We start from the raw sequence: 136235 nt of genomic DNA, 5'->3' as shown, positions 1-136235 counted from the left end.
CTATAAGCAGAGCCGCCTTAACCTAATGTTAGGCCCCGGGGCTGAGAGGTTTTGTAGGCCCCCCATCCCCTCGATTAATAGAGTCTCATTTAAAAAAAAGTGTAATAGGTAATCTACATCACATAATGCATTAGTTTCTTTCGAGACCTACAACAGTGAGTTTTTTTTTTTTTATATTGTTTTTAATTTTAATATTGTTATTAACATATCACTGCACATAAACACAAGACACTTTATTTAACAACCACACACAGCAACTAAATTTCAACTTTATGCAAATGAGAAGCGATTTTCGCGAGCGACAACCAATAGGAAAGAAGCCTTTCAGTGGAGCTCAGCTCCCGTCACCGTCTCGAGTGCAGGAGAGACAGAAGAGTTCGAGGGCGATTGCACTGTTTTATATGATTTGACAGTAACTAACCACAAACATGGATATAATAAAATGATGCACGGAAAAGAAACTATCGACAGTCTCAGTGAGTTTATTCTGGATTTAGTGCGTAAATCATTTTGTTTACAAATTAGACGCTTTGCAGTTGTTATATAGCCTACATGTTAAAGATTTTATTTTGGATGTGTTCATTGTGATTATATTGGCTGGGTTTATAAAAGTTTATAAAATTGAAAGGATCATTGCTTGGTGCATTTGGAAACAAAGCTTGTCTATTTCTAAATGTAATCGCGTGCATCGCTGATGATTATACTGTCCGTGTGTTGAAAAAAACGTCGATTAAACACACTCGCAACAGACACCCCAAAGCGGAGACGTTAGCGGCACTGAGCGGACACGAACCGTAACGCCTCATTCGCGCCGCGGGACCTCTAGACGCGCATAAACACGTCTTTGCATAGACTTAACATTGAAATCACTCGCGCCAGACGCTCTTTTCGTGTTTGGTGTGAACGCACCATAACAATAACATTAGAGCGACAGCACTACCAACGTCCACAAGCGACTAGCGACATACAGCGACAAAATCTGACAAGTTAAAACAATATGACCTTTTCAGCTCATCATAAACCTGAACATGGGAGGCCCCTGAACTTGGGAGGCCCCTGGGCTTCAGCCCAGGTAAGCCCGTGCATTAAGGCGGCCTTGGCTATAAGTTATATTTATGTGTTTAACATGAAGTATAGGCCTTCCACAACTCTCTACCCATATGTCGAATATATAACCAATGAGGCTTATCACGAAGCTTTATCATTATCTTATTACATAATAATAATTATCGATATTCAAATATTGCATGCACCTGTCAATACAGAATGAAATATTCTGTAGCCTATTTTGTCAATACTGCCGACGTAGTCTTTGCTGTATCAGTAGGCTATATATTTATGTTTAACATGAATTATAGGCCTCCACAACTCTCTCCCCTATATTTCTAACACTCCTATATTTCTATATTTCTAACTCTATATTTCGACCAACTCCCGAAATAGCCCTCATTGTAGCAGCACCGCATCAGACACGCTTCTGTGCAAAGACATAGAAAACGCCACGCAGACGCGCATATCTCTCGAACCATTAGTCCGATGGATTTCAAACTTGACAGGTGTCTCGTTACGGGCACGAGTAAGTGCAGTGCCAAGTTTGACGTTGTTTGGATTAGAAATGCTAAAGATATATATCGGTAAAAGAAGCACTTAGAAGGTTGTGGTTTAAAAATAAACATTCTGACATAAACACTCTGTCAGCGACACTGTTTACTTCTGAATATTATAGTTTGGTTCCAAAACGTGATAAATCCATTTTGATTAATATGAGTAAAAATGTGTTTTCTTTACCAAGAAAGTGGCAAGATGAAAACCACTATTTTCTGTTTCAAACTTGCACATAGCATCTTTAGGTTATAATAACATAAAAAATTCAAATCCAGATTTTGATTTTCAAAGATCTATTATAAAAACGGATTATTTCCCCCCCCAAAAAATGCAATAAATTCATGACACTTTTTTTTCAAAATGCAATTAATCCATTGAATCAATATAAAAGTTATTTTTTATCATATTGAAACTGTTGAAATCAGCCATCGCTAAGAAAAATCTCCTGAACTTTTTTGACGGCGATCTGCTCACAAAAACTGATTTTGTACGGGCACTTTGCACTGCTCCCTGAATCGACGCGCTTATTCATTTGTGGATGTTAACTGAATCTGTAAGTCAGCTATGCTGTTTACTTCTGAATATTACATTTCATACTGTGTATTCACCAACTAAACATATCCTATTCAATGCATTCACAGTCTCTTTCACAGCCATCATTTATAGTAGCCTATTCACACACTGTTTGCTCAAGCATAGCGTTTTCTCGGAGTTCACTTTGTGCTTTCTACCATGCACAAATAAAAATGTCACTGAACTTTTGCTGTGTAATTGTAACAATGAGCACTCAAACACACCAAACCAACAATTACTAAAAAAACTCAAAAAATGATTTTGCACGGGCATTTTGCACTAGTAATAATAATAATAGGATAATAATAATCTTATTCTGGCCTCACTGAACCATTGGGTTCCTCCAGATGCTGGCTTTAACATAAGAGATCTTCCAGGAACCACTTAAATGTTAAAAGATCTTCCATTAACCCTTTTATCGCATTCAAGTTCCTCTATTTTCCCTCAAAGCACTTCGAGGTCTCATGGTAATGAAAAGGTGACTCCAGAACCTCTGAACTAAATACAAAGTGCTTAAAGGATCCCATAAGTTCCAGCAAGAACCTCAAAGATTGTCAATGCTCCTCCAGTAACCCTACTATAGGAGAAAGATCTTTGAGGCACTTAAATTACATTTTGAAGTTCCTTGAGTATCCGACAGGATATTTGAGGCTCCTTTAGTTTTTACAGTGTACTTACCTATAGACTCAGAAGTATGCAGACGTCTTTTTATCGGGTGCTGTTGCCATGGTGAATCATGATTTCAGAGCTCCATTGATCATGTCTTCTTTTATCTTCAGTGGATTTCATCTAAAGCTGTGGTTGAAGTCACATGTAGGTCTTGTTTCTGCTCGTCTCTCCTCTTTTTTTCAGTCTAAACATGTTATTTCAGTGGATGGTCTCTGACAGTTTTTTCCATTAATGGTGAACGTTTCACACCCTGTGCTGCCATACAGCTCACCGTTTGTTTGTTTTAAATGGGTTTTTTTTTTGAGAGTGTGATTGTGGTTGTGAACAGCAGGTGTCGTCACAAATGCTCAATCATCTCTTGATTAATCATTTAATTATCTCATTAACTGCTGCTTCACTCTGTAGAAGGGTTGTAATGATAGCCTTATGTCAAGATTCGATACATATCACAATACTGAACTCACAAAACTATATTATTGCGATACTCCAAGACATATGGTAAAAGGTTAACAAAAAATTTACTGTTGATTAAAATGTTAGATTTGATAGTAAATTAATAGTCTTGGACTTGGTGCTGGAAACCCAACGCATGACAAAAGTGGCACTAGAATAAAAATATTCATGATTCAGCTGCAAATACAGAATTATTTCAGACAAATATGCTTGCACTCTTTCACAGTAAAGTAAAATAAAGTCACAGTTAAAATAATGTAGGCCACTTTTTACTAGTAACATAATACATTTGGCATGATCAGGACCAACAAATAACACATTATGTTCAACATTGTATATAGTAGTTTAATGTAGTAATGACATTAAAACTCTGTAAACTTGAAGTTTTTCTCACACAGCAATTTTTATTTTGGGTGAACTTTTCACAATACAGATTGCCACTATCCATGATACTTATCATGCATTTTTGTATTGCAATATATTGTTACACCCCTACTCTGTAGTGTGCACACTGAGCAGTGTTCATTTAACACTGAGGATTAAAGCAATAAAATAAAAAGACACACCATGAAGCATTTAACAGTAATAAACTCCAAATCAAGTTTACATCAAGCAACCTGCACACTAGCTGGCCTCCTTTACACTAACAGTCTGATTACTAAAGACAATTCATAGTATATAGTATAGAATATAGTATAGAATATAAATAAATACAGTATAGAAAGTTCATTGCACTTTAATGATCTGTTGGGATTGAAAGTGTTTCTGTTGTCCAGGGCCGGCGCTAGCCATTTGGGTGCCCTAAGCACAAATGCTTGGTGGTTTTTTTCTTCTAATTGCAGTTTCAAAGTAAAAAAAAAAATAAAAAAAAGATTTTAGCCATGCAGGGCTAAAGCCCCGGATCTTTTCCACTACTATAGCGACGCCCCTGGACATGCATACGCATAGGCGTAATTTGCGGGTAGGACATGTCCCCACCACTTTTGAAACATCTCGCGGCACGAATGTACCAATACAAACAAACAAAACATCTCCAGTTAACCAGCAGAGCATTCATTTCATTCGTTTTTTAAATAAGAGTCGATCTAGCGCTGAAATGTGTTGTTTTTTTAAATCAACTGATCAAAGTGCTCGTTGCCGAGCGATCAGTGGCGCGGATACTATGTTTGTTTCTGGCTCGCGCACAGCCTTCACTCAGACGCGCGTTTCAATCCGTTGTGGAGAGACTCTCTATTCGCTCCGGTACAATTAGAAAACAAAAAGCACAAAAAGTGTCCCTGCCTGATATACAACCACTAAAAAACATAATCGGTTTTGATGAAAAAAAAAAAAAAAAAAAAACTATATGAGTGCGGATTAGAACTCAGAACCTCTGACACGCTTGGCAAAAAATCTACCACTGGACTACTTAAAAACACACATAATTTTCGTCGGATCAACATATAATAGGCCTCATTGAACGACCACTTAAACCCAATATTAACATGCTTTAGACATATTTTATTTGTTATTTATACTAGTACCCTATTGTGATGATTTTTCACGACCCAGATTTTTTGGTGCCCCCCCAAGCACTTGGTGCCCTACGCGCAGTGCGTGATGTGCGTGTGCGGAGCGCCGGCCCTGCGTTGTCTGTTTGTGGGTCACCATTGTGCAGAAGAGTAGAGCCTGTGCTTAGGTCGAGGAGAAGAGAGAGACACACTGATAATATGCTGCATGTTGCTTTATTTAAAGAAGAATATCAGTGTAATTGCCAATGCAGTGATTAATGCATGTGTGCAAATGGCTAGCTTAAGGTGTTATATATGTTAAGTTGATATTTTAATGATTATATTTGGTGATGGGTTTGTAGATAAAATTTATGTTAAACAATATTTTTTATTAGTAGACTCAAATGAAAAACAGTAACATACTGTTAAATATATTATAATAAGAAAACTGTAAAATTAACATTAAACTGCTGTTGCCTCTGCTGCCAGTGTTTCACTGTTAATTTGTAATGTAAGCGTGCTATTGTAGTTTAAGGTTAGCTTACCTTTTTCCTTTTGCAGTCTAAGCATCTTATTTAAGTTGATGGTCTTTGGCTGTTTTTTCCATTAATGGTAAACGTTTGGCACCCTGTGCTTCCATGCAGTTCACCATTTAGAGGTAGATATATCAACGGGCCAGAATTTTGAGATCGCAATAGACGTGAAGGACAGTAATGCCAATGCAGTGTTGACAGAACAGGGCTAATATGGTCATACTTCCTGGTTCTGGTAAGAACTCGAGCTGCTGCGTTTTGGACCAGCTGGAGTTTGTTGAAAGATTGGATGGCATAAGGTAAGAATAATTAGTTAATTTGATTTCCATGAATTTATTAAAAATCCAACACCTGAACAATTAGACAAATGTCGAAAAGAGGATCTTCTAGAAATAGCCGAACACTTTAAAATTCCAGTTTCAAAGCAATTGTTGAAAAAGTCTATTAAGGCTTTGGTATTTCAAAAGCTGGTTGAATTAAATGTGTTTGCGAAAGAGGTGGAAGATGAGGCAGCCGAAAAGCGTTCCTCCAGGTTTGACGTGTCAGAAGCAGGATTGGGTGACACGGTGGAGGGGGAAGCCGAAGCCAAGGCAACTTTATCGCCCTTTCTTCCATTCTCTCCGTCGTCCATCGGATCTGGGGATGCTGCGCGCTTTAAAGTGCGCCTCGCTCGAATTCAGATGGAAGCCCAGGATCGTGCTGAGGCACGTCCGGCTGAGATGAATTTGCGTCTCTAGGTTCGAAAATTAGAGATAGAAGCTGAAAAACAGGTTAAATTACGTCATCTTAAATTAGAGTTGATGAAAAGTCGTTCTGAATCAGTTGTACGTTCTGCTCCTGTTGATCCTTCTGTGCCCGTGGGGACCGATGGTTCTACAATTACGTTTGAAATCAGTTAGCATATTGTGTAAATGCCTCAGTTCTAGGAGAATGAAGTAGATTAATATTTTAATGCATTTGAAAGAATAGCTTCTTATGAGTTGGTGCCTGAGGCATACAGGCAGAGATTTAGGAACCACAGGAAAACAGGTCAGCAGACTGATGTGGATTTTGTCCGTGAAAAGGGGATTTTCTTTGATAAATGGTTAGCCGCAAGTAAGGCTCGATTTTAACTCGCTTAAAGATCTGATGATGTTGGAGGAATTTAAGAATTGTGTGCCCGAACGGGTGGTGACATATTTGAACGAATAGAAGGTTGCATCTTCTTCACAAGCTGCAATTCTTGCCGATGAATTGGTGTTGACGCACAAGAATGTATTTAGTTCGGTCCGTTCAGAGAAAACTTCAGGCTCTTCTGGTCAGAGTTCAAATTTCCGAGTTAAACAGAGTTCACCTCCAACGCAAGAAATAAGAGAATGTTTCTATTGCCATAAGCGGGGGCACGTTATTTCTGACTGCATGACATTAAAAAGAAAGCAAACACCAGGTCAAGTGAAGTCGGTTGGGTTGGTGAATAATATGAACGCGCGTTTGAGTAATGACACTAATGGTGAAGAGATAGATGTGGAATTCATGCCGTTCTTAATGAAAGGGTTTATCTCTTTAAATGCCGATCGTGATAGTCAGCAAGAAGTAAACATTCTGCGTGACACTGGAGCTGCTCTATCCTTTGTTGTCTCTGATGTTTAACCACTATCTGAACAGACATCTTGTGGATCTCATGTACTGATTCAGGGAATTGAAATGGGTACTGTGAAACTCCCATTGCATCGTATACACTTACAGTGTGAGTTAATCACTGGTTTTGTGAATGTAGGAGTTCGTTCTGCATTGCAGGTGTTACTTTTATCCTGGGAAATGATTTGGCTGGAGGCTAGGTATTTCTGTTGCTAGAAATCCTTGATCAGCCAGACTGCTTTATCCCTATGGATGATGTAGCGCATAAATATCCTGATGTGTTTCGCGCAAGCGTGGTTACCCGAGCGCAAAAACGCAGAATAGGAACAGATATTGGGTTGTCTGATTCATTCATGTCGTCTGTCTCTGAGGAAGGTAAATTTCAATCTGAAAATATCACAAAGGTTATTTATGATGACCAGTTGAAAGATAAATAGTTTGATGCTGAAGTGCTGAATTTGCCCATGTCACGTGATGAGGTCATTGCTGCGCAGAGTGCTGATCCGTCGTTGCGAAGGTGTTTTCTGGCTGTGGAAAGTTCAGACACTGCGAAAAACGAGAAAGGTATGTGTTAGATCAGGGTTTGCCTATACGAGAGTGGCATGGACATTTCAGTGAAGAGACTGATTGGAATATTCTCAGGCAGGTGGTTGTACCGTCAGCTTACAGACTTGATGTTAGCACATGATCAAATGCCTTGTAGACAAACAAGAGAACTTTAAAATCAATCCTGAATTTAACAGGAAGCCAATGTAAGGATTGCAGTTCAGGGGTAATATGGTCTCTCTTTCTCACCCCCGTTAAAAGCCTTGCTGCTGCATTTTGCACTTAGGCGGACTAGCAAAGTCTGGGGGAGACCAATATATAGAGAATTACAATAATCAATCTTTGATGAGATAAAAGAGTGAACCACAATTTCCAAATCCTTACTGGAGAGAAAATGCTTTACTTTAGCAATTGATCTCAGGTTAAAAAAGCTTCCTTTAACAACAACACCAATCTGTTTATTCAAATTTAGTGATGAGTCCATAATTACCCCTAAACTCTTTACATGATCTTCAATCTTTATGGACAAGGAACCTAAATGATCAGGAAAGGTACACAGCAAAAACTCCAGTGTTAAATTAACACTCCTGGGAGTATATATGAGACCACACTTGTAGAGTGTAAAGTGTTAAAATATGAGTGTTAAATTAACACTCAAGAGTGTTAAAGTTAATGAGATAATTAAGTGATTAATTGAGTGATGATTGATCATTATTGAAGACACCTGATGTTAACAAGCAGAATCACTGAAGGAGAAAATCACAAATTGTAAGCCACCGTTATGGTGATTATTGTTTGCTTTAGTTGGGCTCTTGACCCTTATATTATTAACTTTAGATATTGTTTGGCTGTTGTATCTGAGTTATAACTGCCAGATGAACAAAGAAAAAACGTGATCTGATGGTGTTGGTTATATTATGACAATCGTCATTTGAACTTGATCACTGAATTCATATTTCTGACTTAGATTTATGTTGTTGGTTACAGCATAACTGTGATTCTGCATACTTATCCAGAATTTTAGATATAATACAAAGGACTTCTTAAAAGTTGTTTTGAAACAAAACTTTCTTTCAGGCACACAAAGACATCAAGATTCAGTCTATGCATCTCAACAATGGTGACGAGCAGAATATTCAATTAGGAAAAGTAAATTACATAGACAATTTAGATCATAATTTATTCATACCGCAATGCATGATGGGAGCCATTAATGAGTTGTGATTTGTGGCAGCCACTGCAACATGCTTTATTATTGTCACCATTGTTGAGATTCACAGGCTGATTATTGATGTCTGTGTTTCTAAATAAATAAATTAATTTGAAAGTCTTTTGATAAGAACAATGTTTATTAAATATTTTGGATTACATGAAAAATACTGAAAATCATATGCTGTAGAATCACAGAGCTGCTGTAATTAACAAATCCAAACTATCTCAATAAGTTTAGTTTTTCAGATCACAACATGATTATGTCAAAACATAACCAACACCATCAGATCACATTTTTTCTTTGTTCATCTGACTGTTATAAATCAATAACAGCAGACAAGCAAAATTTAAAGTAAACATGTAAGGGTCAAGAACCCAACTAAAGCAAACAATGATCACCATAACGGTGGCTTACAATTTGTGATTTTCTCCATCAGTGATTCTGCTTGTTAACATCAGGTGTCTTCAGTAATGATCAATGATCAATCATCACTCAATTAATCACTTAATTATCTCATTAACTTTAACACTCTTTTGAGTGTTAATTTAACACTCATATTTGAACACTTTACACTCTACAAGTGTGGTCTCATATATACTTCCAGGAGTGTTAATTTAACACTGGAGTTTTTGCTGTGTAGGTGAGATGGGAGAACCTACAATCAAAACCTCAGTTTTACTCTCATTTAAGTAGAGAAAGTTGCTAGAAAGACAAAGTTTAATGTCACTGTAACATTCCTGTACTCAGTCCAGCGAGCAGGTTTTATCTAAGCTCACAGGAAGATAAAACTGGAGATCGTCGGCATAACAGTGGTATGCAATATCATACTTCTGAAAAATAGAGCTTAGAGGAAGCATATACAGAGAGAACAGCAACGGTCCCAAAATGGACCCCTGAGGACCACCACAAACTAAAGGGGCCAATGAGGAAGAGAAGTCTCCCAGATTCACAGCAACTGTCCTGTCTGAGGAAAACCACTGAAGGGCTGTACCCTGGACACCAATCCAACACTCCAGACGGTTGAGAAGAATCTCACGGTCAATCGTATCGAAGGCAGCGCTTAGATCTAATAAAACTAGAACATGTGATCCTGAGTCCAACGATAATAATATATCATTAGTGACCTTGAGCAATGCAGATTCTGTGCTATGACAGGGCCTAAAGCCCGACTGGATCTAAAATATCAAAAGTAATCAAATGAGAATATAGCTGTGAATAGACCACTTTCTCTAGAATCTTAGAGATGAAAGGCAGTTTGGAAATAGGTCTATAGTTGTTAAATACTGATCCAAATTAGGGTTTTTTTTTAACAAGGGATGAAGAATTGCATGTTTGAAACTATTTTGTACTACTCCACTCATCAAGGAGCTGTTAATTATAGCTGTTAGGCTAGAACTCACAGTAAGAAAAACATCTTTAAAAAGATGAGTAGAATATACAGTCTGCAACTACCTCCTTTCATTTTCAAGACGATATCTGCCAGCTGTGCTGATGAAACTGGTTCAAAGTCAGGGAAAAAGTTAGACGGCGCAGGATTAATTGATGAACGGGAATGTAAAGGTACAATTGCACTTTTGATCTTCAATTGATCTTCTAAATTTTTTGATAAAAATATGGAGCGTGATAAAAAGGTGACCTTGAAATTGTGCTGTTAAAGGCGTCGCCAGCCGAGGAAAAATTTGGGTGCACCTAACCAAGGCAAAAAGTTAGTCTGGAGCCCCGCCGAGTCTGCGCAGTAGTGAACGCTGGACCCGAGTCTGCGCAGTGGACCCGAGTCTGCGCAGTGGTGAACGCGGGACCCGAGTCTGCGCAGTGGTGAACGCGGGACCCGAGTCTGCGCAGTGGTGAACGCGGGACCCGAGTCTGCGCAGTGGTGAACGCTGGACCCGAGTCTGCGCAGTGGTGAACGCTGGACCTGAGTCTGCGCAGGGGTGAACGCTGGACCCGAGTCTGCGCAGTGGGGAACGCTGGACCCGAGTCTGCTCAGTGGTGAACGCTGGACCCGAGTCTGCGCATCGGTGACACTGAAATATATAAAAAAAACACAAACTTAAATCAGCATGATAAAAACTACCTAAAATTAAAGAAAACATATTTGAAAAAAAATTATTTGAAATGTAATTTGATTGTTCAGTTTCCATTGCGTCCATTAGACTTCATTTTTACATTTACATTTAGTCATTTAGCAGACGCTTTTATCCAAATCGACTTACAAATTAGGACTAAATTAAGCGAGTCATCATGAAGAGGCAAAAACAACAACAACGCAAGAAGTGCTCAAAATACGAAGTTCAGGTATTATTCAGAGTAGCATAAGCCTGATAAGTGATGTTTCAAGGGAAAGGAAGTGTTATTTTTTATTTTTTTTATAAGGTTAAGTGCTCACGGAAGAGATGGGTTTTCAGCTGTCTTTTGAATGTTGTCAGGGATTCTGCATTCCGGATGAGGGTGGGGAGAGCGTTCCACCAGCATGGAACTGTGAATGAGAATGTTCTGGAAAGTGATTTTGTGGCTTTCTGTGATGGAACCACGAGACGTCGCTCGTTGACCGATCGTAGGTGTCAGGTAGGGATGTAGACTCGTAGGAGTGAGTGAAAGTAGGAGGGAGCTGAGCCTGTGATAGATCTGTAAGCAAGCGTCAATGCCTTGAACTTGATGCGAGCAGCGAGAGGTAGCCAGTGTAGAGAGATGAACAGAGGAGTGACGTGGGCCCTCTTGGGCTCGTTGAAGACAAGACGAGCTGCAGCATTCTGGATCATCTGTAGGGGTTTGGTTGCACATGCTGGAAGTCCAGCCAGAAGAGCATTGCAGTAGTCAAGCCTAGAGATGACCAGGGCCTGGACGAGAAGTTGTGTTGCATGCTCAGTTAGGAAGGGCCTGATCTTCCTGATGTTGTGCAGTGCAAACCTGCATGATCGAGCTGTCTTTGAAATGTGATCTGTGAAGGTCAGCTGGTCATCAAACGTTACTCCAAGATTTCTGACCGACCTTGATGGGGTGATTAATGATGACTGTAGCTGGATAGTGAAGTCATGCTTTAGAGATGGATTGGCAGGGAGGACTAGAAGCTCAGTCTTTGCCAGGTTGAGCTGCAGGTGATGTTCCTTCATCCATGTGGAGATGTCCGCCAGACAGCTTGAGACCCGTGCAGCTACTGTGGGATCATCTGGTTGAAATGAGAGGAAGAGCTGCGTGTCATCAGCATAGCAGTGGTAGGAAAAACCGTGTGCCTGTATGATGTGTCCCAGTGATGTGGTGTAGATGGAGAAGAGGAGGGGACCAAGAACTGAACCCTGGGGAACCCCTGTGGTCAGCTGATGTGCTCTGGATACCTCGCCTCTCCATGTGACCTTGAAGGACCTACCTGTGAGATAGGACTCAAACCAGTGGAGTGAAGTTCCTGTGATGCCCAGTGATGAGAGGGTGGACAGAAGGATCTGATGATTCACAGTGTCGAAGGCAGCAGACAGATCCAGGAGAATGAGGACTGAAGATTTGGAAGCAGCTTTTGCGATCCGTAGGGCTTCTGTGACTGACAGTAGTGCAGTCTCAGTTGAATGCCCTTTCTTGAAGCCAGATTGGTTGACATCCAGCTGGTTGTTTTGAGACAAGAAGGATGTTACTTGGTTGAAAACAGCTCTTTCAAGTGTCTTCGCAATGAATGGTAGGAGAGAGATAGGTCTGTAATTCTCTATAAATTATGTGTTTAGTGTTGGTTTTTTGAGCAGTGGAGTAACCCAAGCCTGCTTGAATGCTGTAGGGAAAGTGCCAGTATGGAGGGATGAATTGATGATGTGTGTGAGTGATGGTAGAAGTGTGGGAGAGATGGCTTGTAGAAGGTGTGAGGGGATGGGGTCAAGAGGGCAGGTGGTAGGGTGACTGGAGAGGAGAAGTGTAGATACTTCTTCCTCGGTTAGTGAAGAAAAGGAGGACAGAGGGATATTGGCTGTGGAAGGGGTCGGTCTGGGTTCCTGTGTGTGTGGAGTTGAGAACTGACCGCTGATAGCTGTTGTTTTGTTGGTGAAGAAGTTTGCAAAATCGTCAGCAGTTAAGGAGGAGGCGGGTGGTGGTGGAGGTGGACAGAGGAGAGAGTTGAATGTCTTGAAGAGTAATCGTGTGTTGGAGGAGCTGTTGATCTTGTTGTGGAAGTATGAAGATTTTGCAGCATGAACATCAACAGAAAAGGAAGAGAGGAGAGATTGATACATACTCAGGTCAGATGCGTCTTTTGATTTGTGCCATTTCCTCTCCGCTGCCCTGAGATCGGTCCGGTGTTCCCGAAGAACCTCAGATAACCAGGGGTTAGAGGGAGTAGCGCGTGCTGGCCTGGAGGAGAGAGGGCAGATAATGTCTAGAGAAGAGGTTAGAGTGGAGCATAAGGTGTCCGTTGCGGTATTCACATCCAGAGATGAGAATTGTGAGGGTGGGGGAAGAGAGGATGACACGGCAGAGGAAAGATGGGAGGGGGAAAGTGAGCGTAGGTTTCGTCTGAAAGTGACTGGTGGTGGGGGTGGTGGTGCAGGGGTAGAGAGTTGTAGACTGACCCATCGTAAGTACACATTGATGGCCTAAGACACGAAACGAGCGGTTTGTGTGAGAAAACGAACAGTATTTATATCGTTTTTACCGCTTATACACAGCCATGTCCAAGTGATCTGATCTGACGTGTATGCAGACTGGTGCATAGATATATACACTAGATGTCGCCTTAAAGACATTCGTTCCAATGAACTGCCGTAGACAAGGCGACATCTAGTGTATATATCTATGCACCAGTCTGCGTACACGTCAGATCAGATCACTTGGACATGGCTGTGTATAAGCGGTAAAAACGATATAAATACTGTTCGTTTTCTCACACAAACCGCTCGTTTCGTGTCTTAGGCCATCAATGTGTACTTACGATGGGGAATTGTTTAATTTGGACGACGGGGAATTGTTTTAATTTGGACTCTGTGCATGCTCTTTGAGACAGTGACCATAGACCTGCATTATATGACTGACAGACAAGAACGGTTTGACCTAAAAATATCAAAATTGAAACTACTGCGGAAAAAAAGACACCTACATCTTGGATGCCCTTGAGGTAAGCTAAAACATACCAAAAATTAATTTCAAAGTGAACTATCCCTTTAAGCCACGTTAAGTGCCTTTTAAGCGTTTTAAAAGCTTTTTTCACGTTAAGCATTTTAGAATGTCCCGTGGAAAACCAACTTGTTAACGTTGACCGGCAGAAGTGCGATCATGGTTTTCCTGATGCTAAATCCAGCCTTGGAGAATGTCCTTTCTGATGGTGTACATCCAGGGACGTGGGAACTATATTGTGAGAGGGGGGGGGCGGGATTCTTGAGGGAGGTGGGGGGGGGGGGGGTGTTAGTGTAGGCCTATAGTAGCCTGTGTTATGTATCCTGATTGACTTTATGATTAGTTAAACCTGTTTTGCACATGCATCGCCACAGAGTTAACCATTTCAGACAGTAGGCTACCGGACAGCCTCTGTCTCGTTCACGTCTGTGGGCGTTACGCACAGCTCAGTGTGGCCGCTCCAATATACCTTCAATGAAATCTATGTCAAAACGCGTCAAAAGAGGCAATGCATTTACGCAGAGCAGGGTCATAAACGCGCAGAAAACGTGGCCATGTGTGTCTGGAGTTCAGCGAGCTCCACGGACCACTCCTTCAGTCTATCCACGGAGCGCTCTAAAGTCAACAGCGCTGAATGAATGATGATCTGCTTTTATGTCATTTTTCCTTTTTTATTCAGAATATTCACAAATGTGTTAGCTATGGCATGAAATATCTGATATTCCGATTGTCAAATATATGCAAGTGGAAGTGTATTGTTGTTTAAACACCTTTATAACGATCGCGTTAGTTGAGCTGTATGCGCGATGGGCGCCGCCGTGTTAGTTTGTGCCGCAGACGCAGTTCAGAGAATCGGATCTGTTGGATTTACAACACGTGTAAATTTCACATTCATCCACTTCTCCCGAAATACATAAAAGTAAGTGGCTGGTGAACTGGGAGAAGAATAGAGTAAACATTAAAGTTACTTACACAATGTGTATCTGATGAATAAAACGTGGCGAATTATAATGGAAAGGATTATTATTACCTCCGAAAACAATACATTTAGAATTTGTAAAATACACACTGATGTCTATGCATAGACATCAGTGTGTATTTTACAAATTCTAAATGTATTGTTTTTTTAGTAGCCTACTTATGTGAATTTATATGTCTGAAACCTAAAATAAACAGTATGTGGTTGAAAACACTGAAAAGTTGTGATATATGACAGCTCTGAGCGCGCCTGTCTCTGGCTAAATTCAACATTTGAATTTAGCAGTTGATCATGTGATGCACTGACCGTTCTGATCACACCGGTGTGAAACGCTCCAGGGACCAGCCTAGACTGATCACAACGATGTGAAACACTCCAGGGACCAGCCTCTGATCACACCGGTGTGAAACGCTCCAGGGACCAGCCTAGACTGATCACACCGGTGTGAAACGCTCCAGGGACCAGCCTCTGATCACACCGGTGTGAAACGCTCCAGGGACCAGCCTCTGATCACAACGGTGTGAAACGCTCCAGGGACCAGCCTCTGATCACACCGGTGTGAAACGCTCCAGGGACCAGCCTAGACTGATCACAACGGTGTGACCGTACGTGCGAAAGGCTTAAAAACAAGAAATGTTATGACACAAAATGTTGAAATGTAGGCTTAAATCAAATACATTTAATTCAGATTCTGTATATATAAAACGGAAACCAAAAACAACGAAAAAAACAGCTGGCTGACCCCTAGAGGGGTGGGGAAAAGGGGTGGTGGGGGGGCGGCCGACCCCCCCGCCCCCCCTGTTCCAACGTCTATGTGTACATCCACACTTTAGATTTTCTTATCCCAGACATTGTTAAAGATTTAAATCCTTGCCACGAATACGCTCCTCTGTCGGTCACGGATTGAAAGTGAAACTTAAATCTGTCACGGGGTGTTTGGATTTATTCACGCACGTTAAAAAATATTTATTAAAAGCTTCTTTCTTTGCACATTTTTATATACAGCATTATCATAATAGGCTGAATATTAACGTATTGACAGAAAACCGGTAGTTCTATGTGAAATCAGACATTGAGCGCCCTCATATAGCCAAAGTGGCATGATCCTCGTTTCATAACACCTCTGCGAAGATTCGACCGTGAGATCGGTAGTCGAATCAGGCTCCTCCTATCGAAGCATCGAATCTTCGACTATTCGGGTCACCCCTACTTTAGATAAATGACTTTAGGACCCAGAGGAACAGCTCATTTGCTCAGTATAGAGCTATAAGGCCATCTAGTGGCAAGAGTCATGAAATATCATGTTTTATAATATTTTTTCCACAAGAGGTCGACAAAGACACCCAATGTAAGATATTTTGAGCTGAATTAAAAGGTTTAGGCATGAAATTGTGAGTTATTTTAAATTTAAGTTGAAAGAATGTGAGGAATGTGCTTAAATTACTAAATTACTATTTATAAATAATTTCTTGATCAAATCTAGTAATTTAAAGGTAAATAAATAAAAAAAACGAGTTTAATTTTAGGGCTTCGGGTAATTTTGACCCGTGATGGAAGGATGAGGGTTAAATAGGCATCCAGCCAGTAGATAGGCCTATTTTTTTATTGTCATATTGTTGTTGATTCTTATTCCTTAATATTATATTACCTGTGTTTTTTATTGTCCATGCATTTTATAGACCTCTGGTCTTTGGAATTACCACGTGCTCTCTTTTATTGACCCCAGATACTGGTGATAAGAGCCGGAGGAGCATGAGTGCTTGTGAGTTTGACACACTCCTGTAATAATGGTAACAACAGCAAAAGAAGGTCACAGTATATAACACTCCGCATTCAGGGCTTCTGTGACGAGCAGCGCGCGCGGGCGTGAGCGATGACGAGCGCAGTCAGTGAGCGAGCAGCGCGCGCGCGGACATCATCATCTGCACATCCAATGGAGCCGTGCGGACTCTCCTCAAACCCCAGGGCTTTCATCACATGCATCATCACTCATATGACCTGTAGGGATGGACGACGATCTGGTGTGTGAATATGACTCCACCTGGGACACGGAGAGCGACGGGGACGAGCTGGAAAACACCGGCCGCAGCAAGAAAACACGGCCCGCATTCGTATGTCTCTCTCTCTCTCTCTCTCTCTCTCTCTCTCTCTCTCTCTCTCTCTCTCTCTCTCTCTCTCTCTCTCACACACACACTCTCTCACACACACACACACACACACACACACACACACACACTCTCTCACACACACTCATCTGTGAACCACTGTTTTATTCTATATTGTCCATTGGGCGGTGTGTTTCATCTAGTGTAGCTATATCTGTGTTTTGACGTCAGGCGCGCCGAAACCTGCACGCGCACCCTTTCCTCTGAAGCGAGCACTAGCGGGAAGTGTCTAAATGAACCATTTTGACGGGTTATTTATTTGCAGTAGATTTACTTTTATTGTTTTGCGTGTGTTTTGTAGAATAGCATGTTAGCTAGTTATTTAACGTAAGCTCTGCTGACCGGAAGTACGTCACTCGCCGCCGATCTGCACGTCATCTGCTGGGCCGCAGATGAAAACACCTTCAGTTCAGTTCTTCAAAACCACACTATTATCATCACGATGAGCAATAATGCTAAATATACTGGGTTTTTAGACCGGACTGTATTCTACTATACGTCTCAGTGTTTAATGGGAATGTACACGGAATACGGCCCAGGCTAAAGTCAGTTACTGGTTCATTCATGGTATTTTAATCTTGTGCACCTGCTTTTTAAAATGGTGAGAATATTAGAAATGACCAATTGCAGTCTTGTGCTTCAGCGCATTCACAATCTACAACCTAACTTAAGAGCTTTGAGAATAAATAGCTCAATTTTGTTATAAAAGCATATTTTGTATTTACATAAAACTAAATAGAGGTGGTGTTGTGGAGGAATGTTTCTATCAGGGTGTGTGTGAGACGGCACATTTACACTATTCCCTGTGTCTCTGCACTTTAGATTAGGCTCAGATATCATATGGCCTTGAAACAGTCCTGACTATGTAATTGAAGGAGAGTACGAGTCTACGTGTGCGATTCACTGATGACGGACACCTTCAAGTGGAGCAAGACAATGTCATTGTGTTAAAGACTTAAAGAAACACATCTCAAGTAGCAAAACATAGTCCACAGCTGTGATTTAAGCCAAAGGCTGCTGCCTAAAAAAAGTTCAGCGTGTCCTGTACCCATTTCAATAGAAAATGTTTCAATAATAAAAAAAAATCATTATTCCTTCTCTCTTTGGTTCACACATGTTAAACTGCTGTGGCAGCGTCGCCTGTCGCTTCTCTCGTAACTCATTTCTCTAGAATTGAAAAAGTCAATAGAAAACCAACACAAGCTACTCAAAAATTAGTGTGTTGCTGTTGGTTGCGGACAATAGTAGCCCCCCCCCCCCTAACTTCAGAGAATTGTGAATACGAAACCTCAGACTGTGGTGTTCGGCTTGCTTGAATTTAATTAAATTTTTGTAACATCATTTTTAGGGGTCCAACCCGTATTGTGCGGTGTCTGCGATCTGTAGTAAAAGATCCTACACTTGGCCAAACTGGTGCACGTCTGGACCGTCCCAGCATGACCGTACATAATGACACTCACGCATGTGGACAGCAGGAATCTTCCCATAAGGGCAACTAAAAACTCATAAATCTGCAACCGTTTGATCATGGAAAGTGAAATTTGATGTGTATCTTCTATAGGTAAAGTGTGAATCAAGCTATGAAAAACAATTTGTACAAACCAACAAAAAATAGCTTCCAGCGACCAAATTCAAGTCCAGCTGCTATTAGCTTAATGTAATCATTCAGCAGATATTTTTAGGTGACCCATCATTTTGAAGTGGCCTATATCTTGTAAGCACGAAGACAACGGGACACACGTCATGAGCTTCTGATGCTCCTCTCGAGGGACAGCATTATGAGAAGTCGTTTGAAGTCCTTGTTTCTCATCAGTGGCTGAACACTGCCTGATGTGCTTCTGAAGTCAGTCGCTGTCCCTTTTGGAACGGCATGTATTTTTGTATTTTTTAAGTTGCTTTATCAAATCAGTATTAGTGAAGATTCAGGACTGTTGGCCTTTACATGCATTGACATGGCAGTTGTACACCTGCTTGCGACTATATTTTATTACATTTACAGGGCTTGACATTAACTTTTTGAGGCACTTGTCCTTCGGACAGGTAAATTTATGTTTCACTTGTCCATGCACAAAAGTCACTTGTCCGGGTAAAGATTTATAATTTTATCATAAATTTTTTTTGCGTTTTGCTAATGCAGAATTTGAACAAACCATTGAAAGCATCCAAACACTATCAATATTAATCAAATTCAGTTGAAACAGTAGAAAGGAACGTGTCCCAAGAATAGAGTTCCCCTTCAACAAGAAATAAGGATCTCCAGACTCCCTAATACAAAGTAATACTTTGCACGCTGGTGTGCAGTGTATCACCAGAGGTAGTGGTGACTCTTGGTGTAAAAAATAAAACTATGACCTTTATACAGGCTTCAGTGTGGACAAAAACACTTCAAAATGTGTTCGTTTCAAATCGGTAAAATTAAATCTGTAAAATAGACGTAATGAGTGACACATAACGTGAAGTAACATGGCATTTTATTTTGTTTGAAATTTAACTTGTCCAGTGGGCAACTAATTTTCTCTTCCACTTGTCCTACAAAAAAATCCACTTGTCCCGGACAAGCGGACAAGCCTTAATGTCGAGCCCTGCCATTTACTACTTTCAGTGTTTATTTTATGTAATATGTCTTAAAGCTGCCGTCGGCAACATTTTTTTGATCATATTCAGTGTAATCGACACTATAATCCGACAGAACAACATAAATAAGGTGGTTTTAGAAAAAACCCGAGCTTCTAACTCCACCTGGAGCGTGTTATTTGTTTTGCAAAAATCCAGCGCTCCCGCTTCATCAGGTCCAATCAGCGCAGGGGGGTGTGAGATCTGACTGTCAATCACAGGTCGTGCACACGCCACAGATCCCCCCTCACTCGCGCACGTTAATATCACATGCACACGCCACGCCTGAAGTTCGCCTGGAGATTGCATGAAGCGTGATGGCGGAGAGAAAATCTACTAACAAGCTTCCAATTCCTCGGTTATTGCTATCTATGGATAGATTAGCCAGGGCAGCCTACCTCCGAGTCCATGGTGTTGATAGATGCTGAAGAGACGGACGCGTTCACAGAAAATCAGGTACACACGCACAGTGACGCACTGACGAGCACGACCTCGATGGGAGGGTGCTCGCTGGTAGTGGGGAGGGGCATGAGAGTTGTAAACATTAAAAATTTTGGCTAATCGACCCAATCTGCCAGACTTGCCGACGGCAGCTTTAATGCATGTATAAGATTTCCATTTCCATTGGCAGTGCGGGAGGTAAACAGATGAGCTTCTGCTTAAAGGGTTAGTTCACCCAAAAATGAAAATTCTGTCAGTAATTACTCACCCTCATGTTGTTCCAACCCCGTAAGACCTTCGTTCATCTTCGGAACACAAATTAAGATATTTTCAATCTTAAGTTTATAAAGCGACGAGAATACTTTTTGTCCACAAAAACAAAACAAAAATTACGACTTTATTCCACTATTCATTTCCTTCTCTCTGGGCCTCGAGTTTTTTCACCTAGTGTTTTAGCGCAGCGCTTCTGTGTTGTGCATCACACGCATCACACACATGACCAGCGTCGGCCAATAGTGAGCCTACGTGTGACGTATAACACAGAAGCGCTGCGCTAAAACACTAGGTGAAAAAACTCGAGGCCCAGAGAGAAGGAAATGAATAGTGGAATAAAGTCGTAATTTTTGTTTTGTTTTTGTGGACAAAAAGTATTCTCGTCGCTTTATAAACTTAAGATTGAGCCACTGGAGTCACTTGGACTAGATTAACAATGTCTTTAATACATTTTCTGGGCCAGCAAGTTATAATGTCTTAGAAGCCTATGGAGGAGTGAGACAGCTCTCAGATTTAATCAAAAATATCTTAATTTGTGTTCCGAAGATGAACGAAGGTCTTACGGGGTTGGAACAACATGAGGGTGAGTAATTACTGACAGAATTTTCATTTTTGGGTGAACTAACCCTTTAAAGTTGAGTCCACTTTTTGGATTGTAATAATTGAAAAGGGTTTGCAGGATGTGATTGGCTACAGGGAACTACAGGGATAGTTATAATAACCACATTTTGATTAAAGGGGTGGTTGATTATGATTTCACTTGTCTAACTTTAGTTAGTGTGTAATGTTGCTGTTTGAGCATAAACAACATCTGCAAAGTTACGACGCTCAAAGTTCAAAGCAAAGGGAGATATTTGCTCTTAAAGAAAATGCTTTTTAAGGACTACAACAAACGGCTGGTAGAGACTACACCACATTCCTCTCGGGTTAGTGACATCACCAACTCAAAAATTTACATAAACCCCGCCCCCTGAACACAATTTATAGATTATCAAGACAGAATATTCTAATCAATGATTAGAAGATAACTACACATAAGCTTCATAAATTCATCAACTAACCATTCAGAAATGTCCTGTTGCTTCTACATGTTGTCACTTCTTCTTGAGTCTCTCCATCATTGTCTGAATCCGGTTTGAACATAAAAGGCTACAAGTTTTTGAAATTTTCAGTGCATGTGTGTGTGAGTGCTGCTGTTGTAGCTCCGCCCACTATGCCAGGAGCAGCAGCTCATTTGCATATAAAAGGCCAGACACAAAACGATGCATTTTTGCTCACCCTCAAAAAATGACCATTTTAACATGCTATATACAATATCTGTGAGGTATTTTGAGCTAAAACTTCACACACACACTCTGGGGACATCAAAAGACTTATTTTACATCTTGTGAAAATGGCATTATACCTCCCCTTTAATATCATATTTTGATATTTGATGTTGGTAAATACAAGAGACTTTGAACGGTCGGAAACATCTGCAAACCACTGTTCTCACACTCTAGCATGGATAGTTTGGGAATTGGGATGCAGCCAGTTAAAGGGAGCTGAAACTAATGTTTGGGCCTTTGATCTTTGCAGTGGTCCAACTCTTCCTCCAGAAACCTCAGAGCCGCCAAGGACATGCAGAACTACAGACATGGATATCCAGTAAGAGCTGACCAGAAGTGCACTTTAAACTGGTAAAACTGACCTGATGATGTGATGATCTTTCTTCATCTCTTTACAGAATATCAATGAAGAGGAATGCCCAGAAGAACGAATGACCAATTTAAAGTTCTATCTAAATGAAATTAAGTCTTCGCCTGATGGTACGTGTTTGCTTCCTCTTGAGCTGCGATAGCGAGTGCCAAAGCGAAGGAGTATTGCTCTTCATCTGAGCTCCTGTTTTGTGCTTTAGATGTGTCGATCGAGGCGTTTCACACCGAGTGGAGGACGGATTACAAAAGACTAGAGAGAGTTCATTCCTACATTCAGTGGTAAGAAGCACCTCTTTAACCTGATCTTGATTTGCAGGGTTTGATGGGATTTGTACGGTGGCCCAGAAGTGCAAAACAAATCAAAAATCGAATAAAAAACTAAATAATTATAAAGGCAATGGAAAGGTTAAAAACAAATGAACAAGTTAGAAAACACAACAACAATTCCCAAAACAAAATAACAAATCAGAAAACACAATGACAAGTCAGACAAAATGGAAAAGGTGTATGTGGCGATAGGAATACTGACCGCTGATTGGACGAGACATCTGTCAATTGAGACTTGCAGACTGTGGCAGGAGGATGTCGATTCGCATGTTACGTGCTTTCTAACTTGTTCAGTTGATTTTATTCTTTCCATTGCGTTTATAAATGTGTTGTTTTGTTTTGGGAATTGTGGTTTGTTTTGCACTTCTCGGCCACCGTAGATTTGATGGGCTCTGGAAGTGTGCAGATGAAGTGCTCTAAAACCGAGTCTTGTGTCGCTCGCAGGTTGTTTCCTCTGCGGGAGCCGGGTGTGAACTACATGGCAGCAGAGCTCACCAAGAAAGAGATCCAAGTGAGTCTTAAAGTGAATCGCTGATGAACACGGTAGCAGAGACTCCAGACGCTCCTCCTGTGTGTGTGTGTGTGTGTGTGTGTGTGTACTGGACTGTGAAGGTGTGTCTCTCGTCCCGTTGTCCGCAGGCGTTCAGGGAGAGCGAGGAAGCTAAGAGTCGTCTTCTGGATTCCTACGAGCTCATGCTCGGCTTCTACGGCCTACAGCTGCTCAACAGAGACACTGGGGAGGTGAAGCGCGCTGAGAACTGGAGGGAGCGGTTCGCCAATCTGGAGAGGTGAGGATCCTGAGACAGCTCAGACCCTGGACTTATTCATCAGCTCTCCTGTTCTTTAGTGTACAGATGAAATCTGCATCAGATCTCTGTTTTGTGCAGCTATCAGTCGTGAAGATATTGTCTCAGGTGTTGATTAGTGGTCAATAATTTTTTTTTTTTTACATTTTCAATGACTATAACCGATATCCAAGACAAAGCTGACCAATGACCATTCAATACTTGCTGACATATGTATATCAATTTAATCCAACATGTATTTGAAAATAGAAAAAATGATTCACTGATAAGATAGATTTCTGAAATCTCCACATATAAGCTGACGTTTGCTTTCCCTGCGTGGCCTTAGACCTTTTTCACAGCAGCCCATCCTTGATTTTTTTACGGGAATGAAAGCGAGGCTGTGAGGGATGGACATACTTCTCTTCAGTGGGTTCTACTGTTATTTAATGTGTTTTTGGATTGTTCTGCTGACAAAACACTGCAAAAATATCTCAACAAGATATTTAAACGGATAAAAAAACTCCCAACGACATGAGCTGTGGAAAATGATAAATGATCTGGGAGTTTTGTACAGCTTTTTTCAGCAGATGCCATTGAAATCACGGTAAGTCTGTCCGTCACAGCCTCGCTTCATACCCGTCACGGCGCTGCTCTGAATAAGGTCTATTAGGGTGCTACAGCTAGCATTAATTTGCTATTAATTTGCGGTAATTCGCGGTAATTTGTCCTGTTTAGTAACTCTGGCCCGTAGGCTGGTATACTTAGGGGTTACAGCCATTTTAAAATAAGCTATTCATATCCATGTGACTGACAGAGGAAGGTTCTAATGTTCAGGCATAAGGCATCCTTTTACTTCTCATTGTTTAGCATCAGTGTGTATCGGGGTGCTCATCTCCTGAAGTGCCACAGTCCTGCTGAGTTTAGTTTCACCCCTGCTCACATGTAACTGGGCTGCGTTTAACTCCTCTGGTGCTGAACATCCCCTCTGGGAATACCCACCTCCATTTTGAAGAGTGTTCAATCTCAAGGGAAGTGTATTTGACTGAGGGAGCAAGTCTGCACTTCATGCGGATCCATCGACCACAATGCAACACGACTGTGACGTCACAGCAGACCCCCAGCCCACACAACTCTAGCGTATGATATGATCTAGTTATTTTGACATTTAACTGCATTTTATAGTGGTAGTTACGGTCACCCTCATACAGTCCTCATTTCCCCACCACACTCAGGGTACAATATAAAAAATGTTTTTAATACAAATGATATATCATTTACTTCTTAACTATACATTTATGCTGTTTTGGGGGATATGTGGTACTGTTTTGCTATTTACCACACACAACGTGCAAAGATAATGAAGAAAGCGAGGGGAAGGGCATGAAACATGGATTAAACACTTCAACCCTGTAGTGTTCAGATAATCCTGAAGGACTTGATTAGCTTGATCATGTGTGTTTAATTAGGGTTGAAGCTGAACTCTGCAGGACTGGGTTTGGCACCACTGCTGTAATGGCTGTTATGCTGCTGCTTTTTAATTATTATTAACTCTAGTTTACAATTCCAGCACACTAAATAAACCTATGTAAATGCTGAGCGGGAGTATAATGACACGGGTCTCATGTTTTCAAGTGTACTTCACAAGTTCAGTAAATTGACCCTCTTAGTTCTGTAAGTTTTCCATGTTTTCTTATAGATATGAAACGAAGGTGAGTCAGTCGAGCTGTTCCTAATAAGCCCACTTGACAAAAAGATAATATATTTTTAGACAGAACATTAAATTGTATTTTGGCTGATGTTTTAATGTGGCTATCAACAGCTTTTAGCAATATTTGTTTATTGCTTATGTTTGTGAGCATCACTCAGGCAATGCCTAATGAAATCTATCTTTTCAATTCATCTTTAAAATACCAAGATACAAAGTCGTATCAGGTTGCAACAGATTTATTAATCTCTTATTTTTAACTTTTTTTTATTTATTATTAATACTAAACCAGTTTTGTCATCAGTTTTTGTCTTTTCAGACAAATGCAATTAAGTCAGCTCCAAATAAGAAATGAAATGACAGTAAAAAACATGCATTTGTTACAAAATAAATAATAATAGTTATTAGGGCTGTCAATCGATTAAAATTTTTAATCGTGATTAATCGCATGATTATCATGAGTTAACTCGCGATTAATCGCATTTAATGGCACATTTTTTTATTTGTTCTAAATGTACCTTAAATGAATACTTTTCAAGTTTGTAATACTCTAATCAACGTGGGCATGGATAAATATAGATGCTTTATGCAAATGTATGTTTATTATTGAAACCATAGTCAATATAGAGCATAAGGACGAGACATGTTTCAAAGGTCATAGATGTTTTTCAAAGAACTTGTTCATGTCTATTAGACACATGTAGAAAGAACAAAAAAATGCCAGGTTACCATTACTTCTCTTTCTTTGCACTGAGCAATTTACTAACACAAACATGTTTAGATTTTGCATGACAGGGCAGCTCTTCTGAAAATGCTAAATGTACATTTATTATTTATTATTACATTGTAGTTTGTCTCTCTCTCTGTGCCCATTTTGATGAAGCTAAATTCTCAATAAAACTGTTTTCATTGGTATATTTTACTGTTTCTGTTGTCAAACAACAGAATGAATTTGAAATGGTGACTGAAACGCGACCCATTAAGACATAACCATCTCTCCCTTCCAAGATGTTAAGTTAATCTGCACAACAATTCTGATAATCGAGCCGTCGTCTGGTGAAATCAAATTCACATAAGATAAAGACAATATCTGTGCTCTGATTTCGGCTATACTTGTAAAATTAGTGAAGCAACATAATATCAGTGCTTAACTGAATTAAAGCGCTGCTCCTCCTCCGAGAGAGAGAGAGAGAGAGAGAGAGAGAGAGAGAGAGAGAGAGAGAGAGAGCTAGTACCGGCGGTACCGGTAGATTCTCAGAAACTAAATAAGGTTTGGGGCGCTTTGTTGAAGGGAAAAAATCGCTAAAGGGGTCTGCAATGTCGCTAAATTGGCAACACTGTGTATCTCCATTTCTCCAACTAGAGGTTGGGCCACGGGTCAAACAGAAAATACGCGCTGCGTTAATCGCGCGTTAAAAAAATTTGTGCCGTTAATATGATTTTGCGTTAACGCGTTATTAACGCGTTAACTTTGACAGCCCTAATAGTTATATTTCAAAATTACAAGTGGGCTTATAGGGTGTAGCTGTAACTGACTGATTTTTCTCTCTTTTTTGTGTGATTGTGTCTTTATTTCACACATAACTGAAAAATTATGTAATATTTGCTTTCAGAAACATGCACAATAATCTGCGGATCACCCGGATCCTCAAAAGCCTGGGAGAACTGGGGTTTGAGCATTTCCAAGCCCCTCTTGTGCGCTTTTTCCTCGAGGAGACCCTCGTCAGGAAGACCCTCAGCGGCGTTAAGCGCAGCGTACTCGACTACTTTCTGTTCGCCGTGCGGGACAAGCGTGAGCGCAGGAAGCTGGTGCGCTTCGCCTTCCAGCACTTTGAGCCCAAAGACAAGTTTGTGTGGTGCCCCAGAAAAATCCAAAAACGCTTCAAGAAGAAGTCGGAGAAGCGGCAGAACTCTTTAGCTGGCAGCGGAGAGAGCGCAACCACCGACGAAGGGCATTCACGATACAAACACAAGGATGGAGAAGACGCAAGCGAGCCCAAACACAGCCAGCCAGTGGGCGATGGTACAGACGCAAAGAAGCAAGGCGACGGTGACTCCGTAATGAGAGATGACTCTGAGAAACCTTCTGAGAGCTCACCAGAAGATCATGAGCCAAGTCCAGATGCTCCTCCTGTAGAGTCACCGCTCAGTAACGACACCAGTGCTAACAACGGAGAGATCGTTAGCCTTGAACCAAGCAGTGCTGAAGGAGGAAAGCTTCCTGAAGTCACTCAAACAGCTGAGAGAGTAGAGGAGGTCTCGAACCCCCTCTGGGAATGTGTCGCGGGATCGAGCGACGGTGACGACTCTCGGGATGAGATGGACAGTCCGGCTGACTCACAGAAGGAGCTCGAGGAGACCGCCTCAGGGACGAGTGCGGACAGGACAGTGACTGACAGCCCTAAACACAGCTCCCCGGCACCGTCTGAGAAGGGTCCCGGGCCCGACTGCGGCCCGAGGGAGAAGAGCGGCACAGCAGGAGACCACCAGAACAATGGAATAAACGGCAACCAATCAAACGGCTCAGAGAAGGAAGAGCCAATGGATACGGTGGACACGAGTTCATAGCTCGCCCATGAATTCCTGACTATAATGATAACGCACTGAAAATGGACACTTTATAAACTTATTATTATAAGATGAGCTGATGATTTGACCTGTTGTTTTCTAAAGAGGGGCTTGTGTTTTCTGTGTATCGGTTCAGTTAACGGGAGTGTTGTTGTAACCTCCAGTGGCGGGGTCTTCTTATAGCTGGTTTATTCCTGGTCGAACGTTGATTTGTCCATGCTTTCAGATTCAGTTTTTCCCCAAGATTTGTTTTTTAACTGAAACTGTGAAAGAAGAATGTCATTTTTACATTCAACTAATAAACAACTATTGATAAATATTTCCATAGTCAATACATTTAGTTCAGATTCTGTATTTCTGCTGATGTTGTCCCAAAACATGTTTTGTTGATTACTCTGGGCTGTTCAGCACATGCATCATAACTCCCAACTCATAATTAAAGCTTTTTACCTTTTTCCACGTGACCTTAAATTAACCCTTCATGAAATATTCTAGAATAAAACAAATGTTACTGTTCATATATTGTTCTTTTGTTGGTTTAAAACAAATTTATCCTGTTTTCTGCACACATGATTATATGCTTTTTAAAGTAAGAATTAAAGTGTACTTTCGTTTGGCTTATACTTTCATTTCTGCATTTCATTAATAATAAGGGAAAGGTGGATGTTTTGTACATTTTCTGTTCTTTAAAACTGAGCACTAATCCTTTTCCAATTTAATAAGGTTTCAGATCTGTCAGATCTCCTGAGGTCAAGCGAACCATGAGGGAAAGGAGACACAACTGTAGTTAGGGCTGTAGAAGTGTTCTGTAGCTCATGCTAGTGGTTTTGAAGGATCGCTGCCGCTTGGCTATTTTCCCAGCGCTCACCGTCTCTCACTGAAATAATAAGGTTTTGTTTCTTTGCCTGTCAGCCTTTGGAAGTATAAGGTAGATTACATACAAAAGTATGATGGATGCAGTTTATACAGTACAGGCCAACAGTTAGGACACATTACTATTTTTAATGTTTTTGAAAGAAGTTTCTTCTGCTCATCAAGCCTGCATTTATCTGATCAAAAATACAGATTTTTAAAAAAATATTGTGATATATTATTACAATTTAAAATAATTGGTTTTCAATTTATTATACTTTAAATTATCATTTATTTCTGTGATGCAAAGCTGAATTTTCAGGATCATTACTTCAGTCTTCAGTGTCACATGATCCTTTAGAAATCATCCTAATATCCTGCTGCCTAATATATTTGATGAATAAAAGGTTAAAAAGAACTGCATTTATTCAAAATAAAAAAATATTTTCTAATAATATAAATCTTCTTTACTATCACTTTTTTTTTTAATCAATTTAACACATCCTTGCTGAATAAAAGTATTGATTTATTTCAAAAAAAGAAAGAAAAAAAATACTGACCCCAAATGACTGACACGTATGTGGATATTGTTGCAAAAGATTTCTATTTTTAAAACATTTGCTTCTTTTTTTTTTTTACTTTTTATTCATCAAAGTGTCCTAAAAAAGTATCACAGGTTATGAAAAAATATTAAGCAGCAGAACTGTTTCCAACTTTGATAATGAATCATCATATTAGAATGATTTCTAAAGGATCATGTGATAGACTGGAGTAATGATCCTGAAAATTCAGCTTTGCATCACAGAAATAAATGATAATTTAAAGTATAATAAATTGAAAACCAATTATTTTAAATTGTAATAATATATCACAATATTTTAAAAAAATTCTGTATTTTTGATCAAATAAATGCAGGCTTGATGAGCAGAAGAAACTTCTTTCAAAAAAAAAAAAAAAATAGTAATGTGTCCAAACTTTTGGCCTGTACTGTATATTATGTAGAAACTAACAGTATGGTAAATTTGTAAATATAAATATAGTCACTCATTTTATAAAATATTATTATCTTCGTTTATGCATGATGGTAATACAGTTCTTTGTATTAGTACTTCAAAATTATGGTAATAAATAGTGTGGTATATGAATATATTTAGTGCCATGGTATGATATAGGGCTGGACTGAGCCTTGCCTACAGAATCCAGCTTTGCTCTGCAGAAGTGGCACAGAAGTTGCATCTAAAGTGGGATTTACATTTATTTCCACAGGTGCCATTAATGCATTTACACTGCAATTATAATTGCATTAATATTATGATATTAATGTTTTAAATGTAACTATTTTATTATGGAAACTTAATGGTTGAAAACAAAAAAGGAATGATGATACTTTTTCGAAGCAAGTGACTCCCTGAGACTCCATTGAGTTTAAAATGCATATTCTCTAGAGTAGGTACTTATTTTGAGTAAGTACTTTGTAAGCACTAAAAATTATGTTCTACAGTCATGTGAAAAAGAAAGTACACCCTCTAAAAAAAAAATTATGGTTTTACGTATCAGTACATAAAAGGATTACAATGTAAAGATTATTATTGTGTACATGAAGATAAAGAGATCAGGGCATGTTTGATGGTTAGATAACCTTGCTCTCTAGAATACCCCCAGTTCATTGAGGTTTGTGGGCATCTGTTTATGCACAGCTCTCTTAAGGTCCCGCTGCAACATGTCAGGAGGGTTGAGGTCTGGACTTTGACTGGGCCGGGTGCAGATTTGCTGGTGTGCTTGGGATCATTGTCCTGTTGAATGGCCCAGTTTCGGCAAGCTTTAGCTGTCGGACAGACGGCCTCACGTTTGACTCTAGAATACATTGGTATGCAGAGGAGTTCATGCTCGACTCTGTGACTGAAGGTGCCCGGGTCCTGTGGCTGCAAAACAAGCCCAAATCATCACCCCTCCATTAGCGTGATGGACAGTTGGTATGAGGTGTTTGTGCTGATATACTGTGTTTAGTTTTCGCCTAACTTGGCGCTATGCATTATGGCTAAACATCTCCACTTTGGTCTCATCTGTCCAAAGGACATTAATCCAGAAGTCTTGTAGTTTGTTCAGATGCAACTTTGTAGTTCTAAGCCGTGCTGCCATGTTCTTTCTAGAGAGAAGAGGCTTTCTTCCGGCAACCCTTCCAAACATGCCATACTTGTTCAGTCTTTTTCTAATTGTACTGTCATGAACTTTAACTTTTAACATGTTAACTGAGGCCTGTAGAGTCTGTGATGTAGCTCTTGGCAGTGCACGGTCTGACCTTGGGGGGAAATTGCTGGGACGAGATGATTGACAGCTGTCTTTAATGTTTTCCACTTGTGACTTACAAATAAGTCAGATAGAATAAATGGTATGTGTATTTGGCGTGCTGTCTGAGAGGAGGGCTGTGAGCTCGGTATCTGGCCTGAACTCAGAGTACTCCTAACTAACGTGTGACAGCAGCCGGAAAATGATGTTGATAGCCCCCCAAAAACTTGCCGAGCGCAAAGCTGAAAGTGTGCCAATCATAGGAAGGCGGTTAGTCACTGGATCGGGAGGGCTTCTTGTGTCATCGGATGAGAGTTTGATGGTCATGGCATCAGGAGGGTGAGCCTCACTGGTAGTCGGCTGTGGGAGGTTGCACATAGGTGAGCTCTTGCGGGAGCAGGAGAGGTGATGTCAGGGTTATACGGAGAAGCGAAGCTCTTGCGGGAGCGGAGATGACACTGCTGCAGCAAACTTGCTTTCCGGCTTGCGTTTCCCAACTATCCAAAAGATAAGTTGGACGGAGAGCTGATCTCCTGCTGGAGTAGAGATGACACGGCTGCGGCAGTGGAGTAAGTTTGGATGGAGCAGTGCGGCTCATCAGGGGAGGCACAGCCTACTTAAAATTATACTGTATGTCTCAGAATGTGTATTTCTTGTTTGTAATTTCACCTCTGTAAATGTAAACACCGCGCGCTTCTTCCGCGCAAAGGGAGGGGGAGGAGGGAAATCCATAGCCGGAGACTTGTGCCTCCGTTGGAATTTTTTTTTGCCAATCACCATCGAGTACTTCACTTTCATCGATTAGGAGTGTTGAGAAAAGTAACATGGCAGAGGAGGCTTGCTTCACTTGGTATATCAACCAGTCTTCGACAAGACGTAGATTACGTGATATTAGTTTGAACTGCTACCGCTGATGTAACTATGGAGAGTAGAGATATTGAATATTTGATGGCAAACAAATTTACTAAACAACTATTCAAACAACAGCTACAAATTAAAAATGAAGGAAGACCCCATGCCTAAGTTGGATATAGGCTACAGCAATGAGCTTCACTAAACGTCCGAATGTGCTCTTTTAACACTCTTTTGACATTTAAAAGGACAGAAGGATGGCTTTTTTGCTTCAAATGATAGGGATAGGTGAGGTAACTTATATTTGTATTATCTTGATTTCTGTGTTGCTTTCTATAAATATTCAGGTATATAAGTGACCAAAAAAGCCATTGTAGTAAAAAATCTGACCGCTAAAATTTTGTGTGCCTGCTCTATTTTAAAACCCACCAGCCGCCATTGGGATGGAGTAACTGACCTCCTGCGGGAGTGTGAGAGAATCACTGTGGAGAAATTGTGGAGAAATTTAGCCAGAGATATTGAGCTCCTGCGGGAGCAGAGGAGATAATACTGCTGCAGCCCTGACAGCACTTTGGATGGAGAAACGGCACTTCTGTGGGAGCTGAGGTAGTACTGCTGTTTCCGCAGTCAATAATGAAGTTGGGTCCTGCATGTGCGAGTGGGTGGATGCTGCTGCGGCAGTGAGAATGGAAATATTTCTATTTAGTGGATTGATGAAGTTAAAGTGGATCAGGTGCGCCTGTAGGTTTGGGTGTATGGGAACAAGCTAGTGTTAAAGAATTTAGCTGAGGAGTGTTTGTTGAGCTTCTTTGATGTGGGAGCAATTTGATCAAACCCTGAAAGCCTCCGATGACCAGCATCCAACTACTTGGATCTGCTGGGAAAGGCCTTTTTGGGCAGCTGGCTCTTTGAGGATTGTTCTCAGCTGAGATCTCTTCAAGCACTTGCAAGATAGCAGGCAATCTTTCCATGACATTGCAATATGCTACATGTCTGCAAGCCCAGTGTGTATCACTAAGTTGCTGGAGCTCCCCTGATACACCATCATACATGTTCCGCTGCACTTCAAGCCATTTCTGATGGATGAAAGATCCAGACAAAAAGACAAAGTCTTTCCAACAAAGAAAAGAAATTGCCAGCATCAGGCACACTTTTGATGGCATCTACTATGACCAGCATGAGACGGTGTGCACTGCAGTGCACATAAAATACATGCTTGGCCACTGCTTTTATTCTTGCTTGGACACATGAACTGGCCCCACTCATTACAGCTGACCCATCATACCCCTGCCCTACCAGATTTGTCTTGTTCTCCAAACCATACTTTTCCAAACAGCCAATTATTTTCTCAGTTAACCCAGCAGCATCCAGCTTTTCTGCCTCTTGGCATTTTAGAAAGCTCTCACAAATCAGACCATTGAAATAGTATCTCAGGACAATTGACATTTGCTCTTTTTTTCTGAACATTTTTAGTTTCATCTACGATGACAGTAAATTGACCACTCTCTTTAACTTCCTGCATGATTTCCTCTTTTACCATTCCTGACAAACAAGCCAGTGTTTCATTCTGGATGGTTTTACTTGTATACTTGGCATTTTTAGGTTGCTGTTCAAATCTTATTTTAACAGTGGGATCATGGTTGTAATCTCTACGACCTGCTCCTAGGAGGAGGAGGAGGGGTGCGAGATGCAATGCTGGACCTCTGGCCCTTTCTCTAATCCTCCAACAGGGATGGGCCAGGATCCCCTGGCTGTCTGGGCGCGGATTCGGACCTCAGTGGAATGCACGATTTAAATGCAGCCGAGCGCGCCTCTCTGAACTTATCCACCACCGTCAACGGAGGTGCGAAAAAGTTCAGATGGCGAAACCGGTGCATTGAGAAGAAAACCCTTTTCTTTTACCCTGATGTCAGCCAGGTTCAGCCACAGAGGTCTCTCCGTGGCCACCATCGCTGTCATCGACCTTCCGATCGCGGCAGCAGTTTGTTTGGTGGGGAAGGGAGCTGGAGAAAGGATGGTCAGAAAGGGACCGTTCGTCAAGCCTGCCACGAGCGGTACCTTCCCTCACGCGCTCCCACTTCAGCTGAAGCCTCGAAGTACGCTCCATAAGCACGCTCCATAAGCACGCTCCATAACACCCAACAGCTCTAGGGAGGCTGTGGGGGTTCAGGTTGTACATCTTCTTCACCCTAATCAACCATCTCCTGCTCTCTTGGACTAGGTGCCAGCAGAGCACTTGCTGCTGGATCAAAGGATGTAAGTGACAACACATCCTCTTCCAGCAGCGCACTCTCACGAGCTTCTGACGGGCGTGAGAGAGAAACACCTCTCTCAAACTCATCAGCGAGCTCCATCTGGGATCCCCACGATCTGAGTCTCCGCTCTGCCTCAGCGTGAGTGGGACCCGAACCGTTGGGTGCAGATGCCTGTTCCTCTTCCCTCTTCCCTTCCCTTTTCTTAGGGGAAAACTCTCACAGTTTGCACAACCAGGTCTCTCAAGAACTGATCGTGCGTGCGTCATCAGGTGTCAAAAACCTGGGACACGGATCCACACACTTCTTGAAACGTTTGTCAGCCATAATCTTCTTTACCTTGAATGTTTTCCAGGTGATCGCAATTCAAACAAGATGAAAAGAGGATGACATGTTCTCTAGGTGCTCCTTTTATACCTCCGGTTCGCACTAGTAGTGATGTCATAGGCTGTCGCCGGTCAATACGATTGCTGTGATTGGCAAAGCTTTCAGACACCGGTTCACGCGGAGGCGTTCTCCATCGTGTCTTTCGAAAGGGAACTAATCCGTCACACTCTGGGAGTCAGAATAGTATTTGTGGCTGAAAATAAGTATGCTTAGTTTTTTGGTAATTTAGACTTTTATTTAACTTAATCTAATCTAGTTAAGTGGATTAAGGCAACAAGTTTGCACAATTTAATTAAGTAAAATGAACAAATGTACTTTCACTGATTTTTACTGAATCCTCTGTTGTCCATGTTACTTAACAAATGCATGTAATTCCTTGAACTTAAATTTAAGAAGTTGTGTCTATGAAATTTTCCCTCGGTTTCACAGACAAGGCTTAAACCTAGTCCCAGACTAAAATGCATGTTTTATCTGAAAGCAATTTGCTCTGACATATCTCTAAATATGTCAGTGCCATTGTTTTGTCTCAAGATGCACGCCAGTAATGTTTTTTTTTTGCTGTTGAATTATTGCTGTTGGACAGTAATTTTTTTCAAATCTGATTAAAACCACGTTTGTAGGTGGTTTGAAATGCGATTCTAATCAGATTTTTTACAGCTACGTCTCAGTCTGGACGCTCTGGTTGCTCAACTCGGATTTTAAATCATCTTTTGTGTACTCCTAACGCAACACAACGATACCGTCACAACCATTGTCGGAAATGCCGTAAGTATTCAAATGGTATGTCCAAAGTATTTGGTCATGACTGCAGCATAGAACATCACTATATACCAGTCTCCTGCGTCGCTGAGTTTTTCTTGCACTACAGAGTTCTGCACCACGACTCGACAGGGCACTTACTACGTTCAGACTGTCAGTCCAAATCCGTTTTTTTGTGCATAACCGATTGAAATCCGATCAGATTTAGCATGTGTTCACGGCAAAAAATCACACGAAATGTGATTTTTTCCTCAAGCTCCATCCATATGTGGTTTGAAATCTTTTTCAAATTGCATTTCTGGAAATCGTTTCAGTCTGAATGCTCTGATCGGATTTCGCGTGGTTCATGTGACTTTCTCACGCCACGTAAAACGTAAAAATCAGACGTTGTTATATGCAACATGCTGAAATCGCTGCCGAAATAATTCTGTGTTGTTGCAAAGTAGAAAATGACAATATAACGGAGACATATTTGTAAATCGGCGAAGACGACGGCACGGAATAAAGCCACTCATACCAGCCTCTGGCTCAGAAGACGCAGTAGACCAGCGAGGCGGCTACACGTTATCATGTTGTAAAATTTTTATAAGACAACATCTATTGTAAACCCCTCCATGTTGTGATTGTTTATGTATTTGGTGTATTCCTACCAACAACGTCATTGCCATTGAAACCAATGTAGATATTCCAGAAAACGAAAGAGCTGCGCACAGAAATCGGATCTGGGGTGCGTTTCCCGAAAGCATCGTTAGCCAACTATGGTCGCAAGTTCCCTCGTTGCCAATAGAGTTCAATGGACATTGCGATGAACTTGCGACCATAGTTGGCCAACGATGCTTTCGGGAAACGCACCCCTGAACAGGTGTGGGCGTCAATAATGTTAGATCAAATTCGTATAGAAAACACAAATTATTGGATGTGGACTGACAGTGCACTCAAAAAAAGTTTTTGTCTAAAAATAAGATTTATGTATTTGAATTGCATAACAAATTTCCATGCATTTGGATTACATTGTTTTAACATAAACCAATCAATAATCTGAATGTGATTCATATTTTTAAGTCATATCTAAATGAAACAGATAAGATTTATGTAATTGTATTAATAAACTGAATGTGATTTATATTTGTCAGTCGTATGTAAATGAAACGGGTAAGATTTATGTAATAGTACACAGAAAAACGCCCATGTTAAATTAACACTGCTCAGTGTTCATATGTGTGCACACTACCTAAAGCGGTGTTGAAGTTAATGAGATAATTAACTGATGATTGAGCATTAATTATGAACACCTGCTGTTAACAAGCAGAATCACTGAAGGAAAGAGAAACACAAGAACTACAACTGACTTCAGACACAGCCTCAGATGAAATCAACTGAAGAGAAAAGAAGACATTAAATCTGTGAAGATCTCAGCAGAGGAGGATTAAACAACTCCACAAACAGCATTACCAGCTTCACTTATTACTGACCAGACTGACTTTATTTCATTTCCGTTTTAATGAAATCAATAGTTATATTTTAAAGTCACCATGATGGTGGTTAGCGTTTGCTTTAGTTTGACTCTTGACCCTTGACTTTGTAATGTAATTTTTTCCTGGTTGCTATAATTAAGTGTCTATAAAACACATTTGTTGCAGCGAAAAAGCCAAGAGAACATGAGATCAGTTGATGTTGACTGTTGATTGATGAAGGTGTAATCATCATATTGTGGCGTGAATCACTTATCTTTTTCAGTGTCTAATGCTTTGATTATTGGGGTTATGTGATTTTGTTTTAATTGTTATAGTAGCTGTGTGACCTGACAGCATTAGATCCAACAGTTAATCAAATAATATAAAGAATTTTAAAAACATTTAGTGCATTAAACTTTTTACATTATTACTTGGACATCAAGAATCAGTGTATGACTCTCAACAATGGTGACAATCAATGAAATGCTTCATGCTGCAGTGCATGCTGGGTACAACCAATCAAAACTCACCCATATCTCCCAGCATGCATTGCGCCATTAATAAATTATGCATCAGGATTTTTGTAGCTTTTGTCACCATTGTTGAGATTCATATGCTGTTTATTGATGTCTGTGTGAGTTTAAGTATTGCCATAGATGAAAGGTTTTTGTGCACTAACTATAAAAAAAAAAAAGTATATTGTTTGATAGATTTCATGCTGTTAAATCAAATGGCTTCTGTTATGGATAATACAAAATAAAAAAACACAAGTCCTATATAATCAAAGCATTAGACACTGAACAAGATCAGTGAATCAGGCAATTACATGATGATGACTTTGTCGTCATCATCATCAATAAACAGCCAACATCACCTGATCTCTTTTTCTCTTGGCTTTTTTGCTGCAACAAACGTGTTTTATAAACACATAATTATAGCAGCCAGATCATTTTTATATTAAAGAGTCAAGGGTCAAGAGTCCAACTAAAGCAAATGCTAACCACCATCATGGTGACTTAAAAATACACCTATTGTTTTCATTCAAACGGAAATGAAATAAAGTCAGTCTGGTCAGTAATAAGTGAAGCTGGTAATGCTGTTTGTGGAGTTGTTTAATCCTCCTCTGCTGAGATCTTCACAGATTTAATGTCTTCTTTTCTCTTCAGTTGATGTCAATCTAAGGCTGTGGCTGAAGTCAGTTCTTGTGTTTCTCTTTCCTTCAGTGATTCTGCTTGTTAACAGCAGGTGTTCATAATTAATGATCAATCATCAGTTAATTATCTCATTAACTTCAAGACTGCTTTACCTCTGTAGTGTGCACACATATGAACACTGAGCAGTGTTAATTTAACATGGGCGTTTTTCTGTGTACTATTACATAAATCTTACCCGTTTCATTTACATACGACTGACAAATATAAATCACATTCAGTTTATTAATACAATTACATAAATCTTATCTGTTTCATTTAGATATGACTTAAAAATATGAATCACATTCAGATTATTGATTGGTTTATGTTAAAATGCATGGAAATTTGTTATGCAATTCAAATACATAAATCTTATTTTTAGACAAAAAATTTTTTTTGAGTGTGTGAATGTAGCCTTATTTGGAGAGCGAGATGATGCACCTCCATTTTTCTGCATCCGTTTTGAAAGCCTTTGTCACATATGTGGGTATTTACAGCGTTACCAAAGCAACCTATGGAGATAGGTTGGTTATTTCTGGACACGCAAATCTTATTTGATCACTTATGCAATTAATAGTGCAGACAGTCTGCCTGTAAAAATCAAATTTGAGAAAGAAAAAAAATCTAATTTGCCTGCAATCTGAACATTGCCTTTGTGAACTGACCCCACTGATAATTGCAACAATATTTGCAATATTTTAGCTCAAAATTTGTCATGTTGTGAATATATATTTAATGTACATTTGCATGAAATCGTTTTTATATATATATATATATATATATATATATATATATATATATATATATATATACACATTTTATATGTTAAGAAATAGTTGGTGTTTTACGGTAAAACTTTTACCAACTTTATGGTGGGTGTGGAAAAGAGGGAATTCTACTACTATTCTAACTCGTTTCTGAAAAGGTCACGCAGGTGATTGTTGATCTGGCATTATTATACAATAATATTTGTATTGATGAAGATGTTGCTGATGCTGCTAATGATTACGGGGGATGGGTTGCATCTGATGATCATGACTGAGTTCTACAGTAAACAGTGTAACTCTGAGCTCATGTCATGTCCACCCCCTCCGCGGACTCCGCGCTGCCCCTTTATCTGCAATCATACTGAGTGTGAGAGTCACCCAGCACAGGCTGAGCACAGGACTGAGGAGGACAGGAGCCATGGCCGTGTTCTCTGCGCTTCACTTACTCTTTCTGTTACAGCTGGTGACATCGGCACTCGCCCAGGTAAGAGATGATGATCGACTATTAACCGGCCGCTTCTGCTCATGGCTTGGGATCTCCATATCCATATTTAACGGGTCGACTGATTACTGCCTATAATAATACCCAGGCTGAGAACTTTAGCGCATTGTGGAAACAAGATCAGTTAACATCAGTGGGTAACTAACGAGTTTGTATGTATGAAAGTATTCACCCTTTCGTTTATAAACGCTTTTCAATGACTGACTGTAATGTAACGTTACGCATTGTAAAAGTGCAGCGATTTCTACCTGACCCTACAATATGATGTGTAACTTCAAGTTAACGTCAGATATCTTACCTGAATAAATCTCATCATTTAGATTTTACAACGTGAGGGTAAAAACAGTTTACCTTACGAAAAATTTTTTTCACAGTGTAACGTGATCGCCACACAATGGCATCTTTGTGAGAAGTTTGCAGTGTTTGCCTTCACTCATCTCACTTCATTTGTGCTCATCATGTTGGTCATTTTCTGCCTGAATATTTAAAACAGATATTTGAATCTTTTTACAGTGATAAACAGATTTATTTTGAGTTTTTCATTTTGGTCGTGTTTGGACAGGAGGGCAGATGTTTCCCTGGGAAACATACACTAGCCTATATGAGCTGAGAACAAAACACCTGTGGGATTTCTTTCTGTTCTTTTTACATTTCCTCTTCTGATTATTCTCATTCTTGATTTTGTATTTGCATCTGTTGCAGAGGCCGGGTCCTCGAGGCACACTGGGAACGCCGGGGCCACCAGGACCCCCAGGGAAAGATGGCATCGATGTGAGTTTAGACACAGACACATTATATCTATATTCCATTCCCTTTATTAGTGTTTATTTGCTTCACATTTTATCCGGAAAAGCGAAAGAACTTCGAAAACATTTGTTTTTGACAGATTTTTAAAAATGTCATTATGTGGATTAAATAACTCTCATCATTAGTCTTCACGATTGGCAAGGTCGGGGAAAAATTATTTCATTTTCTAAACACCATTGTATTGCAATGTAATGGTTTAACTGTTTAGACGAGCCATGAATCCTTACAGCCGTTTATTTGTTAAAGGAAAAACTCTCAGGAATTTACGCATGCAAACGATGAAAGCTGTGAATGTTTCCTCAGTAAACGAAAATCTGCTTAGCGCAGGCTGTGGCAGTGCAGTGACAGAGAGCCCATTCATTCAGCCTCAAATCAAACACACGCGTCTAGAGTTTCCCCGACCCCCTCCAGCTCACTCTCCTTCTCTCCTCTCAGAGTTATTCAGCTCAGAACAGCTTTCCTACACAACCTGTGTTCATACAGACACACTTTATGACTGTAGATGTGTGTCTAATGTAGTTCTGATTGAGAAACTCAGACACTGTAATCTCTGCAGGGAAAACCTGGCCCTTCTGGACTTCCCGGAAAGCCTGTGAGTATCTCCTGATCTTCTGTCAGATCTTCTTGTAACATGTGAATCCTAGCACTGATTTACTTTGCTGGTGCAGTGCTAAAGATGCCTCACATCTCTGATCATTCAATGCTTCTCTAGATCTTGTATCAGTAATGAGGTAGACTAGAGTGTCATTTTTTAAGCCCGTCCTGTGATGACAGCAGCCGAAGCATATTGCATTATTCCCTGCCAAAGACTACACATGAATCTTTTTTTGTGAAGATGCAATAAATATTGTGTAAGATGCTGTTTTACATCAGTTTGTGTTTGGATGGCAGGGGCCGAAAGGAAAAGCAGGTGTCCCTGGGGCCGCAGGGAAGCCGGGACTGCCTGGTCTTCCTGGTGTGGATGTAAGTCAAGAAAAAACAGCAGCATTTTCAGTGGCACACACAAACTCTGGGGGATTTTTAACCTCATTTATATGAAGGAAATCATTTAAGCACTATAAATGTTGGCATCTGATCATGAAAACGTCTTGTCCTGTAGGGTTTGACCGGTCCGGACGGTCCAGCTGGCAAAGATGGACCCCCAGGAGCATCAGTAAGTAACTCTCCGTTTTTTATAAGTTGAGTAAAATGAGTCCCTCCACACCTGAATATTGTGTTCACCCACAGTTCAGTTTGGAAGTGTCGTTATTTCTAAAGCTCTTCTACTGTAGTATAAGGGAACCTATAATGCCCCTTTTTACTAGATGTAATATAGGTCTCTGGTGTCCCGAGAATGTGTCTGTGAAGTTTCAGCTGAAAATACCCCACAGATCATTTTCTAATTCCCCCTATTTGGTTGTGAGTAAAAACACGCCATGATCGTGTGTGTACCTTTAAATGCAAATGAGCTGCTGCTCCCTGCACATTTTCCAGAAGAGGGCGGAGCCTTTACAGCTCATGGTTCAGATACTTCACAACAACAAATCTGGAGAATCTTACGCAGCTAAAATGTTAGAAATGATGTTTATTAATAAAGTTTGTGAGGAGCACATTCAGATAATCTACCCAATCAGTGCAAAAGGAGGCTTATATAGAGCCGACTAACCTCTGTTCTACGACAGCATCCCTCCTCCATCCCAACTCCTCACTCTCAGTTATTCCTATCCTAGCCAGGGATGGGGGTGGGTGCTCCGGGCCAAATTCCCCGCTCGGAGCCCTCCTCTTCGACAAATACACATATTTTATACTATATCTGATTATATGTAAGTGTGAGCTCCAGTTTTATTCTTGTGAAGTATCCGAAGCATGAGCTGTAAAGGCTCCGCCCTCTTCTGGAAAGGGGGCGGGGAGCAGCAGCTCATTTGCATTTAATTGTACAAACACGATAACGGCGTGTTTTTGCTCACACCAAAATAAGGGAAATTGGAATCGCCAGTAGTGGTGTTCTGCCTTACATGTTCAAACCAGAGTCGGACACTGATGGAGAGACTTCCAAGGAAGAAGTTACAATGTTTTTGAAAGGTTGATGAATTTATGTAGTTGTTGTGGAGTTAGCTTTATTCAGCTTATCGATTAGCGTGTTCCGTCATGATCATCTGTGAATTGTTGTACAGGTGCTCATGTGGGAACTGTAGTAGGATGTTTGTATCGATCCATCTTTCAGAATCAACTTTTGTGCAAATCCAGCGTTGAGCTGATCCTCGTTTGCCACCAAACTCCATTGTAGTTTTGATTTTCAAACAACCTTTTGTGGTCATAAATCATGTCTTCAGCACAGTGTGCAGCCACCAGCAGATCCTTAGGCAGTTTTAATGAGGATCAGGTGACTTCAGATGTATTCCTCCTAATCCAGCTTGGAATGTGAAGTCCTCTTCCCACCACAGGTTTTCTTTTAATTAGTTTCTTGGAATCAGCTGAAATCACCATCATTCTGTGTGGCTGATAGCAGTGAGCTGTGAATTGGGAAGTTAATGTGATATTTAATAACAGAGAAAATGTGTTGCATAATATATGACATTAGCTGACACTGAGCCTCATACTGAAGGACGGGATTTACATTACTGTGATCCTCATTATGAGGCTATATGACAGGCGTACTGTTGAGAAATACTATTATTTCTATTATCAACCCAATTTTGTGTAAAAACAACTCCATCTAATCAAATAGTGAGAACAAAATGAATTGTCACATATGGAATGTTACACAGAGAAATGTTTTGTTTATGACTAAATTTCTGTATATAAGAAATCTAGAAGAAAATAGATAATATGATCAAAAGTGTAAAGGCTGCAGTGTTTGGTCCCGTTCAGTAAACCTGCACCCACAGCACTTCACAGAACACCCGACCCGAACCACACCTGAAGTCAATCTACCACATCAGGTAGACAAGAAATATTCATTTCCTCATGTAAATCAGGCAATCAAACCAAAATTAGGTAGTCTGAGTTGATGCATTTAAGAAAAATAGACACGCAACACCGTAATAATTAACAGAAAAATAATCTGTTGTGTAAACAATAACAAACTTCTACCGACATCTTGTGAACAATCATACAGGCTATTATGAACAAATGTGCATAAATCACACCATAGGCTATACAGACCCTTTAAGGTCTACTCTCCATAAATCAAAAGAATAAATATGAGCCTTTACTGTCATATAATTTCGGTAATAGGCTATTTTAGCAGATTCACCTCATTTAAATGTGGTTGTCTCTTGTAAAACTCTGGAGTGTGTACATGACCGTTGATCCTCTTAGCAGCATGAAAAAATTTTTTTATTCAAATTGTGATTGGATTATATACAGAAAGCGAGTAAAGAGCGCTCCCTTTATAACAACTGAAGCTGTCAATCACTTAAGTCACAGCTAGGGTTGGGGATCAGTTGAGTTTTAACGATTCCGATTCTTATCAATTCTTAATTTCGATTCCTATAAGGTAAAAAAAAAAAACTTAGATATCATTCACATTTAGTCTTATTGCAAAACATTTATTTGTAGCTGAATATCATGATCAAACATCAACAGGCTAAAGAACACTTAAGTTTGCCTATGGTTTGCAAATACCATAGAAAAACAACTAGTCTAACTAATATACATTTCCAGTATTATTAAAGCATTATTAAAGACAAGTAAACACTCAGTAATTAAAAAAGAACAAATAAAAAAATAGCAATCGCAACAATACATACAACCCAACAAAGATATGATTGAAATAAACTGTTTAAAGATTTTCAGGTGTTCAGGTACAGAAACTGAAATCAAGTGTAAAATAACACTGCACTTTATAAATAAAATATACATTACAAATATAGTTACAAAAGCTATTCAGCCAAGAACGAGTGAATTTTCTCTTTGTCTTTTATTGTTTGATTAGTGTTATTGTAGAGACGGCATCAGGAATATTAGGCTCACGGATCCAATATACTGTTACACACGCCTGCAGCTCTGAGAACAGCGCGGGTCGTCTCGCGCTTCAATGGTTTAAAATCATATCGAAATGCTCACAAGGGAATCGATAAAGAGATTCAAATGATCAAATTTTTATTTTATAACTAGTATCTGATTCCATTCGATTTTCGATTCCCAACCCTAGTCGCAGCCCTATTGGCTACAATGCTCAACGCTGCAAACCTCGCAGTAATTAAAAACCTTTGGCGGACTTCACACTACAGTGCGTGAATACAAATAAGCACAGGACCGTTTGAGAGCAGCTGCCTATCGGTGGGTATTGAATTGAGTCAAATTAGTCTTGGCTATTGGACTCACAGTCCGCCCGTGTCTATTGATTCCTGACCATCACCCGTACCACAAATGACAATGTAAATATTATTCCACTCGTTAAATCAACTATTAGCAGTTCACCCGTCGGCCTGGTTTACCCCCTGCATGCCCTTCCGTTACGCCACTGCCTGGAGCTATAGTGTTCACAGCTGACTGTGGGATGCATGAGAACGAGTAGTATGTCAATCACAGCACAGGCTCTGTGTGCAAGAGCGTGACAGTTCTGACGCTGTGAGTTTGAGTGGTTCCTTCATTGGGAAACTGTTTCTGTCGTCTGTTTCTCAGCTGCCAACTGAGACTTACTATTATTATTGTGTTGTTTTTGTAGGGAGACCCAGGACCCCCCGGACCAGATGGACCCCCTGTATGTGCCAAGCATGAGTAAATCCACTGTAAACACAGTCATATGACACTTCAATCACAGGATTAAAAGAGAAGTTCTTCAGTCACACCTGAAAAGTGTAGCTTCTTTATCATATGAAAGTCTCATAAACAATTCAAACCGACTTTCTCATGCAAACAGACCGCCATCATTACTGACACTCTCAAAACATTGGTAAAACTTGCACTCTCAAAACATCAGGAAAAATGCAGTATGTCATGATAACAAACATCACCAGGGCTATTCATGAGATGTCCTCTCTTGTCGTCCTCAGGGCAGAGGCAGACCAGGAGCTCTGGTGAGTACAGCCTGTCAGAAACAAGGAGAAGAGGAAGAATTAGCCCAATAATGGCCCTGCTGTCTCAGTTCATGTGCAGCCACCATGAACCCGGGGCCTAATATTGATTCAGTATATTATCCAGCATGGATACTCAACAGATGTAAATGCATTTGCTCTTCTCTGATCTTAGGGTCTTGCTGGAGAGAACGGGCTTCCAGGTGGAGCAGGACCTCAGGGGCCGCCGGTGAGTATTCAAAAATATGTTGTCGTTCATTTGTAATGGATCTACTAGAACGCTGTCTACACTACACACATGAAAAGCACACGTCCAGGTAGAGTGATCAGTGATGCTGGTCTGTGATTGGTTGTAGGGGCCTGAGGGTCTTCCAGGACTTCCTGGTCCTGCAGGCTTAGATGGACCTCCTGTAAGTACTTGCATCTCAAACTAAAAGTGCAGAAACACATTTATTTTATTTTAATAATCCAGTTTTATGTATCATCCTCCTCCTTTTAGGGACTTCCAGGAACTCTTCCTGAAGGCAATGGAGATCTGCTGGTGAGTTAAAACCCCTGTACCGTCCTCCAACACTGTGTGTCCAGCACACACACATCCATCTTCACATGTACCTTCTTACACAGTGTTGAGAGCTCTATTGTAAGTGTAATCCCGTTTTCAACACACATCTCTATTTTATCTTCCTTCAAAATGACTACTGTGTCTGAAGGAAGAGTTTTCTTATTAGGAAGGATACATCTTCAGCGGTCTTGTTTTTCTTTGCATGCAGATTGATTGCATCATTGTCTTGTTTGTAGTGTCCGGCAATCTGTCCTCCGGGTCCTCCTGGACCGCCTGGGATGCCTGGATTCAAGGTACTTATGATGATAAAGCATGTGTCTCTCATCACAGAAGATATCACAGATTGCTGAGCTGGTTCTGTTTTCATTTAGGGTCATACAGGTCATAAAGGAAGCAAGGGAGAGCTGGGGAAAGACGGTGAGAAGGTGAGATCTTACCACCCTTGGAATACATTGAAACACCGTTCTAAAGCTTTCCAGAAATTGCACTGAAACTTTTTCAGAAATGTAACAGAAGCAGAAACCAGCTTGTTGTAATGTGTTTCTATCTGTGTCTCTTTCCATCAGGGTGATCAGGGGCCGCCTGGTCCTCCGGGAATCCCAGGGACAGTGGGATTACAGGTGGGAATAATTCACACGCTGTTTTACTGTACCTCAGCTAGACATGCTACACTTACCAAGGCCTTAACTATGTCTTGAACATTTGGGGGAGGGAGAGAATTAAAGGGAATAAAGAAAAATATAGTAGGAAAAGAACTAGAGTTTATTGTAATCAATTTGAATTATTTTCAAATAAATATACACACATTCACTCTTAACCCTCTTTGGTATGCATTATGCTCTAACCATGAAATAGTTTTTTCAAATATTACATGAAATACATGAAATTACATAGCATACATATGCTAATTGAATAGCATACATTTCAATCAATCAATCATCATACAAATCCAAAAAGATTTTAGAAAAAAAGATTTTTGGGGGGATACTTAGGGAAATATTGCAACGCTGTACCACAATGGAAAATGTAGTTTTTCTATAAAGTTATGATTGTCTTTTCCGTTTAATTGCACATTTCTTTTAGAAATTGATAGATTTATATACTTGAAACTCATGCAAATCAAAAATAAGTAGATCCCTATCATTTAATCCCTATCATTCCCAATCATTTGGCTAACTCATCCTCACTCTCATCCCATGGAAGAGATAACTCTGCACTCTTCCTATTGCCCTTTCCTTAAAATATTGATGAATTCATTTTCTGAAAAGAATAAATCATTTTGTTGTTTATACATAAATACAACTATACTACAATAAACACTTCAAATAAATAAATAACTGCAATCATATTATTGATGCTACTATAAAAAATCCTAATGGGGAAATACATTACTGCAATTCCACTGTGGTAAAGCGTTGCCAAATGTTAACATTGATATTTTCTCAATTTACAGTAAAACTATGTTAGACAAAGTTGATTTGTGAATAAAAATATCCAATTTACTTATCAAAGATGCTTCCCCCTTTAGAAGAGATGTTTAGAAATTAGGTTAATAGAGCATTTTGTGGTGCTCTTCAACAGCAGAAAATGAGCAGCAGGTGTGATTGCACTTCAGTTTTTGCTGAGGAGCCGAGCCAATGAGCTGGCTGCCCCGGCGGGTGTGGCGATGGGACGTACGTCTCCGTTCCCTCCTTCAGGGAACGAGGGTTACCTTACGTAACCGAGACGTTCCCTATCAGTCGGTCACTCTCGTTGTACGTCGTAACAGACGAATAGGAATCCCTACCAAAGCGCCACAGCTGTTGACCCCATCCAGCGCCCTGTGCGAGCCTCTTGCCCCTTCTTGCCTGGAAGGACGATAGGAGAGGGCTAACACAGAGTGTATCTGTCACTGTTGTTCCGTGATAACCCATACAGTGAGAATATTGGATAACACTGGGAAAGGAAGGAGAACGCTGCGGAATCCACATTCTTCCCCGAAGGGGTTATGTGGCGATATACATATGGACTAACCTGAAGGTTGTACTGCATATGAAATACTGGGTGACTTTAGGAGCAGCCGTGGAAGAAATACACATTTGGGACCCAGCCTAGACCCGGTTCTCAAGGATTCAACAGATAAAGGCCTGGCACCGGACCGGCCTCTCAGTGCTTCTACCCGTTTAGGGTGAGAACACGGGAGGAGACCGGCTCTACACGTAGGCTATAATATCTAGCAAACGTGTTAGGTGTCGCCCAGCCCGCAGCTCTATAGATATCTGTTAGCGAGAATCAACGTGCCAGTGCCCAGGAGGATGCAACGCCTCTCATGGAGTGAGCATGCAACCTGAGCGGGCAGGGCACACCTTGTGCTTATTAAGCATCCACTATCCAGTGGGCCATCCTCTGCTTGGAGACAGCTTTTCCCTTCTGCTGGCCTCCGTAACAGACAAAGACCTGATCTGAGGTCCTGAGACTTTGAGTTCTGTCCACGTACAGATGCAGAGCGCGAACGTGACAGAACAAAGCCAGGGCTGGGTCTGCCTCCTCCAGGGGCAGCGCTTGCGGGTTCACCCCCTGGTCCCTGAAGGGAGTGGTAGGAACCTTGGGCACATAACCAGGCCGGGGTCTCAGTACAACATGGTTGTCACCCGGCCCGAACTCTAGGCACGGTTCGTCGACCGAAAAGCAGGTCCTTAAGTGCCTTGGCCTGATGGACCTGCAACAACACCATGGCGTGTATGGTAGATGCCCACAGGCCTTGTAAGCCTTGCTGGTTAAGTCTGACGAGCACTTACAGGCCCAGGAAGGGAGACACGGTTCTCTGCACCAAGTGGTGTTAAGGCACAGTTGCATAGCAACGGCCCGCTCCACTGGTGGGATACGCGTGTAACTCATAGTCGCCCCGCCATCAAGGGTGATGAGGGAGGAGGAGCCACCGGGACGGTTTCTGGCAGTAAAAGGTGCCGTCCACGTCCCCGTGAGCTCCTCATGCTCCTCCAGCCTCGAGGGCTCGGGACAAGGTGGAGGGTTCCACACGAGCTCGATCCTGTTGGTGGCCCGGGAAAGCATGGCCATCATCTCTGGGTCCGACTCGGGCACGAACCATCATCTGCAGAGAAGTCTGACCCATCCTCCGATGCCGCGACCAACATCTGTTCATCATGGGGGAAACGACTGGTACACACCTCATGGATTGTCCAGCACATTCTGTCGGCGGCTCTACTGGCTGCGGAACGTGGGAGGGATTAGGGTTCCTAGGGGGTTGGTTCCCTGAAGGAAGCGCGCTCACGTAACCCTCAGGTCACCTGCACTACTGCCTGAAGTAACCCTCGGAGGAGGGTTAGATCGCCGCAGAGGCGCAGGGACTCCGCCCCTTTGCAGTAACGAGAGTCTCGACCGAAGCTCCGAGGTGGTCATCTTCCCACAATGGGTACATGACTCATCCACGAACGCTGCCTCAGCGCGTTCAATACCCAGACACGCGATACAGCGCTCGTGACCATCCCGTGATCCCAGGTAACGACCACATTCAGAAACACACAGGTAGAGTGGCACCTTTAAAAAAACGCGCACTGCCCGTGTAAGCTCTTTTAGAGACTGCTTTCACTGGTGCTGAAGCACGCAGGGGAACGGTCACAGTGAACACATACAGGAATGTGCACCTGTCGTGCGCTGTCTCTCTTGCTGGCGATCTTACCAGCCGTGAAAACAGCCTTTCAGCGCTCTCATGTCGCACCTTACCAGCTGTAAGAACAGCTTTTTTGTTTTTGCTCAATCAGAAAAAAAAAAAGACAGAGAGAGAGATCGATCACGCTGCCGCACTGTATCGCCCGCACCAGTTCCTGGAGAGGTCCCGCTGAGAGCTCGCTCGTCTTGAAACACTCTGTTTGTAGAGAACACAGCATCGAAGTGCTCGGCTCTGAAGCAAAAAGCTGAAGTGCAATCGCACCTTCTACTCATTATATACCCGTGCTGCGTGGCTGAACAGCTGATGCAAATGATTGCACGCCAATGTGCATTGGCTCGTTTAGTTTCACTCGAAATAGATTGGCCTCTCTAGCGAGATTTCTGTTCGTCGGTCACGATGTACGTCGAGAGTGACTGACTGATAGGGAACAGTAATGGAGTGCTCCAGATCAGTGTTTTCCAACCTTTTTTTTTTTGCCACGGCACAGTTTTGATGAGTAAAAAATCACATGGCACTCCACTAAGCACTAAAATAAACGAAATTGCACAAACATGCATTGCTGCAAATAGCATATTAAAACTGGATATTATTTAAAAAATAGTAATCACATGTAATGTGAAACGAGCTTAAGTCAGGTAGGATCACAATCAGGCCATAAGGTAGCTATATGATTTTGTTTTGTTTTTAAGATGATAAAACAACAAATTTAGCTACATATCATCGCTGTTGGGCGGAAAGCTCATATTTTTTAAATAATTAAAGTCATCAAATTTTGTATTGTGGTTGTATATATGGTCAGACACATGCATGTGTCTTTATAATACTAAGATTTTATGAAAATCAAGCTCAAATGGAGTTACGAGGTTTTTGACCAGCGAATGACAGTGATATATGTTTTGTCCATCACTGGAACAGTGTCTTCTGAGTGTCTTCTAAACTTATAAAGTTTATTGTAGCTATATGGGTGATCAGTTTTTTCTTGCGGTTGAATGCATTTAGACAAAATCATATGAAATAAGAGATGAAGCGCTATGCATAGTATATTTAAAACAGTATATTGGCTGAAACTAGACGGCACCAGACTAAGACTTTTCTCTGCTCTTCAAATACAAAAAAAAACATTAGCCTTTAAAGACCATGGGCCCTATTTTAACGATCTGAAACGCAAGTGTCAAGCGTAAACCGCAAGTAACTTTGTGGGTGGGTCTTGGGCGCTGTTGCTATTTTCCCGGCGGGATAAATGACTCTTGCGCCCGACGCAAATCTAAAATGGGTTGGTCTGAAGTAGCTTCATTATTCATAGGTGTGGTTTGGGCGTAACGTGAAATAAACCAATCAGAGCGTCATCTCACATTCCCTTTAAGAGCAGACGCGCTTTTTCCATAGCGGATTGCTATTATAACGGCGGATTTGCCAGACGCGCGCCAGGAGCGGTTCACAGCCGAGGAGAGCAACGCTCTCGTCACGGCCGTAAAAGAGAGAAGTTACATTGAAATGGAGAAACCCACCCAAATTAACTTCGGTTAAACAGGCGTATGATAATTTGGGTAAATGTGTAAGCTAGATGTATGCTTTTAAAAATAAATTGTCTATCTATCTATCTATCTATCTATCTATCTATCGATCGATCGATCGATCGATCGATCGATCGATCGATCGATCTATCTATCGTAATAATGTATGATTTGCAAAAATGAAAACTGCTGCTTCTGTGTAGATGAGAGAATCAAAGTGCGCGTTGTGCACACGCTACATTGATTATGGCCAAGCATGCGCCACTGACTTTAAACTATTTTTTCCTGGTTAGTGGCGCAATTGTTTTCTAAACCATCAAAATAGCATGAAGGAACGTTTGCGCCGGAACACGCCTCCTTTTTTGCGCTGAACCGCCCAGGGAGCGCAAGTTCATTCCCTAGTTTAGCGACGTGCTTCTGTGGAGGGAAAAGCGCGCTTTGCGCGGGTGCAAAATAAGAATGATACATGCGTCGGTGTACAAAGTCAATTGCGCTGGGTGCAAGATAGGGCCCATAGAGTTTCTTGAGTAAAAATAATGCTGTACTTATTCAAACATCAGTTCTTTATTTACCCTTGCGTTGCAAACAAGCAGAGATGCTCCAAACTGTATGTGGCACTAATAGAGACAGGGTGGAGTAATGAGGTTTGACTGACAGCTTGAGGAGCCAATAGAGTCACAAGCTCTTTTAAATGCTTTTCATTGGTTAAATATTTGTAAAACCTTTTTTTTTTTTTTACACCTGGTAATCTGATCATATTACTGGTCAGCACTGTTCACACCTGTACTTTGGTAAAATCAAAAGTCTCATTGTTTATTGCTTTTATAAAAGCAATATGATAAAGCCCTGTGTTAAATAGTTCTGTGTAGAAGAACACAACAGAACAGAAAAGAGTAGGATCACATACTAACAATTGCCAATCAATGGAATCTTTTAAAATGGCAACTTCCCAAGTGTCCTATATTGGCTACTGTATTTGACAACTTCTTCAAAAGTGTCTGTGACGTGAAATGTGGTGCATTACTTTATTCAAACATAAACCCCATTGTGTGTTGTGGGAAATGACGTAATTTTAGGAGCTGTTTTTTTCCTTCCATTCATTCTTTTGTTTGCACTGTCACTGAAGGGCTCTCGAGGGCTGAGGGGTCTGCAGGGTCCCGGAGGGCCAGTGGGAGACAGAGTAAGACCTCAGTAACATCACACTACACGTGTCCTCACAGTTCATTCAAATACATTCAGTCAGACATATGCAGAGTGATCTCCAAACATCACGTGCATCTACTTCTGTTTGTAGGGATTGCCTGGTTTCAGAGGAAAACCTGGAATTGCTGGCGTCATTGGAAAAACCGTGAGTGTTTCACCCCTCCTTACTTAAAGTTTGCACATTATTCTCATGAATGTGTATGTAAGTGCCACAGTGAATCTCATCAGTAAAGGTTTGCTGTGTGTATCTTCTGAATAGGGTGATGCTGGTGAAAAAGGACCTCAAGGTTTCAGAGGGCCCAAAGGAGAGATCGTAAGAAAACTGTGTCATCATATTACTTATTAGATGTAGTCACTTCTAGTTCATATTCTAGGCTTGTTCTTCTGTAATATTGTCAATGTCTTCCTCTCAATAGGGAAAAATCGGCCCCAAGGGAGTACCTGGAGGTGCAGGACCTAAAGGCGAACCTGTAAGGATATGTATAATTTGCAGGCTGTTATGATGACCGTTAGATTTCCTCATAATAATGCTCTCTGTGGATCTTAGGGCATCCCTGGCAGGGATGGGAAGGATGGGACTCAAGGACTAGACGGTGAAAAGGTAAATGTTTTCTGCTAGGCTTCCCATCGCTGTGTCAGAACGCAGTGACGCTCATGGTGTGTTTGTGTCCATAGGGGGACGCTGGTAGACCTGGAGTACCTGGTGAGAAAGGACCTAATGGTCTGCCTGTACGTATTATCATCCATCACACTGTTGAAAAGCTAAGCACAGATTAAATATTAATATGAGAAAGGAAATATGAATAAGAGATGGTGTAGTTGATGTGATTCTTTTGTCATTCATGCTTGTTTTTAAAATCTGCAAAGGTTTAATTCACCTTTTGGTTGATCTGTTTGTTAATTTGAGTGGCTACCTCAGATGTTAGTAGCATTGTACAACTCACAACATGTGTCTGTGTGTAATTCAGGGTTTGCCAGGAAAAGCTGGTGCAAAAGGTGCCAAAGGAGGAGTGGTGAGTATATCAGTCTGTTTGCAACTTACCTGATAGCAGGGCTATCCTTGAGGTTCGCCTTTATAATAGCTGTAATTAAAGTAAAATGACACAACAAGTATTTGGAATTGGAATATCCCTGATCACTCAAGCATCACTTAGCGTGGAACAGTTATGAGCTTATTTAGTTGAAGTATGGTTAATTAAGAAATGTATAATGCATATAATAAAGCAAGAATGAGGATGAGATGTGTTATGTAACCGCAAGGGTTGAAGGGAACATGACTTGATGCTTCAGTGTTTCCCAGCTCAGACGGGTTGCTCGAGGTGCTTTGTTCCTGGTCTTCTTTGCTCTTTGGTCTAGTGTTTCTGAGTCTAAACGAACATCTGAACTAGATTTTAACTTCAAATGGAATATAATTCAACAATCCTTCTCCATTCAGGGCAATACAGGAAAGATGGGAGAAGCAGGACCCTCTGGAGAGCCAGGTATACCTGTATGTATCTGACTTTTGACCTGATATGAACAGTTTCTGAGAGCCGTAGTGTGGTAATGCATGCTGATATGCAGCTAATGTTACTGTACTTCTGAATTCTGTATATATAATTAGGTCATTTAGTAAGAGGGTATTGATAATACGCTGTGTGCTGCTCAGTTGATGATTACTGAAGATGCCTCCTCCCGCAGGGCGAGATCGGCGTCCCTGGAGAGCGAGGAGAAGCCGGACCCAGAGGAGTGGCTGTGAGTAACAGCATGACTGTCACACTCATCAGACACAGGCTTAATTACGAATCGAACACTTGAGGTCAGGAATGAGATACTTATTATAAAATAAAAATTTCGATTCCTCTTATCAATTCCTTTGTTAGCATTTCAATATGACTTTAAACCATTCAAACGCGAGACGACTCTGCACACACAGCAAAATCCCCAGTGTAAGATTAACACTCTCAGTGTTTATATAATCCACACTCTCAGAGTGTTAAAGTAACACTGAAGCAGTGTTAAAGTTAATGAGATAATTAAGTGATTGAGCATTATTGAAGACACCTGATGTTAACAAGCAGAATCATTGAAGGAGAACATTTAAATGTGTGAGTCGCCATTATGGTGATCAGCGTCTGCTTTAGTTGGGCTCTTGACCCTTACTTTTTTATTTCAGATGTTGTTTGGCTGCTGTAACTGAGTTATAACAGCCAGATGAACAAAGAGAAAGTATGATCTGATGGTGTTGGTTGTGTTTTAACATAATCATTATTTGACCTGAATCACTGAATCAAACTCATTGAGAGCTCAATTTCTGAGTTAGGTTTACTTTATTGATTATAGCAGCACTGTCCAGCAGCAAAAAAACAACATCTTTCATAAAGGCACACACAGACATCAAGATTTAGCGTATAAATCTCAGCAATGGTGACAAACCGTATATTCAGATAAAGAGATCAACTCTGATCATAAGCTCATTATTTATTCATGCAGCAATGCATGATGGGAGCCATGAATGAGTTTTGATTGGTGGCACCCAGAATGCACTGCAACATGCTTTATAATTGTCACCATTGTTGAGATTCAGAGGCTGATTACTGATGTCTGTCTAAACATTTTTATTTATTTATTTCTTAAGAAATCATTTGGATTGCACTGTAAATGTTAAATTATGTTGTAAAAGGACAGTACTGCTATAATCAATAAACTAAAACTAACTCAGAAAGTAGGCTCTATAGGAGTTCAGTGATTCAAGTTAAATGATTGTGAAATAATGATTATGTGAAAACACAACAAAAACCATCAGATCATCTTTTCTCCTTGTTCATCTGGCTGTTTTAACTCAGTAACATCAGCCAAACTAGATCTAAAGATGATAGTTTAAGGGTCAAGAGCCCAACTAAAGCAAACACTGATCACCATAATGGTAACTTACAATTTGTGATTTTCTCCTTCAGTGATTCTGCTTGTTAACATCAGGTGTCTTCAATAATGCTCAATCATCACTCAATTAATCACTTAATTATCTCATTAACTTTAACACTGCTTCAGTGTTACTTATAACACTCTGAGAGTGTGGATTATACAATATAAACACTGAGAGTGTTAATCTTACACTGGGGATTTTGATGTAATGTACAGCTATATTGGATCCGTGAGCCTAATATTCCTGATGCCGTCTCTACAATAACACTAATCAAACAACAAAAGACAGAGAAAATTCACTCGTTCTTGGCTGAATAGCTTTTGTAACTATATTTGTAATGTATATTTTATTTATAAAGTGCAGTGTTATTTTACACTTGATTACAGTTTCTGTACCGAACACCTTTATTTCACACGTATCTTTGTTCAGTATCTATTTGTTGCGATTGTTAATGTTTTATTTATTCTTTTTAATTACCAATTGTTTACTTGTCTTTAATAATGCTTTAGTAATGCTTGAAATTTATATTAGTTAGGTTAGTTGTTTTAAGTTTGCAATAAGACTTTTTTTTTTTTTTTTACCTTATTGAAATCGAAATGAGGAATCGATAAGAATCTGAATCGATAAGCAGAAACGAAATCGTAATTGTTAAAACTCAAACGATACCCACCATGTCGAGTAGAGCTGTATAGAGGTGAACTGAGTTTCAGCTTCACCCATCACACATGCGAGTGGATCTGCTTTTGAATCAGTCGAGTCCTGTCCATTCTGCTGATTCTGACACCACTAAACCACAAGTGAAAATTATTTGTGTTTTTTTTATCTCCATTTTCCCTTTTATGGTTGAATTGTCTTGAATTCTGGACCTAAGATTGGCTCACAGTATTACCCAGACTCATTTAGAGGTGTATATGCTCCACAATGCTCTGTTGCTACAGTCATGTCATGTGCTGCGATTAGCAGAGGCTTTGTGGTTGCTCATTGTGAAGCTCAAGGCATGTGTAATGCTTTATCTGTCTGTTTATTAGGGTGGCATTGGACTACCTGGAAACACTGGACCCCAAGGTGTTAAAGGATTCCAGGTAAGCTGCACATGGGAATATTTCATGGGATAATGTCAGGTGTAACAACGGGGAAACTCTGTAATTGGTGTCTATGGTATCACAGTCAGATCTCACTGTTCACACATAACGCTGTTTTTCTGGGAAATAAGTTGCTCCTGAATATGTCACACCGAGTCAGAATTGCATTGTTGAAAGAAATACAACACAGATAAGTTGTATTTTATTATTACATTCAGAAATCATGTAAAACACGATTTCATCAGAATTATGACACTTTGACCCATAAGAGCTCTCCTATGTACGGTTATTTTACCACATCTATTGTACTGATGTATTATAGGCTAATTAAACACTCTTCTGGCTGCATTATGAAAACTAGTTAAACAAGAAACTTCCCTCAAAAATTAAAACAATGAAATTCCTAATAGTATTTCTAATAATTTCAAATGACGTTTTTTTATTAAAATGACAGCAAAAGACTTTGTATCATCACACAGAGGTAACGCGAGTGCATTTATTCAGCAACACATTTGCAAACAATACAGTCAATACAATCACTGAGAAGGTTTGATGTCAGATTAAGTCATCGAGAAGGAGCAAGGACTGGATGAAGGTGCTCTCATGTAAGCAGAATATCTCAGTGAGAGATCGCTGAACTTCTACAAGCATGAACACTGCAGCTTTTATGTTTTAAACTACAATTTAGTCTCGTCTTTGTTCGTCAACGATACTGCATGTTCATTTAGTCATTAATGATGTTGGTGTCATCTTGTCATCGTCACGCCTAGTCATGATTTAAAGCACTTTCCGTCACTGAAATGAACACTAGTGCCTCGGACGGGGAAAAGCATTCGTGTCTGCACAGTGACCTGACAGACACAGACTGAACTCTACATGTAGTGCAGAACAGGGATGGGAGCTTCTCGCATCTGAACCAAACACTGCTAAAGGACACTTACATTACAGGGTTCAGGTCGCTCAGGTCTGGTTCCCTCTCGCGGCTCAGATCGGATATGACCAACATGTAACATGAGTCCGATACTCTCAGAGCGGTTCAGGCCTCGTTCATATGTGGAGATAAATCTGATATGAGCCAGATCCGTGTATCTGTGTCTGACATGCATGCGGACAGATCCGATATTCCCATCAATGCGAGTCGTACGTCATTGAAGAAGCGATGGTGGTGATGACATCAGCTCAGGTGGACCCCAGCCGTGATCACATGACTCTTTTCAGTGCTCATATATATATATATAGCACTCATAAGTCTAATTAACATGCAACATGATGATAAAATCACTTACATTTTGACCATTAGCTCCAAATAATTTTTACAGCAGAACTATTTTTGGTGTCTAAGAAAAATGCAGTAGGAGGTTTATTTTGGTTTATTATCAAGAATATTTTCAATGAAATGCAAAATGGCGAATGACAGTATGGGATCATTGAACTCGCGCTGCAACCCGAGGTGTCACAGCTGAGCAAAAGATAGAAGAACCTGGAACATTCCCAGACTTCAGGTGTCTTCAGGCCAATCACTTCAGATTCACTATAACCAGCACATGACTGACCCAGGGAAGAACTTCAGATTCACTATAACCAGCACACATGACTGACCCAGGGAAGAACTTCAGATTCACTATAACCAGCACACATGACTGACCCAGGGAAGAACTTCAGATTCACTATAACCAGCACACATGACTGACCCAGGGAAGAACTTCAGATTCACTATAACCAGCACACATGACTGACCCAGGGAAGAACTTCAGATTCACTATAACCAGCACACATGACTGACCCAGGGAAGAACTTCAGATTCACTATAACCAGCACACATGACTGACCCAGGGAAGAACTTCAGATTCACTATAACCAGCACACATGACTGACCCAGGGAAGAACTTCAGATTCACTATAACCAGCACATGACTGACCAAGGGAAGAACTTCAGATTCACTATAACCAGCACACATGACTGACCCAGGGAAGAACTTCAGATTCACTATAACCAGCACACATGACTGACCCAGGGAAGAACTTCAGATTCACTATAACCAGCACACATGACTGACCCAGGGAAGAACTTCAGATTCACTATAACCAGCACACATGACTGACCCAGGGAAGAACTTCAGATTCACTATAACCAGCACACATGACTGACCCAGGGAAGAACTTCAGATTCACTATAACCAGCACACATGACTGACCCAGGGAAGAACTTCAGATTCACTATAACCAGCACATGACTGACCCAGGGAAGAACTTCAGATTCACTATAACCAGCACATGACTGACCCAGGGAAGAACTTCAGATTCACTATAACCAGCACATGACTGACCAAGGGAAGAACTTCAGATTCACTATAACCAGCACATGACTGACCCAGGGAAGAACTTCAGATTCACTATAACCAGCACACATGACTGACCCAGGGAAGAACTTCAGATTCACTATAACCAGCACATGACTGACCCAGGGAAGAACTTCAGATTCACTATAACCAGCACACATGACTGACCAAGGGAAGAACTTCAGATTCACTATAACCAGCACACATGACTGACCCAGGGAAGAACTTCAGATTCACAATAACCAGCAAACATGACTGACCCAGGGAAGAACTTCAGATTCACTATAACCAGCACATGACTGACCCAGGGAAGAACTTCAGATTCACTATAACCAGCACACATGACTGACCCAGGGAAGAACTTCAGATTCACTATAACCAGCACATGACTGACCCAGGGAAGAACTTCAGATTCACTATAACCAGCACACATGACTGACCCAGGGAAGAACTTCAGATTCACTATAACCAGCACATGACTGACCCAGGGAAGAACTTCAGATTCACTATAACCAGCACACATGACTGACCAAGGGAAGAACTTCAGATTCACTATAACCAGCACACATGACTGACCCAGGGAAGAACTTCAGATTCACTATAACCAGCACACATGACTGACCCAGGGAAGAACTTCAGATTCACTATAACCAGCACATGACTGACCCAGGGAAGAACTTCAGATTCACTATAACCAGCACACATGACTGACCAAGGGAAGAACTTCAGATTCACTATAACCAGCACACATGACTGACCCAGGGAAGAACTTCAGATTCACTATAACCAGCACACATGACTGACCCAGGGAAGAACTTCAGATTCACTATAACCAGCACACATGACTGACCCAGGGAAGAACTTCAGATTCACTATAACCAGCACACATGACTGACCCAGGGAAGAACTTCAGATTCACTATAACCAGCACATGACTGACCCAGGGAAGAACTTCAGATTCACTATAACCAGCACACATGACTGACCAAGGGAAGAACTTCAGATTCACTATAACCAGCACACATGACTGACCCAGGGAAGAACTTCAGATTCACTATAACCAGCACACATGACTGACCCAGGGAAGAACTTCAGATTCACTATAACCAGCACATGACTGACCCAGGGAAGAACTTCAGATTCACTATAACCAGCACATGACTGACCCAGGGAAGAACTTCAGATTCACTATAACCAGCACACATGACTGACCAAGGGAAGAACTTCAGATTCACTATAACCAGCACACATGACTGACCCAGGGAAGAACTTCAGATTCACTATAACCAGCACACATGACTGACCCAGGGAAGAACTTCAGATTCACTATAACCAGCACACATGACTGACCCAGGGAAGAACTTCAGATTCACTATAACCAGCACATGACTGACCCAGGGAAGAACTTCAGATTCACTATAACCAGCACACATGACTGACCAAGGGAAGAACTTCAGATTCACTATAACCAGCACATGACTGACCCAGGGAAGAACTTCAGATTCACTATAACCAGCACACATGACTGACCCAGGGAAGAACTTCAGATTCACTATAACCAGCACACATGACTGACCCAGGGAAGAACTTCAGATTCACTATAACCAGCACATGACTGACCCAGAGAAGAACTTCAGATTCACTATAACCAGCACACATGACTGACCCAGGGAAGAACTTCAGATTCACTATAACCAGCACACATGACTGACCCAGGGAAGAACTTCAGATTCACTATAACCAGCACACATGACTGACCCAGGGAAGAACTTCAGATTCACTATAACCAGCACACATGACTGACCCAGGGAAGAACTTCAGATTCACTATAACCAGCACATGACTGACCCAGGGAAGAACTTCAGATTCACTATAACCAGCACATGACTGACCCAGGGAAGAACTTCAGATTCACTATAACCAGCACACATGACTGACCCAGAGAAGAACTTCAGATTCACTATAACCAGCACATGACTGACCCAGGGAAGAACTTCAGATTCACTATAACCAGCACACATGACTGACCCAGAGAAGAACTTCAGATTCACTATAACCAGCACACATGACTGACCCAGGGAAGAACTTCAGATTCACTATAACCAGCACACATGACTGACCCAGGGAAGAACTTCAGATTCACTATAACCAGCACACATGACTGACCCAGAGAAGAACTTCAGATTCACTATAACCAGCACATGACTGACCCAGGGAAGAACTTCAGATTCACTATAACCAGCACACATGACTGACCCAGGGAAGAACTTCAGATTCACTATAACCAGCACACATGACTGACCCAGGGAAGAACTTCAGATTCACTATAACCAGCACACATGACTGACCCAGGGAAGAACTTCAGATTCACTATAACCAGCACACATGACTGACCCAGGGAAGAACTTCAGATTCACTATAACCAGCACATGACTGACCCAGGGAAGAACTTCAGATTCACTATAACCAGCACATGACTGACCCAGGGAAGAACTTCAGATTCACTATAACCAGCACACATGACTGACCCAGAGAAGAACTTCAGATTCACTATAACCAGCACATGACTGACCCAGGGAAGAACTTCAGATTCACTATAACCAGCACACATGACTGACCCAGAGAAGAACTTCAGATTCACTATAACCAGCACACATGACTGACCCAGGGAAGAACTTCAGATTCACTATAACCAGCACACATGACTGACCCAGGGAAGAACTTCAGATTCACTATAACCAGCACACATGACTGACCCAGAGAAGAACTTCAGATTCACTATAACCAGCACATGACTGACCCAGGGAAGAACTTCAGATTCACTATAACCAGCACATGACTGACCCAGGGAAGAACTTCAGATTCACTATAACCAGCACACATGACTGACCCAGGGAAGAACTTCAGATTCACTATAACCAGCACACATGACTGACCCAGGGAAGAACTTCAGATTCACTATAACCAGCACACATGACTGACCCAGGGAAGAACTTCAGATTCACTATAACCAGCACATGACTGACCCAGGGAAGAACTTCAGATTCACTATAACCAGCACATGACTGACCCAGAGAAGAACTTCAGATTCACTATAACCAGCACACATGACTGACCCAGGGAAGAACTTCAGATTCACTATAACCAGCACACATGACTGACCCAGGGAAGAACTTCAGATTCACTATAACCAGCACACATGACTGACCCAGGGAAGAACTTCAGATTCACTATAACCAGCACATGACTGACCCAGGGAAGAACTTCAGATTCACTATAACCAGCACACATGACTGACCCAGAGAAGAACTTCAGATTCACTATAACCAGCACATGACTGACCCAGGGAAGAAAAAGGAACCATTTCTATGATTTTAGTTCATCCAGAATGAAAATTCAGTCAGTTAACTGGCGAGTATGGTATTGTGGAAGCTGTGAACTGCATGACAGAGGATTGTTCTTTAAGATTGCTGCTTGTGCTTGTTCATGTATGGCAAATGTTGATTCTTTTCCTTTTCTAATAATGATGCAAAGGTGTGACGGTCTGTAGACTCTCAGTGTTCTGGAGGATTATGATGGGGTTTGGTAAAGGGATTATGATTTATCAGATATCTTGAGCTCTCACACACGAGAACAGCAGCTGACCGACACACACCCAGGTCACACACACACCCAGGTCACACCCACACACCCAGGTCACACCCACACCCACACCCCCAGGTCACACCCACACACCCAGACACCCACACACCCAGGTCACACACACACCCAGGTCACACACACACCCACACACCCAGGTCACACACACACCCACACACCCAGGTCACACCCACACCCACACACCCAGGTCACACCCACACACCCAGGTCACACCCACACCCACACACCCAGGTCACACCCACACCCACACACCCAGGTCACACACACCCACACACCCAGGTCACACCCACACACCCAGACACCCACACACCCAGACACCCACACCCACACACCCAGGTCACACCCACACACCCAGGTCACACCCACACCCACACACCCAGGTCACACACACACCCACACACCCAGGTCACACCCACACACCCAGACACCCACACCCACACACCCAGGTCACACCCACACACCCAGGTCACACCCACACACCCAGGTCACACCCACACACCCAGACACCCACACCCACAGGTCACACCCACACACCCAGACACCCACACCCCCAGGTCACACCCACACCCACACACCCAGGTCACACCCACACCCACACACCCAGGTCACACACACACCCACACACCCAGGTCACACCCACACACCCAGACACCCACACCCACACACCCAGGTCACACCCACACACCCAGGTCACACCCACACACCCAGGTCACACCCACACACCCAGACACCCACACCCACAGGTCACACCCACACACCCAGACACCCACACCCCCAGGTCACACCCACACCCACACACCCAGGTCACACCCACACCCACACACCCAGGTCACACCCAGACACCCACACCCACACACCCAGGTCACACACACACACCCAGGTCACACCCACACACCCAGGTCACACACACACCCACACACCCAGGTCACACCCACACACCCACACCCACACACCCAGGTCACACCCACACACCCAGGTCACACCCACACCCACACACCCAGGTCACACACACACCCACACACCCAGGTCACACCCACACACCCAGGTCACACCCACACCCAGGTCACACACACACCCACACACCCAGGTCACACACACACCCACACACCCAGGTCACACCCACACACCCAGACACCCACACACCCAGGTCACACCCACACACCCAGGTCACACCCACACCCAGGTCACACACACACCCACACACCCAGGTCACACACACACCCACACACCCAGGTCATATCTCATCCACTGTAGGAATATAATGACAGTTATTACAATTCATAAATGTTATTAAAACGCATGCAACTCTTTGTCTTCCCGTGCAGGGTGTTAAAGGAGCGCTGGGCGATCCAGGTCTGCCGGGTCCGACTGGAATCAGAGGCGGGTTCGGGGAGCGGGTGAGTTTTACTGAGGAAACATCAAGGCTTTTACACTAGAGGAAACGTCTCTGTCAAGCCATCAGCACATTTCTGTTCTAGCTGTTAGTAGTTTTGTGAAGCCCGTGTGTGTTAGCGTGGCGTCCCCTGAGGCTTCTGTCCGCCTCTCCGCAGACACAGCTCTCCCAGTACGGGAACATATTTGCCCCTTAAATACCTTTATAAAATAAATAATGCTTTAATAATATGCAATGGTGGTAAAAACGAAGTGATGCTTTTTAATATTAATTTAACCACGAAATTAATTCAGCAACGAAGCAAGTAGCTGCAATCATGAGTGAATCACTGACTCACTGACTCACGGACTCAGGATTCGTTCACTAACACTGCTGTGTGCTTCAGTTCTGCGGAGGCTTTCGCTGGAGATAAACTAGTGACGATGCTGAGTTTAAAATGACCATCACTTAATATTACCCTTTCATTTGCTGAACTGTTGTATAAAATCAATGTCACATTTGCAATCGTGTGGATATTCAGGAAATAATACATGACCAACATTACAAACAAGAAATCACACAAGACCGTCTGTGTATCGAAGAGAGTTTGAATCTTATATCGATCTCTGCACAGTCTGTGTCTATATTTGTTCCTCATGCTAGTTAGCGCTAAATCCCCACTTTGCACTTTTACAAAGTGACGTTGTGGAGAACGGCAGTAATGCAGTGTGATTCGCTGCTAGTGTGAATGCAGCCAGTTTTGACCGTGAAAGATGAGGTAATTTGATTGGATGTCATGTATTTTTGTATTCATGTATTTTACCTGCTGGAAACACATGCAGCTTTAATGTTACTTTAAGGTGGAGTAGAATTAAACTTTGCACCCTTTGTCACCTCGCGTACCCCAGTGTGGGAACCGCTGCTCTACACACACACACACACACACACACACACACAGACGGGTTAGTTTGGTGTGATCACACACAGCGTCCGGCGTCCTGAGCTCTGGACAGAGAAAAGCCTGTTTGTATTCCCCTGCTTTCCTCAACACACACCTGCTCGCACACACACCTGCTCGCACACACACACCTGCTAGCACACACACCTGCTCACACACACGCACCTGCTCGCACACACACCTGCTCACACACACACACACGCTCACTCGAGTCTCTCTCTCTCTTTCAGGGTCCCGTTGGAGCCGGAGGGCCTAAAGGAGATATGGTAAGAACGCAGACTCTTTGAAGGAAAGATCTATATGATGAGAAGCTGTGAACTGTGTGCATGTTTATCTACTGGTGTGTGCTGGTGTGTTTTAGGGAGTTGCTGGGAGTGATGGTTTACCAGGGGAGAACGGAGAGCCTGTACGTAAATCACACACACTTCTGTTAATTTCCACTCAACGTCAGCATTTCTGAGACTCTTTCCTCTTGTTTCAGGGTCCATACGGTCCCGTCGGCCAGAAAGGAGAGGTGAGCGCTCATCTATCAATAGGAAAATCCTTCTTTTCCTCTTTTCATAAATTTGCCTTTTTAAGTTATAATTATTTACATATTTGCCTGTTTATTTTATACTTTAAATCCAGAATATAATGATTTCCAATCGTTTTTATTTCATTTTCATTTATATATTTTGCTGTATTTTCATTGACAATACAGTTATCAACATTGTCTCCATGTCACCACACTCATCATCTGTGGTAAATGCTGCTGTGAATAACAGAAGAGACAGAGTTCAACACAATGCATTGTGGGAAATGCGGTAGATTGTCCAGGTATTCAAGTAGGCGTGTAATTATACATCGTTATATCCAGATATCGCAATATATAATGCGACGATATATACCGGTGATGTAAACGACATGATTCGCGATATAATAGAGTTAGTTGTATACAAAACTATCTGAAGCGTTAGAGGAGCGGTTCTCCTTAATCTGGTGGGTTTAATTATGCTTTCACCTTGAGTTTTTAGTTTTGGTTATATGAAGATGCAAAGCGTTTTATATTTTTTTATTCTCATCATGTAAGAGATACAGTGAATGCCTGCAGTGAAAGAGAGTTCACAGAGTTTTAGTGTCACTACTACATTAAACTACTGTATATAATGTTGAATATAATGTATAATAATGCAATGGGGGAATATCTGTGTGTCCTGATAAAGCCAGATGTCTGATGTTACCAGTAAAAGTGGCCTATATTATTATAAATATATCTAGTCAGTGACAGAGATCAAGCATATTCATCTACAATAATCCTGTATTTTCATCTTCAGAATCATGAATATTGTTATTCTGGCGTCTCTATTGTGCATGCAGGACAAAGTCCGAGTCTATTCATATATATATCCAGCAGGACTGGCAGCTGCTATAAACCTACTATGCTAAACGAATAAACCTTAAGCATGTAATGGATATGGCAAGTTCATGTATTTGTTCTTGATGGACTAGTATCTAATCCTACCTAGTGTAGTATGCAGGATTGTATAGTGACAGGGACACTATACTGTAACAAGTCCTTCGGATGAGACGTTAAAGCGAGGTCCTGACTCTCTGTGGTCATTAAAGATCCCATGGCTCTTCTGGTAAAGAGTCGGGGTGTAACCCGGTGTCCTGGACACTTTCCCTCCAGTGCACAATGACTGAATGCGGGATCAGTCTACACAGAATCTAGGACCAAATGCTAAACGTATTATGCTACTACCCGAGGACAGTCATCCCCCATGTCCCCCGTGTTACAGGCTGGTAAGCGAGGTGAACTGGGAGCCAAAGGAGTTGTGGGACCCCAGGGAGAGATTGGAGGCAGAGGGGCTCCTGGGAAACCTGGACCAATGGGATTCCAGGGAGAACAGGGTTTTCCAGGGGTCTCTGGAAAGACTGGTGTTCCTGTACGTAACTGCCTCACCATACATGTTGGCGCTGTGCTATAGACCTGAAGCATGTGTTGTGATACTGTTGTGGTTCGGTTGCAGGGCAAGCTGACCAGTGAGCAGCACATCAGGGAACTGTGTGGCTCCATGATCGACGGTACAACCTGGGTTTACCCTCAAATTTACCAGACTGCATTTATGAAAAGCTTCACGATGCAACCGTTCTTAAATCTGCTCGTGTTCCCCTCAGACCAGATCGCTCAGCTAGCTGCTAACCTGAGGAGACCCCTGTCCCCCGGTGCCGTGGGCCGGCCTGGACCCGCCGGGCCTCCGGGACAGCAGGGTGAAGCGGGCTCCATCGGCCACCCTGGAGCCCTGGGCCCGCCGGGCTATAGAGGACTGCCGGGAGACCTGGGGGACCCTGGCCCTCGAGGTGAGACACTGAGGCGTTAGCTCAAGAACATGCTAGCTGCCTTCCTCTTCCCGAGTTTCAGCTATCTAAAGTCCTCTCCCCGAGTTTCGGCTATCTAAAATCCTCTCCCCAAGTTTAGGCTGTCTGAAGTCCTCTCCCCGAGTTTCGGCTATCTAAAGTCCTCTTCCCGAGTTTCGGCTATCTAAAGTCCTCTTCCCAAGTTTCGGCTATCTAAAGTCCTCTCCCCGAGTTTCAGCCATCTAAAGTCCTCTTCCCGAGTTTCAGCTAGGCTATCTAAAGTCCTCTTCCCGAGTTTCAGCTAGGCTATCTAAAGTCCTCTTCCCGAGTTTCAGCTATCTAAAGTCCTCTCCCCGAGTTTCAGCCATCTGAAGTCCTCTTCCCGAGTTTCAGCCATCTGAAGTCCTCTTCCCGAGTTTCAGCTAGGCTATCTAAAGTCCTCTTCCCGAGTTTCAGCTATCTAAAGTCCTCTTCCTGAGTTTCAGCTATCTAAAGTCCTCTCCCCGAGTTTCAGCTATCTAAAGTCCTCTTCCCGAGTTTCAGCCATCTGAACTCCTCTTCCCGAGTTTCAGCTAGGCTATCTAAAGTCCTCTTCCCGAGTTTCAGCTATCTAAAGTCCTCTTCCTGAGTTTCAGCTATCTAAAGTCCTCTCCCCGAGTTTCAGCCATCTGAAGTCCTCTTCCCGAGTTTCAGCCATCTGAAGTCCTCTTCCCGAGTTTCAGCTAGGCTATCTAAAGTCCTCTTCCCGAGTTTCAGCTATCTAAAGTCCTCTTCCTGAGTTTCAGCTATCTAAAGTCCTCTCCCCGAGTTTCAGCTATCTAAAGTCCTCTTCCCGAGTTTCAGCCATCTAAAGTCCTCTTCCCGAGTTTCAGCTAGGCTATCTAAAGTCCTCTTCCCGAGTTTCAGCTATCTAAAGTCCTCTTCCTGAGTTTCAGCTATCTAAAGTCCTCTCCCCGAGTTTCAGCTATCTAAAGTCCTCTCCCCGAGTTTCAGCCATCTAAAGTCCTCTCCCCGAGTTTCAGCCATCTGAAGTCCTCTTCCCGAGTTTCAGCTAGGCTATCTAAAGTCCTCTTCCCGAGTTTCAGCTAGGCTATCTAAAGTCCTCTTCCTGAGTTTCAGCTATCTAAAGTCCTCTCCCCGAGTTTCAGCTATCTAAAGTCCTCTTCCCGAGTTTCAGCCATCTGAAGTCCTCTTCCCGAGTTTCAGCTATCTAAAGTCCTCTTCCCGAGTTTCAGCTATCTAAAGTCCTCTTCCCGAGTTTCAGCCATCTGAATTCCTCTTCCCGAGTTTCAGCTATCTAAAGTCCTCTCCCCGAGTTTCAGCCATCTAAAGTCCTCTCCCCGAGTTTCAGCCATCTAAAGTCCTCTTCCTGAGTTTAGGCTATCTAAAGTCCTCTTCCCAAGTTTCAGCTATCTAAAGTCCTCCTCCCGAGTTTCAGCTATCTAAAGTCCTCTTCCCGAGTTTCAGCTATCTAAAGTCCTCTTCCCAAGTTTCAGCCATCTGAAGTCCTCTTCCCGAGTTTCAGCTATCTAAAGTCCTCTTTCCGAGTTTCAGCTATCTAAAGTCCTCTTCCCAAGTTTCAGCCATCTGAAGTCCTCTTCCCAAGTTTCAGCCATCTGAAGTCCTCTTCCCGAGTTTCGGCTATCTAAAGTCCTCTTCCAGAGTTTAGGCTATCTAAAGCCCTCTTCCCGAGTTTCAGCCGTCTAAAGTCCTCTTCCCGAGTTTCAGCTATCTAAAGTCCTCTTCCAGAGTTTAGGCTATCTAAAGTGTGCCTAGGGCAACAACTAAATCTAGATCTAGGCATTTAATAAATACTGACGCTACAGCAGTGGTTTTCAGTCGTGGTCCTGTGGACCCAGAGCTCTTCAAGGGGGGTTATGGGTGTTTTCCAGCAGGGCACCACTACATAACACGCAATGACAAAACAGACACGGCTTACTTTTAAAGTAATTTTTCAAGATATTTTAGAACGTTTGCAGCATGGTAAAGTATGCTGTGTAAAATCACGTTTTTGAGAGAGAGAAAAAAACACATGGGCCTTTGTCACATATGTCTCTTTTTATCATTACATCCAGAAACAGGCTAAATAAAGCGAAATGTTTACAAAAAACACAGATAGACATAGCTAGGCTATTGTAGTTACCCTCAATCCACAACAAATCTTTTAATTTTAACAGTATTCAGAACAAGAATGAAAAATATAGGTTATATAATCTTCAAGCCAAAACGAAATCATTCCAGGCTAAACTGAAACAGAAACAGCGTTGGGCTCACAGAGCAACTTTTTTTCTTTTTTTTAAACTAGAATTACTTTTCATTGTTTGTTCATGTAAAGTAGTATTAATTATTAATGCTAATAATTTGAATCTTATTGTAAAGTGTTAGCAATATTTCCTCAGGACAGGTTTTATCTGCACCTACAGAATATACGGCGAGTTAAACATTACAAACAATGTATTACTGTATGTGTCTGAACCCAGGAACAATATGATATCTGAACATGAATTCATATACTATAACTATTTAATCATGAATTTCTTTAGGGGATGTTGGAGAGCCAGGTGATAAGGGGCCTGTGGGGAAAGCCATTGAAGGGCCCACTGGAGACCAGGGTGAACCGGGTGAGTACATGAAGACTCCAGCCGAACATCTGCTCTTCTCAAAGTGGACCAGGGGTTAAAAACACACATGTAGAGGCAAATAATTAGCTTGTTGTAGCTTGTCGTGGTTGTATCACCCGGGACCGATTCCCATGGATGTATTAATGAGTGGCTCGTGATTCATTGTATGACTGATTTCTCATATAATTATCTATGTTTAGCTTTGTGTTGAACATAAAGTCTATTAACTGAACTTTAATTAATTCACATTAATTTCGACATTAATTTCAATAGGCCACTTTAGTCATTCTATTAACTATAAGTAGCTTTGCAACTACATGTCAGCTAACTCTCATTAGAGTATCGTATATTGTCTTCTTACTAGGGTCCTTGTGTGGTGTTCTTCTCACCATTGCTTCTCTGTGTTCATCAGGTCTGCCAGGCGTGCGTGGCTTCGTGAAAGACGGCCGAGATGGAGCGCCTGGAGACCCAGGAGAGCCAGGAGAAGCCGGGAGAGCCGGAAGACCAGGACACCAGGGGTCGCCTGGGATCTGTGACACTTCAGCGTGCCAGGGAGCGGCGCCTCACGGGAAGACCTCCAACCCCAAGAGCCATTAACACCCGGAGGAGGCAGGAGGAGCAGAACTGAGGAGTCAGCGTCTCGGAGCAAACGTTGAGCTCGAGAGAGAGAGAGAGAGAGAGAGGAGTGTGCAGGAGTCCATCAGTGTAACGCAAGAACGTCCACAGGCTTGAAGAACCAACATGTGTAGATACAACAGAAGAACAAATACATCACACCGTCAAAATAGTTGATGGGAAAAAAAAATTCCAATCCTTGTAACAACGCGGTTGAAAGTGTCTTTGTCCAGCTCCCATTAACAGTGTAAGTGCACCGGAGATCTCCGTGAGGGCTTTTACAGTAGCGCAACATCTGACCTGAGGCCACAGGCAGGACTGGAGGCTTGTTCGAGGCTTCCAGAAGTGAACACGGATATATCGGATGTATTACTGCAAACTGATTCTCTTTGCCATTTTATTCTTACATTTAGTTCTTAAACGTTTTCCAATTCCAGTTGATGAATGAGATGCTTCAGACACACTTCCTGTAAAGCACGCCCTTGGCCGTCTGTGGGCTTTATCAACCATATCCACTAGATTCTGGTGCTGTAACTATTAAATATGATTTTACATACTATTTATTATTTCTGAGTTACTGATGTGTGTGTACAGCGAGTTTCTACAGCATGACATTGTAAGAAAAACTGAATAAAGCCACTTTTCAGTGAATCATTTCCTAGAGCTCATGCCTCTGAACCTTTCAATAATACACAGACAATAAGTGCATTAAATATATAATAATATTTTAATTAAAAGACTAAAAAAATGCATTAAAATAACAATGGCCATGCCTTTCAAACAAACAAGGCATACAAATACAACCCATTAATAAACACATCACAGATCTTCTCAGTTTCTTACGTTTCCTTCAAAGGCACTGAATGTCCTCTGTGTGGAAACATGACAGGACAGGAATCAGCCATGTGTGCTCGCTCTCCACTCGACCTGGCCTATCAGAACAAACGCTCGCGGTCTTGACATGGACACCTGGAAACTGGCATCATACAGTAAAGCCACAAGAAGTGGTGTGCTAAACACTAATCCAATGACAATGACCTGTCTGAGAGCCTAGCAGTACAGCAGAGGTCAGGTGTGTGTGAACGGGCTCTCCAGTTGTGGCTGGAGATGGTGTGCTACTGACACACAGCTGGGCTTCAGCCGCAGTCCAGTCTTACCACAGAACGTCCTCTGGAAATCCTGAAACACAGAGTGCATTTCTACATGTTAATGAAACACAGCAGATGACATGCAGAGAACAGCTTTAAACACCACAGGTGATTGTTGTAAAAAAACAAACAATTCTGTTAATCAGGATTATAGCAATTATAGCAGAAACAGAACAGAAGCAACAGTGTGTCTAGTCAAGATCTGCGTCAGTAGTGCAGCTAGTGTACAGATGAGGACTTCTTTTACTCTCACATTTGAGTTTATGAAATTTATGGGTTTTTTTATTGATTGATTATCTCTAAATTGATTATGTAATTGCAAAATACATGCTTTGCCCGACTGATAAATTGTGTATTTGGATAATGCTGGTATGACATCATTATGTGTGGCATCACTGCAAGCGTCTAGGGTTGACATCACACCATAAACATGTCTTGCGCTACTGTACCAGCTGGAGAATCACCATACCGCTCAGTGTTGGGCTCAGTTATCATTCAGATCTACTAAATGAACCAAATGTTCATAAATACACAGATGTAAACGAGAGCAGAGTTTCCTCTGAATGCTTTATGAATGAGTGACTATGGCTATAGTTGTGCACTTGTGAGGCGGCACACAGGAGCTGCATCTGAAGTGACGGTTAGATGCTTTACACAGTTTAATGCTTTTAATGCAATTACAAATAATGTTTTCAGATAAAATTCTGAATATAGAAATATGAACTGTTGAGGAAAAAATAAATAATAGGCCTACTTTAAAATGTTAAATGTTAAAACCACCAGTAGGTGGCAGCAAGTCTTAACGATCATTCATTCAAAATGAATTCAGTCAGGAACGAAGCATGTGACAGTGTTTATTGGCTCACCGAATCATAGAAAACCCAAACAGATTCAGTCAGAAACTAAACACTGCCCTGTGTTGCTCGGAGAGGCACAACAATTCTGGCTGTGTTTAAAACTATTTTCAATGACAAAATAAAGCAAAAACATCAATATTGCCAATGCTGGGTCTAAACTGTCATTTAATAATAGCTGATTGTTTATTGAACTGTTGTACAAAATCAGTCGCATCTGAAGGCAGGAAGGTCCCAGTTCCAGCAAATGAATAAATAAATAAATAAATAAATAAAGCAGCATCGCCAGTATTGAGAAGCGTTATAATCGTGACACTACCGTAGCACTGATACTACCGATAGTACCGCTCAACCCTACTCCAGATAACACTTTACACCACTGTTCCTGCATTAATCAACTACTACACCGGAACAAATGAGTAACACAATATTAACACCCCAGTAACTACTATTAACCAACAAGAAACTCTGAATTAGCTAATCAATAACTACTATTTCTTCATACCTCACTGAAGACTACTATATACAGGTTCATAATTAATATTAATAATGCATAATGTATAATATAAGGTAATGGTAACCCATTAATATGAATCAAGTGTTACTACATCTTTCTAAAGGAACTACTAGTTATTTGGATCATAAGCAGGCCGGCGTCTCTGTAGGCAGCCTAGGCTCTGAGATCTGCACACAAAAACAATTGCTTTCACCAACCACTCAAAACCAAAACAAATAGTGTTCCAACCAATCACTGACAGGGGGAGGGTGTTGTGAGGTTTTGTGCTCGTGCACGGCTGCACGCGAAGTCGGAGCTGAAGAAGAAGCCAGCGTCTATCAACGAACAAGAGAAATTGAACATGGCCGAGTCAATCCCCAAGAGGAGGAGGAGGAGGAGGAGGAGGAGGAGGGCGAGGGAATACCATCGTGTTCATTCCAAGACACGAATAGTTATCGGGAATGCTTTTGAAAGGTGGAGAGAACTTCAGCTCTGACTTCGCGTGAAGTTCGCGTGTAGATCTCAGAGCCCAGGCTGCCTACACAGATGCGGTTTTTGACGGCCTGATCATTTATGTTTGGGCCTTTTTTGGGCCTGAAATCGCTGATACAACCTTTAAGTCAGTACTTGTGGGTAACCATAAATACATTTTATGTATAAAATGAATATATAAATTATGCATTATTCATGTCAATTATGAACCAGTATATAGTCTTCAGAGAGGTATGAAGAAATAGTAGTTACTGATTAGCTAATAGTGAACTACAACATTCAAGTGAGCGCTGTTACTCACTAATGTGTTAATCAGAGTTTGCTGTTAATAGTAGTTACTGGAGTGTTAATATTGTGTTACTCATTTGTTCCGGTGTAGTTGCTGATTAATGAAGGAACAGTGTTATAAAGTGCTACCGACTTTTCTACTATTAACCCTCTGGGGACCAAAAACGCGCCCGCGCGTTTTGCTCGTTTTTTTTTTTAGCAATGAAAAATAAACACAAAATGCTCTGTTAATTTTGATCTTTCATTTTCGTGTAATACATCAATCGATCCTGTTCAGTTTCTATTTTTTTTCTGTATACTCACAATACAAATAAAGTGTTTTGCTTTTTGACAAATAAAGAAAAACTAACATGATGCTATTTCTGCCTTCTCTCTGTCAGTAAACTCCCATTTGAAACGCGTTCGAAAATTATCTATAACTCCGCGAAAATTCAGTCAAACAGGCAAACAGACCCACGGGCATAAAGCTTGAGATCGCAGCTTTTAAATGAAGTAATTTATATAAAAAACAAATATTATCAGCTTCTGTAATCTGTATAAAAAGAGAGCGACTCCAGTCGAGCTCATTAGGAGCCATTCAAAAGTAATTTGACCACGCCCCGGAGAGCGCGTGCTATTCAAACGCAAATTCTGAGAACCATTTCAGTCTGTGAAACGCCCCCACATCAGCTGTAAACAAAGAGGCATAATATAGCCTACCTTAAGGAGAAAATTTTCCGTGCTGATATGAGGAGCAGATCCCGCTGAGGAGTGAGGTAGGCTAAGTTATCCTTTCTCAAGTGTTAATGTGGAATAACGTTATGGAATAACGTTGTAGGCTTATGTAAACAAAAAGATGAATCGCGTTTCTATAATATGAATCGCGCGTCTATTTGTAAAGAGTGTTTAGCCTAAATATGAATCGCGCGTCTGTGTGTGAAAGAATAAACTGCTTTTACAGTTACAGTTACTGCGTTACAGTCAGGCGAAGTATGAAAGACAACATTTTGTTGACTAGATTTGGGTACAGTTTTTACTGTAGAATATACTGTCACATCAAATAAGCTTTTCTGAATATATATAAAATACTATTTTGTCAAAAATAAAGTCATAGACTAAGATGTTCCAATGTTGGCTATATTCAAACTAATGAATAGGCCTACATATGATAAAATGTAGGCCTATAATCTTCTTTTTTTTTTTTTTTACAAAGAAAGAGTACTTTTTTGCAGAAATATTGCTGAAATTGTAATTATTGTTGTAATTGTAACCTTTTTAATAAAATAGCAAAACATATTTACAAGATAGATGTAAGCAAAATCTTAAATGGTCAATATAAGTCTTCTTCAAAATATATATTTTGTCTTTGCATTGTGGCTCAGTCAGTGTCACACCTGAATGAATGGCTAATTATGCAGAGTCATTATGCAGAGTGGGTGGGACTAAGGTGTAAACTACTCCTCCCCCTCGCATATTGGCTTTCCAAGCAAGACCTGTTTTACACCATTTAAATCAATGTATTTTTTTTTTGTGAACGATAAAGCAAGACTATTTTCACATAATTTTGAAGCTAGAACTGAAAGGGACAACATCCATTAGTCAAAAGTCTTGTGGGCACATATTTTGTATGAGTTTTGTGGTCTTATTTCAGCAACTTTCATTTTTATTTTTTTAAATAACCACGCATAAACATTATTCTCTTAAAAATACAAACATCTACATACATGTTGCTCGCATATTATGGTAGGCCTGTTTGTGCTATATAGAGTGAATTTACACCTTTGCCATTAACATGTTTATAAATAACTGAAAAAAGCACAAATGTCAGAGCATGTCAGAACATCTCAAGGGCCCCAAAAACAGCTTGGTCCCCAGAGGGTTAAGGTAGTGCATCACACATGCATTTCACACGATGAGCCACTGACACACTCAGGCAAACACAGAGCAGTGGTGTGTGTGAGGGCAGTAGTAGTGTGTGTGAGGGCAGTGGTGTGTGTGAGGGCAGTGGTGTGTGTGAGAGTACCTGTTTGAGGCAAACACAGAGCAGTGGTGTGTGTGAGAGTACCTGTTTGAGGAAACACAGAGCAGTGGTGTGTGTGAGGGCCCCTGTTTGAGGAAACACAGAGCAGTGGTGTGTGTGAGGGCCCCTGTATGAGGCAAACACAGAGCAGTGGTGTGTGTGAGAGTACCTGTTTGAGGAAACACAGAGCAGTGGTGTGTGTGAGGGCCCCTGTTTGAGGAAACACAGAGCAGTGGTGTGTGTGAGGGCCCCTGTATGAGGCAAACACAGAGCAGTGGTGTGTGTGAGGGCCCCTGTTTGAGGAAACACAGAGCAGTGGTGTGTGTGAGGGCAGTGGTGTGTGTGAGGGCAGTAGTAGTGTGTGTGAGGGCAGTGGTGTGTGTGAGAGTACCTGTTTGAGGCAAACACAGAGCAGTGGTGTGTGTGAGGGCAGTGGTGTGTGTGAGGGCAGTGGTGTGTGTGAGAGTACCTGTTTGAGGCAAACACAGAGCAGTGGTGTGTGTGTGAGGGCAGTGGTGTGTGTGAGGGCCCCTGTTTGAGGCAAACGCAGAGCAGTGGTGTGTGTGAGGGCAGTGGTGTGTGTGAGGGCAGTGGTGTGTGTGTGAGGGCCCCTGTTTGAGGCAAACACAGAGCAGTGGTGTGTGTGAGGGCAGTGGTGTGTGTGAGGGCAGTGGTGTGTGTGTGAGGGCCCCTGTTTGAGGCAAACACAGAGCAGTGGTGTGTGTGAGGGCAGTGGTGTGTGTGAGGGCACTGGTGTGTGTGTGAGGGCCCCTGTTTGAGGCAAACACAGAGCAGTAGTGTGTGTGAGGGCAGTGGTGTGTGTGAGAGTACCTGTTTGAGGCAAACGCAGAGCAGTGGTGTGTGTGAGGGCAGTGGTGTGTGTGAGGGCAGTGGTGTGTGTGAGAGTACCTGTTTGAGGCAAACGCAGAGCAGTGGTGTGTGTGAGGGCAGTAGTGTGTGTGAGGGCAGTGGTGTGTGTGAGGGCAGTGGTGTGTGTGAGGGCAGTGGTGTGTGTGAGGGCAGTGGTGTGTGTGAGGGCAGTAGTGTGTGAGGGCAGTGGTGTGTGTGAGGGCAGTGGTGTGTGTGAGGGCAGTGGTGTGTGTGAGGGCAGTGGTGTGTGTGAGGGTACCTGTTTGAGGCAGTCTCCGTGTATTTCCTGTATGTATTTGAGGAAGGCTGTGGTCCACTGCAGTGTGGTGGCTTTATCAGTGTCAGCGTAGCAGAACGGCACCAGCAGATTCAACTCGTCACAGCACAGACGGATCCTCCTCCTGAGGACACACACACACTACATCTCTAACACTGAACGCATGGGTTAGAAAACAATGAGCATCTGAAACGTGTCTAATGCTGCACAGCACCTGCGATCGCGCTCCTTTCTGTTGTGAACTTCTTTGCGCTGGGTTCGGTCCATGACAGGCCTCGTCCGGTCCCGTTTAGCACAGGACACACTCGCACACGTCTTCCAGTTCTCCGAGCCCTGTATGATATTAGCCGGCCTGAGAGCCCTGGCCCGAACACGCTTGATGGGACGAGCAGCTTTATTCTCCTCACCTGAGGTGCAGAGGGAAACACAGAACACACACACATATGACACATCTCTAGGCTCTTCACAGCACTGTTCACACTCATCATCTACTCACTGTTAGGACTCTCTTCCTTTCATGGAACATAAAATGAGTTTTAGTTGATTATGTAGGTTGCACTTTTTTGTACATAAAAAAGCCTGTTCTTAAATGATGACATTAAAGTCCAATGAGCTTTTCCTCAATGTGTTGAAATATTCCCAATTGACTCTTGAGAAACCAATTGTTCTTAAATATGACTTGCTATTTAAATCACTATCAAGTTACTAAGATTTTCATAAGTTACTGTGAAGCTGATGACATGATGTTTACTGATCCAATAAATGATGACATTTAGCTTTACTGATCCTCCACATTTTTAAACAGAACTAACGTTGAAAAGCGAAGTATTTTGGCTAAATCTTGTTTCTATTGACAGTCCTAGAGTAATAAAACAGGTCTTTATCTTCCACATGAGCGAGACAGTCATGATGTTGTTTGGCGGAGGATCGCAATTGTTGTTTTGTTTTACGATTTTAAAATCGATTTTTTACACCTTTGTACCTTACACACACACGGTACACATCAGCACAACCAGTTCACGGTGAAGCACAGGTGTAAAACATGATGCTGCTGTTTCACACATACTGCGTTTGCAGTGCGTATGCGCTACGTTTAATAAAAGTGACAGCTCATGGCTCGTGGTAAACACGGCTTGATATGAAACTGTAGTACCATCTCAACATAAACGCATTTAATTAAATTATACTACTACTTTTCACAGTCATCTTTTTACTTTAAGACCGGGATAAAGCCAGGAAAACTACTAGCTACACCTTACCTCAACAAGGAGACATAATGGATTTAACGGATGGGTTTAAATGCAAAAGAAAGCAAGTTTTAATTTGAAATGTTGGTGATTTTAACACAAGAAAAGTACATTTAAACGTTTTGCCACTTGCTTGAGCAACTTAATATAAAAATCTATATGTAATGCATTGAATAATACGTTGTTTAAACTGATTGTGTTTAAGTGTGAATACGTCTATGAAAGAGTGTACAGCCTAACTGTGCTGTGTGCAGAGAGAATCACAATGCTGATAAGTTGCTGATAACTTTTGGATTTGAAATAAAATATAGTGTTAGTGGTCCAGCCGCGGATCAGTTGCGCACTGCAAACGCAGCACATGTGAAAGCCCGGCTTCTACACCGCATACAGGGCTTTAGTGAAGGTGTGGGAATCATGAATAGCTCAAAGTACCAGTCGATTTTACCGGGTGGAACAAGCGCCGCCTTGTGGATGTAATACGCAAATGTAAATTATCACGGTAAACTCCTAGAAAACCAATGGAGAAAACCCGGAAGTAAAACAGATCATTTTATAATTCAATATTGCAATAGTTTGCGCTACTGTATCGATATAATTGCGTGCGCAGAATATCACGATACTGAACAGAATCGATATTCTCCCCCACCACTAGCAAACAAAGCAGAATTCACTGCATCTATATCTAGTCATAGTCTAGTCAGGTCTTTCCACGTTTTCACACACCAGTCGCCTGACTGGGACGGCTGGAGGCACTGGTCTGCTCATCTCCAATTCATGGAAATTAAATCCTTTACCATCTATGTTTGAAAATAACTCATTTGAATCGCATTCAATTACTAGGGCTGATGGGTAAACAATATCGATTTCTAGATTTTAATCGATTCTCATTTTTACGAACTGAAATTGATTCTTAAAGGAGAACTTGGTAACTTTTTTCACTTAATAAAACTGTCTAGAAATCATTTGGATGGTTAAACAACCTGTTCTGGTGATATTGGTGACTTTCCCCGCTCCCCCCAGCGTTCCCAGGCGGAAAACCAACCTTGCAACTTGCAACACTACCGTCCCGCCAAGTTAGAAATTGGAAGTCTCGTGAGAAGCGAGAACTAGAACGAGAACGAGCGCGAAACACAAATTGCTTTACGGCAATTCGACATAAACACACACGCATGTATGATGTATTACCAGATTACCCACCTCGGTAGACATAGCTCCACACGATACAGTTGGCTTGCTCCGATCAAAACAAACGCACATGAGCAGCGGTAGAGAGGGGGAGGAGGCCGCCGCAAGTGAGTTTTTTACGACTGTGTTGTGAAATATACGCCCCCCCCACAGCTGTAGGGGGAGCTCGTGGGGAAAACATGCGACAACAAAAGGGAAAATCAGCGAAGAAGTGACAAGAGTTCGCTAGAGTTACCGAGTTCTCCTTTAAATCCCAAGAATCGATTAGTCATCCTGTTCTCAGCTGATGAATGAATGGAACATTGTAGCGCTGCATCCCATCCAATAAATCATAATAATCTTTGTGCTTTGTTACTATTGATATGAAACAAAGTCTCAGATTTCAAATTACGTCCATTTTCTTACGAAATTCAAAAACATAAATAGCGTTTCATCGCTGTGGTGTGAGATCACTCTGGCTCAGCTCTAGAGAAGCACATGATCTTCTCTTCCGCCTTAATAACACCAGTTACAGCGTGAGATAAACATGAATGAGCATCTAAAAGTGTGTTAAAAGATAGAGTACAACTTATCGAAGTCCGTATCATGTGACATGGAGTCGCCCAATCAGTGTTTCAACCGTGGAAAGACGTCAGTAAATCAGCTTGTAAACAATGTCATGTGACGTCACATTTACCTCAGAAAAACCATATCCAGTGACCATAAACTTGTCAGTCAGCGAGAAAAATTAACTCTAGAGAGGAGCATTCTGCTAAATATATGCACCATATTACATATTCATTATCATTTTTTATGTTCTTTAATTTTTAATGCATGTTTGAATAAATCTGGCAGGTTTTTATGACAGCCAATATTTACATGTTTATATTTCATATAACTTTATTATTATAAAAATAAATAAAAGTGTAAATTTAAATGTTTGTATACAAATCAGTTCATTTTTACCTTCAATATTATAGTAGGCTAATGAAGCCTATAGACTACCACTGACTCCCATAGTTTACAGCATTAGTGAAGAGATTTGTTTTCCTTGAGAAAATTTGCCATGTGTTGCACCTGATATCCAAAATAATCAATATTGAATCGAATCGGAATCGAATTGTGAAATTTGTGTCAATACCCAGCCCTATCAATTACTATCACCAGCCCTATTAAAATCCACTGTGTAGTTGTCTATCGTCCCCCAGGTCAGCTTAAGAGTTTCTAGGAGGAGTTGGATGTGTTACTCCCATCCTTCCCGGAGGATCCTCCCGTAGTTCTGGGAGACTTCAACATCCACCAAGAGAAACCTCAGACTGCTGATGTCCAGCTGACTCTGCTGCCAGATGCGTCCTGTGTTTGGCCGCTCTCAAACGTGCTGAATGCAGCCGAGTATTATGTTGCAATTATTAAATGAAAAATGAGACCCCTATCTGACTCTTTTCTTGTAGAGTTGTTACTCTTTTAGTGCATGTTTAGAGCTTGCATAGGTCATATGGAGTACTTATACAGTGCTTTTGTGTGCTTCATTACTGGAGCTCGGCAGCCCCTGATCACAGGATGGAGATATGTGTTTTGTGTTCCGAAGACGAAGGAAAGTCATATAGCTTTAGAGCAACATAAAGGTATTTATAAGTTACTAATTTGAATAATAAATCAGTATTAAGATTGTTTCTGTGTTTGAGTGAGGAAGGAGTCTTACTCTTCAGTGTGACGGCAGTGTGCAGGTCTGCAGTGTCAGTGTAGATGACAAACGGAGATCTCATCACCGACTCCGAGCCTTTCTCTGCTCTGAAACTCACAGTCAGCTCTGCAGGGGTGAGCAGCTCAGACTGGTGGACACCCTCCAGTCAAGAACATAGGAAATCACTCATTACCAGCAATAAACCAACAGCAGAACTCAGTAACAAACTCATGCTGAAGAGTGTTTGAATGACATAAAGATAAGCACCTACAGTTTTCAGCAGATGTCCCTCGTATGGGTACGTGCCTTGTATTGTCACCATCTTGTCTGGTTTACTCCAGTTCTCTATCTGTGCATGCGTGGATATTCCTGGAGTGTTCGTGGAGTGACAATGCACTGATAAAAATCTGGAAGACAAATTATGAAATCATGTCAACATTGATTTAAAGCAGGGATTCTCAAACTTTTTATATCAGTCAAACCCCTTTGACCTAAAACAGGGTTTCAAATTTTTAGCTAAAAGCTCATATTTTATTACATCATAAAATGAAAAAATAAATAGGGCAGCACAATTAATTGAAACAAAACTGAACTCGAGATATGGCTTTAGGGCTGGGTACCGAGTTCAATACTTCTTAGGTACCGACCGAATTGTCTCGATATATCGAGTATCGAAAAATGACTTGTTTTTCAGTACCAGATTTCGATACCTAAGGGGTTAACTCGTCAACGTCAGTGCTCAAACAAATACATATGAAATGCACAACGACACGCCTAAAGTCGCTCACGCACATACACGCAAACTCTACACACACACGAGACGCGCGGAACTGTCCGCGCACATGCTCATATGAGACGCGCGCACACACACACACACAAACTCTCCGCGCACATACTCATATGAGACGCGAGCACACACACACAAACTCTCCGCGCACACTCATATGAGACGCGAGCACACACACACAAACTCTCCGCGCACATACTCATATGAGACGCGAGCACACACACACACAAACTCTCCGCGCACATACTCATATGAGACGCGAGCACACACACACAAACTCTCCGCGCACACTCATATGAGACGCGAGCACACACACACAAACTCTCCGCGCACACTCATATGAGACGCGAGCACACACACACAAACTCTCCGCGCACACTCATATGAGACGCGAGCACACACACACAAACTCTCCGCGCACATACTCATATGAGACGCGAGCACACACACACACACACACACACACACACACACACACACACACACACACACACACACACACACACTGTGGTGTTGACTGTAGTGTGGACTGTGGTGTGGACTGTGGTGTGGACTGTGGTGTGGCCTGTGGTGTGGACTGTGGTGTGGACTGTGGTGTGGACTGTGGTGTGGACTGTGGTGTGGCCTGTGGTGTGGACTGTGGTGTGGACTGTGGTGTGGACTGTGGACTGTGGTGTGGACTGTAGTGTGGACTGTGGTGTGGACTGTGGTGTGGACTGTGGTGTGGACTGTGGTGTGGACTGTGGTGTGGACTGTGGTGTGGACTGTGGTGTGGACTGTAGTCTGGACTGTGGTGTGGACTGTAGTGTGGACTGTGGTGTGGACTGTAGTCTGGACTGTGGTGTGGACTGTAGTGTGGACTGTAGTGTGGACTGTAGTGTGGCCTGTAGAGTGGACTGTAGTGTGGCCTGTGGTGTGGACTGTGGTGTGGACTGTGGTGTGGACTGTGGTGTGGCCTGTGGTGTGGCCTGTAGTGTGGACTGTAGTGTGGACTGTAGTGTGGACTGTAGTGTGGACTGTGGTGTGGACTGTGGTGTGGACTGTGGTGTGGACTGTGGTGTGGCCTGTGGTGTGGCCTGTGGTGTGGACTGTGGTGTGGACTGTGGTGTGGACTGTGGTGTGGACTGTGGTGTGGACTGTGGTGTGGACTGTGGTGTGGACTGTGGTGTGGACTGTAGTGTGGACTGTGGTGTGGACTGTGGTGTGGACTGTGGTGTGGACTGTAGTGTGGACTGTAGTGTGGACTGTAGTGTGGACTGTAGTGTGGACTGTGGTGTGGACTGTGGTGTGGACTGTGGTGTGGACTGTGGTGTGGACTGTAGTGTGGACTGTAGTGTGGACTGTAGTGTGGACTGTAGTGTGGACTGTGGTGTGGACTGTGGTGTGGACTGTGGTGTGGACTGTGGTGGGGATTGTGGTGTGGACTGTGGTGTGGACTGTGGTGTGGACTGTGGTGTGGACTGTGGTGTGGACTGTGGTGTGGACTGTGGTGTGGACTGTGGTGTGGACTGTGGTGTGGACTGTGGTGTGGACTGTGGTGTGGACTGTAGTGTGGACTGTAGTGTGGACTGTAGTGTGGACTGTAGTGTGGACTGTAGTGTGGACTGTAGTGTGGACTGTGGTGTGGACTGTGGTGTGGACTGTGGTGTGGCCTGTAGTGTGGACTGTGGTGTGGACTGTGGAGTGGACTGTAGTGTGGACTGTAGTGTGGACTGTAGTGTGGACTGTAGTGTGGACTGTGGTGTGGACTGTGGTGTGGACTGTGGTGTGGACTGTGGTGTGGACTGTGGTGGGGATTGTAGTGTGGACTGTAGTGTGGACTGTGGTGTGGACTGTGGTGTGGACTGTGGTGTGGACTGTGGTGGGGATTGTAGTGTGGACTGTGGTGTGGACTGTGGTGTGGACTGTGGTGTGGACTGTAGTGTGGACTGTAGTGTGGCCTGTAGTGTGGACTGTAGTGTGGACTGTAGTGTGGACTGTGGTGTGGACTGTAGTGTGGACTGAGAAACCGGTGGTATTTAAAACCAATGACGTAAATGTAGTCATGTGACGCATATTGTACCAATAAATATTCATGTTTATACCAGTATTGTGTCTGTTATGTGCTATTCACTTTCACACTGTTGCTAAAAATATTCTACATTCACACTCTTCATATCACAGTCCTGCAAAGATGACAGAATTTGCTGTCCTGTGGCAATACATGAGAGCAGTCGCGTTTTAGACCAAACATGGTGACTACGTGCGACCTGATGAATGGTGAGATATTTTACTAAATAAAATTATCCTGTCAGAAGAAATGCGCGATAACTTAATTATTTATTTTTCCATCATATCCGTGATGTTTTGTGGGGTTTTACGCATGCGCAGTAAAGGTGAATTTTGCGTTTTAAGGCGTTTTTCTATAGTTTCTCATCCACACTGAAACGTCCGAAAACGCCTGAAAATGCTAGTGTGGACGGAGAGCGTTTATAAACAAAAACGCCATTTTCAAATGTATCCGGATTAATGTAGACGTAGCCCCAGAGAGAGTCGTCATTAAACTGCTTCACAAACAGTCTTTTCAACCAAAAGATACGCAAGTTTACATGCACACCAGTATGCTGAAAACTCACAAAAATCTGCTTATTGAAATAACCTGTTGTCCTGGTTTATACGCAAACCAATAACCTGACAACGCAAGTAAACAGCGTTTACAAGATTTTATTAATAATAAAGTTTATTTCCCGGTAATGGTATTTCACGCTCGTTTTTTGGGGGGGGGGGGTGTGGCTGGATATTCTAGCTCCACCCATTAGGCCCAAGTTGCATTCGCTAGATGTAAGCTCCACCCATTTGCTCTGCAGTGAGCAGCCTCTCGTTTTTTTATATATATATTGTTATTTGTGGGGGAAAAAAACTCAAATTACGAGAGAATAGAATGAAATCACATTTCATGACCCTTTTTTAAAAATCAGTTATGTAGTGATGTAAGAGAGGCTGCGTGGTAACCTTTTCTCCAGGCAGACTCGAGCAGGTGGACTGGGTCGGTCCTCCAGCGGCCGTGGCCCTCTCCGGTGAGGCCCGTCTCCTCCGGCACACTGAGCTCTGTCCAGCACAGAGCCGGGGGTCTCCTCGCACCCCAGACCTCCTCCGTCAGGAGTCTCCTCGCACCTCAGACCTCCTCCGTCAGGAGTCTCCTCGCACCTCAGACCTCCTCCGTCAGGAGTCGCCTCGCACCCCAAACCTCCTCCGTCAGGAGTCGCCTCGCACCCCAAACCTCCTCCGTCAGGAGTCTCCTCGCACCCCAGCCCAGCTGCTCCTCCTCCGGCGCCTCCTCCGGCCTGGTCCACCAGCAGCATCCGGATCTCCTGCAGGGCAGCGGTGCAGGGCTCCGGCTCACCGGACAGGCTCTCCTCCAGCTGAGAGAAGCCCGAGCTGCCCGTCTCCGTCATGTGGCTCTGGATCATGTGCTGGAGGTACTCCACCTCGCTCATCTCCATCAGGCTGAACTGGCAGCTCGGACCCCCTGCCACAGACCCAGCCTCACACACGTGATGGTCCTCGGACGAGGCGCAGGCCACTGATGTGCTCATCCTGAAACACATTCACAGGCTCATGAACTCATAACAACAGATCAGACCGACTCATTTACTTTAATGCATGTTATGTGTTGTAGACACTCATAGGTATGACAGTTTTCACAATCTAAACATTGTGAGTCTCTGAATTTGTATTTGTTTGTCTCATTGAATATTCTGTTTAGCTCAAAAGTATGTAACAATAGTTTAAATCGGTAAAATGGGTTGTGGATGCCATTTCATGTTAACTTCTCCTGCTTCTACAGTAACGCTAGTAACAATAACTTGCCAATATGGTTACTATGATGGTTTTGGAGTAATTTATTGAGACAACAGAACCATTCACTTACAATTTAAACAGTTATCAAGGAAATTAAGATCTTAAGTTATATTTAACCAAAACACAGTTTGCCGAAGGCCTCAACTTCCCGAGTTTTCCCGCCCTCACATCCCGGATGTAACAGCTGACTGAATCTATCACGACCATTAATAGCAGAATTAATTAAGCACATAATGCTTCCGAATCGTGAGTGAAATGTAGAGAGTGTGAACACCTCGGAGAACCCGGGTTATGAGACACTGAAGAGGACTTACCTCACACTGCGCGGCTGACACACTGAAGACCAGCAGCGGTTTGTCCCGCTAGTGACGTCACGCACTCGCTCCCGCGGTCGGGCGATTTAAATAAAATACATTTATTTATTTTGGCTCAATCACGCGATTTGCTTGAAATAACTTATATATTAAACCTGGAAAGTATGGAAGCTTGTTTCCACCACAGAGTGAAAAATAAAAAAGGTAAATTTTGCGACTTTTTAATCTCACAATTCTGACTTTTTATCTCAGTATTACGTGATATAAAGTCGCAATTGCAGGTTAAGTCAAAATTGCGTGATATAAAGTCGCAATTGCGTGATATAAAGTCGCAATTGCGTATTATAAAGTCAGAATTATGAGATATAAACTCGCAATTGCGAGAAATATGGGCTACTTGAAATTCAGACTTTTTTTCTCAGAATTGCATGTAAATTACACAATTCTGACTTTATAATACGCAATTGGGAGATATAAAGTCAGAATTGCATGATATAAAGTCGCAATTGCGTGTTATAAAGTCAGAATTGTGAGATATAAACTATTCTGAGGGTAAAAAAAAAAAAAGTCGTCTTTTTTTGCTTAGACTTTATATCTCACAATTGTGAGAAAAGATGTCAGAATTGCGAGATAAAAACTCGCAATTATGTGTTACAAAGTCAGAATTGCGAGATATAAAGTCAGAATTGCGTAATATAAAGTCGCAATTGGAAAAAAGACTTTCTCGCAATTCTGAGAATTGTAAACTCGCAATTGTGAGATAACAAGTCGCAATTATCTTTTAAATGTTTTATTGTGTGGCGGAAACAAGCTTCCATAGGAAAGACCCATGAACAGCACTATGTTCATCATCTTTTAGGCATAGATAACATATCTTAAATACGCAAATCACACAATGACCATAAGTCACGAGGACAGACATTAATCTTATCATTAGGCTACTCAATAATTTAACATAGGCCCATTTTTTATTCATAAATGTAAATTTTCTTTAACAACACCCAAATAAAAGGATTTTTATTTGTGACTAACTACTTAATTATGACACTAAAAAATATTAACAATAAAAAAGTGTCAAAACTGCTAAATTGTATGACCAACTGTTGAATGTAGCGTAATCTACTCTGTACATTGAATTGTGTATTACTGTATTTATATATTTCCCTACAATTTGTTTTATTGTCTTCCATGTTCTTTTTTTAATGCGGTCATCTATTGTTGCTGTATTTAAGTGTGTTTTGTTAATTTTAGGCAAAAGTAAACTTTGCTCACTTGATTCATTCCTTCTTTCAACACTTCTTCATTAACTTTTATTTTTTACTTTTAAAAGCCTTCTGACACGTATTTACACTTTACCTTTTATTGTAGGGGTGTAACAATATATAGTGTCACAATATAGCACAATACAAATATGCAACAATATGTATCATGGATAGTGATATTCTGTATAGTTCACCCAAAATAAAAATTACTATGTGAGAAAAAAATTAAATTTTCTGAGTTTTAGTGTCTACTACATTAAACTACAATATATAATGTTGAATATAATGTATAATAATGCAATGGGGGAATATCTGTGGGTCCTGATAAAGCCAAATGTCTGATGTTACCAGTAAAAGTGGCCTATATTATTTTAAATATATCTAGTCAGTGACAGAGATCAAGCATATTCATCTACAATAATTCCGTATTTTCAGCTTCAGAATCATGAATATTGTTATTCTGGCGTCTCTATTGTCCTGTGCTTTGGGTTTCCAGCACCGAGTCCAAGCCTATTCATTTACACGTACAATGTAAAACCAAATTTACCATTTTAATCAAAAGTAAAAAAATAAAAAATTATAACGTTTTATCATATGTCTTGGAGTGTCGCAATAATATGGTATTGTGAGTTCAGTATCGTGATAAGTATCGAATCAGGACATGAGGGTCTCGTTACACCCCTAGTCCTTATTGTGATCAGAATCCATCAATGATTGTCAAAAACTGTCTAAAATATGTCCTACCAAAAATAACTTGTTCAATAAAGATATACGATCCATGCATTACAAAACTGAGATGGCATTTTAATATGAATATAGTAATATTTAAAGAGGCCCTCCAACTAAAAATGTAAATTCTGCCATAATTTATTCATCTATGATCGTTCTTTTATCTGTGGAACAAAAATATATTTTGAGAAATGTCTCTGGGTTTTTATTTCTGTCCATACAGTGGAAGTTAATTGGCTCACAATGTTCTTCAACATATCTTCTGTGGTGTTCTGCAGAAGCACACAGGGTGAGTAAATGATGACAGAATTTGTATTTTTGGGTGGCGCATCCCTTAGAAAAAACACACACACAATCACAGATCATTAAGTGCACTGGTCAGACGTTGCGGTTCAGTTCTTTACTAAATGAAATCAGTGGAAATAGACAAGGTTCCATTTTTTGGAAATACGGAATTACTTACAAATGTACATTTAGAAAAGTACTTAAAAATCTATGAACATAAATGTACACTGCTGTTTATAGCTCATGAGAACATCTTTATAATGGCAAGAGATAAAAAATAAAAATAAAACGTTCACAGACTTTTGTCAGTAGTTTACATGAACATGTCCTGCTTCCACAAAACAAAACAAAGTTTATTTTTCAGCAATCAACTTAAAGTTAGTTAGTTGATATGGCAGGATGAACAAACCTTCAATCTTTCAAGAAACACCAAACAGATGTATCAAAAAACTGCTGCACTTTCCAGAACAATATTTTCTGATTGAGATCTATCAATGTACAGGCAAGATCAGCCTATGCTTGAACCTCCAGTCTTGTTCCTTTATTGCCCAAACATCTGCACCTTGAAGTCCACCTATAGCACGTGCAGTTTACACCTCGCCTGCTCAGCCCAACACTGCTGATCTGCTGCCATCACTGGAGCACAGTCTGCAGACATGAGCTCTTCCCTCTATGAAAATCTGAATCAATGTCTCCACTATTTTCCTACTGTTGTGTCGACTATCTCCACATATTTGCCCTTTTTTCCCCTCTAAATCTGCCGCTCCGTCCTCGTGACCTCCGGCATGCTTGTCCATAACTTCTGTCCCCAACACTCGGGTCCGCTGGCCTACTCTCATACCCTTCCTCCGGAAGTAAACACTCTGAGTTATCATGCTGCGGATGTGTAAAACTGTTGCCCATGCTTGGCTTCTCTTCACGAATGCTGTCCTGAGCAGCGTGGCCTTGTCTCGTGTCAGGTGGTCCCTGTGCCCGGTCACACTCGCTGTGGGAGTTGTGTCTGTGCACCTGGGAAGCGCTCGGATTAATCGGACCTCCAGGAGGGGTGGGGAGTAGAGGACCGGGTCGTCTTAAAGGGCGTATATTTGTCTGTCTCGGTTGGCGCTCAAATGGTGCAGATGGTTGCCCTAAGTTTTGAATCTCGCATGGATTTTGATGTAGTGTTTTTTTAAAGTGAGTAGTAGTGGAATGGTTGGGAAAACCAGATGAATGGGCTTCATTATGCTCGTCGAAGCGCTCACAATTCTGAGGTGAAGGTCTTCTCGGTCCATGTAAATCAGGAGATGGTTCTCTTTGGCCCAGAAACTGCTGTGGAGAATCAAAGCGAGGTCCCCTCATCTGTTCATTCATTTGATGACCCCTTGCAAAAAACGTCCCACGAACGCCCCTTCTGAGTCCTCTTAACCCTCTTGGTGGACCTTTGATTTCAGAGTATCGCTGTCCTTCAAACGGGCTGTGCGGGTTTTGAGCGTGTGTTGGAGCCCGTCTTGGAAAACAAGTTTGAGTTCTTGGATCTTCTGCCTCCTCTGCAAACGTCTGAGGACAGTCAGGGCTTTGTGGTTCACACATATCTTGGGGAGAAGCATGTCCACTTGCTTCAAAGCCCGAGGACTGGCCCAAGCGAGGCCGTCTCAGTTTCCTCATGGACGCAGGCGGGTGCTCTCCTGATGGTTCCCACTCATCAAACGGGGATGGGTGGAAACGCTCTCTGGGATCGGGAGGCCTGAAATCGCCCTTGTGCACAGGGACAGGCCCTAATATTGACTCTCTTTGCTGAAACTGGACAGATTCATCCTTATGAAAGTTTTGCCCCTGCATGTACGATCTAAACCTTTTGTGAGATAATCTACCAGTTTCAGGTTCTTCAGGAAAATTGCCTTCATGTGACTGGGCAGCCCTGGGTTTCTGAGTTTGATGGACCTGGTCCTCCTCTTCGTGTGGAAATCTCCTGAGCATGTGTTGTGGATGTTTTTGGTGCTCCCATGAGGAGAACTCCTCCTCTTTTTGAGATGCACTAGGTTGACTGTCGTGCACAAAAAAGCCGCCTCTTTTATTTCGAGGCAGTTCTCCGCAGTTGAACTGATCAGAGTCGGGTTGAGATAAACGTCTGTGTTGCGAATGGAAAGCCCTTTGAGTGTAATCTCCTGAATGTAATTTGTCGGTCTCATTCTGTAAATAATTTGACCTTTGAACTGACGGCATGCCTCTCTTTTGCTCAATCTGGCCAGGCTCAGGAAAGTGAGCCGTTCGGTTGTGTGGGGGCGGGTTAGACGGACTGATGGACTCATGGGGAAAAGCGTCAGTCTGGAATGTGTGTGTCTGTGATGCTGGTGTAACTCTGTGTAAAGGCAGGTCAATCTCGGCCAGAAGTGGTCCTCCTTTAGAAGACGAGTCAATTCTGCTTGGGGGCAAACGATCTCTCATTTCAGATCGGCTCGAGAACGGCTGGTTTTTGTCAAATGACTTTTTTAATAGCAGCGGAGAACAATCTGGATTCTGGAATGTCTGAAGTCTCTGATCAGCCTCATGCTTTCTATTTGAAGAACCACCTTGCTGAACCCCTACCAAATGTTTGTCTTTACCAGTGCTCTCACTGTGTCCTGATGTGTGTTGCATGCCCTCCCTGCCTAGCACCGGGTCAGATTCCTGTAGTGAGGACTGAGCGCTGCGTTCTGAGGACGGGCCGGGCTCTTGCTGCTCGGTCTTTCGGGACGGGCCACTGTCGTCAAGCGCAGACCGGTCCCTCCGGCTGGAGCGCGAGGGCGTGGAGTGACGACTCCTCCTCCGGTACCGCGAGGGTGAAGATGAGTCCCTGTGATGGTACCGATGACGTGTCCTTGAAGACGCCTCTCTCCTTCGGTCGCTGTAACTCCCGCGAGAGGAGCGCTCTGCAGACGTCCTGCTTCTGTGGGGTTTCTCCGGGACGTCCTTCGAGGCTCTAGCTGTGTGCGATGCTCTTGAAGATGCTCGGTCTTTGTGGTCTGGCTTGTGTTCGGCCCACGACCTCCTTCTTGACGAACCACATGTGCTTGATGTGGACCTTCTCCTGCCTCCTTTTCTGTCTGTATTGTCTGAACGTGAGCATTTTGTGTCCTGTAGTTGTGCAGTTTCTGGTGTCCCTTCTTTTGGCTTTGCCGTATCAGAACCTTCTTTCTCTTTCTTTGTGATTAATGATGTGTTTACCACTATATTCTTGCTCTCTTCCAGGTTTAATAATTTTTGTGCAATCTCTTTTTCTATAGCTTCGCATTCAGCAACATCAAATTGCACATCCTGGCTTGCTTTTCGACACATACGTGGATCCCTATTCTGATTAATCATCGGACAATAGGGTGTTTTTTCTAATTCTTCCTCTTCCTCCCTACCAAACGCTGTTGGTGGCGACATCAGAGCATCAGAGACGGAGAAATGGGCCATGGAAACACCAATGGCCTCCTTCTGAAGGCGAAGACTTTCCGTCTGTTCTTCTAACTGTCTTTTCTGTTCTTCTATCTGCCTATTCAACTCTTCAAGAATTTTTTGCTGCTCAGATAATGTTGTACTTGAGATTTTATCATTGTAATTGGGAACTTTATGTTCAGAGACGGTGGGTTTGTGAGGTAAAGAGTTATTTATGAGGTAATTTTGCATCTCCTCGAACACAGTCTCATCCTCTGGATCATAGGCTACATCACTGGTAACCATAGAGGATTCTTCCGTATTTTTAGTCTCTGGCGCTTTGGGTATATTATTTCTGACAGTATGAATATTAGCAACTGCACTGTACTCTTCCTCTGGGTCATACGGTCTATCATCATCATCCTCACAAAGGGCTGCAGATGAAACTTTAGGCTCCACAACTTGGGTGGGACTAAAAGTAACCAGGGCCCCATTAGACATAGCCGGGTCATACTCCTCGGGATCGTAAGGCCTATCATCACCCAACTCCATTGGATCCTCCTCATGTTTACACATCTGTTGACAAGGCTGAACCATATCTGTTGACGAGCTTATATTACACTCTGTAGCATCAGAGGGTTGTTTCTTTTGACCAAATAACGTGTTAAGGATGGTCTGAAGTGGGGTGGTATTGGTGGAGTCTTTGGATGGGCCCGCATTGACAGAAGGGGTGGGTTTCGACACAGAAAACACACTCGGGAGAGAAGATAGGGCACCCAGAGAGCATGATGAGTCTGGTAACCCAACTGAAGGTAAAGATCCACAAGGATTTGAGTTGAGGAAGATATCAGCATCACAACCCTTAATGTTATGTGGTGCAAGATCATTTAGTGGGGTGGGTTTGCTGGTTTCCTTTTTATCCACACAAATCAAGGGCCTAGACTTCTTTTCACCGACATCTTGTGGCAATCCCTCAAGACGCTTCATTTTCTGACAGACTGCTAACCCCATTAGGATATTAGGGTGATCCTGTTCAAGCCCTAAGAGAAGTCATAACATAAAACGGTCAAAATCATTATCACCTGATGTCGAAACAGATCAGTATGTAATATGTGCATGATATACCTGGTCCCTCTATTGGAAGAAGTGCCGCAGGGATGGACTGTTTTGTAGAGAGCGGAATGAGGTAAAGATCTTTAATGTGTTTACAAATATTAGAAACAACCCCAAATCTCCTACGACTATTGAAATATGAGAACAGGGACACATATGCAACCTCCTCTTCTTCAGAGGCTGGGTGAAACCGGATTAATGACAGCTCCTGTATTCAAAGAAATAGTGCAAAAAGATTTGATCATGGGCATTTACCTACATTAAATAGCGTGCATTTAATATATCAGTATTATTAATAATAAATTTGATAAATACATTTGTCATGAGATTACCTTTGCCTCTGATGTCTTTATCAAATCAACATATTCCCAGACAGTTTGAGGTAATATCCTGCCTCCGACTTGTATAGTGTCTGGTAAGTCCTTTACAGAGAAAATATATACATGTAACACCCACTGGCCACATTTACACCACCTGTCATATACAGCATACTTCCAGAAAATAATCAGTACCAAGAAAAGATTGTTAATGTTTTTGAAAGAAGTCTCTTCTTCTCACCAAGGCTGCATTTTTTTTTATTAAAAATACAATAAAACTAGCCTGGCTAACGTCAGACCACTTTCTCTTTGAGACGTGGTCTGGATACTACATGTTCATTTTCTCGTATTTGAGGCGTGGTTTACGAATGCCCAGAGCCGTTTATTGGGCGCTACAAATGTCTATCAAATGCGCCTGTACGTAGCTTATAGCCAATCGTTTCAAATTATACCAGATGACGTAAGTAGAGCGACAGATATTCAACGAAGAAGACGACGATGGGTCAGAGATTTATGTGTACACCAGAGAGTCCTGCACGGGTCCGATTTTGTAAATCCGCACCCGACCCGCTTAAAATAGAACCGAAATAAAATCAGTTTAGACTATCACATTATAGACACTTACAAAAATGTTTATTGCCAGGTCATACAGAAGTTACACGACAATTAACACAAGGACAACTTCAGCCGAAGCTGTCAAAAGGCCGGTACATTAAGAACATGGCTAACGTTACCACACAAATCGAACAGACGCGGCTACACCACTATATGCCACGCAATTTCGTCTAGCCTACATCTGACAATTTTGGGTTCAAACACGCCCTGCACACCACACATACTAACAGTGTTAAATATGAAAAATACCGTTCGATAGAACGGCTTTGTTACCAGTTATTTGCGTGCTTCCTCAGGGATGAAGTTCCACATTTGCGGCTATCCAACACGAAAATGTTTGCAGCAAAGCTTTTTACAATATTTTCTTCAGATAACTCCAAATTTCTCCCACACACTGGACTTGATTTTTGATGACGTATTGTCGACAACTTTACAATCTCCACTAGCTATTCTTTTCTTCAACTCCTCAGCATCCATCTCGACGACTGCAAGCAGATCGCGCGCGCGGTTATGATGAATTTTTAAAAGTGGAAGTAGCCTAGGTAACGTTATAGATCCTGGGAGGGTGTGGCGCGTCGGCACAAATAAACTGATGTGGATTTTAAATTATTTTATCAACTTGAAATACAGGCATATTTTTGTAGATGTGTTTGCTTGCTAAACTAAATATGCATATATTTTTACGTCTGTCATGTTGGATCCATAGATAAACAAACTGCTTCGGTGTGTCGCATATACTTCGTCATCGTCTTGCTGCTCCCTCCCCGTTCTGTGATTGGTTCCCTATTTCAGGGGAAAAATTAGCCCATGGTAGCCAGACTACCTTGCAGCGTGAATAAAATCGCTCTGCTCAAGGCAGTATGGGGAAACCCAGGCTACAATAAAACAGTAATACTGTGAAATATTATTACAATTTAAAACAGCTGTTTTCTATGTGCATATATAGTAAAGTGTAATTTATTCCTGTGATCAAAACTGAATTTTCAGCATCATTACTACAGTCTTCAGTGTCACATGATCCTTCAGAAATCATTCTAATATGATGATTTGATGCAAAACAAACATTTATCATTATTATCAATGTTGAAAACTGTTATTTACATTTTTATTTCAGGATTATTTGATGAATAGAAAGTTCAAAAGAACAGCATTTATCTGAAATGGAAAGCTTTTGTGTATTTTTAATCAAATAAATGCAGCCTTGGTGAGCAGAAGAGACTTCTTTTAAAAACATTAAAATTCTTACAGATCAAAAACTTTTGAATGGCAGTATATTTAAATAATAACAATAATAATTCAGTTATGTTTAAAGGGATAGTTCACTTTGAAATTAAATTTTGGTATGTTTTAGCTTACCTCAAGGGCATCCAAGATGTAGGTGTCTTTTTTTCCGCAGTAGTTTCAATTTTGATATTTTTAGGTCAAACCGTTCTTGTCTGTCAGTCATATAATGCAGGTCGATGGTCACTGTCTCAAAGAGCATGCACAGAGTCCAAATTAAAACAATTCCCCATCGTCCAAATTAAACAATTCCCCATCGTAAGTACACATTGATGGCCTAAGACACGAAACGAGCGGTTTTTGCCAGAAAACGAACAGTATTTATATCGTTGTTACCTCTTGTACACAGCCACGTCCAAGTGATATGTCGCCTTGGCTACGGTTTCGTTCCAATGAACTGCAGTAGCCAAGGCGACTTCTATTGTATATATCTATACCCGCCCGCGCTCTCAGATCACTTGGACGTGGCTGTGTACAAGAGGTAACAACGATATAAATACTGTTCGTTTTCTCACACAAACCGCTCGTTTCGTGTCTTAGGCCATCAATGTGTACTTACGATGGGGAATTGTTTAATTTGGACGATGGGGAATTGTTTTAATTTGGACTCTGTGCATGCTCTTTGAGACAGTGACCATCGACCTGCATTATATGACTGACAGACAAGAACGGTTTGACCTAAAAATATCAAAATTGAAACTACTGCGGAAAAAAAGACACCTACATCTTGGATGCCCTTGAGGTAAGCTAAAACATACCAAAATTTAATTTCAAAGTGAACTATCCCTTTAAGAAGACCCACCTCTTTCAGAAAGTCGGGAGAGCCAGAAATTAAGTATCCCTTTGTGACGAATTTGGCCACAGTTGGCATGTTAAGAAAGCCTTTCCATAAAATGTTCTGTTTAGATAAAAACTGTCTTGTTCCTTTATCACAATCTCCCCGCCTTGAAAAAGAAAACCACATGATTAGAAAGCATTTGTGCCATTTGTTTGAGCAATTATTGTATTATTTATTGTTACGTCCAAGAGATGTGTGCGTGCACCTTGTGATTGAGCCGTATGAAGCGCCAAGTGAAGCTGGCGATGGCTTCGTGAGGATAGACTTGGGCATCGGAGCGGGCAGCTGTACGGACACATGTGGTGTGTGTGTCTCTTTAACCGGCTCCAGCACAGGCCTGGCTGGCTGCAGGTGCTGGTGTACGGACACATGTGGTGTGTGTATCTCTTTAACCGGCTCCAGCACAGGCCTGGCTGGCTGCGGGTGCTGGTGTACGGACACATGTGGTGTGTGTATCTCTTTCACCGGCTCCAGCACAGGCCTGGATGGCTGCGGGTGCTGCTGTGGGGTGGAGACACACTCTGGGCCCGCAGACGAGGACAGGGTCTGCCGGTACTGTGCTGTACGAGGATCTCTCCGTGAGAGGGACACAGTGGGAACTGCAGGAATCAGGACAGGAGAGAAGTCTGCAGCTGGCACCTGGGAGTCGAGGTCCTCTGCACTGGGAGAAGCAGGAGACTCGATGACGGCAGACTCCAGCGCTTCAGCGTTCACATCCACAACACATGAAGACTGATCCTTTTCTGTGTCATCCTTTATCGTCTTCATATTGGGTTTCTTGGTTTCAGGATCATTATCAGATGATACTTGGCCTGCAGGTAAGACATCTTTAAGTAACAAATTATACTGTGGCAACTTTATAACTGTTTTTATTTCGACTTTCTCTGGCCTTTTGCTTGACATACAAGTTATGGAAGAAAGTTACAGATATTATTTGTTGAGTCTGCGGTTTGCAATGCTACTTATACTTGCAAGAAACTTCTTAAAGGGGTCATCGGATGCAAAATCGCACTCGGTTACTTACGTAACCTCAGTTCCCTGAGAGATAAGGGAACGAGTATTGCGTTGCAAACGCTATGGGAAAACTCCTTTTCTCGAGAATATTGAAGCCTTTATTTTAAAACGCAGTGCAGCTGCACAGCGAGCACATCATAGCTGGCTGAAGCATGCTGATTGGCTGTGCTGCTGAAACTGCACGAACCTTTGGCGATCCAGCAAGGACGCGCAATCCAATCAGAGCGCCTGCCACCTTGCTCGCGCCAATATGGGCGTGGCTGAAGGGTATAAATTCGACAGAATTCGCCATAGGGACAGGTTAAATCGACTGAAACGAAGCACCTGACATGAGCAAAATAGCACGGCTGGCAACACAATACTCGTTCTCTTATCTCTCAGGGAACCGAGGTTACATAAGTAACCGAGTACATTCCCTTTCGTGAACTGTTCACTCGTATTGCGTTGCAAATGCTATGGGGACCCATTTTAAAACTCCGTGCTATTAGCAGATGACTACTCTGAATGTTGTCCAGGGAGCCCGAGACTTATAACAGTAGTCTGAATCATCGGGGACCAGAAGTGTCGGGTCCTAGGATGTTATATACTGCATACAGTGATTAGTGCAGATGGCCACCGTGGGGGAGCCTCAGATATACATAGGTCTGGACCCGTAGGGGCCAGGGTCCTAAATGGAGAGGACTCATGCCTGCAGGACAGGAACCTATAAGTTGTAGAATTTAGCAAATGTGAACGGTGCAGACCAGCCGGCCACCGCACAAATGTCTTCTATAGGTACTCCACTGGACCATGCCCAAGAGGAAGCCTTGCCTCTTGTGGAGTGGGCTCTTACACCTATGGGGCACGGAAGGCCCATAGAAGCGTAGGCCAGAGAGATAGCATCCACTATCCATCGTGACAGTCTATGTTTCGTGACCGGAGAACCCTTGGTGCGGCCACCGAAACAGACAAAGAGCTGTTCTGACTGCCTGAATGGGGCAGAACGCTCCAAAAAAATTCTCAAAGCCATGACGGGGAAGAGCATGTATGCATCACTATTGTCTTCTGAAGAGGGAAGAGCTGATAGGGAGATAACCTGGGCTCTGAACGGGGTTGAGAGCACTTTAGGTTTATATCCATGTCTTGGTTTAAGGACGACTCTGGAGTCGTTAGGCCCGAACTCAAGACAGGAAGTGCTCGTGGAGAGTGCCTTCAAGTCCCCAACTCTTTTAACCGACGCTAGTGCTAGCAGGAGAGCGGTTTTGAGAGACAGGGGCTTCAGATCAGCCGATTGGAGTGACTCGAAGGGAGGTCCCTTGAGGCCCTGAAGGACCGTGGGCAGGTACCAAGCCGGCACCGAAGGTGGCCGAGCCGGGTTAAGCCTACTGGCTCCTCTTAGGAAACGTACAATCAGGTCGCTTTTACCCAGGGACGAACCAGCCACCGGGGAGTGGAAAGCTGCTATAGCTGCCACGTACACTTTGAGCGTGGAGGGGGAACGGCCCGTGTCCAGCAGCTCTTGAAGAAACGTGAGTACCCTCGGTACGTCACAGTCATGTGGGTCCAGGTTCCGAGCTGAGCACCACCTGGTGAATACTGACCATTTGAGATGGTAGAGGTGTCTAGTAGACGGTGCACTAGCCTCCATTATGGTGTTCAGGACTCCCTATGGGAGGTCCTGGGGTACCCGTTGAGGGGCCATACATGGAGGGCCCACAGGTCGGGACAGGGGTGCCAGATTGTCCTGTTCGCCTGCGTGAGGAGATCATTCCTCAGCGGGATAGGCCACAGAGCTGTCGCTGACAGCTGCATCAGCTCTGGGAACCAGACCTGGGTCCGCCAGAGGGGGGCTACAAGAAGGACTGCACACTTGGTGTCCCTGATCCGTTCGATGATCTGAGGGAGCATCGAGGCCGGAGGGAATGCATAAAGGGGGCGGCTTGGCCACTCGGGGGCCAGCGTGTTTGAGTTGTCTTCTGAGGCAAAGAGGTGGACCTCTGCCTTGCCGAAGACTTTCCACAATAGAAGAACCGCCTGGGGGTGGAGAGACCATTCCTCTGGGGGAACGTTGTCTCGGGATAACATATATGCCCCTTGGTTCAGCAAGCCCGGCACATGATCCGCCCTGAGTGAGCACAGGTTGGCGTGAGCCCATAACAGGAGCTGCTCGGCCATGGTGTACAGGCTGCGAGACCTGAGACCGCCCTGGTGATTTATGTAGGACACCACTGCCATGTTGTACGTTCGGACCAAGACGTGGTGTCCCACCAGATGTGGAAGGAAGGTTTTCAGGGCTAGACAAAATGCTCTCAATTCGAGACAGTTGGTGTGTAGGCGTCTCTCCGAGCTCGACCAGAGGCCGGAGGCAGGCCTGCCCTCGTACAGGGATCCCCAACCAAGGTTGGAAGCGTCTGTCGAAATAGCCTTCCTTTTTGAAACCAGACCCATGCTCACACCCAGTTGGTGTCTTTCCAGGGGGCCAGGGCTTTGATACAGCGCTGGTTTACCCTGATGCGTAAGTGGCCCGAGCGCCACGCATGAGCTGGAACCTGTGGTTTTAGCCACAGCTGAAGGGGGCGCAGACGCAGTAGGCCTAGTTGAAGTACTGACGATGCAGAGGCCATGAGGCTCAGGGCCCTTTGAAACGTTCTGAGGGGCGTGAGAGAGCCCACTTTGAACGAAGCAGCGAGACGCTGGATAGAGAGAGCCCGGTCCGGTGTGGGCCATGCTCTCATATGAACGGAATCGAGAACTGTTCCCAGGAACGTGATTCGTTGGCTGGGGGACAGCATACTCTTGGAAAGGTTCACTCTGAGCCCAAGGCATTCCACATGGCCGAGGAGCCAGGCTTTGTGAGTAAGAGACTCCGCCTCCGACTGGGCCAGTATGAGCCAGTCGTCGAGGTAATTCAGAATGCGCATTCCCCGCTGTCTCAGGGGGGAGAGAGCAGCATCCATGCACTTCGTGAACATACGAGGCGATAGGGACAGTCCGAACGGTAGGACTGTGTACTGATATGTCTGCCCTCAAAGGCGAATCTCAAGAATGGCCTGTGACGGGGGTTTACTTGGATATGAAAGTAAGCATCTTTCAGATGCACTGAGAAGAACCAGTCTCCTGGGCCAATCTGCGCCAGAATGTGTCTGGTCGTGAGCATCCTAAATGGCCGTACCATGAGGGACTTGTTCAGGTGTCTGAGACCTAAAATGGGTCTCAGGCCGCTGTCTTTCTTCGGAACGAGAAAATAACGGCTGTAGAAGCCTGACTCGCTTTGTGATGTGGAAACTATCTCGATAGCCCCTTTCTATAGCTGGATCAAGACCCAGCTCGTCGACACAGAGAAGTTCGGCGTCAATGTTCACTCTGCTGTCGACTCGTTCTGGCTAAGAGGGAGGGGCGGGGTCCGCGGAGCCCGACCAATCCTCACCCTCGGATGCCGCCACAGAAACACTGTCATCCAGTTCCTCCACCGATCCACCGAAAGAGACGATGCCAGCCGCTTCGAGAGAGGGGCGTTGATCGCTCTTGATAAACAGCACCAGTGAAGTTTCAAACTCTGGTGTGGGTGAGGCATTCGGGGACGGGCCCGGCGTGCACGCGCTCAGATCACTGCGCTCATGAAGTCTCTGCTCGCGTCGCTTCTTCCTTCGGGGCTCGAGAGGCGCCGGGGACGGAAGATTTTTCTCTTTTTTTTAGAGAAAAAGCTTAAAGGATATATATCTCTGCCGGATCCCACAGGGAAACGGCGAACCGCTTTAGACGGCGTTGACGGGAGAGTCAGCCAGGCTATGAAGCAGTTCCACTGCTGGGCTGTTCGACGGCGAGAGGCTTCTTGTCCGGAGAAGGTCAGCGATGAGAAGGTAAGTGTTCTTCGCTGAAGGAGATCAAATCTGTCCCTATGGCGAATTCTGTCGAATTTATACCCTTCAGCCACACCCATATTGGCGCGCTCAAGGCGAGCAAGGCGGCAAGCGCTCTGATTGGATCACCATAGGTTCGTGCAGTTGCCGCAGCACAGACAATCAGCATGCTTCAGCCAGCTATGATGTGCTCGCTGCGCAGCTGCACTGCGTTTTAAAATAAAGGCTTCAATATTCGAGAAAAGGAGTTTTCCCATAGCGTTTGTAACGCAATACGAGTGAACCGTTCTCGAAAGGGAATCACCTTTACATGGTGTTTGCATATAAATGTGTCTTTGCAGTGTGTGGACAACAACCACTACACAATAAAAAAAATTAAAAATCCATTCACTTTTTTTTTTAATCCTCAAAAAGCCTAAACACTCAATCTAATTTAAGATAATCTCAATAAACAAATTTTTAAATAATCTCGTTTGGATTTTCTGAGCAATATGATGTCATATTGCTCATGCTCCGCCCACGACCACAGACGGACTGTCCCATATTAGCATATTCCCGCCCTCAGCCATTTGTTTACTGACCACCAAGACATCACTTTAGTGTCTTGTGTCGACATGGAAGGGGAGAGTGAGCAGTTGCTCATTATCATTTAAAGAGACATGCACCGAAACGGGTCGTTTTTGAGCTGTTTTTGAAGAGGTAAAGGCTGTTGTTTTACACAACCATTGAGGAATTTTAACCAAAGTATGTTACAAACTTTACATGAAGACCCTAAAGAATCACACCAACTTTTGGAAAATGGGAATCCGATGTCCGCTTTAAGACATCTTTTTATTCAAGCTTTTAATTTATAAATGATTATGGTGTATTTTTTATATGTATTTTTTTTTCTCCTTGTTTGATTTATTTTGTTCTGTACATGCTACATGCAAAAATAAAATGTATTATTATTATTATTATATTACAGATTGCTATTGTTCTGGATACTAATTGGTAAATACAGCTATCCAGTCATTTTAAAATATATGTCAAGTAGATACATACATATATATCTTATTGTGTATATCAAGTCATTTTTAAATATAGTAACAGTTCTGACGTGCAACACCTGTACTGGTAATAACAGGCCAACACTGAACCAGATTTCATCAGATGGATGCCACTTCAAGAATTTGCTTTAAAAAAATGATGTTTAATTACACTGTGAAATCTACGCACAGCCTCCCATTCCTTCCTGATTAAAGACATAAATCTCCAGGAAAGCAGTGCATAAAGTTTTTTTCTTTCTCAATATGTGTTTGAGAAGGTCCTACCTGTACATATCCTGCAGTTCAGGTCAAAGAGATGGTGTTTATGCTCTGTTGTCGAGTCTCTCAACATGCTGCCGATCACAGCTGGAGCGTCTGCGCTCGTGTCCCTCGCAGGAGTCGGCTTCAGTCGAGACACACACGGCTTCTCTTCCTGAGGACACACGAATGCTTTAATGCTTGATCAGGGGAACAGAAATGGCACTGTGCTCTAGCAGTGAAGAAGAAAATCTCCAATATACTCTTGAGATTGTGTAACCAAACTGCAGTGGAGGATCTGCAATGTGTAAGTCTTTTGCTAACTTTGTCAAGAATGCATCTAGAAGTGCACACGATCAACTCACTGAGGTAGTGTTTGTGCTCTCTCCGATCATCTCTTCCTCATGAGGAGCAGCAGGAGGAGCTTTCTCCACATCTCCACAAACGGGTGAGGACGATTCCTCCTCCACAGATGGGACAGCAGCGCATTCCTGTGGAAAACAGTCAAAAACTGAAACACTCTACAACGACTTTACATGAACTCTTCTGTGACAAACTATTCTTTACCTCAACACATGTAATTTCCTGCTGACTCAAATTAATGAGCCTGACTGAAGGCATGTTTCCTTTCAAAACCTGATGACACAGTTCCTGAAAACATAAATATACGACTTCACACATTAAGAAAACAACATTTAAAACAAGTAACTGTGTGTACAAAGAAAATGTACGAAAAATGACCTTGTTTTTGGGATCTTTCAAGCTGAGGACGAGGCACTGGTATTTATTCTTATACTCCTCATCTGTGGTGTAACACGCATTGAACATCTCCTTCTCCATGTCCACAGCCAGCTTTTCAATTTCATTCTCAGAAATGTTCAGATCATCACTCTGATTAAACCTAAACAAAAAGATAAAAGATGATATGTATATAAGTCCCCCTGTGGTGAAAATGCAGATTTTTAATGTTGTTTATATGTCTATGTGGTGTTTTTAATATGCTTTATTAAGACAAACCATGTGTAAATTCATGAGTCATAATATTAAGTGATATATTGTATATTTTCTACAGAAAATAAACATCAATGTTTTATTTTCTTTGGCTTTCAGGTTTTACCAATTATAATAAGACTTGAATGACTATGACTGCCATGCACTGTGATGTTCATATAATGCATTTTAAATGAATAAAAAAAAAAAAAAAAAAAAAATTATAAATATTGTATTATATTGTTGTTTAATTAGAAAATAAATAAAATAGTGATGTGTTGTCTCTGCTATGTATGTAAAAAAGCTGTTTTTAAAGAACAGATTCAAATCTAATCTTAAATCTGGTTTCATGTGCTCTGTAGTGACAGTAATCTGAAGAGTAGTCCACACACACACCGCAGCCCTACTGTACCTTTACTAACCATATAACAACAAATATAGAAATATAGAACATTATTCTGATCCACAAGAAACTGTGTGTAACGTAACTGTAACTGACTGTCATAAAACCCTGAACACTGGCCACTGACATCGTATGATAGGCTGAGGAGCATCATGTGATCCAAGTTACGCTTTCTCCAATGGTAAGAGATACAGACCCGCTCATCTCCCTATAATAAGACCAGGGCTGAATTCGAAATCGCCCCTTAAACCCTCATTCACTATTCCCGTTAGTCCATTAAAACAGTTCACTTGGAGTAAATGCGTGAATTCGGACGGTCGTTGAGCGTACATCGTTTGTACACTTGTTATTACGGTGCATTGTGGGACAGAATGAGTGCACTCAATAACGTCCACTATGGTTTCGGACACCACTACAGATGAATGTCCCCTCATATAGTGCCCTATATGAGTGTATCGGGGCGATGTCTCGGTTTCTGCTGCTCCTGAAGCCCTTGATCACCTGACTCAGGGGCTCATCTCTGCAGGACAGTGGCCCTCCAGGAGCACTTACGGCACACGCTAGGCTGCTTCCGAATACTGAACAGATGAGACCCCGTTTCCAAAGCATGAATGCAGACTTGAATTCGCGTGAGACACGTTAAGGGTTAGTATTCACAAGGAAATGCTGGTTGATGCATTTCAGAAACTGATCTAGCGGGCTACATGGCCTAGTGTTTGACATGCTCTAGGGTACAAGACAACTATTCTATGACCTCAAGAGCTGATGAAGGTGGTGCCAGGTCACTAATTAACATGTGTTAGAGGATATTTAGTTTAAATGAAGACATGTCTTTCTCTAACCTCCTGAGCAAGACTCTACTGAGCTCGCGGCGCATGTTTTGTCTGATCAGGAGAGGACTGTCCGGCGCCGGGTCGTCCGCCGAGGATCTGCGGCTCGGAGACTCCGCAGGTTTGCTGCACTCAGAGGGCTTCTTGGAGGACGCCACAGGGCTTTTACTGAGAGCCCCTTTGAGCAGCTCCAGGCGTGGAGAGCCTGGCATGGTCTTCTTGGCTCTCGCTGGAGTGGACCTCTTGATGAGCGGGGCTGTGGGAGTCTCCTCAGGGGAGGGCCGGTCCCGGGGCGGGTCTGAAGACTGGGCTGTGCTGGTACTGCACTCAACCTCAGCTGGGTCTTTAATGGCTGGAGAGAAGAAAACAGAATAAAGAGAAGGATTTAAAGATTTAAAACACAAGAAGCGTTTGGGAACACACACAATTGATGTATTTTTAAAAGTCTGGGTAAGGACGCTTTTAAGAAGCAAGCCCATTGTGGGACTAATTATGAAGTCTTTTTATAAAAATATAGTTGCTTTAACCCTCTGAGGTCGAGAAACGCGCCGACGCGTTTTGCTGGATTTTTTTCACATAGCAGCAACATAAACTTAAATTACTGAAAAAGAAATATAAAAAAAATATCTGTGATATTTCTACTTTTGTATGTGTCCACTTACAATCAAATCAAAACATTGTGCTTTTGTAAAATAAAGAAAATAAACAGGGTGTGCGTTCTGCCTCTCCGTCGCGGTGAACTTTTTTTTCTTGAGCACGTCTATAAACTGAAACAAAACTCAGCGAATACTTCTCACACATTTATGAGCCATATACCTTTATACACATTTAAGTGTGTACTTTTAAATGATCGGATTCCAACTGAAAACAAATATTCTCTGTTTAAGTAATTTGTATAAAACCAACAGGATGTCCAGTATCTCAAACGCTTGCTAATTACTTTTTAATTCGACACGCCCACTCGCGCAAAAGAGAGTCACATGCAAATCTCCACATGGGACGCGAACGCCCTCGTTACCTCAAACACAAAACACCAAAACACTTCACAAGTCTCTGCTTTTCGTCGAGTTTGGAAGACACGCTGCGAGCTTACATTGGATTTACCTCAGAAGAAGAAGAACGCGATTTGAAGACAAGAAAGATGTAAGGTAAGAAATTCTTACTTATTAGTTTATGGTATTGTTGCATAAACTTCACATTGCAGTTGAACTGTTGCTAGATATATGGTGAATATTATACTATTTAGACCCGTGTTTCCTGATAAATACTGTTTGTGGATATCTGCTCAAACATAGATATGTATAACCATAATGTTTCATATTTTTGAGCGCGATGGCGTTTGAATGTATCATATTTTTGAGCGCGATGGCGTTTGAATGTATCATATTTTGGAGCGCGCTGTGGGTTTTAATGTATCATATTTTGGAGCGCGATTGCGTTTGAAAGGAAAAATGCACCAAACATTAGGCTTTATGTTTTTACTATTATCTCATTTCATATCATCATAACGAATGGAAACATTTGAAGTAACATATGATAATCAATATATTTTTCTCTAGCGTAGTTGTTCTTGAAATCTTTTGGAAGATTTAATTTATTGTTATTATTATTTTATGCAGCACTGCGTAGCCTATGCCTACAAGGCACAACAAACCTGGTGTTCATTATATATTGTTGGAAACGTGTGTGTGTGTGTGTATTCTGTGAATTTTAAAAATAAATTTTAACCAGAAAAATCTAAAATCTATTCCCAAAATCGTGCAGCCCTATAGTTTCTCTTGATATCAGTATGTTCACAGTTTTTTCTTTTTCTTTTTTTCTTTCAGGGACCAGATGCAACTGAGTCCTGCTGACTTCAACATTCACATGAGTCTCTGTACATGAACATGGTAGAGTGAAAATCAAACACCTTGGAAATTAAAGGCATGTACAATGTTTTTAGGAATGGCACAAAGGTCTCTGTCTTTGGATCATTGTTTTCAATGTGCTCTTTTGTCATTTGTATTTTTGGATTGTGTTGTGTTGTAAATAAATCCAAACAATCTAAAAGCCATTCTTTTTTAAATCTCCTCATTCTTTGTGCAAGGTTGCTCTGAATGACAGGGCCTGATCGCTCCTAATAGGGCAGTTAGGGGAGTGTCTTTGTCTTTCTCAGGTGTTAAAGGCTTACATATTCATGAGATGATCACGCCTTTCCGCATAAGGCTTTGTCACACAAAACACGTCTTAGAAATTTTAAATCAATATATTGTCTTATCTGAATGAGCAGTCAGGGTGATTTTCACATAGTTTTGGAGCAAATATTCTAGGCTACGTCATACAATTTTCAAAAGTCTTGTGAAGAAATAATCAGTATGGGTTTCATGGCCTTATTTCAGTGAGAATTTTTTTTTGTATTTTCACAAACCACGCATAAATGTCATTATCTCAAAACTACAAACTTTTACATACTGATATATTATTGTAGCAGAGTTTGTGCTGAATAGTGTAATCAGACTTTAGCCATGAAAATGTCACTAGTAACAGAAAAAAACACAAATGTCAGAGCATGTCAGAACACCTCCATGGCCCAGAAAACAGCTCAGACCTCAGAGGGTTAAAAACTTCACTGTTTGCTGGAAAACTGGGCTCACCAATCAGTAGCTGCACATTTTTGCTTCAGCGCATTCATTGCTCCTGCATGTTCAGACATTTAGGGCACTTTCACACTCGGTCACAAAAATTGACCAAATCCTACACCGTTATTAATGGTTCGCTGATGTGATTAAGGACTTTGGCTTGATCTCTAAGGTCTGCTCAACACAGTCTCCCATGTCTCCAAAACAAGACAACAGGTGTTTGTATCATTCGCCACTCAAAGCGGAGTCTATGCAATCAGCATTCAGCTTTTAGGTGTTCAAAAAACACTGCAAAATCCAACTGTACATAATGACCTCATGTAATGAACTTGACCGCAATTCAATGTGTATTGTCGCACAAATAACTATTGTAGTATATTAGGTAAACTTCTGCTTTTAACTAAATCTTTTCAGTAAAATAATAAGACACTTTAAATCAGCTAAACAGACATCGGCAAAATCCACCGGTGAAGCTTCGTCAACGCAACAAGAACACGACAAAATTAACATTGCATACGGCATCTTCTACAACACAACTGTTTTCATTACAACGCAAACACCTGCTCTTCTGCACTGCTCATGTGTGTGTGGAAAAGGACCTGTTTATGAGAGCTTGCATGTTTTCTAAAATAAGGTTTTTCTACAAATCAAAACTCTTGTACCTGAATACATGAGAAAGCTACACATCACAGCAACATAAACCCTGTTTAAATGGCACCGACGCTGTGATTTGTAGTGTGGTGCTGCCCTTATGTGCATGTGAAGTGGAACAAAATAGGATCCAAATTCATGCATTACTGCTGGTGCTTTAAAGAGATGACATGCTGTAGAAGTGCATACAGAGGAGGTATTTTGTTGTTATATTAAAACACTAAAATAGAAATTAATGCATGATCAATTTTGGGATTTTTGACAAAATTATTGGTGAAGAAATGAATCTTTTAAAAGCATGAAATATAACACACTGTGGCAGCACTTGATCTTAGCTGTGGATTCTAGCATTTGGCCAGTTAGTCCATTTAACACAGTGCTTTGACAATGACTTGATGTCCGTTTCATAAGCGGCTGTGTAAGATTTCTCCAAATAAAAGAGTCTGTAATATGGCCACACTGTGCAGCGTTGCTCAAGTTCAAGCCCACCTAACTTCCAAATCTTTTAAAACTTTATTTCTATAGCGCATTATACAATTCAGACTATTTAAAAGCAGCTTTACAGAGATGACAGGAAAATAATGATCCAATGAAGAAATGCACACATAATTCATTTCTGCTGTAAAGCAGCTCTAAAAAAACAATGTCATTGATCAGCTGAAGTCACTTCAGTGTTAATTGAGTTCTGTTGATTAACTGTGTAAAGTTCATCAATTCTTAAATGAGTTCATTTAATCTATAAAGCAGTTCTGTAGAAAACAGTGATGTCATCGTCCAGCTCAGTTGTCATCCAATAGTGTCAGTGCAGTCAGATCAATAATATTGATGAATATTAAATTACTTTTAAATGGAGGAATCTGTGTAAATACTGACCTTGAAATATGATGAGTCTGGTAGTGATGTGTGTGTGTGTGTGTGTGTGTGTGTGTGTGTGTGTGTGTGTGTGTGTGTGTGTGTGTGTGTGTGTGTGTGTGTGTGTGTGTGTGTGTGTGTGTGCGTGTGTGCGTGTGTGCGCGTCGGAGCATGTTTACATACACCATCACGCTGATAACTACAAAAAAAAAGTTTAATGAAAAAAATAAAAGCGTATTATCGATTTATATGCAAAACCAATAACCCAGCAACAAGAAAAGAGTTTATAATGCTTTAAAAAATATCAGTATTGACGAGACAAGGTACGTGACAAGAGTTTGTGATAAATATGCGAGTGATGTTAAATAATGCATTAAAACCCACATAGTACTGCAAAATGTCCCGAGATGACAAAACATTTTTATAATCTCTTGGGTGAAGAAATAGTCAAGGAATAGTAATATATTTCCTCCTCCCAACTGAAACATGGCTGGAGGCGCTTAAATCTGCAGTACAGATGATTTTCACACTTTAAGAGAATTTAAAAACACAGGTTAAGGTGTTTAAGGTGTTGCTGGGCAAAATCGGGGAAAAATGGCAAAACCCTGGCTGTGTCGATCGGTTTACGCTCAAGCCATGTATGACTGTACACAGATAAAGGAAGAGAGTTGCCATGTTTACATGAGCATGTGCACTGGCGGCTTATGAATGTGTGTGTAAACGCGCTCAGAGAGAGCATCTGCTTGTGTCTGTGAAGAGAGCACATGATACGTACTGGGTTTGTAATCTAGAGCAGGAGTTGATGATGTGGTTGGCAGTTCAGGGTCTGAACACACTGACTCTTCATTCACTTCTTCTGGCTTGCTCACAGGCTCTTCCTGCGCAGGCGTCTTACTGATCTTCACCTTGAAAAGCTTTGCAAGAAATGACCGTTTCTCGCTCTGAAATGTGAAAGCATAGTTTACATAGTTAACACTGGTTACAGAGAGAAACAAACACTCAATTCAAAAAGTGATTCGAAATATGATTCCACAACATAAGTGTATTTTTCTTTTCTTTTTATTAATCATTTAAACGCATTACATTCTCTTAAAGTGACACTCAATAGTTTACTTCAACATATACTACACATACGTATTTGTGTGTTATATATACACTGTGTATATATATTTTTTATATACAAATAAATAACAAACCCACACATACAGTATATATACACAAACAATATAGATTTGTTTATTTTATTTATTTATTTGTGCGTGTGTGTGTTATATACATATATAAACTCAGCTAAAAAGAATGTCCTCTCACCATTAACTGTTTTCATTTCCAGCAAATGTTTGAACGTGTTAATATTTGTATGAACATAAAAAGATTTAACAAATGAGACAAACTAAGCTAGTTTCTTTCACAGGCAGCCAGAACTGGAATAACGAGTCCCTGAACAGAGGATCAACATGAAAAGTTGTGTTCAGTCTCTGCTTTAACTTCTACAGTTCATCTCGTCCTCATAGACTGAGCCGGATCTGCCAGACGTTCCTCCCCAGTTCATCTCGTCCTCATGGGCTGAGCCGGATCTGCCAGAGGTTCCTCCCCAGTTCATCTCGTCCTCATGGGCTGAGCCGGATCTGCCAGACGTTCCTCCCCAGTTCATCTCGTCCTCATGGGCTGAGCCGGATCTGCCAGACGTTCCTCCCCAGTTCATCTCGTCCTCATGGGCTGAGCCGGATCTGCCAGACGTTCCTCCCCAGTTCATCTCGTCCTCATGGGCTGAGCCGGATCTGCCAGACGTTCCTCCCCAGTTCATCTCGTCCTCATGGGCTGAGCCGGATCTGCCAGACGTTCCTCCCCAGTTCATCTCGTCCTCATGGGCTGAGCCGGATCTGCCAGACGTTCCTCCCCAGTTCATCTCGTCCTCATGGACTGAGCCGGATCTGCCAGACGTTCCTCCACAGATCATCTCGTCCTCATGGGCTGAGCCGGATCTGCCAGACGTTCCGCCACAGGTCATCTCGTCCTCATGGACTGAGCCGGATCTGCAAGACGTTCCTCCACAGTTCATCTCATCCTCGTGGACTGAGCCGGATCTGCCAGACGTTCCTCCCCAGTTCATCTCGTCCTCATGGACTGAATCGGATCTGCCAGACGTTCCTCCAAAGATCATCTCGTCCTCATGGACTGAGCTGGATCTGCCAGACATTCCTCCACAGTTCATCTCATCCTCGGGGACTGAGCCGGATCTGCCAGACGTTCCTCCACAGTTCATCTCATCCTCGTGGACTGAGCCGGATCTGCCAGACGTTCCTCCACAGTTCATCTCATCCTCGTGGACTGAGCCGGATCTGCCAGACGTTCCTCCCCAGTTCATCTCGTCCTCATGGACTGAATCGGATCTGCCAGACGTTCCTCCAAAGATCATCTCGTCCTCATGGACTGAGCTGGATCTGCCAGACATTCCTCCACAGTTCATCTCGTCCTCGTGGACTGAGCCGGATCTGCCAGACGTTCCTCCACAGTTCATCTCGTCCTCGTGGACTGAGCCGGATCTGCCAGACGTTCCTCCACAGTTCATCTCATCCTCGTGGACTGAGCCGGATCTGCCAGACGTTCCTCCCCAGTTCATCTCGTCCTCATGGACTGAATCGGATCTGCCAGACGTTCCTCCAAAGATCATCTCGTCCTCATGGACTGAGCTGGATCTGGCAGACATTCCTCCACAGTTCATCTCGTCCTCGTGGACTGAGCCGGATCTGCCAGACGTTCCTCCACAGTTCATCTCGTCCTCGTGGACTGAGCCGGATCTGCCAGACATTCCTCCACAGTTCATCTCGTCCTCGTGGACTGAGCCAGATCTGCCAGACGTTCCTCCACAGTTCATCTCGTCCTCGTGGACTAAGCCCGATCTGCCAGATGTTCCTCCACTCTTAACACCAAGGCACTCGCAGGTTCTCAGACACGTCTGGAGGACACATGCTAGCCTACAGCTGTTCTTCTGTCTCCCTGTAACACTGCCTCAGACTGTCTCAGACATTACAGACACTGCAGTTCATTGCTCTGTTCACGTCTGCAGTCCTCAGTCCTCCTGCGGCGGGTCTATGGCAGGTTTACCCAGCTCATCAGGAACTCTAGGCATCTTTCTCCTGATGTTTTTCAGAGTCAGTAGAAAGGTCTCTTTACTGCTAAGTTACTGTAACTGGGACTTTATCTACCACCTGTAAACTGTTAGTGTCTTAAAGTCCCCTTGTGGTGAATATCAAGCTTTTAATGTTGTTTATATGTCTATGTGGTGTTTTTAATATAAGACAAACCATGTGCAAACTCATAAGTCAACAACATTGTTGAGCATTTTCTCCTTAAAACTGCAGTGAACCAAAGACAGTCTTAAAAACAATTTGAAATCGCTGGTGTTTCTGACGTCACAAACCACCTTGTAACCAATCAGATCAACGTGTGATCGTCAACCAGTGGATCTCTGAGTTGCTGTGAGTGAGTGAGTGAGTGAGTGAGTGAGTGAGTGGAGGCACGGCTTATTTGCATATTCATAGAATCTTGAATACTAAATGAGGCAAGGGTGTAGAGTTGCATTCAAGCTATTTTAAGCCATGAAGACATTTTTTTTCCAAGGAAAAAACATTTAAGTAATTTTGGTGATCAAAAATGAGTTTTAAGGGATACAATTATTGAATACAGGGAGACTTTAAGGACTGTTCCTATGGTGCATGCGTGAATGTAGCAACAATGACAAGAAAGCACCACCAATACTGTGTCTGGAATTGCCCCATATAGTGCACCATTTCTGTCATTTGTAGTGGTGGGTTCCGAAACTACAGTGGACATTATCCAGTGTCTTTTAGCCCAGGTCAATAATGTCAAAAACTTTCTCTACAGACAGTTTTCCTAAGGAATATTGTGTTTTCCCAAGGTTTCGAAGGCTTTCAGGGCCCCATCGTTAAAAGCTCATGAAATCTGGCACGTCAGAGTCGTCGGCCATTGGGTCCTTGCAAAAGCTGTATAAATGGCATGACAGGGGTGGGAGGCTCTGTGCGAAACTCTGTACATACATCGGTCTCATTGTGTCAAACAACTTTCACACAGATATAAGCTCGGCCCAATGAGAAGTCATCCATTTTGTTGTTCATGAAAAGTGAATGCAGTCACCTTTAAATCCTCCTCCTAAGGGATTCATGTCATCAAACTTTATCAATATTATGTCAAGATTTTTTATATTGTGCACACTTTCATCATGGCGAGGCAATACATTTAAAAAAAAAAAAAGAAAAAAAAAGAGAAACAAAGCGTCACCGAGACACACACAACATGCAGACTTTTTAGTGACACTATATTGGCAAAAGTTTTAGGACGTCTGCGATTATTTTATGCGCAGCTTGTCAGTCCAGTGCGGCTGATTGGTAGTAAATGCTGCTCCATCTGAACACCAGAGGGCGCTCTCACACAGACACGCCAAATATGCCCCGCTGCAGAAGTAGATAACGCACATCATTCCAGGAAATCCCTATCACTGTAGCTGATTAAACAGAAGATTGAAACGCTTTGATTAAACTTATGACTAATAAACACACAACTGCCTTATTCTGTGTAAGAAGCCACACCATCTCACAGAAGGATGAGCTCAACTGTTGTTATGAATGGAGTTTGGAGTAAAAGCATGTTTTTAAATGTTTAAATGTTTTCAAGTGTTTTGTTGGACAAGAGGTTATTAAATGCTTCTCATGTTTGGAAAGCTGTTTGACGCTGTTGCTTTACATGGAAGGGGGAATCTCCTCAACCATAGGGTTTAATCTGGAGTTGGCCCACCCTTTGCAACTATAACAGCTTCAACTCTTCTGGGAAGACTTTCCAAAAGGTTTAAGAGTGTGTTTATGAGAATTTTTGACCATTCTTCGAGAAGCACATTTGGGAGGTCAGGCACTGATGTTGGACGAGGAGGCCTGGCTCGCAGTCTCCGCTCTAATTCTTCCCGAAGCTGTTCTATGGGGTTAAGGTCAGGACTCTGTGCAGGCCAGTCCAGTTCCTCCACACCAAACCATGGTCTGAAAACATCCCCAAAGCAAGCTATGAGATTGCAATCCTTATCGCTTAACAAGAAAACCCTTTCTCTGAGGGCGGGTTTACTCTAGAATGAGTAATGAAGATTGCTGAAAACATCTGCCCAGATAAGAAGCAAGAATTTGCATATTTTTGTCTTGCTCGCAACACTGCCGCACTGAGAACTTAAGAAATCGATATCAAAGGACAAGTGACTGAATGAAGCCGTAATTTTTTTAATTTTTCTTTGGCCTGTGACAAAAGTGCTAATATTTTAGACACTGCCCAGCTGCTCATTTATTTGAAAGGAATTGATGAGGACATGAACATCACCAAAGAACTGCTGAACCTCAAAATTCTCAAGGACTGCCTTGGGATAAATTACGTGGAATTGTTACCGATGTGGTGCCCGCAATGGGGAAAGTGGATTAGCATCATTGCTACATAAAGTCAGCAAGCATGCTGTTAAACTCTATTGCTTAATTTACCAACATGGCTTTGTGCCAAATGTCTGCAATTTGATCACATTGTGTTTCCTCTAGTGAGTCACGTCTCTGGGCGTAACCAGCGTAAACTAGTGTTTTTCATTGATGCCTCGCCACAGCCAATCATGCTGCATGCTTATTGGCTCACTGACGATGAGATTATCCCCTTAGGTATCAAAATTTGGTACCGAACGACAAGACATTTTTTGATACTCGATGGTATCGAAGCAACTCCCTTCACTTGATTGAACAAAAGGAAAAGCAATTGTGCTTTACTATTGGTGAACTGGAACCTTGAACAAAGTTTTGGTCCTACACAGTTTTGATGAGAATGAGAAGTATCTGGCCCCCCTGTGCGTCCACAGCATTGAATATGAATATGGTCTGCCAGAAGCTACAGTGCCCCAAACTACTGGTGGAGGATGAACACAGATCCTGCAGGTACACAACTGCCCCAAGCACCAGCAGAGACAGAAGAGGGACTATTCAGAGCAGCGTCTCAGAAGAGGAACCGTCTCTCCTGCCAGAAAGAGGAGTAACTTTCGTTCTTCAAGATAAACCTGCCATCTTTAGTTAAATAGAAAGCAGTTAATTTTGCCATGTGTGTAGCATTTACATTCAAATGTGTAGCCCTGCAAAACTTTGTTCTTGACTTGAGGTTGGTTTCACTTTCATTACTGCTTTTTTCCACTGTTGTTTTGCATAATTTTTTATTAAAGTGGAAATATGTTTGCATGAACAGAATTTGACTTCTAAAACAGCTGAAGACATATTTTCTGATGACTGTTGTCAATAACAATGCTGCTGTATAACAAACCGCAACTGGCGCCATCTTATGTCTATGTAGCGACTGGATTGAAAATTACTTCTCGTCTTGTTGCCAGGACGGTTGTTTAGTACATTATAATGGATTATAAAGTAACAAGTTGGATGTACATTATCCCTTACATCGTAGGACTTTTTTTTTTTTACAAACAAAACAGATAATAGAACAATCATATATTTTGTCTATATAATACAACTAGAATACAAATATTGACTCGGACTCCAGTGATAAAAAAGCTCCAGGCTCGACTCGGACTCCAGTGATAAAGACTCCAGACTCGACTCGGACTCCAGTGATAAAGACTCCAGACTCGACTCGGACTCCAGTGATAAAGACTCCAGACACAACTCGGACTCCAGTGATAAAGACTCCAGTGATAAAGACTCCAGTGATAAAGACTCCAGTGATAAAGACTCCAGTGATAAAGACTCCAGTGATAAAGACTCCAGTGATAAAGACTCCAGTGATAAAGACTCCAGTGATAAAGACTCCAGTGATAAAGACTCCAGTGATAAAGACTCCAGTGATAAAGACTCCAGTGATAAAGACTCCAGTGATAAAGACTCCAGTGATAAAGACTCCAGTGATAAAGACTCCAGTGATAAAGACTCCAGTGATAAAGACTTCAGTGATAAAGACTCCAGTGATAAAGACTCCAGTGATAAAGACTCCAGTGATAAAGATTGCAGACTCGACTCAGACTCCAGTGATAAAGACTCCAGACTTGACTCGGACTCCAGTATAAAGACTCCAGACTTGACTCGGACTCCAATATAAAGACTCCAGACTTGACTCGGACTCCAGTGATAAAGACTCCAGACTTGATTCGGACTCCAGTATAAAGACTAAAGACTCCAGACTTGACTCGGACTCCAGTATAAAGACTCCAGACTCCAGTGATAAAGACTGCAGACTCGACTCGGACTCCAGTGATAAAGACTCCAGACACAACTCGGACTCCAGTGATAAGGACTCCAGTGATAAAGACTCCAGTGATAAAGACTCCAGTGATAAAGACTCCAGTGATAAAGACTCCAGTGATAAAGACTCCAGTGATAAAGACTCCAGTGATAAAGACTCCAGTGATAAAGACTCCAGTGATAAAGACTCCAGTGATAAAGACTCCAGTGATAAAGACTCCAGTGATAAAGACTCCAGTGATAAAGACTCCAGTGATAAAGACTCCAGTGATAAAGACTCCAGTGATAAAGACTCCAGTGATAAAGACTCCAGTGATAAAGACTCCAGTGATAAAGACTCCAGTGATAAAGACTCCAGTGATAAAGACTCCAGTGATAAAGACTCCAGTGATAAAGACTCCAGTGATAAAGACTCCAGTGATAAAGACTCCAGTGATAAAGACTCCAGTGATAAAGACTCCAGTGATAAAGACTCCAGTGATAAAGACTCCAGTGATAAAGACTCCAGTGATAAAGACTCCAGTGATAAAGACTCCAGTGATAAAGACTCCAGTGATAAAGACTCCAGTGATAAAGACTTCAGTGATAAAGACTCCAGTGATAAAGACTCCAGTGATAAAGACTCCAGTGATAAAGATTGCAGACTCGACTCAGACTCCAGTGATAAAGACTCCAGACTTGACTCGGACTCCAGTATAAAGACTCCAGACTTGACTCGGACTCCAATATAAAGACTCCAGACTTGACTCGGACTCCAGTGATAAAGACTCCAGACTTGATTCGGACTCCAGTATAAAGACTAAAGACTCCAGACTTGACTCGGACTCCAGTATAAAGACTCCAGAGATAAAGGCTGCAGACTCGACTCAGACTCCAGTATAAAGACTCCAGACTTGACTCGGACTCCAATATAAAGACTCCAGACTTGACTCGGACTCCAGTGATAAAAACTCCAGACTTGATTCGGACTCCAGTATAAAGACTCCAGACTTGATTCGGACTCCAGTATAAAGACTCCAGACTTGACTCGGACTCCAGTATAAAGACTCCAGAATAAAGACTCCAGACTTGACTCGGACTCCAGTATAAAGACTCCAGACTTGACTCGGACTCCAAAACCATGAAACCAAAAACAACTTTGAAAACTTATGTCCATGTCTTAAATTTAAGGGGTGATGATTTGGGCTTGTTTTGCAGCCATAGTAACTCTTCCGAGTAACTCTGAATTACTTCAACTTTTTGTCACAGTGGTCTATATACACCCGAGGGCAAATTAAGCAAATGCAGCAGAGACCTTTGGGAGTGTTGTGCATAGACTGCAATCTATTTCTCCAGATGCTCCAAATTTGATCCTGGGTGATTTTAACAAATTTTTTGCAGAATTTTTATCAATGTGTCTTGCCCCACACGTCATAATACAACTTTTGACCTTTGTTATGGATCAATTAAAGGAGCATATAAGTCTGTTGTTCAGCCTCAAGTGGGGTCGGTGGACCATAATACTGTCCTGCTTGTCCCTGTATATAAAACTGTACATAAAACTGTTTTAAAAAGAGTACGACCACAGACTAAAGGCCTCATTATACTTCTGCGTCGGACCTACGCCGGAGCCTATACGCCGTAGGCAACGTGTTGGTTTTAATTTATACTTCTGCGTTGTTGTCCGCGTTGACGCGCACCTAGGGAGCATGTGAAACCCCGAGGGAGGGGTTCTGGCAGACCAATCACAGCGCTTGCGTCCGCGTAGAATTGACGCGTTGTTACATTTTTGGAGAGGTGCACGTCAGGGTACGCCGAAGGGTACGCGCGCTACACACAGCCTACGACGTAGCTACGCCGGCAGATCGACGCAGAAGTTTAAATAGGCCTTAAGAACATCAGCGTGTGGTCTCATACCCCTTTTCCACCAACAAGAACCGGGTGCTGGTTCAGAGCTAGAGCTATTGCCAGTTCGGAGTTGGTTCGACTGACGAGCTTACTAAGAACCGGTTTGCGTTTCCACCGGCCAGAGAGCCACAACAGAGCTATATCTTACGTCACTGCATACGTATCACGTTGCCCAGCAACGCTAGTACGGCAGCGCCAAACACAAACACACCAGACTTGTTCGAGATGCATCGGCTTCTCGCAGAACGATCAGCACATGAAATCAAAGCGATCAAAAAGCACAAGGAGTCGTATGATCTCCAAACACTCCCGCAGCTCTGATCGGTCCACGCTGCTCCGATGCATCTCGAACAAGGCATCAACAATAATAGACGTTGCGTTACTATGGATGCTCATGGGTTTGCGAAAATAAATCGGCATCCAAACACGGCGAATCCAACGCGTTCGTGCAGCTCGCCGTAACTTACATAGACGGATATTATAATCGAGCTGCTATTAGCTCGACTAGCTGCTATTTAAAAATGGCGGTCACAAGTTTCTCTTCAGTCTTGTTGGCCACGGTAACCCCGCCCCCAGCCTCTGACGCAAGCGGTTCTTTCTTGGCTCCGTTCTAGACCCTGCAATGATTTGGTGCTACTTAAGAACCAGTTTTACTGGTTCGGAGCTGGTGCTTTGGCGGTGGAAAAACAAAGAACCGATTTGAAACTAGGCTCTGGCTCCGAACCAGCACCAGTTCTGCCTTGGTGGAAAAGGGGTATGAGGAGTCTACAGCATCTTTGCAGGGATGTCTGGAGTGTACAGACAGGGATGTCTTATGACTCTTGCTCGAGTATAGATGAACTTACAGATGTCATTAGTAGTTATATATCCTTTTGTGAAGATATGCTTATCCCCTGTAAGACTGTTAAAATATTTCCAAACAATAAGCCATGGTCATAAGCCTCAAAGCACTTATGAACGAAAGATGTAGAGCAATTCATGAAGAAGTGAGGAAAGCAAAGTCAAATTACAAAATACACCTTGAGAAAGAGTTGAGTATGAACAATTTAGGGTCTGTTTGGAAGGGATGACGCTCATAACTGGATCTAAAGGGTGTGAGATCAAGAAAGGTAAATTACCTGGGTATGACTCTAGTAGTCAACTGGCAGAGGATTTAAATAGGTTTTATTTACGATTTGATGCACCTGAATTTGGTCCTGTGATAGTCTATGAAATCTAAAATGAGTTATGGTTGTGCTTAACTTTTTTGATGAATTGTCTGTATTTAAAGTTTTTAAGGGTTGTAATATGAGAAAAAGCCCTGGTCCAGATAACATTGGAGGGCATGTAATTAAGGTCTGTGCAGAGCAATTGGCCCCAGTGTTTTGTAATATCTTTCAAAGATCATTTGCCCTCCAAAGAGTTCCTAAACTTTGGGAGAAAGCCACTGTGGTGCATGTGCCGAAAACTACAATGTTGTAACATTAAATGATCTCAGGCCAATAGCATTAACAGAAACTAGTAAAAGGGGGATTGTTATATAAAAATAAGAACCTGTTAGGACCCTCTTCAGTTTGCTTATAGAACAAAGCGAGGTGTCAGAGATGCAACAGCAACTCTACTAAAAATGGTATTGCAGAACTTGAAGGGCAGTAAAACACACATTAAACTCTTATTCATTGATTTCTCATCTGCTTTTAAATTCCCCTACAACCCCAAATTTTAGCAGACAAGTTCATTACTAATTTTGGTCTTGATCTTAACTTAATGAGTGGGGTCTTAGATTTTTAACTGACTGAACTCAGTGAGTGAGAGTAAATGGTAGTCTTTCAGCCCCTCAGATAACATCCACAGGTTCTCCTCAGGGCTGTGTCTGGTCTCCCTTATTGTATATTTTATATACAAATGATTGTATAAGTAAATATAACAATAGGCATTTTTTTAAATTTGCAGACGACACAGACATACGTTATTGTGAGTCTTCTAGAAAACAATGAAATGTGCCATGGTCCAGTTGTTGATAACTTTGTAAAATGGTGTGAAGATGCCTGTTTGCAACTTAATGTATCTAAGACAAAAGACATGATTATTGACTTTAGAACACAAACACATTCTTCTCAGATCACATTTATTAAGAGCAAGAAGGTAGAATGTGTGGAAAGTTGTAAATATCTGGGGAGAATTATTGATAAAGGATTGCGTTTTGATGTGAACTTGTGTAAAAAGGCTTTGTGTAAAAAGGGACAGCAGCAGAATTTTAATTTCAGTGCATCACTACTTAATAAAATATTTCACATTATTCAATGATTAACTATTAAAAGAGGGGCTTGTCAGATGCTTTGCTTGGTCCTACAGTCCTCATTTTGCGTAGCTGGCTACAAAAGAAAAAGCAAAACAGGTGTGCTGCAAAATGCTCATTCATGTTTCTGTCTCCCTGTACTTCACACTCCTGCCCAGTGTGGACGATATCGGCAACCCAATTCACACTTTCCCCAGGCACTCGAAGAAACTCGCTCCGGATAACCAACCACAGAGCGGTTTATGAGGTCGGCTTGACAAAGCCTCCTGCTTCCTGCTAACTGACAGCTTCCTCTGTCAACTTATCAGGCGAACAGAAGACTTTCAGTTGATATGGTTTTGGGTACCAGAAAAAATACGGGTTTATTAACTGATTCTGGGTATCAGACAGACTGTGCTGACAGTTTTGGATATCATACAAAACAGAGACTGGATCCAATATTCCTGGTGTGGAAATTCATTAAAAAATTTTGGGTCAGCAGGATATTGGCACAATCAATCAGAACTTTTTACAAAATGACTTTGTCTTATTTAGAAGAATGTCAAAGGCATGAGAGCAAGTAAATGATTTCCCTTCATTCATGACAAAGTAATCACAGAAACTACTGAAGACTCTGCATCAGGTATATTACAGTGAAAGGGCTGTGCAATACATTGATACAGAAAGCCAAATGAATACATACATAAATGCTGTGCTGTCATCAAAGATTAGAGTTACGGTCGTTTGAGGACAAGAAAAACACACATTCCCTCGGTAAAACCGGCATTATGATTTGCACCACAGACCAGAGAGACGGCTGTTATGGAGGGAATAATAATTACCTTGATAGCCGGTTCCGCTGGTGGAGCAGCGGGTTTGGCCTCAGTTTTGGGTTCAGAGAGAGACTTCATGGCCACCGCTGCATGCCGTACAATACACTGATGACCGCAGTACACCGACCCCGGCAGAGCGTCGCTACTGCAGCCTGGGCCCATGCATTTAGGAGAAGCCGACTCCTCCTCCTCCTCCTCCTCCTGCTCCTCCTGCACCTTCATCTCCTTCTCCTCCAGCGGTTCCATCACCTCCTCCAGCGGCTGCTTGATCCCCACCTGACACACAACACACCGATTAGATGAAGTCATTTCACGGGATCCAGGGGACTTTTGACAGCTATAGGGCTCTTGTTAAAACTACAGGAAGAGCTTTCACATGTTTGCATTCCCAGTCGAAAGAACAGAGGGCTGGTGCTAAAAATTAAGGGCTAAGAAGGGCTGTTGAAATCTTTTACATTTGTACTATTACAGCTGCCAAGTAACGAATCATTGACGATCCATTCGTCCACTACTGGCCTAACAGCAGCTCTGCTGGACAGACTGCTCCTCCTCCTCCTACTGCTCCTCCTCCTCCTCCTACTACTGTTCCTCCTCCTCCTACTACTACTGTTCCTCCTCCTCCTCCTCCTACTGCTCCTCCTCCTCCTACTACTGTTCCTCCTCCTCCTCCTACTGTTCCTCCTCCTACTGCTCCTCCTACTACTGCTCCTCCTACTACTGCTCCTACTACTGTTCCCCCTGCTGCTCCTCCTCCTGCTGCTGTTCCTCCTCCTGCTGCACCTCCTACCTGCTACTCCTCCTCCTGCTACTCCTCCTCCTGCTACTCCTCCTGCTGCTACTCCTCCTGCTGCTACTCCTCCTGCTGCTACTCCTCCTGCTGCACCTCCTCCTGCTGCTGCTCCTCCTTCCTGCTACTCCTCCTCCTGCTACTCCTCCTCCTGCTACTCCTCCTCCTGCTACTCCTCCTCCTGCTACATAGGCCAGAGTGATGGAGCAGGAGGAGCTGGATTATATAGTCTGAGTGATGTCACAATCTGACCTATAATGCTGCCTGAATCACAATCACACACAGTTCAGAGGAGAACTGTTCTCCGACTGAGACTGGTTTCTCCCAGGGGTTTTTCTCTGTTCTGTCTCCTGATGGAGATTGTGTTCTTGCCACTGTTGCCTGCGAGTAAATGAAAAATTTTCATTTTTGAGTGAACTATCCCTTCAGCTGGCTGTGAATAGAAGCACACTTCCGTTATAAGACAGTAGCCCCGTTTACATGCACACTTTTTTGCTATTCTGATTGAGATTGTTCTGATTGACGGATTCCGGTTGACTGTTTACATGGGATGTTATCTAAACCGATCTGGTGTTTACATGTGCTGACGCTTTCAGTCGGAATAATTTTGTGACATACGTACACAGCTTGTCTGCCGCATCTGGAAGCTCATTATTTCCCACGTTTTCAATCCTGTCAAGCTGGTGTATCACTTAATCGCTATGCTTAATCGTTGCGTTAGTTGTAGGCATTGGCCGTGTTTCCACTGTCAGGCCAGTGCGAGCCATGGCTTTAAACGGGCCGTGCCAGGCTAATAGCCTCGGGCCAGTATAGCACCGTGCCCAAAATCTGCTGCGTTTCCACTGTCGGGCCAGAAGCTCCACACGCCTCTCTGGAACAACGTCACACAAACCCATCATTTCACCAACAAAATTGAAGTTTTATCATAAAACTGATCAGAAAGAAATCACTGGAAACAGCGTGTGTTCGCAAAACAAAAACACGATAAGGGCGACCGTTTGCTGGCATTTCTGTTGTTTAATTGAATATTTAAAACCCAAGAATCGATGTTTTAGAAAAAAAAGCGATCCATTGATCATAATGAATTAATTTGTGTCAAAATTGCACATTAGTCACACAGAAATAAAGTGGTTTACGTTTATGACATTTGTGAACGTCTATTTCACAAATGAAAGAGGACACTTAACTTATTCAGTCGCGTCTGTTTCTGTTTGGTATAGTTACAGGACATATTTAGCCTACATAACATTTAGAAAGAATGATAATTTCTACAAATATGCCACCAAAAATATGACCTGAGGAGCTTTAGCACTCTCTCCCAGAAGTATACAGATATATTTTCAGTCGGAGAAAAAGAGGATAGTCCGGTATAAAGAGACGAGACGTAGGCTAGCCTACTGACAGATAAAATAAAAACAGGATTATGATAACCTATGATTTGTCAGATTTTTTCAAGCGTTCATATTTACCATGTTTACTATGGTAATGGTTAGCGTGCATAGTTTTTTGCAACGGGTATAAATATTCCTACCTTATACGGTGATCAGAATCCACATCGGATCACAAACAAAGCATTATTTTAGCTGACAGAATTATCTGGCGCAAAACCAGGCATGTGCAGAAAGACGTACAATCAAAGTAATCGGATCAGCTCGTTTACATGGTGTAATCTTTCGTTTGATCGGTCCATGAAAAGGTTTATTCCACCCTCTTCAATCCGACTGAAATTTCAATCGGTTTGAGCATTTTTATTCCGATTGAGGTGTTGACATGGAGCATTTCCATCCTGATTGGACTTTTAAACTGGTTATAATGGGAATACAATGCTACATGTAAACTGGGCTACTGATGGAGACTGAAGAGTACAGGTTTGGAATGGTTTAGATACTGAAGCACACACACACACACAGAGGAGAGATTACCGGCGCATGGCTTGAGCTGATGTGGTGTGTGTCCTGTTGGTCTGAGCAGGAGGCACAGGTGAACTCTTCTCTTTTTCCCTGCAGGAGACGAGCCTCTGAGCTGCTCACACAGTCCGCATGACGCCACTCTCGGCACGAGCCACAGCAGAGCATCAACCTGACACACACACAGACGTTAGTTCGGCACGAGCCACAGCAGAGCATCAACCTGACACACACACAGACGTTAGTTCGGCACGAGCCACAGCAGAGCATCAACCTGACACACACACAGACGTTAGTTCGGCACGAGCCACAGCAGAGCATCAACCTGACACACACACACACGTCAGTTCGGCATGAGCCACAGCAGATCATCAACCTGACACACACACACACGTCAGTTCGGCATGAGCCACAGCAGAGCATCAATCTGACACACACACACACGTCAGTTCGGCACGAGCCACAGCAGATCATCAACCTGACACACACACACACACACGTTAGTTCGGCACGAGCCACAGCAGAGCATCAACCTGACACACACACACACACACACACGTTAGTTCGGCACGAGCCACAGCAGAGCATCAACCTGACACACACACACACACACACACACACGTCAGTTCGGCACGAGCCACAGCAGAGCATCAACCTGACACACACACACACGTCAGTTCGGCACGAGCCACAGCAGAGCATCAACCTGACACACACACACACACACACACGTCAGTTCGGCACGAGCCACAGCAGAGCATCAACCTGACACACACACACACGTCAGTTCGGCACGAGCCACAGCAGAGCATCAACCTGACACACACACACACGTTAGTTCGGCACGAGCCACAGCAGAGCATCAACCTGACACACACACACACACACACACACACACACACACACACACACACACACACACACACACACACACACACACACACACACACACACACACACACGTCAGTTCGGCACGAGCCACAGCAGAGCATCAACCTGACACACACACACACACACACACACACACAGCAATATCACAGTCTCAACACATGCAGGAAACAGCTTTATGAATGAAGCTAACGCATCATATATTTAAAACAACAGGTAAAAATAAAATGAATTCTGTTTGAGGAAAAGAACAAAACCTGATGCAGTCGATCTCATCTCTCTGCTCTGCTGAAGCACAGAATCATGTTTCACACAGATCTCTCATGACAGTGAGAACGGCACAAACCACATGGAGTCTGATCTTTTCAATACTGATGTGTGTCACTTCCTGTGGTCCTGACACTAAACTCTGTTTCTCTCACAGTAACGTTTGCTTTGGGTGATCTACTCACAATACAGATTGTCACCATCCACCATACATATTGTTGCATTTTTGTATTGTGATATATTTACACGATATATTGTTACACCCCCATGAATTATGAGTTTGTATTAGCTAATATTGCATCCACCTCTCAGGTTTTGCGGGAAAAAAGCTTTCATAAGCTTCCAGGAATAATGCAGTGTTCGCTTGAATACTGGCGGAGGAACACGGGTTTGGTAGACGAACCTGCTAAACGAACTCTTCCTCGAGCCTCTGCTCTCCGCTGAACCTGCCACTGTACACTATACATCATGCCATACATCATTCAAATCGTCCTTGAGAACGCAACTCTCACCGCAGGCCTTGTCATAACTTTTTTTGGGGGTTTGTTTTTTTATTCATTTCTTTGGCTTTTGAGGGTTTTACATTTTCAATTTAAATGTTCATCTTTCCTTATGGATAAAGATGTTTAATCTAATACTTTTGAACCATTATAGTTGTGTGATTATGTATAATTATTGTTTATTGACGCAGCTTGGTCAGCTGTCATGTTGTTGTAAGATGCTGTATAAATAGAAATGACCTTGACCTTCTCGACAGTTTTCTTGGATCCTGGACGGCAGAAGTCTTCAAATGTTTTCTTGAGAATAAAATTAGAGCAATATTCTCAAATCAACTTCTTTTTTTTTCTTTTTTGTATTAGGCTACACATCTTAAAAATAAAATATTAAATCTGGAAAAGAGCAGTGAACATCTGACCTAACATGTTAACATAGCTTTGAACTTTTTTTATCAAACAATGTATTACACAGCTCTCCGGAATACTGGACTCTGATTGGTCAGTCCCGGCATCCGGGTAACTAAAACCGCTTCTCACACACCACACACTCGTAGAACACGCAACTGGTGCCGTCTAGAGTCACTGTCGTGTTGCAGCAGAATGAAAGAACAGAGTCAGAGCTCACCTGTCACCGAGTCTCTGCTGACACACAGCGTCCTGATCCGTGCTCTCGCTGCGGGATTCGGGGATCTGATCCTCTCCTCCAGCCTGTTCCTCAGAGTCCGCCTCCGCTCTCTCAGCAGGGCCTGGAGAACACACCTGTACTCCTTCTGGAGAACACACCTGTCCCCCTCCTGAATCCCCATCTGAAGAGCACACCAGTCCCCCTCCTGTAGAGCACACATCTGTCCCGCTCCCATCCTCCTGTCCCATCAGGATTGGCGTCCCTACACCCACATCTCCCCCATCCCCCTGCATCCTCCGGGCCACGGCCCGCTTGCGGATCTCCTGCAGATTGAGATCATCGCTGTCTTCGGCTCGATCGGACGAGACTCCTGCGCTGACGCGCTCCTCGTCCGGCTTCAGCTCCGCCGGGACGCCCCTCAGCCCTTCCTCATCCTCCTCTTCATCAGCTGTGTGTGTGAGCGCTCGTCCTCGCCCCCCGCGGCCCCGTTTACAGGCGAGAGCGCTCCCGGCAGCCTCAGCCGCGCGTTTGCCCCTCCCGCGCCCCCTGACCCGCCCCCGCCCCCTGGCTCGACCCCGGGGCCGCGGGGCGGGGGGGCTGCTGTCCGACGAGCCCACGGCCTCCAGGAACTCGCGGCGGGCGATGGTGCTCCGCCGGAAACCCCAGGTCTTGGCCTCAGCGCTGGAGCCGTCCTCCATCTGACACACAGCAGAACACACACACACATCAGTATCATGTGATCATCTCACCACCACACACCAAAGCTGCAGCTCTGCTCTGCTCTCTCATTGGTCAGAGTTCAACTGCGTATGTTCCTCCTAGCATCGCATCTGTAGCCGTCGTTACACACAGACTTCAGTTACACTAATGTTTATAAGCCTTCATTCCCGACAGAGAGAGAGACACACAAGGTGTTTTTTCTTCTTTATATAAATGTATTCATGCATTTGTTTACTGATTGATTGATTGATTGACGATTGATTTTTTTGTTTTGTTCATGGCTTATGTAATGGCCAATGCTTTGGCAATACTGTACAAGTCATGCCAATAAAGCTCATTTGAATTTGAGAGAGAGACAGTGAGAGTGAGTGAGAGAGAGAGAGAGAGAGAGAGAGAGAGAGAGAGTGAGAGAGAGAGAGAGAGAGAGAGAGAGAGAGAGAGAGAGAGTGTGAGAGAGAGAGAGAGAGAGAGAGAGAGAGAGAGAGAGAGAGAGAGAGAGAGAGAGAGAGAGAGTGAGAGAGAGAGAGAGTGAGTGAGAGAGAGAGAGAGAGAGAGAGTGAGAGTGAGAGAGAGAGAGAGAGAGAGTGAGAGTGAGAGAGAGAGAGAGAGAGAGAGAGAGAGAGAGAGAGAGAGAGAGAGAGAGAGAGAGAGAGGAGGGTTCATCAGCATGTTGTAATTCTCCTGTTTGTGAGACGAAGAGGCTCTAGTAACCGCTGAGGTCAAAAGCACCTCGTTCAGGACCGAGTGTTCCGTTGTGGATCATATAAGCCTAAACGAGCCCGGAGACACACACACACACACACACACACACACACATGCTCTCATGCTGGAACACTAACACTGGGTCTTGCAAGACACCGGTAGACGCATTTCACATTCATCTAATAAAACAAAAACATAGTATCACGAACTGCGGTCAAACTCAGAAATGACCGGATCAAACTCACTTTCATTTAGACAATTAAACCCCGTCATTAACCTTCCGGATGATGTGAGCCGGAGTCAGACAGCAGAGAGAGCAACACTGAAGTCTATCACTGATATTAAAGCGTTGATCTGTGAACACATGAAAGATGATGAACTCACGCTTCACCGCAGACTCACTCCGCACTGTCCGCGTTCACATGCACACTTCGGTCTGAACTAAACTTATGAATGATTAGTAATGTAAACTGCACTCAAACAAATAAACACGCAGTGTTCTTCCATTTTGTCCGTGAGAGGGGCGTGACGCAGCGCATGACGAGGAGAGACGCCACGCGACGCGACGCCGGAAACCAACAGCGACGCCGGCGGGCCGGAGGAGGAACAGCAGAGGCGCAATCGCATCTCGAGCAGGGGGGTAATGTTTCTGAAAACACTGAAGCTTCCCTGGGCGCCGCCATTGATTAGCAGACCATCACCTGCTGTTAGCATTCCATTGACTCCCGTTCATTTTGGCGTCACTTTGACAGCGAATAACTTCACATCTGAGGCGTTTAAAGACTCCATTTGTCCATTATTTATTTCTAAAGAAACACGAAAATGTATAAAAGGCCCCATTACCTTGTATCTTACGTTATGGCCCCGTAGAAGCAGTTTTTGTAAAAAATAGGCTAATGATTGTGTCATAACCACGCGACTCTCTGTCGCACAGTAGAGAGATTACCGTGTGGACCATAGACAGTAAAAGAAATGGACACAGCGACCCCATTGGATTCAACGGAGAAAAGTGAAGTCAATTAGAAGCTCTCACTTCCTGATGGCTGAGATACTGCGCAGACTCAAACTGAGCTTGATGACGTAGATGTGACGTGAGCAACCCGTCTGTCTTCTAGTGGCTGTGCCAAGAGAAATCTGAATCCTTCCCTTCTGAAACTTGCAGAGACGGAGAGTGTGAGTAGGAGGTGTCCATGAGCTAGGAGCAGGAGAAACTTTTGCTAAGTATTCTGATTAATTATTTTGTAATTTTGCCTCCACGTCCCCCCGATTGCGCGCAAGCTTCTCCTCCTGTCCATACGGTAATCTCTCTACTGTGCGACAGAGAGTCGCGTGGTTATGACGCAATCGTTAGCCTATTTTTACAAAAACTGCTTCTACGGGGCCATAACGTAAGATACAAGGTAATGGAGCCTTTTATACATTTTCGTGTTTCTTAAGAAATAAATAATGGACAAATGGAGTCTTTAAACGCCTCAGATGTAAAGTTATTCACTGTCAAAGTGGCGCCAAAATGAATGGGAGTCAATGGGATGCTAACAGCAGGTGGGGGTCCGCTAGCCAATGGCGGCGCCCGGGGGTACTTCAAAATAATATAAAACCCTGCCCCCCTGGTATGGACAGGAGGAGAAGCTCACGGGCAATCGGGGGGACGTGGAGGCAAAATGACAAAATAATTCATCAGAATACTTAGCAAAAGTTTCTCCTAGCTCATGGACACCTCCTACTCACACTCTCCGTCTCTGCAAGATTGAGAAGGGAATGATTCTGATTTCTCTCGGCACAGCTACTAGAAGACAGACGGGTTGCTCACGTCACATCTACGTCGTCAAGCTCAGTGTGAGTCTGCGCAGTACTAATTGACTTCACTTTTCTCTGTTGAATCCAATGGGGTCGCTGTGTCCATTTCTTTTACTGTCTATGATCTCGAGTGATGAAGCAAATGCAATGCAAATTTACAATTTATATTTATTCATTTTTAGCATTTAGTCATTTATTTGTAATAAACACTTTAAGTAAGTGTTGAATTATGTTTTTTAAAATATACGCGCTTGTCTCTTAACCAAACACTGCATAAAACACTGCAATTTAATAAAATAACACATATTATAAAGACTCATCATAATGGTAATGAATGATTTGTTGTGACACTTGACACTTTCAATAAAACATTTGCAATTGGTTTGTAAAAGGTGTTTTATTTGGGCTGAGTTTTCGTAGCTTTGACCAGCCGGCGTAACCATCGAGACTGTGGATCATTTTGTGAAGCAATTTCTGTCTTCAGTTGATTAAAAGTGTAGCAAAATAGCTAAAAAAAGAGATAAATTAATAATTAATAATAACTTGTTATAATTAATAATAAATATTTAGATCAGTTTATAAAATTAACTTAATGTAGTAAAATTTATATTACAATCAATTAACCTGTTAGTCCCGTGAACACTCAGTGTTAATTGTTTATTAATTCTAAGACATGTTCATTTCCGGGGCATGGGAAATGTCTTTCTGACTGTACAGTAGATATACGACTCAATCTGAAATCGTAAAATTGACTTTGAAGCAGAGAATCAGAATCAAACACATATGGTGCACAAGTTTTATTAACTAAATCACAAACACAACTAATCTAAACACACATACACACACAATCACACACACAGCTTTCCTGTAACTCAAACAGTAGAGCGTCGGCGCTTTCTAAGGGGGTTCGATTCCCAGGGAAAGCAAGAACTGATAAGAATGTAAAACGTGTGCCCTGAAATGCAGTGTAAGTCTCTCTGGATAAAGTGTGCTCTCAGACCGGTTTTCAGCGACTGATTAAATCTCTCTACGCCCCTATGTGACTGTGGATGGTAGTAAGCTGGATGTGTTTGATACCTTGCTTTGGATGTAACTGGTAAACTCAGCAGACACGTGTCTATTGTCAAGGACCTGGGCAGGACCGAGCGGGAACTGGATCTGAAAGAGCCACTTTGAGTGTAGATCATAAATTACTATGAGGAAATGCAAATGATGGAGTTCACCGAAGATTTCTAGTTGAATGTGGTCCCAAGGTTGAGTTGGCCAAGTCAAGGACCCCAGTGGCGGAGGGGTTAGTGTGCCAGTTTTCCCGCTTACAAAACATGGAGTACAGTCCTAAACAAGCTGCTCAATGTCTTTGTCCAACCCTGGCCACCAGACCAGCTCCCTGCAACGCCTCAGTTTGAGGACGCCCAGATGCCCTCATGTGCCATGGCCAGTCCTCTGAGCCTAGCAGGGATAATTACACAGTGTCCACGGGCCAAGCATGCATCATTCCAGCATGACCAGTTTCACTCTGGCATCCGGCTGGACATCGGTTGTGACTCGAGCTTGAGCCATTCAGGAGATCCTGATACTCGGGAGACTAGCGGAGAGTCAGCAGCCGACTCCTGTGAGTTCCTCAAGGAAACGGACGCCACGAGGGGTGCATGCACCAGTTGAGTAAGATCCTTCTCCCCAAACATGTGACAGGGGGCAATGGGGGATGACACAGAATGGGACAGCAAACCGGCTCTATCTCTCGCTGATGTGTACTCATACTGCGGTCAGTCCAGCGGTGCATGCGCAGGGGTTAGAGGCCAGACCCAGGAGGAGGCATGAGTGCAGTGAGGAGTCAGTGGTCAGATCGAAGGGGGAATCTTCGGCCGTAAAGACAAGCCAGAGCAGCAGAGAACAGTCCAGACTCATAAACAGGTTCAGTCCGGGATATTGCTGCCATGGGGCGTAATGTGAAAAGGGAAGTTGGACAGAGCCTTATTGCCATACTGGACAGGCGCATGTATGAGACCAATGACGTCGACTGCAGAACTTCTGTATCCTAACAGATTCAGAGAGGGTGTCTGGAGGGGCAAGTGTGGCAGGAACCGTTCAGAAGTGGCCATGTTGAGCAGCGAGAGCTTAGCCTGTGTGTCCAGTAGCAGAGGAACATGTAAACCCTGCTGAACTGGTGTTGATTGCATGGATGACAGCAGGGTTTGTAGTGTTAGCACAAGGGCTTCTTTGTGTAGGAGCTTGAACTGGAGCAGACCGACACCATTTTGCAATGTGGTTCAGCTTTTGACAGCGTCGACATGTTTGTCCCTGTGCCGGAGAGTCCAGGGCACGTGATGAGTGTCTAGTGGAGCAACAATTCCCCATCGGAGCAGAACTTGAGGGTTTGCGTGTGTCTGCACTGGAAGATGGATCTGCCTCGGCCCCGCGAACTTCTGTGCATTCGAATCAATACTCATTTACCAAACAAATGTATAAGTTAAGATATTTTTATGTGTTTGTTTTGCAGTGACAACATTGTAATAAATTGTAATGTCTGTGTAAAATTCTTATTCCTTAAAATTTCTGTCTTCAAAATTAGGCAAGGCCACTATGGCACAGTGTTGGCACTCCTCATTTCAAGGTAACGCATGTCATGATGTGTCTAGCTTGAACTAAAGTGTGCAGTTTTCATAAAGGAAGCTGATTTGCATTATGCTTCTAAATTTCTAACCCCCGGTTTCACAGGCGAGGCTTTAGCCCAGATATCACTGCAGTTCTGAACTGAAATGTCCGGTGAGCTTAATGCTCCATCACGTTAAAATAACGCACACCTACACTAATCCCTAAACTTCCCAGATAGTGTTAACAATAGCAAACGTGACAAAAATGAAATCATAACCATGCCATTTCCGCCTGTCTTTGAGATCTTTTATCATAACTCGTCTTTCGCTCTCCGCAATCAAGTAGTCATGTACCAGCTGAGCTAAAGCTCAACACGTCAGTCAAACTGAACTTCTGGAGCTGGTTATAGTGATGCAAACTACAGAATGTACTTGTTTACAAATCATGCACTTTGGTAAAAACTGTTTTGAGGTAATAGCATAATATTGTGCCAGGAGCCACGTGAAAACATCTATTAATCTACGAGTGAAAGTGATTAAAAGTGCTTGTTTTACTGCCTCTAGTGTTCACTTCTGCTGGAAACCACAGGGATATGCACATGTACACATTTGCCATTTTGCAAAAATGTTGGTGCATTTTCCAAATGAGCCTGTGTTGGTTTTGTCTCGAGATGCACACCATCCCTAAGGCATGTTTATAAAACTTGCTTAATTGAACTAAGGCCTAATCCTGGCTTAATCTAAACCCTGTCTGTGAAACCAGACCGAAGAGAGTAAAATACTACATCTAATGTGTAATGACGATTATTTTCATTCTTAGACAAAGCAAGAACAAATATAAAATGCATGTGCACAGTTCAGTTGAACAATGATGTTGGCCCTCTTTAACTTGTTGCTGTTTATCTGTCAATCATGAGTGTGGAAGTTGTGTTCATTACCATTGAATTAATAATGAAAGTTAAAGACCCTCGATCATGTCCCACAGAGAAGTGTTCAGTGGAAGTAGATGTGAAGATCAGCTGGTTTTGGATGAGCTGGGCAATAGTTTATCAGTAGAAGCACTGGTGATGATGATGATGATGATGATTTACATTTACATTTATTCATTTAGCTGACGCTTTTATCCAAAGCGACTTACAATTGCTATATATGTCAGAGGTCGCACGCCTCTGGAGCAACTAGGGGTTAAGTGTCTTGCTCAGGGACACATTGGTGTCTCACAGTGGATTCGAACCCGGGTCTCTCACACCAAAGGCATGTGTCTTATCCATTGCGCCACCACCACCCCAATAATATTTATCATCATCATGATGATGATGATGGTGATGATGATGATATTTAACACTGCAGGGTTGTTCTCATATTGTTTACAAAACTTTATAGGCATATGCCAATGTAAATATTATATAATTTATATAGAGAGTAAATAAGAGTATTGAAACAAACACTGGTGATATGCTTTTCTACAGTGGTAAACACCACAGTTTAATGCAAATAAAAGTTATATTGAGGAAGAAATGCTCCTCACATAAGCTTAAACTTTGACACTTTTACATTGAGGAAATAAAGATTACACAAGAGGAGACTGTAAAACGATGGTGACCAAGCCAAGCATGAGGTGTAGAAACACACAGAGAAGACTGAACTCAACACCCGCACACTACATCCAGAAAAACACTCTTTCTAGAGAGAGATTTGGTCCCACTTTTGTTTACACACTTGTATAAAGTAAAAATATTTAATCCGGTATGCCTTTGTCCCATCATTTAACAAAAGAGGGACGATTACTTAAATTTCACAAACTGAATCCCTTACGAGATCGTAGAGTAAAAGCCAAACAACAGAAAGCCGCTACACAGGAATAGGTTCCCGACTTCAGATGTTTAATAAATCTGCATCGTAATCTGACATTACATGCAGGAAGTCAAACATCTACCCTATTCAAATACTGCATAATAACTCAAACCTTTCCAAAGCAAATAAAGCATAATTTCATATTTGAATGCTGAAGGCAACGACACAAGGGGCGATGGAGAAACACAGGCACTGAAAGCTGCGGTACATCATTAAAAGAGTGGAGAAGTGGCGTGAGCGGCTCAAACACCAGCGTTTGCTGAACGACCACGTCACCATGAGGAACACATGATTGCTTTCCACTTTCATTTGTCTTTATCAGATTCTGTCACGTCCTCTTTCGATGACGCCTCCTCTGGTGAAGACTCTTCATATCTGCAGGAGACACGACAAGAGTTAAACGAGAGAGGGAGAGAGAGGGAGAGAGGGGGAGAGAGAGAGGGAGAGAGGGAGAGAGAGAGAGAGGGAGGGAGAGAGAGAGGGAGAGAGAGAGGGAGAGAGAGGGAGAGAGAGGGAGAGAGAGGGAGAGAGGGAGAGAGGGAGAGGGAGAGAGGGGGAGAGAGGGGGAGAGAGAGAAAGAAAGAAAGAAAGAAAGAAAGAAAGAAAGAAAGAAAGAAAGAAAGAAAGAAAGAAAGAAAGAAAGAAAGAAAGAAAGAAAGAAAGAAAGAAAGAAAGAAAGAAAGAAAGAAAGAAAGAAAGAAAGAAAGAAAGAGGAAAGAAAGAAAGAAAGAAAGAAAGAAAGAAAGAAAGAAAGAGAGAGAGAGAGAGAGAGAGAGAGCGAGAGAGAGAGAGAGAGAGAGAGAGCTGGGCTGATCTGATCTGATCTGATCCTGTTATTCTCTGAGATTATGGATATTAATAAAGGAGGATTCCTGAAGACAGAACTACAGGTAGAATGAGTTAAACACAGCAAACACAGAAGACTTCTGGGATATGAACTGTGATGTGTTAGCAGTGAGACTAGTGAACTACGTTTTGTGAATTTAGTTGTTTTTTTTCCGTGTCATTATATTGTTTGGTTACACTTTAGAAGAAATATTGAAAAATGATATTGTATTCATATGTTATGCCCTCTGTAGAGGTCAGGACACCAGGACTCAGAAAACAAACAAAACACATAAATAGGTAAATCAATTTTTAGGTTTCAGGATTTTATATACCAAACTTTGTATAAAGATGATTATGAAGTTATGAAAGATATAACAGAATGATTTGATATGTAATGTGTGTGTAAAGCGGCCTCAAGTGTGTTCTGCAGCTGAGTGAGCATGAGGAAGCCGACAGGACAGGCGAGAGGAGGCACTGAGCTGTGTGAGGACCGCGCGCGTGTGTGTGTGTGTGTCTGTGTCTGTGTGTCTGTGTGTGTGTGTGTGTGTGTGTGTGTGTGTGTGTGTCTGTGTGTCTGTGTGTGTGTGTGTCTGTGTGTCTGTGTGTCTGTGTGTGTGTGTCTGTGTCTGTGTCTGTGTCTGTGTCTGTGTCTGTGTTGTGTGTGTGTGTGTGTGTGTGTGTGTGTGTGTGTGTGTGTGTGTGTGTGTGTGTGTGTGTGTGTGTGTGTGTGTGTGTGCGTTTGATTTATATTACATTGTGGGAACCAAATGTCCCCACAAGGATAGTAAAACCTGAGATCACCTCCATTGTGGGGACCAGTCAGCGGACATGAGGGGAATGGGTAAATAAACATACTAAATTATATTTTTTTGAAAATGTAAAAATGCAGAAAGTGTTCTGTGATGGGTAGGTTTAGGGGTAGGGTTAGTGTGTGTGTGTGTGTGTGTGATGGGTAGGTTTAGGGGTAGGGTTAGTGTAAGGGGACAGAATATACAGTTTGTACTGTATAAAAACCATTAAGTCTATGGGGAGTCCCCACAAAGATAGTGAACCAGACGTGTGTGTGTGTGTGTGTGTGTGTGTGAGGACAGGCACTGAGCGGATACCTGTGTGACAGGGTTCGTACACATTTTTACCATTAAATTTCCATGACTTTTCCATGACTTTTCCATGACTTTTCCATGACTTTTCCATGACTTTTCCATGACTTTTCCATGACTTAAAGGTAAATATTCATGACATAATGTTCCATAAAATGTCTGTGTATACATGTAAAATAAGAATAAAAATCCATGTTCAAATTTACCACCCCATATCTTGAATAAAATAAATGAACAAGCAATGTTTTAATACAAAATAAATATTTATTCAAATATGCTGGCACAGTAACACAAATAATGTCAAACCCTGACAACTCCTTAGACATTTATTAACGTAAATCCATAGGATAATGAACTCCTTGCGGGCGGGTATGGAAGCTTGTTTCCGCCACTGAATAATAAATAAATAATAATAATTGCGACTTTATTTCTCAGAATTGCGAGATATAAAGTCAGAATTGCGTGAAATAAAGTCACAATTGCGTGTTATAAAGTCAGAATTGCGAGATATAAACTCACAATTGTGAGATATAAAGTCCAATTCTAAGGGAAAAAACCCTAACCCTTTTTTTTTTTACCACAGAATAGTTTATATCTCACAATTCTGACTTTATAACACGCAATTGCGACTTTATATCGTGCAATTCTGACTTTATATCTCCCAATTGCGACTTTATTTCTCAGAATTGCGACTTTATATCTCGCAATTACGACTTTATTTCTCAGAATTGTGACTTTATATCCCGCAATTGCGACTTTATATCTCGCAATTGTGACTTTATATCTCGCAATTGCGACTTTATTTCTCAGAATTGCGACTTTATTTCTCAGAATTGCGACTTTATTTCTCACAATTCTGACTTCATATCTCGCAATTCTGAGAAAAAAGTCCGAATTGTGAGATAAAAAGTCGCAATTATTATTATTTATTTATTATTCAGTGGCGGAAACAAGCTTCCATAGGTGGGTAACGTTAGTAGCTGATGAAAAATGTATGGAAGCTTGTTTCCGCCACAGAACAAAACATTTTAAAAGATAATTGCGACTTTTTATCTCACAATTGTGAGTTTACATCTGAGAAAAGAAAGTCAGAATTGCGAGATATAAAGTCAGAATTGCGTGAAATAAAGTCGCAATTGCGTGTTATAAAGTCAGAATTGTGTGTTATAAAGTCAGAATTGCGAGATATAGTCAGAATTCTGACTTTTTTCTCGCAATTGCGACTTTATATCACGCAATTCTGACTTTATAACACATAATTGCGAGTTTATATCTCGCAATTCTGACATCTTTTCTCAGAATTGTGAGATATAAACTCAATTCTAAAGGGGGAAAAAGACAGGTTTTTTTTTTTTTTTTTTACCTCAGAATAGTTTATATCTCACAATTCTGAATTTAAAACACGCAATTGCGACTTTATATCTCCCAATTGCGTGTTATAAAGTCAGAATTGCGAGATATAAAATCAGAATTGCGTGTTATAAAGTCAGAATTGCGAGATATAAAGTCAGAATTGCGTGTTATAAAGTCAGAATTGCGAGATATAAAGTCAGAATTGCGAGATATAAAGTCAGAATTGCGAGATATAAAGTCAGAATTGCGAGATATAAAGTCAGAATTGCGTGATATAAAGTCAGAATTGCGAGATATAAAGTCAGAATTGCGTGATATAAAGTCGCAATTGCGAGAAAAAAAGTCAGAATTCTGACTTTATAAGACGCAATTCTGACTTTATAACACGCAATTGCGACTTTATTTCACGCAAATCTGACTTTATATCTCGCAATTCTGACTTTATAACACGCAATTCTGACTTTATATCTCACAATTCTGACTTTATAAGATACAATTCTGACTTTATATCTCGCAATTCTGAGAAATAAAGTCAGAATTGCGAGATGTAAACTCGCAATTGTGAGATAAAAAGTCGCAATTATCTTTTAAAATGTTTTATTCTGTGGCGGAAATAAGCTTCCATAAAAATGTGCTTGAAGAGCTCTTTTCCAAAACGCGATAAACGCCATTAAAAAAAACGGAAAAAAAATGAGATTGTCCCTATTCACTGCTCCATCAACGTTTCATGCCAAATCGCTATATTTCCTTGTTTAAAATGTAGGCCACTGCAAGATGCAGTTTCTTTCCAAACCGAGAAGCGCCGACCCTAATTTTAGCCTAAACGGATAAATCCTCTCGACTAATCAGGATTCGGTGAACGTTCTATCTTAACAGATCATTATAAGTCCTCAAAATGAGTCAAACTAATCATATATTCTCTCTCTCTCTCAATTTTAATTGTTTATTAATAAACAAGTGTTTTCTGTGTCGACTGCAAAGACGAAGTTGACTGACTCGCGATCTTCTTAGT

At 42.4% G+C, this 136235-nt stretch overlaps 6 protein-coding genes and 1 long non-coding RNA gene across 11 annotated transcripts in view; 2 read left to right on the top strand and 5 right to left on the bottom strand.

The window, feature by feature from the left end:
- Window positions 1–16632: 16632 nt before the first annotated feature.
- On the top strand, window positions 16633–27963 carry ogfr (opioid growth factor receptor). Of its 2 annotated transcripts, none has more exons than XM_082144452.1 (7): window positions 16633–16874; window positions 21834–21902; window positions 21982–22063; window positions 22153–22231; window positions 22724–22790; window positions 22919–23067; window positions 26386–27963. In XM_082144452.1, exons 1-7 carry the CDS (start codon window positions 16770–16772, stop codon window positions 27338–27340), a joined length of 1506 nt encoding a protein of 501 aa, XP_082000578.1. In that variant the 5' UTR covers window positions 16633–16769; the 3' UTR covers window positions 27341–27963. The 2 variants fall into 2 exon arrangements, with proteins under 2 accessions (XP_082000578.1, XP_082000579.1); XM_082144453.1 differs by lacking the exon at window positions 16633–16874 and adding an exon at window positions 20632–21181.
- Window positions 27964–38475: 10512 nt separating this feature from the next.
- On the top strand, window positions 38476–69947 carry col9a3 (collagen, type IX, alpha 3). The gene is made up of 32 exons (XM_082146013.1): window positions 38476–38626; window positions 39347–39415; window positions 40008–40043; window positions 40343–40414; window positions 40551–40604; window positions 44103–44138; window positions 44431–44454; window positions 44627–44680; window positions 44808–44861; window positions 44951–44992; window positions 45250–45306; window positions 45385–45438; window positions 45580–45633; window positions 51324–51377; window positions 51492–51545; window positions 51660–51713; window positions 51817–51870; window positions 51948–52001; window positions 52076–52129; window positions 52369–52413; window positions 52836–52889; window positions 53081–53134; window positions 55334–55387; window positions 62712–62783; window positions 63947–63982; window positions 64078–64122; window positions 64198–64230; window positions 65495–65641; window positions 65726–65780; window positions 65874–66056; window positions 68597–68674; window positions 69087–69947. The coding sequence occupies exons 1-32, from the start codon at window positions 38561–38563 to the stop codon at window positions 69269–69271; spliced, it is 2037 nt and encodes a 678-aa protein (XP_082002139.1). The 5' UTR covers window positions 38476–38560; the 3' UTR covers window positions 69272–69947.
- Window positions 69948–70035: 88 nt separating this feature from the next.
- Window positions 70036–84952, bottom strand: LOC309481200 (uncharacterized protein). 3 transcript variants are annotated; one of them, XM_082146030.1, is made up of 7 exons: window positions 83848–84952; window positions 83587–83781; window positions 80080–80215; window positions 79827–79968; window positions 75928–76120; window positions 75696–75837; window positions 70036–70468 (listed from the first exon to the last, which is right to left on the bottom strand). In XM_082146030.1, the coding sequence occupies exons 1-7, from the start codon at window positions 84180–84182 to the stop codon at window positions 70358–70360; spliced, it is 1254 nt and encodes a 417-aa protein (XP_082002156.1). In that variant the 5' UTR covers window positions 84183–84952; the 3' UTR covers window positions 70036–70357. The 3 variants fall into 3 exon arrangements, with proteins under 3 accessions (XP_082002156.1, XP_082002157.1, XP_082002155.1); XM_082146031.1 differs by having other exon boundaries at window positions 70037–70468; window positions 83881–84951; XM_082146029.1 differs by having other exon boundaries at window positions 70037–70468; window positions 83587–84950.
- Window positions 84953–86794: 1842 nt separating this feature from the next.
- On the bottom strand, window positions 86795–126227 carry LOC309481186 (uncharacterized protein). Of its 2 annotated transcripts, none has more exons than XM_082145999.1 (15): window positions 125943–126227; window positions 124276–124973; window positions 122014–122170; window positions 119314–119580; window positions 107826–107991; window positions 102942–103281; window positions 101448–101607; window positions 101274–101357; window positions 101072–101197; window positions 100734–100881; window positions 94773–95379; window positions 94532–94673; window positions 91849–91938; window positions 91529–91724; window positions 86795–91443 (listed from the first exon to the last, which is right to left on the bottom strand). In XM_082145999.1, the coding sequence occupies exons 1-15, from the start codon at window positions 125946–125948 to the stop codon at window positions 87746–87748; spliced, it is 6885 nt and encodes a 2294-aa protein (XP_082002125.1). In that variant the 5' UTR covers window positions 125949–126227; the 3' UTR covers window positions 86795–87745. The 2 variants fall into 2 exon arrangements, with proteins under 2 accessions (XP_082002125.1, XP_082002126.1); XM_082146000.1 differs by having other exon boundaries at window positions 126082–126227.
- A 5317-nt stretch (window positions 126228–131544) lies between these two features.
- The window catches only part of hm13 (histocompatibility (minor) 13), a 26057-nt gene continuing 21366 nt past the window's right edge, over window positions 131545–136235 (bottom strand). The window contains exon 12 of the mRNA XM_082146041.1: window positions 131545–132317. Within this exon, the coding sequence (XP_082002167.1) occupies window positions 132248–132317 (70 nt within the window). The 3' untranslated portion in view covers window positions 131545–132247. The remainder of the gene's footprint in view (window positions 132318–136235) is intronic.
- Window positions 133473–134889, bottom strand: LOC309481235. Its single transcript, XR_014199961.1, has 2 exons — window positions 133990–134889; window positions 133473–133944 (listed from the first exon to the last, which is right to left on the bottom strand). It is a non-coding gene; the product is annotated as an uncharacterized lncRNA (long non-coding RNA).
- LOC309480246 (uncharacterized protein) overlaps window positions 134967–136235 on the bottom strand; it is a gene marked incomplete at its 5' end in the record, with an annotated part of 4023 nt that continues 2754 nt past the window's right edge. The window contains 2 exons of the mRNA XM_082144658.1: window positions 134967–135574; window positions 135890–136235. The exon at window positions 135890–136235 is cut by the window's right edge and continues 2295 nt beyond it. The remainder of the gene's footprint in view (window positions 135575–135889) is intronic.

The sequence above is a fragment of the Leuciscus leuciscus genome (genome assembly GCF_965113295.1).
Source record: "Leuciscus leuciscus genome assembly, chromosome: 18".
In the NCBI taxonomy this organism is placed as follows: Eukaryota; Metazoa; Chordata; class Actinopteri; order Cypriniformes; family Leuciscidae; genus Leuciscus; species Leuciscus leuciscus.
The sequence above is the reverse complement of the archived record's forward strand: the minus strand, read 5'-3'. Positions and strand labels throughout refer to the sequence as shown.

Excerpts from the sequence above, each read along its gene's own strand:
- ogfr (XM_082144452.1), top strand. The coding sequence starts at position 16,770 with ATGGACGACGATCTGGTGTGTGAATATGACTCCACCTGGGACACGGAG. Across the intron at positions 21,903-21,981 it reads ACTACAGACATGGATATCCA|AATATCAATGAAGAGGAATG; the intron begins GTAAGAGCTGAC and ends ATCTCTTTACAG. Across the intron at positions 23,068-26,385 it reads CGGTTCGCCAATCTGGAGAG|AAACATGCACAATAATCTGC; the intron begins GTGAGGATCCTG and ends ATTTGCTTTCAG.
- col9a3 (XM_082146013.1), top strand. The coding sequence starts at position 38,561 with ATGGCCGTGTTCTCTGCGCTTCACTTACTCTTTCTGTTACAGCTGGTG. Across the intron at positions 38,627-39,346 it reads TGACATCGGCACTCGCCCAG|AGGCCGGGTCCTCGAGGCAC; the intron begins GTAAGAGATGAT and ends CATCTGTTGCAG. Across the intron at positions 55,388-62,711 it reads AAGGTGTTAAAGGATTCCAG|GGTGTTAAAGGAGCGCTGGG; the intron begins GTAAGCTGCACA and ends CTTCCCGTGCAG.
- LOC309481200 (XM_082146029.1), bottom strand. The coding sequence starts at position 84,182 with ATGTGTTTCAGGATGAGCACATCAGTGGCCTGCGCCTCGTCCGAGGAC. Across the intron at positions 80,216-83,586 it reads CGAGTCTGCCTGGAGAAAAG|ATTTTTATCAGTGCATTGTC; the intron begins GTTACCACGCAG and ends TTTGTCTTCCAG. Across the intron at positions 70,469-75,695 it reads ACGGAGACTGCCTCAAACAG|GATTTCCAGAGGACGTTCTG; the intron begins GTACCCTCACAC and ends TCTGTGTTTCAG.
- LOC309481186 (XM_082145999.1), bottom strand. Across the intron at positions 101,358-101,447 it reads TGAAAGATCCCAAAAACAAG|GAACTGTGTCATCAGGTTTT; the intron begins GTCATTTTTCGT and ends TTATGTTTTCAG. Across the intron at positions 91,444-91,528 it reads TCTTCCAATAGAGGGACCAG|GGCTTGAACAGGATCACCCT; the intron begins GTATATCATGCA and ends GACTTCTCTTAG.